Consider the following 144179-nt stretch of genomic DNA (forward strand, 5'->3'; position numbering starts at 1 on the left):
GGCTATTCTCATTGGATACTTACTAATGCAGAGCTGGGTAGAAATGGTGGTTGCCTACTCTGAAGATTCCACAGATCTGAGAGGCTCTAGGGCTAAAATCTCCCTGTTTTTCCAAAGAAAGAGGTGGCATAAAAAAGTCCTTTCAGTTAACTAGTATGTATTCATTGGGAATATATTTGGGCTACAGAATCAATAACAAAAAGAATTTATAGGATACTTATATAATGTTGAAAATATTATGTACCTAGTTTTGAAAATAAATCCATCATAATCAGTAAGCTATTGCCTTTATTTTAGCCTGAGTTTATAAAAGAAAGTGTTTTTTATTATACTGATAATCCAATGAGGGGGAAAAAAGTGTTTCATGCTGAGAGCAATGCAAAATAATAACAGAAACTTCATTTGATACTAATACTCCAAAATGGAAGTTTGACCCACAAAACATCTAATGAATGTTTTAGCTATATTAACTGGTAAACTTTTAAAATGGGTCATTGTATCCATTACTCTATCCATTATAAGCTTTGTGTTAGCTTTGTGTCTAGTCATACCAAAGATCACCAAGTAAGTCTTAGAAAATAGTTTAGAAGCTCCTCTGACTGGAAAACACACATGAATTCCCCATATCCTGAGGCTAGGTTGTAAGGAATGCATTTCCAGAACCCTTAAAAGCTAAGGATTCCAGGTCCAATCTGTATTTAATGCATTGGCTGTAAATGAGTGCAAAGCTATCTGAAAAGGAGATACAAATTTGACTCCTATCTTACCATTTTCACTGAACTTTGCTTTTTACCAAAACAAACTAAAAAAAAAAAAAAAAAAAAAAAAAAAAAAAAAAAAAAAAAAAAGCTTGGGGATGATGTTCCACCAAAGAGTAGTCATAGAGCTGTTATACTGTTAGGTTGGGCAAGGAGAATTTTACAGAGATGAAGTAAAGAACAGAGAAGGAAACTTAATACCATTAGATGTTCTGACCAAAATTTTAATAATGAGTTTGTTTTCTAATGTCAGAATCTCCAGACTTGATGTATTCTAGGAACGTCTGAAAAGTCTAGTAGTAAGGTGCATGTGATAAATTATGTTGACAGTGTTACTACACAATGTAGGATTCAAGAAATTCTTTATAAGTCTTTTAAGTTTCTATACTATGCTTGACAGAATGAAGAAAACTTGGCACTTTCCTCAAGGTGCTTTATTATTTATCAAATAATTTGGAAACTGCATTGGGGGTAACAAGTATTATTTCCATTTTACTCAAAATATACAATGAAGTAGTTGCAACTTAATGACTTTTTATGTCAGTTATGATTTGAATCAAGAAAGTCTTTCAAGACATTAAAGTTATGCCACTGATTTGGCATTATCATGTGGTCTCATTCTTGTCTATAAATAACTGGAGCAAGAAAGCACCTGGTTTTTCTCTTCTAGTTTTTGATGGAAAGCTCTCTTAGCATTTGCAATTAACTTTATATTTAACTCAGTGAAGAGGCAGAGGCAGTCATGTATATAATTTTCTCAAGTTTGACATGCTGTGTGTGTGTGTGTGTATTGCATTCAATAAACAATCCATTTTATTTGGCTTTCCCCCCTAAATCTCAACATAATTTTTTTTTCTCTGAAATTCCATCATTTTTTCTTGAATCATTCTCATTTGTCATTTGTATGGAAAAAGTCTATAAATACCTCCTATGTATAAATGGTACTGTTACATTTATATTTTTGTGAACATAATATTAACAGTTTCATTGAGTGCTTCCAAGTCCAAGTTAGCATGCATACATTAAGACTTTTTTTCTTTTTTTAAAGGCACTAAAATCAGAAATAATTTTGTCTTTAAAGACTAGGGATTTTATGCTGGGTGTGGTGGCACAAACCTGTAATCCCAGCAGTTTGGGCGGCTGAGGCAGGAGGATCATGAGTTCAAAGCCAGCCTCAGCAATTTATCGAGGTGCTAAGCAACTCACCGAGACCCTGTCTCTAAATACAAAACAGGGATGGAGAATGTGGCTCAGTGGTCAAGTGCCCGTAAGTTCAATCCTCAGTACCAGAAAAAAAACAAAACTAGGGATTTTGTTTTTCTTCTACAATGAAAGTAATTTGAAATGCCAATTTGAATATAAGGAACTAAAAATTGTTCAATTTTTTTTCTCCTGAAAGATATGTTAGAGCAGAGGAAACAATGAATGGCCAAAGGAAAATTCCATACTAAGGAATGACCTCAATAGGCATTCCTTTTTCCTTGAGTGTTGAGACTTGAGATACACCTTAATGTTTGTGAATCTAATCTTTAAATACAAAGGAAAACTGCTTGCTTTGGGTTGTTTGTGCTGCTTGATTCAGTTCTTATTCACACTGGACAATTAAATAAGATAAGTGTGTTTATTTCTATAACTTTAAGTGTTTAAAAAGATGTACAAATGTAAATGAATCCTTAGAACATGTTAGAAAGACTGGTTATTATTCTCTATTCTTCAGGCTCTCATGTTCAATAACTGCTAATTGCTCAAATAGGAAAGCGTTTATCTTGTCCTATACAGATAATATTTCTAACTTAATGTGTGATTAATGAATTTTTTTTCAAGCATTTGGCATCTGTTTTGATCAGTGAAGGATCTTAATCAAATTACTATTTTATTCATTTACACCCAATTCCTGTGTGGCCATGGCAGGGTTTCTAAAATGTATATTCTGTTTGAGAATGTGTTTGCATCACGAAGAAAATGGTGCTCATAAATTCTTTGGAATTTTTGTAGAAAGTTAACTTGGGAGGATGAGTTGGCAGGAACCCAAATTAACATGTTGGAGGTAGCTGTGAAGGGATAACTAGACTGCAGGATTTTCCTCTTGGCCTCACCACTAGCCAAACTGCAAGACCGTAACCTCTCGCGCCTGACTTTTCTCACTTGCAATGTGGGGCAATGATAGTAACATGGGACAATGATAGATCCTACTTTACACAGTTGTGTGGAGTCAGTGAGATAAAGCAAAGAATTAAGAGTGATGTGCAGTTTATAGTAGGCATTAAATAAACATTAACTGTCATCAGAGAAATTTGGCGGGCTATTTGAGTATAATCTTTAAATAACTAAAATCAACAAATTATTTTTCAATGTCACTTCCCAATTCCATTGAAGTTAGAAATTATATTTTTTAAATTGTGAAAAAAAATTATAAATTAACACATTCATAAGTCAGAAGAGACTACAGAATATATGACATGTACCTTGGTTCAGGCAGGAAAGTCTGATCCTCTTTATGTAGAAATGATGCATGCAAGTAGTGTGTGTATGGCACCATCCCCCTGACATTCAAAACCATTAAAAGAACATTTATTAACTTCAATACATTTTTGAAAAATACTTGTCCTTACAATTCACTTTTTCAGAAAAATTCCCCAACACAGATGCATAGAATCTGAAGAGGATTTACCTGGATTTAGTCATCCACTTTAGTCTTTAACCTCTTTGTGATTACTTACTTCTAAAATGAGAATAATAATTCTTCCTTCCTCAAAGGGTAGAATTAAATGAGCTATTCAAATTTCTGTGCTTTTCCATTTTATAAGCATTAGCTTTTTTGAGGATATAGAATTGTCTAGCTATACAGAAATACATTGAAGTTTTCACAAATGCTGCACAAATTAATCAGTTACAAGCAAAACTGCACTCAGAATTATTATTTTATGGTATTTTCAATGGTCAAATCACACACTTCTGGTCTGGGAAATCTGAAGTTTTTCTAGAGAACAAATTAATATCATGCTATAATATACTAGTACTTGTGTCCGTTTTCTTCATGTAAAAAATATGATTTCTTTTATGTTTATAACTTACATTTAAACATTTGACTCTTTTTAGATAATAAAGTTACAAATAAGCAGAATAATTACTGAAATAAAATGTTGACATTTTCTGCACACTTTTTTCTAATATCAACTTTTGCTGCAACTCACAGCCATTCTGGGTGAAGGTATTTGCTTCCTGCCTTTTGAGGGCATTATCATCAGAGAATTATTTGGTTTTAAATATTGACCCATTTTGCAGTTCTCACAAATAAGTAAACTGCATTCTAATATTCATTATTTTTTCTATTTTATGGAAGAATACATACTAAATATAGCCAAAAATACAGGCTGGCTTATAATATTGCAACAAGACTTAAGTGAACACTGAAGAACGGTAAATCTTTTCGTTAACAGGAAAGTAATTCAGAGGTACAGCTTCAGAATGAAAACAAGAGTCTTTCAAAAAGCAAAGGAGAGCCAGGCACAGTGGCACACGTCTGGCATCCTAGCTACTAGGGAGGTTAAAGCAGGAAGACAGCAAGTTTGCACCAGGCTGGGCAACTCAGTGAATCCCTGCCTCATAAAACAAAAAGAGCTTGGGGATGTAGCTCAAGGATGAGTCCTGGCGGGGTAGGAGGTGAGGGAGGTAAAGGAGAGCTCTAAGCATACTGTGTTCAAAGGATTTAATGACTTTCTACACATAGTTGTACACATTTAATACTAATGTAAAAAAATCTGGACCTTTTAAATTAAAAGTTGATAACTTAATAAAACATGGCTATTCAGAAGCTTTTTGCTTTTTAAATGCATACTAAGCCCTTCTACCTCCATGGGTTCCATATATCTGAATTCAAACAAGAATTGAAAATATTCAGAAAGAAATTATATCTATATTCAACTGTTTCAGATCTCATTATTCACCAAATGACACTATATAACAACTATTTACATCTCATTTACAGTATATTAGGTATTATAAGTAATCCTGAGATGATTTAGAGCATATGGGAGGATTTGCGTAGGTTATACACAGTACTGCACAAATAAGGCAACATGTACTAGAGTTTGATACAGGACAGACAATGGACATCTAAGGAGGTATTTCTATTCAAAAAGTAAATGTGACATTTTAAACTTTTTAAACATTTTTAACTTTTTGAGGGATGGAATGAGGGGAAAAGTTCAGAGAAAACCAAAGGTAACATGTTGAATGGACAACTAGAATTCTATCAAAACCCTACAACTTGTTTTTATGTTAACAACCTCCCCAACCAGGGTTGGAGATTTACCAAAATCAGAAGTCTCTACCTGTTAAGCATTTAGTTTTACAACAATCTTGATTAATTTTTTTTTCCACCTAAGGTCTTTCGGCTTCCTTTGTTTTTAACCCCTGCACAAGAAGTATATTCTCAGTAGTAAGGACTGTTTAGAAGGAGGTAGTGTCAGGGAAGCAAATTCCAGTGAATTGCTCCCAATAAAAACTAAAGTTGCTCTAAGTACATGTATGAAGACACGAAATCTACCTTTCGTACAACCGAGATATGAAAAATTGTGCTATATATGTGTAATATGAACTGAAATGCATTTTGCTGTCATATATAACAAATTAGAATAAATTTAAAAAAAACTGAAGTTGCTTTTGTAGAACTATGCTCAGAACCATAAAGTATATGTTTAGAATTTCAGGTGACATTTTTACTTTTCTAGCCTTAAAAGGCATTCTTCATTTACTATTTCACCTGTGTTGCCACCATGACCAGGTCACCTTGCCTTTTAGGTCAAAGCTGTAGGGCCACAGCTTGAACAAAAAAGCCATCACTGCTTGAGATAAGCTCCACCTGTTGAGGTCAGTCGGTTTACAGAACTAGCCGGCTCCAGGTACCTCCCTCCAGGTACTTATGGATTGCAACCACTCCCTTTATAGAGAAGAGCCTACCCTGAAGGAGCTAAGGCAGTTAGTTGCAAACATCTGCACCATCTGCTGGCTGCCTCGCCCCTGCCCGTCGAAGGGTGAGGGGACCCCGCAAGGCTGCCATAACTGCATTGCACAAAAGGCAACACCTATCGCTGGGAGCCACCGCCTTTGGTGGGGCCCGGGAGCTCCCGGCGTTGGGGTATTCTCTGAAGGGGCGAAGGCAGCGCCCGCCGGGGGCAAGCCCAGGTGCGGCGACCCGGAGCAGGGCTCCGACACGAGCAAAGGAAGAAAGCCTGACTCATGTCGTGGCAGCGGCGGGGCTCCTGGGAACTAAAACTCGTGATGCTGTTGCTGCGGAGAAAAGCCTCGTTAGCCATTCCGCAGGCGGGGGACACCACCCAGGGCGCGCATACTCCAGACCCGCGCTCTGGCAGCCTCAGGGGGCCCGTCCCGCCGCGCCCCCTCCTCGGCCCGCCCGCGGGTCGCGCGCGCCGGCCGCGAGTAAGAGAAGAGCGGACACACCTAAACTGAGCGGGCTGCCGCGGCCCCGCACCCTGCCCCACCAGGCAGAATCACAAGGTGCGACCCGGATCCGCTCCCCCACCGCCCCCGGCGTCGGCGCCTCCGCTAGCCTTCTGCAATTTCCGTGAAAAGATCCAGCGCTCGGCAGGGTCCGAAGACCCGCCGCCTCCTTCCCTGCCGGACCCGGCTTTATGTCTGCGGCGTCGGAGCGCATGCGCAGACGCCATTTTCCCTTCGTCTCCTCCGCCTGTCCCCTCCCCCCTTTCGCCGCCGAGAAAGGAGCCGCCGCCGCCGCCGCCCGCGGCCCCCTCCCGTTCGGCCGCGGGAGCAGCAGGGTGACAAGCCGGCCGCGGAGAAGAGGACGAGAGAGGCTCGCACCGTCCGCTCCCGCGCACGTCTCGCCGCCCTCCGGGGAGGCTCGGGCGCCAGCCTCTTCCTCCCCGAGGACGAGTGCCGAGCCGAGGCGCCTGCCCTGAGGGAGGAAAATGCTCGGGCTCCATGGCTGCCAGTGATGGAGCGGTCCCTGGGCTCTGGCTGCCACTGCCGTCGCTGCGCCCCGGCCGTGCTCCGCGAGGACCCGGCGTCTCTGCGCGCCCGCCAGCGCCTCGTTGCTGGGCTCTGCGTACCAGGCGTCCCGCCGCCGCCCCACTCACAGCCGCGCCGCTCCGGCCCCAGCCGCGGCCAGCGTTTTCTCCCGGAGCAGCCGCCGCGAGCCCAGGGGGTTTGAAAGGGTCCGCGGGGCGCGGGGGGAGGGCTGAGCGGGGCCGACCGGGCCGGAGAGGTAGGTTTGAGCGACACTGAGCTCGGGGCTCGCCGGCGGCAGCGGCGCCGGGGGTGGCGAGAGCAAGGCGACACTCGCTCCGCTCTGCCTTCGTGCAGTGTGACCGGGAGGGCTTTGCAGCGGCCGCCGCCGCGGCGGGAAGAGGGGGCTGAGGTGGCTTCGGAGTTGGCCAAAGAAGGTGGGCATTTCTCGCTTTTCTCCCTCTCCCTCCCCTCCGGGGCTCCCCCTCCCTCCTGCCCCGCACCCACGTGAAGCGGAATATAAAGGCGGGGTGTGAGACTAGAGGGGAGAGGGAATGGCGGAGGACTGAAGGGGGCCCCCCCTTCGGGTCCCCGGCCGCCCTGTTCACCCTCGTTCATCCTCCCTCCCCGTAGCTCGCCCTGCGAGGCAGGAGCGGCCGGCGCTTTCGGCTGAGGAGGAGGAGGAGACGGAGGAATCGCGCCTGGAGGAGCGTCAGGTCCCGTTTTCTTCTCCGGCGTTTTGAATACAAAGATTACGGTGCAGAAGGAAATTGCACTCGCCTCCTCCGCCCCCCCCCCCCCCCCCCCCCCGGTACCCAACACAATGCACCAGCCGAGGCGGCGGCCGCCGCTGCAGACATTAGTACTAGGAAGATGGCGCACCCGGCAATGTTCCCTCGAAGGGGCAGCGGTAGTGGCAGCGCCTCTGCTCTCAATGCAGCATGTACCAGCGTTGGTAGTGCTGCCACCACTTCTGAGGATTTTCCGCCTCCTGTCGCTGCTCCAGCCGCCGCCTTCTGCAGCATCTTCCACGTCGGGACCACAGCCTCCGCCTCCACAAAGCCTGAACCTCCTTTCTCAGGCTCAGCTGCAGGCACAGCCTCTTGCTCCAGGCGGAACTCAGATGAAAAAGAAAAGTGGCTTCCAGATAACTAGCGTTACTCCAGCTCAGATCTCTGCCAGTATCAGCTCTAACAACAGTTTAGCAGAGGACACTGAGAACTATGACGATGTGGATGAATCGCACACGGAAGATCTCTCTTCTTCCGAAATCCTTGATTTGTCACTTTCCAGGGCTACTGACTTAGGGGAGCCAGAACGCAGCTCCTCAGAAGAGACTCTGAATAACTTCCAGGAAGCTGAGACACCTGGGGCAGTCTCTCCCAACCAGCCCTACCTTCCCCAGCCTCATTTGCCTCACCTTCCACAACAGAATGTTGTGATCAATGGGAATGCTCATCCACACCACCTTCATCACCACCATCATATTCATCATGGGCACCACCTTCACCATGGGTACCATCATCCATCCCATGCTGCTGTGGCCAGTGCATCCATTCCTGGAGGGCCACCCTCAAGCCCAGTGTCCAGAAAACTCTCTACAACTGGAAGCTCTGATGGTGTTATGCCAGTTGCACCAGCTTCTGCTGTATCATCGAGTGGCTCACCTGTATCTGTAATGACTAATATCCGTGCACCAAGTACTACAGGTGGTATAGGTATAAATTCTATTACTGGCGCTAATACAATGAGTAATGTTAACATTGCTGCTGTGAGTAGTTTCAATCCTAATGTGACAAGCAGCATGCTTGGTAATGCTAATATAAGTACAAGCAGTATTCCTAGTGCTGCTAGTGTAAGTGTTGGGCCTGGTGTTTCCAGTGGTGTTAACGTGAGTATCTTGAGTGGCATGGGCAATGGTACTGTTTCTTCCTCCACTGTTGTTAACAGTGTTCCTAATGCAGCTGCAGGGATGACTGTGGGATTGGCTTCAAGTCAGCAGCAGCAATAACCAACAGTTAACACATCAAGGTTCAGAGTTGTGAAGTTAGATTCCACTTCTGAGCCTTTTAAAAAAGGTAGATGGACTTGCACTGAATTCTATGAAAAAGAAAATGCTGTACCTGCTACAGAAGGTAAATAAAGTGGTGGAGACTGTAAAACAAAACCCGACAGAAGTGACTTCTGAGAGGGAGAGCACTAGTGGGAGTTCAGTGAGCAGTAGTGTCAGCACACTGAGTCACTATACAGAGAGTGTGGGCAGTGGAGAGATGGGAGCCCCTGCTGTGGTGGTGCAGCAGTAGCAACCACCACCACCACCATCACCACCACCACAACAACCAGCTCTTCAAGGTGTGGCCCTCCAACAGATGGATTTCAGTAACACTGGTCCACAGAGTATTTCAGCAGTCAGTATACCACAGAGTATTTCTCAGTCACAGATGTCACAAGTACAGTTACAGTCTCAAGAACTGAGCTATCAACAAAAGCAGGGTCTTCAACCAGTACCTCTGCAAGCCACTATCAATGCTGCAACTGGTATCCAGCCATCATCTGTAAATGTGGTTGCTGTAAATTCAGCTTTAGGTCAGCAACCTTCCATTTCCAGTTTGGCTCAACCCCAACTGCCATATTCTCAGACGGCTCCTCCAGTGCAAACTCCCCTTCCAGGGGCACCACCCCAACAGTTACAGTATGGACAACAACAACCAATGGTTTCTACACAAATGGCCCCAGGCCATGTTCAATCAGTGACTCAAAATCCTATTCCAGAATATGTACAGCAGCAGCCAGTTCTTCAAACAGCAATGTCCTCTGGGCAGTCCAGTTCTGCACGAGTGGGAACAGGAGCAGCAGTGATTCCTGTGGCTCAGCCCCAGGGTATCCAACTGCCAGTCCAGTCCACAGCAGTCCAAGCACAACCTGCAGGGGCATCTGGCCAGCCTGTTGGCCAGGCTCAAACAGCAGTGTCTGCTGTACCTACTGGCACTCAAATTGCAAATATTGGTCAACAGGCAAACAGACCTACTGCAGTGCAGCAGCCCTCTACCCAGGTTACACCTTCAGTTATTCAGCAAGGTGCTCATCCATCTTCACAAGTAGTTCCACCTGCTCAAATTGGGATTATTCATCAGGGAGTTCAAACTAGTGCTTCAAGCCTTCCTCAACAATTGGTTATTGCACCCCAGAGTACCTTGTTAACTGTGCCTCCTCAGCCACAAGGAGTAGAACCAATAGCTCAAGGAGTGGTTTCACAGCAGTTGCCCACAGCTGGTCCTTTGCCCTCTGCTAGTAGTATTTCTGTTACAAATCAGGTTAGTTCAACTGGTCTTTCTGGAATGCCTTCTGCCCCAACAAACTTGGTTTCATCACAGAATATAGCACAAGCCCCTGCTACCCAAAATGGTAATTTGGTTCAAAGTATTAGTCAACCTCCCTTGATAGCAACTAATATAAATTTGCCTTTGGCACCACAGATAGCACTAAGTTCTACTCAGTTCTCTACACAATCATTAGCTCAGGCAATTGGAAGCCAAATCGAAGATGCCAGGCGCACAGCGGAACCCTCCTTAGTTGGCTTACTTCAGACTATCAGTGGTGACAGTGGGGGAGTGTCCGCAGTTTCAGATGGGAGTAGCAGCAGCCTAGCAGCCTCTGCTTCTCTTTTCCCGTTGAAGGTGCTACCGCTGACGACACCCCTGATGGATGGCAAGTATGAGAGGTAAGATGCCATATTCCTGCAGATGTTCAACAAACTCGAAATTAATCTATTTGGTAGAAATATGTATGCACAAAATTAATGTAAGGTGTTATAGTGTTTTCAGTTTGGGTGAGAATGCATACTCATGGTAAGTTTTATAGAGCAGGAGTGTTATGGAATGATTACAGAGTGGATAGGAAATAGTAATATATAAATAAAATTCATCAGAATAGTTAGGTTGAGCATGTATTCACATTAAAAATAGATTTTGGGGCACCAAGTGGTTTTTATTATTTATAAAATGCTTTTTAGAAGATTAATTATGAAAAAAAGGCTAAATTTTGTTAACCCACATAAAATTATTATTTTGAGTCACTAAAATCCTTGTGATCATCTCTTTGGTGTTACCACATTTGTTCTCCCTTACTAGGCAGCCCTTTTTCAGTTCCACAGTGTGGATCTTAGACTGTGAAAGATACTGTTACCTGCTTTTCCTAGTCAGACACTGTAGGAAAGATGACCTAATCTGGGTTATATAGATTGCCCACATACTGTAATTGACCAGCTTTTGTAAACTTAATGGTTACTTTATCAGAACAGAAAAGTAATGGGAATCTTAAGTGTTTTTTTGGAGGAGGAAGGCATACACTCTCAAAATAACTCAATTTATCTTTTATGATAGTATGCTGTACATTTTTCCTTTTGCAAGTAGATCAAGGTGGTAGCCATTTTAAAGAATAAGTCTTGCAGGATTGAATTTATACAGACATGAAAATAAGATGTTCTACTAATATCCACCTGTTCCATTACCAAAAATTAAAATGCACAAAACCTAAAATACATTAGTAAACCAGCATTTTTTGATTAGATTAGAAATAATGTGCTAGTAACACGTAATAAAATTTTATCTGAAGCTCACTGGCTGGAAAATTCATGAAGTCTTTCATATTTCTACAGTGTTTTAAGACCTACTTTTTTTTTTTTTTTTTTTAAAGGAATGTTCTTTTCACAAATATGTCAGTCTGTGACTAACCTTGATCCAAATATCATAAGAGTTATGAAAAGACTATTTATTTTCACTGGAATTTTGAGTAAGCATGCAGGATATTTAATTATTTTAGAATTAGTTGGAGGGTTTTGAGATTGCAATTCCATCAAACCAGTCGAAGCATTTATATTTCTATACATTTATTTGTGGGGTTCACTTTGGGACAGTCAAGCAATTTAAGAAAAAGAAAAAAAAGGCCCAATGTTTGAGGTTTTCTTTTTTTAGTTGTTTAAAAAAGTTGTAAAGACATGGTTAATTGAAACAAATTAAAAATCTTTCAAGATTTTTTTCTTCTAATAGTCATATAATTAAAATCTTGTTATTAACCAAATGTATTCTGCATCTTTGTACTTTAAAAGATAGGTATTTCCTTAATAGTTCTCTTATAGTTATTTTTAAATCTTCAGTTTTATCTTTATCATTCTGATTCTCATCATAATTTTAATTTAAAGATGTACCCCAATTATTAATGTTCGATAGATAAAAAGGACATGATCTAGGCGAAACTCCTATAGAAACAGGTATTTTGTATACATGCTAAATTTAGAGAAATGAAAGACAACCACACATTATGATTTCAAACCTGCTATAATTTTGTTAATTCCCCTTTGTGATCTCCTGCCTTGACTTTCTTGTCTTTCCCCTACTGTTCATAGGGCAATGATAGGGATTTCCAAAACCTGATGTTTCACAACAAGTCAAAGGATGCTGCTTTAAACTAGTCGTCCCCCTCCCCCCCAATACAGTCCTGATTTAAAATATGAGCACAAAATTATTTGCTAGATGTTAACTGAGATGTAGATTAATTAGGGACATATTATGCAAAAAAGTTTGTAATAGTAGAAAGAGACAAGAAGAAATGTGATGAAATATTGGCCTAAAGTAACAAGTTGTTTTCAGAATGTACTCATTTTGAATTTACTGTGTATTTGAACTTTTGTTAGTTTATCTAAGTTGAGTCATCAAAACTGGAAAACTTGTTTCAAAGATATCCTTCAAATTCTATAAAATCAGTGTTTCACCTTTAAAAACCTATAAGGTCAGACAGGATTTTATAAAAGTGTGTGTGTGTGTGTGTGTGTGTGTGTGTGTGTGTATGTATGCGTATGCATATGCCTTTTTTATTATGTCATTCCAGATAATTTTTTTATTGCTATAGTTTGGGAAAACATGTGTTATTTTATTTAAATTTGCCCTGGGAAGAGGATTTGTGTCACTTGCGTGTTTTAGCTTTGTCACATTTAGTCAGTCATGGGAAAAAGGGTACATTATCATTTTAGTATTATAATGCTAATTATAAATTTTTGGTAGTAGAACAAATGAGAGTGGTTATTCTCTAATCATCTTTTGTAATAATACCCTAACATTTAGATGTTAAAGTGTTCAGTAGACATGTGGAAAGTGTTTTTAGTTGGCTACTGTAAGATTTTAGAAAAATCAATCAAGGCATTAAGATTATGTATCTTTCTTTCAAAACATCTTTCTTTTTTTTTTCTGGACTGGGGATTGAATGCAGGGTCATTCTACCACTGAACTATATCCCTGTCCCTTTTTATTTTTTATTTTGAGACAGGATCTCACTAAGTTGTTGAGGCTGGCCTCAGACTTGGGATCCTCCTGCCTCAGCTCCCCAAGTCACTGGGATTACACGCTTGTACGAATGCCTGATCTTCAAAAAGTCACTCTCATTGCAAAGATCTTGACCTCTCTTAGCTTTTAATGTGAACCATTCTCTTTACAAGAATGGGAAAATGTAGTTATTTCGCTCTGATATATAGTATTTTGTGTTTTGTGATTTGTTATATAGCCTCTTATGTGAAATTGGTCAAACTACTGTTCACCCTTCAAGATTCAACTCAGATATTTTCTCTGAAGGATTCTTTCCCCAGGAGATGTTGTTTCCTTAGCACTTTTTAATGTTCCTCTATTTAAGCCCTGTATACATTCGATTATAATTGTTTACCAGTCTTTCCCATAAGAGTAGTTCCTTAAGGGCAGGTACTAAATGTTTCTTGAACAAATTAATGAGCAGACCTTTCTCTGCTTTTCCAATCGTGATATAAAGTTTATATTGTCATCTTAAGCACACTGTTAGAGATGTAGGTGCATAATAATTTATGCAGAATGGATTAAAATAAATAAAATGACTCCCTAACTTCTTCATTGTTCCTTGAGGTGAATTGATGTATATTTTCTAAATACAGTACTCAACTTATAGTAGGTCTTCAAATATTTATTAAAAAGGAATGAATCTTTTCTTACCTATAATATGTATTTTGCCTACATAGCATCAGTTAATATTTTTTTTTTTTTAGTTTTTGGCAGACACAACATCTTTGTTTGTATGTGGTGCTGAGGATCGAACCCAGGCCGCACGCACGCCAGGTGAGCACGCTACTGCTTGAGCCACATCCCCAGCCCATAGAGAATTTTTTTTAATATTTATTTTTTTAGTTTATAGCATCAGTTAAAACCCTTTGTTTAAATTTTTAAAGATATGTATGTGCAGTTGAAACAAATAGTTTACGTGGTTATCCAAAATAAATAAATGAAAGAGATTCTGCTCGCTTACTTCCCCAATTTCCTTTCCTAGAAGCACTTTTACCTCTTTTAGATTACTGTGATATTACCTCCTACTCTCTAATATGCTTGTTTAGTAGATACGCAACATAGCTTGATGGTTAGGAGCATGGAGACTCCAGAATTAGACCTTCTAGGTTTGATCCTTCCCCTGTCATTGACTAGTTTTATATAACTTTGGGTCTCTTAAACTCTGTGTGCCTCAGTTTTCTCATTTTGTAAAGTAGTATGTCTCAGAGTTGTTATAAGAATTAAATTAATTTGGAAAACCCTTAGAATTTTTTCTGACTTTCAATTACCTAAATGAGTGTTTGTTAACTTAAATACTCCTTGCTTTGCTTTTGACTTTCTTACTTCTTGGATAGAAAATGAAGATATGCCCAGTTGGTAATTCTTCTTACAAATGCTGCTTCCTTCCAATATTATATCATTCTTGATTATTCAATATTCTTGTAAAAGATGACTACTTTTCTTATCCAGAAAATGTCCTGTGGTTGCTTCCCTCTTCCTACCCTATCCCCACGTATATAGAATGTGGAAATGTTAGGGAGTTCTCCCCTCCTGAGTTTATATTTATCAGTATAATCTGTTTTCTCCAAGTTGCCCCACTCCTCCACTTTTGTATGATTTGGGCTCTACTTTGCTTCCTCAAACATCTGGTAATTCTTGGTGTGTGCAAGTGCTTAAGTGTAAGAGGACTAGAGAGGTGATGAGAAATTTTCCATGCTGCTTGTAAACTGCAGTGAAGTGGCTGGAGGCAACTGCCTCCCCCGCCCCCCCCATTTAGTTTTTCTCTATATTTATCACTAATTCTCCATTTTATTAGTTGTCTTAATGTCAACATCAGGTATTGTTACCAATTTCATCTTCCTGAGGAAGTCTTTCTCATAATCTCCATTCTGGACTGATTGCTTTCTAGGCTTGGTATACAAGTATTGTAGGATTCCCTTCACTTTCTCCTGTGTTTGATTGCTGTTCTCCAGTGACCAGTGTTGTCTTCATTCTTGATTTACTTGATGTTTTAAAATGACTTCTGTATACTCCGACACTTGTTTAGTTCTTTGGTTAGGTAAAGAATACTAGGTGGGAAAATTATCTTATAGTTTTGTACTGTTGCTTTCTAACATCCAAACTGCTTTTGAGAAACCTAAGGCCATTTTTATTTCTCATCTATTGTATGTGACCTGTGTGTTTTCCTTTTTCCATTTTTTCCCCCTCTATCCTCATTTAATAAATTTGTGAAAACTCTTAAAACTTTGTTTCTGTTCAGAAATTTTACCATGTTGGTCTTTCATGGGTCTATGTTCATTTGTGTGGTGCTGCTGAGTATTTGATACGTGTTTTTTCAGTATGGAAACATCTTTTAGTTCTGGGACTTTTTCTTGATGAGATTTGTTGATTACTTTCCATTATTCTTTCTTCCATTTTCTTAAACTAATTCAGTGGGCCTTCTTGACTGGTCTTCAAATTTTCTGTCTTGCTCTATTTCTATTAAGTTCTCATTTTTCTTATTATATATTTAATTTCCAAGAGCTTTTTTGTTGTTGTTGGTATTTGTTTATTTTTGTGTATTGTTCTGATTTGATAAGGATAGTAACTTTTTCTTAGCTCTCTGAGTATATAAATATTAGTGCTCTTTTTGTTTTGTTTTTAGTTTTCTGTGTGGTCTGTTTTCTCCAGAGTTTGTTTTTCTTTTTTACTTTGATCTTTATCTTTGGATAGCTGGTAACTGTGTGTAAGAGTAAAGAATTAAAATGCTGGTTGGAAATTCTTAGGCTTAGCGAGGCTTGTCAATTGTTGGTTTCACTCTATGGTAACCTGGCTGGCCATTTGGTTGAGGGATTCCTGATATCATGCATGTATTTCCTCCTAATTGATTAGATGGCTGTAAGAAGACTTTCCTGATCTTGCCTGGAAATGAAGGTCTGTCTTCAAGCATTTTTGGTGATAGTGGAGGGAGGGGTTTAAGGAGAAATGGAGTAAAAATTCTTAGGGAGTCTTAGCATCGCAAAATACATTTCTTCACTTAACTTTGTTTTCAGTATATTCTCCTACCTTTGCCAGGCTTTCTTGGTCCTGAGATCTTGTGTTTTATTTTCTTTAGACAATATACTTTGGGTTTTTTGTTTGTTTGTTTGTTTGTTTTGAGTTGGGAGAAAAAGTTGCTATCTGTGGGGTTGGTTACAATCTTCCTTATTTTAGGACCCTTTCTCCTACCCACATCCTGTTTCCTATGAATGTGGTACTGCTAATTCCTGAGCCTTTGGTGGATTTTGCAGTATAAATTGGGTTTGTTCTTGATTTTCTCCACTGTTTGCTGAAGATTTCATTTTCTAGTGTTTGCTAAGTCATTTGTCACTCAACCATCTGTTTTCTAGCTTCTAAATTTTTGTTGCTCTTGTTCCCCACCCCTTTAAAAACTCCTTTTCTGTTTTAGTTGAGCTTTTGGGGGGAAATGGTGGGAAAAACAAAAAAAGGAGATGTATGTTTACTATTGTTACACATCTGTTTCAGTGGTAGAATGCTGTGCTATTAAATGTAAATAATGATCTAATCTTAATAAAGCTATTGTACTAATATGTGATCTATAATGAGTAATATACATGAATTTTAACAGTGGAATTGCTTAGCTAAATCCATCATTAATAAGGATAGTGCATAACTCAGTATTCTATTCATAGATGATTAACAATGTTAGATTCAGTAAATGTTACACTGAAACACTCAGCCTTGTAAATTAAGTTTTTTTTTTTTAAATTTTACTAGTGAATAATGAAATTTACTGAGTGTATTAGAGAGGCCAAGTGAGTTGTCTGAGGTTGAATATATACCAATAAAGCTGAGCTAAGGTTCAAAGCCATCTTTCCAATTCAGAATTTAGTGCCATTTCTACGACTAATAAAGCCAGCAAGAAGGCTGTTGATCATAAATAATATTAGAGTGGCTGAACTTGAAAAAAAGAGCAGGCTTGATTGCTTTAATATAAATGATGGAGTTGTCATGGGACATTGTTTTCCTATAAACCCTTGTTCAGAAAAAAAAGTGGGTGGGTAAAGTTATCACAGTGGAGTGCCTGCAGCAGGCAGTCAAATGTCAAGTTAATTTGGACATGTTATTTTGAAATTTGTATGAAAATTGTCCTTTTAGGAAAATCATTTAAATTTTCTAGTAATGTAAATTCATTGTTTTTAAACATTGGCTTCAGACTCTCAAAACAAGTAGATGTTGTTTATTGTTTAGAAAGTTTAAAAATATGAAACTACAAAGCATAACCTGTTCTGATGCTGCAGTATCAGAACCCTGGTGGTTGGTTTTTGCTGTTACTGTTGTTAAGCTTGTATATGTCATGATATAATGCTGAGAGCCACAGCCAGTCTGTATGGCCCCTGGCATTTTGCCAACATTATTGATTGACAGGCAAGGCGTTAATATCTGCCTCTGCCGCTACTTTTGAGTTCTAGCGCTATTTTTGAGATCTTGGGGGGGGGTGGGGTGACGAATAAGTTGTGTTCGTTGGTACAGCAGGAGTAGGAGCCATTTATTGTAGGGCAACAGAGGTATTTATACATTTTGCACAGCTTATCTTAATTAGCATAAACTAAATACATCAGTCAACCAATAAGAATCTCCACACTTAATGGCTGGCTTTTGTTACTTTTCAAACTGCTCCCTCTGGCATTTTGCAAGGCACCATCCAGACTTGTTTACGAACTCTAACATTCGCCTGGCAAAATACCAGGTGTTATTTTGACTTGTTTACAGACCTTAACAGTATAATATGCTTTATGGCTCATTAAAACAGCTATATGAGAGGAAATATTAAAAGCATCTTTACACTATTTGAAAAGGTTAATTTGTACTGAGTTTGAGAGTCTAGATTGAGTAGTTTCCCAGTCTCACAAGTGCTTGAATGCCTTCCTCCCCACCATTTCTTCTTTACCTCTCTTTTTGACCAAGAATTCTTACTTGATTTTTTTTTTTTTTAGTAGAGTCGTTAGGCATAATTGGCTTTAGTTCCTTCTTGAAAATTCTTTCACTTTCTGTAATAACCTTCTGTTTTTTCCCCACCTTTCTGACCACTTCTCTTTAGTCTCTTTCAGCTTCTTCTCTCTCAGAAACTAATAGTTTCTTTGAATGTCTGAGTCCTCTTCCCATATACTATCTTTTCCCTGTTCCCAAAGCTTTAAAGAGGCTCTTAATACTGTGGACTCCTGAATGCATGCCACTAGTCTAGCCTTTTCTTCTTACCTTTGGATTTACATAGTCATCTATCTTTTAAACATCTCCACATTCTCCTCAGCCTCTCACTCTCAACAGGTAGTAAATTTATCCCTTAATTACCTAACCCATCACGTATTCTGCTTTAGTCTTCATTTCTCTCTCTCTTTCCATTTTATTTTGAGGGACTTGTGTTGTTCAGTCTGGCCCCAGCTTGCCTCAGCCTTAGGTGTAGCTGGGATTACAGTCATGTGCTGACACCCTGGACTAGTTGTCTTTATTTTGAAAATCAGATTTCACTTTAGAAATCCTAGAGTCATTCTTCATAACCTCTTTTCATCAACTTCCATAGTCTGACCATTTCTTCAAATTCATCTTGAATTTACCTTTCTTCCATCCCTACTGCCACAACTCTAGTCTGAGGTTACAGTAGCTCTCACTTAAAAGTAATGTGTGCACATATGCGTGTAATAGCTTCTTCATCGAGTCGGCTGCATACATTTTGCCTTTTTCTAATATAATTAGATTAGAATTGTTATAGTAATATAGTATGCTGCTGTCAGAATGATAGAATGAAATATATTTTTAATTGGGAAATTGAGCCTAGGGGTGCTTTACCACTGAGCTATCCCCAGCCTTTTTTTTTTTTTCTCTCCCGCATTTTTGAGAAAGTATCTTGCTAAGTTGCCTAGACTGACCTTGAACTTGTGATTCTTCTGAGTCACTAGTGTAGGTGTGTGCCACCACAGCTGGCTGAAAATGATAGGCGTAGAGTGGAAATCTCTTCCATGTAACTCACTTGCTCAAGTCCCCTTGAAGGCTTGCCATTTGTTTCAAGGTAATTACTTTCTATTTCTGTTTATTCCTGTTCTCATATTGTGCCATTTTTCTCCATTCTACAGTCCAGTTGCTCTTGACCTTTTTTCAGAAAGCTGCTCACCTTGCCTCCTCCTAGATCTTTATACATGCTGTTCATTAGCCAGGACATTCCCCTATGCCATCTCCCTTCCATTCTTGTTTAAAGCTTAACTATCACTTTTTGAGAAGACTCAGGATATAGCAATTCAAACTTAGGTTCACATTAAAGGTTCCTTATTCTTTTCCTTTTTAATGCTATTACTATTTGTAATAGTAATATTTGTAGTTAATATTTGTAGTTGTTTTTTTTTTTTTGCGATATCTGATTATTTTCAGCTTCATGAATTGGGATGTTTGCTTTGCTATTACAGGCCCAAAACCTATGCCAGTGCTTAATGTATAGTAGATACTCAGCAAAACCTGGATTAATAAAGAAAATAATTGTTATTATTGTCATAAGAAAATCAGGGGAAACATCCAACCAAAAGAAAAGCAAGGGAAACATCCCTTTAAAAAGATTACCCCAATCTTTTGAAAGATAAGTTCTTTATAAATGGTCCTATAATACCATCATTTTCCCCTTTTAATAGAGATGACTGAGAATAAGTTGATTTATTTTTTGTTGTTTGTGAGCCAAAAAAAAATGATGCTTAGTTGGATATTTTTAATAAGAATTTTGTTTTATATTTATCTATGCTTATGCCGATAAAAATTCTTTAACTTGAATGAAATTAGAAATTCATTTATTTAAAGATTGGAATTAGTAATCTTTCTGCTTCTGACTGTAGCCATTTCACATAATGACTTTTTTCATTACTGTTTATATTTGTTAATATATTCTAAACATAATGATTCTTAAATATCTTAAGTCCTACCTTGGGAGTCCTTTGCAGTTTCAGCTGTTGATAATAAAACTTATTAAAAACATAAATACTTAATCTTGTAAAATGAAACTTAAATTTTTTTTAACAGTTTAGTTAAACATTGAGTAATTGTTTAAATTTTTTGAAATCTGTTTTACTTATGGTCATTTTAGTAACTTGTTAAACTAGTAAGTTAGGTATTTTACAAAGGTATCATGAAAAAGGTGATCAGAATTACCACTAAACTTTATTGATTATCTTTGGATACTAAACTTCACTTTTAAGGTTGGAATAGTTAAAACAGAAGGGAAAATGACATTGTCATGCGGCTATCATCAGAGGCTAGTTCTGAGAGTCTTGTTTGTGGACATGTTAGGATTAAATCTGGTAGCTTGGTATAAAATAGCTGATTGGGAGGTTTATTATAACTCGATTTTTTTTAAGGATTAATTTTAGATTATGGTGCGTGGTATTGGCCTAATCCATGGAACCATAGAGTGAAGGGTTCCTCTGAACTTCATGTAGTTAAGACAGATGAGATAGCTAGCATCTTGTTTTTCCAGGCTTTCTAGATTGTTTTTGTAATATCAGCTGACTACTTAGGTTGAGGAACTTTTGATGTCCTGTGTATATTCCTGTGTATTCTTTTTTGAGTGAATTATAGTTTGATTTATAAAATTGCTGATTGTTGATAAAACTTAATTCTCACCTCATCTAGTTATATGATTCCTTTAAGTCTTTTTGAGTGTATTCACAGGGTAACATAGCCTACTGACTAGTTAGGTATGCATCAGAGGTATAAACATGGTTGAAATACTATCTAGATATATATACATATGTAATTTGCTCTATTACACATGTATATTTTTAGTTCTGATAATAATAACACTAGTTTTGCATGATTTCTCTGGATTGTTTTTTAATAAAACATTTTGAAGTAGATTATGTCCTCTTGAGTCCCAGCAGTCTTGAAGTTATAGGATATTTTTGTTCAAGTTTGATAGAAGAAGAGACTCAGGTTTGTTTATTCAGTCTATAATTAAATGACAAGTTCCTACTAGGTGCTATGTGCCGTTTAACTTGTTTGTAGACTATTAACAATTTAGCAATAATAAAAGTAGTAGGAATAGTGATAATAAAGAATAAAATGGTCGAAAATCATATTGCTTGCTATTCTCCAAATTGTTCTAAGCATTTACATATATTAACCTATTTAATTTTCAGAGCATCCTATTGTGTCATTATCACCATTTTATAGGTGAGGAAACTGAGGATAAAGTGATTAAGTATCTTATTCAAAGTCACATAGCTATTAAGTAGGAGCTGGGATTTAAATCCAAGCATTCTTATTCCGGAGTCTGTGCTCATAATGACTTTGCTCTTTTGTCTCTGTAGCATATGATCAGAACCAGGATGTTCTGTTTCCTTAAGTCAGTTTAAGTGCTTTGGGAAGCACTGGGAACTGAAGTGAACTTAAACTATTCTCTGTTACCAAAAAAATGGTAGAATACTCGAGACTGGGTGATTTATAAAGAGAAGAGGGGGGTTTTTTGGACTCATGGGCCTGAAGTCTGGGAAGTCTAAGATCAACAACTGCATCTGGTGAGGGCCTGGTGCTGCTTCAACTCATGGTGAAAAGCAGAAGGGCAAACAGGTACAAAGGGGGTAAAACAGGAGGGGCAGTTTTACTTTGTAACAACCCATTCTTGTGATAACTAACCTAGTACAGAGAGAGTTAACCCAGCCCAGGGAGAAAGGCATTAATCTTTCTTCATGATCTGATCCCATTACTCTTAGAGTTTCTGCTTCTCAACACTGTCACACTGGTCATCAGATTTCAACATGAGTTTTGGAGGGGAAAACCAAATTCAAACTGTAGCATACAGATATTTCTGAAGTCATTATATTCTCAAAATACTTGTTCTTGTAGTTCATAAGGTGATGTTAGGCTTATTTCTATACTCAAGTATATAAACTCCACAAGAACAATGACCTTACCTGCTATGCAGTATAGCAACTATTTATATATCATTTACATTTTATTAGGTATTACAAATAAGCTAGACATGATTTGGAGTATCCAAGAGGTGTGTGTGGGCTGAATGTAAATACTCAGGTCTTGGTATCTGCAGTAGGGTCCTACAACTCCCGTGGACACTGAGGGAGTACAGTAAACAGATTGTCATTGCCAGTCTCTCCTAGGAAGGGAAAAGGGGAGGTATTATTTCTAACCATCCACTAGTAATTCCTAGGTCTACCATAAAGGAAGTAATGTAGATCTCAAATTATTTGAAATATGGAAGTATTAAATTATCATTAAAATGTGCGTGAATTGATAATTTTATTGATACTTACAGTGCCACAAAACTTTTATTCCTTTCTTCATAAGTGCCATTTTTTCACTTTGTCATTTTAAAAACATAAGGATCTATATGTGCATATCTTAAGTTATGCAGAAAGGCATATACTTTCTAAATTTTATTTTAAAATATTTCTCTGTTTGTAAGCTGCTTTAAATATTTTAAGGAATGACTTGGGATAGAAATTCAATACATGGGAAAAGTACGACAAAGTAGGAAGTGATAAGTTAGGAGAGATACTAGTAGAGCAATATTGGGAGTCAGAGAAGGTTTGGGATCACATGCTTGAGGAGGAGACATTTGAGAGTAAAGTTTGATAGCACCGAGGATTAGTAAGTTATTGTAGTGAGAAAACAAAAAAAAAAGTATAAGGAGTGTTTACAGGAAAGAATATAAGACATCATCTAAGTTAGTGGGAGATGGAATACGAAGTATAAGGCTAACTTTGAAAAGCCTGTGTAGTTCTGTGGTAGGGTACTTGGTTAACATGCATGAGGCTGTGGGTTCAGTCCCTAGCAGTGGTGAGGAAAAGGAGGGAAAACAAAAGCCTTAGAGGTAAGATTGAGAGGTCTGGACTTTATTGTACATGGAATCATGGAATGGAGATTGATTCCTTTGTTTTGTGCTATGTAATGGCCTGAGCAGTGCTGTATTTTAGGAAAAATCTAGTTCTATGTGGAATGCCTCATTTGCTTCCTTTCTGGAATGGAGAATGGGGTATGAGAAACTCAGTAAATCCTTTTTCCTCAGTCAGTGATGGACATGGAGGCACATTCACTTTGTTGAATTTGAGGTAATGGTTTGAATTGGTGACTTTGGCCTCATTAAGGAAAGTAAAGGGTAAGGAACCAGTTCACAGGCAGTAACATTGTTCTTATCCAGAGGTTAAACACTGTTAACCTAATTCGTTGGAGCACAGCTCTGGAAAATAAGGACCTCAAAAAGTGCTTAAGGGGCTAGGGATGTAGCTTAGTGGTAGATTGCTGGCCTAGGATGTATGAGGCCCTGGGTTCAGTCCCTAGCACTGCAAAAGGAGGAGGAAAATAAAATGGCTTGAAATTGCTGTCTCAAAATAAAGCTGTGTGGAACCTCCTGCTTCTCCCCCCTGCCATTTTTTTTGCATAGCATTTCTGATCCTTTTCTGAACTTTCTTTTTTCTTTTTTAACATTTGTCTTACATTTGTTAGCTTATCATCTTAGGGATAAAGATGATGGGAGGGAAAAGAAATGGAATTCTGAAGTACTTTAGGTGACATCAGGAAACTAGTAGCATATATAGTCTGATATGAAGTTAGGTGTAAGACACTTTAAGGACACTTCAAAGAGCTGTATGCTATTGAATGTTTACTACTTGAAAGCTAGATGATGTTTGGTTTGTTCTTTCCAGGATGTATGCATATCAAGAATAAATTTCAATAATGTTAATTACCGAGCCATGGATAAGTATGAAGAAACTGTTTTAGTTGTATTTTCTTCCACAGTAGCATTTAACCATAGATGAATCACTTCACTTGTCTGTATTGTATTTTTCCCATTCTAAATATGACAAATGCTTCACATTTTCCTAGCTTTTAGGGTAGTAAGGTTATTCCATTGGATATTTGTAAATGTATATTATAAATAAAAGCTAGATTTCTACCTACAGAAATTACAAAGAATATTTGTAGTAATATTCAATAGTAAAATTAGACATCCCTAATAGATGCTATGATTTAAGTATTTATTCATTATTCATTGAGCTGAGGTCTTCCTTTGTTCCCCAGGCTGGCCTCAAACTTAACAATATTCCTGGCACAGCTTCCCATGTAGCTGGGATTACATTTGTGTAACACTGTACCCAGCTCTAATTTTAAGTAATTATTTACCATGATTTTTATTTTTAGTTAAGTTTCTGATGAATAAATGATCTATTGTTTATTACCTGTTCTGCATAGGATTTTGTAGGTAGTTTCTGATGTAGATACTTTGTTATAATTATTTTCTTTGAAATTGCCATTTTTAGCATATTAAATCAAAAACTATATCAAGGGAAACTGATGTCTCTCATGTTTTTAATCCTTTTTAGAGAACTGGACAAACAACCCAATTTCTTCTAAGGAAGTTTTTATTTATGCTTAATATTACATTAATTTTATTTTCTTGATTGTGTTTTCTATATAATTTTGTTATGGTATTTTTTGACAGCTATTCTTTTTGTTGAGGAAGTAGTCCCATGTTTTAAAAGGAAAAACTGTTGCTTTTTGAAACTGGTGTTCAGCTAACTTCTAAGTTATTGTAGTAAGTAAATTTATTTTAAAAAATGTGCTGCTTTGTAAGTTATCTTTTTTGCTTGATTATTATAGTGTTCTGCACTGCTCAGATGCTGATAACCCATCCACTGACTCTTTCCTTTTCCTCTTTTCAGGCTTTTTTTTGAGATGGGGGAGCTATAATTTACCTACATTTTTCTTTTAGAAACAAGCAAGGTGCCATGTTTTTAGTTGTTGCTCTAGTTTTTTGTAAAATCTTGAAATAATGGATTTGGACGATTCCCAAGCTGTTCATCTTCATTGTGTATTATTTTCTTCCGTGGGAATCCACCAAATATCAGTTATTTTCCGAAATAACAGCGGAATGTATATTTGTACAACTGATATATTCTGTTATTAGGAATTTGATGAATTTTGAGGCTCCATGCAGGAAGGGTGGGTCCAGAATGAGAATATGGTAATGAGAATTTATAATATGCCATACTAGTTTTCTACTTTTATCTATTTCCCTGGAACTCACAATAATAAAAACCCATGATATCGAATACTGATTTTTTTAAGGAAAACATTTAATGCTTATTGAAGTTGTATAGTATTTGAATTAGCAACCAGATTGACTCCTTTCTTTTGTAAATTTATACTAAGATTGATAATGAATTCATATGGGACCTGAGAGGCCTAAGAGGGGATGCGTCTAAGATTTCCTTTATAGTTTTAAAGTGAAGTTAAGATGATTTGGTTACATAACTACTAAGTGGTGGAGCTGTATTAGTATTTCATTCGGCAGTTTGATTCTTAAGCTTGCACTTTTAACTACCTTTTGCAGATATCCCATGTCCATTGATAAGTAGTCTTTACCCTAAGAGCATGGAGGCATTTGACCCTATAGACTTCAGTAATTCCTTGGGGTGCTATTTTATCGAGTTCTCTGGTGATTGATGTTTCTGGTGATGATTTTTTAATTTCAATTATAATTTGTTTTCTTAGTACATTTTCTAGGCAGTTTATACCCCAGATGGTTAAATTTCCAAATTTATTGTTTAAGTGTAAACTTTAAATTTGGAGAATTTGCTGAAGTAGAATCAAGTTTAAGAAGAATAGGTAACTGTAGAGACCCCAATTTTATGACATGAACTATCAATAAATCAGGTTAGTAGCCTTCTGTTGGTCTCAGTTTTTATCATAAGCTGTCCATACTTAAGACACTTTCTTTAAGCTTGATGTCGTCAAATTACATTAAAATATTTTAAAAAGCAGAAACCTTGGTTGGGGGAAATAGCTCAGTTGGTCAGAGTGCTTGCCTCACATGCATAAGGCCCTGGATTCAATCTCCAGGAAAAAAAAAAAATCCCCCCCACCCCAAAATCTTTAATTAGTTGAATCATAATAGCACATTTTATGACTCAGATCTTTAATTTTGAGTTGTTACAGCTTATATTCACATCACATGCTTGTTATTGGAACAAGAAAGTGCTAATTTATATGAATGCTTTAATATTCATTTGAAAAATAGGGTTTGCCTTGACTTTTTGCTCATTATCCTGGAAGGGTAAATTTATTATTATTTTTTTCTCTAAGATAATTGCATCAGGTATTCTATTCTAGATTTTTACAGTAGAGCTCCTTTCTTTCATTTTCATTGTTTTTCCTGATTCATTTATAAACATTGAAGTTATTGAAAGAAGCAGTTAGATCTTTTCTGTTAACTATAATGCAAAAAAAAATCTATCTTAAAAGATATAGTAGCTTTGCTTATCATTTAATAGTAATATGGTATGTCTTATTTACATGTTTAATAATTTTTTACTTTCCACTAATATAAAATAGCCAAAAGCCAGTAATTTTTTTTAACTTCTGATACAAGTTGATTGCATTTCTAACATTGTATTTATTGAGTTTGTTTTCGACAACCTAAAATTGCTATTCTCCTCAATACACAGGCAGTTGCAGAAAAGCGAGACTGTTTTAACTGAGTTACCTTTTGCAAAATGGGCAGGCTGAGACTCACTTTGGTTTTTTTTTTTTTTTTTTTAAGAATTTCAGTAATCTTTCTAGTTCTAGTCTGATTCTTAGTCTGTGAGGATCATCTACAAGTGGCTTATTAGAAGTTGTTCCAATATGTAAAAACAAAAGCTTTTAACAGGTGGATACTTTGGCCTAACAAATTCAAATTGTGCTATATTGAGCTTATGAATATGGGACTTAAATACTCTTAGACTCTTTTAAAAGCTGAACATATGAGTAGGGCAGAAAAACTAAGAAAAGTAGAAAGGGAGTAGAAGATCTTAAAAAGCAGCAGAAAGGAAAGAGGTGGATTGATAATTTGTTAAACAATTGGTATAGTCCCTCAGTGACTATAAATTTATCAATGTAAATTATTTTAGCAAAAGCACCTGAACTAATTCAAGAAATTGTTTGTTAGTCTGGAAGACTATTTATAATACTTCTGCTATTTTCTGTTACTGTGATGGAGTATTTATTCTGGAAATATTTATTGAATGATGTTATATACCCAGCACTGAGGATACAAAAAAAAGGACATGGTTTTGGCCTTCAAAGTTTTAATACCTTGAAGAAACATCATAAGATCTTGGTATGCCTTCTGAATAATCTAAATTAAGTTATAATTATTACTCAGTATATGGCATATATAATAGCTTATCTATTCAGATTAATTGATTGAACCAAGCTGTAGATTAATGAGCATAGAGCATAATGAGGTAGAATTTAATAAGCATTAGCTTTGCTGTCAGACCTGGTATAATCTTATTTCTTCTACCTCTTCATTGTGTGGCCTTCATAAACGAGTTAAACTTTCTAGCCTGATTTCCTTATCTGTTATGTGGGAGTACTACCCCCTTGCACTATTTGGGAGGATCAAAAGAGACAAGATGTGTAATTCACTTAGTTCAGTTATTCTTGGTAGTTCCTGTCAATGGTGGCTGCTCTTATTGTGTTAAAGAAGAGTGGTTCTTTTCTTCAGCACCATAAATTGAAATGGAAAGATTGCCTAAATGTTCAAAGACTCCTAAATGAGTGATTCTGTGTCTTTGTGATATTTTTAGTATAGCCTTTCTTAGCTGGAATTCCATAAGATAATTAATCTGCATAGAAAAAGGGTGGCTATTTTCTCACTTAAAAATAGATATATCTAGGACCATCATTCGAGATGCATAAAAGAAAAGTGAATTCATTACATACAGTGGAGGTATTAGGAATTAATTCTTTTGCCAAATTCCATGCTGCTGGGGCTGTACTATATCTATTTGAAAATTACTTTGAAATTTTTAAATTCAAAAAACAAAAGTTTATACCTTTCCTCTTTTTCTTAATGGGGAACAGGGTACTTAGAAGAGTGTCACATAGTGGTTTGTTAATGTTTCAGAATAGAACCATTGCCTGAATCAAGTGATTTTCAAACTTTTTCATTCTAAAGATTGTTTTAGATGGGCATGATGCCTTGAAGACCATCTGTTCCATGCTTAGTCCCATATGGGACTGAAAACTATCTCCTTAGAATGAATGGGATTAATCAGTTTGTTTTTAATAAGATAATGAGTCAGTATCTGGTATTTAAATTTCAAAGATTCATTGAACTGGATTTTGAAATTGAGTATAAAGTTTCAAAACTGGTATTTCTGTAATACTGGTTCTTCAAGGGGGAAAAATGTTCTAGAGCTCAGGAATTATTATGCATTATCTTTGAGGTTGACACATTAGTTTATTGAAGACTAAGAGATTCTGCAAAGACACACAGACAATTTTATTTTGTTCACTCCTACTTTTTTCATCACATAACAGCTATTTCTGACTCAGAGAACTAGTGTTCCTTAAAACACACATTGGGAAATGTTAATTTATTTCATTTTATATATGAAATGTCCTGAGTCATGTAGTCAAATGATGGCAGGCCTCAATTGAGCCCATCTTTACATTTGTTATTTCACTATAACAGTTCCTTTTCTGTTTACCTCCCTGTATTTTGTAAGTATATAGTTCATATTAGAAGTAAAAGTATAATTGTTATCATATGAGAGTGTACCAAGCAGACATCTGGCAGACATTTAGAAACACATTTTGAAAAGTACAGCATTGACATATTCTCGCAGGCACAGCTAATTGGCCCTGTCTTTGTAAATGGTTTGTAGTTGTTAGGGATAGACTTTATATGTGATAGTATATTCCTGAGGGAAATCTGTAAATAGGTTAGAAAGAACTAGTTTAATATGATAAAACATTCTAAGATAGGGAATCCAAGTTTGTTTTATGCTCCAATTGTCACCAATATAGAATGTTCTACTAACTTCACTTTCTGTGTTTCTTATGTTAGACGGTTAAATCTTGTTATCATTAGCTTATAAAGGAGCTAGTTGAATCTTCTTTGTCTACTATTTGTTATGTATGCTTATTTAAGAAATGGATTATGAGAGGAGTACACAAGGGTATGTCAAAATCTGAGGAGAAAAATTGAAAAATTAGTTCTATGGGGACTAAAATATTTATTACAGGTGAAAATGATGATTATTTGAGGTGTTTCTGAATATTTACTGGTAATTATGGAAGGAATTCTTGGCTTATTTGGGAATGTCTTCTAAGATGAGCTATCATAAAACTACAGAAGTTGTAAAAGTACTAGCTCAATTCAAATTTTGAAGAGGAATGAAAAGAGTTTTTTTTTTCCCCTCATTAGAAATACCATAAATATGGTATTATATCTGACTAATATGTAATCAGTGACTTACTAAAACCTGTGAAGGAAAATATGTTAGGCTCATTTTTCAGAGGAAGCATATCCACATGTGAAGATCTTTGATTGTTAAGAATGTGAGCTGAGCTCCGAGATTCACACCCTAATCACAGCAGCTCAGAAGGCTGAGGCAGGAGGATCATGAGTTCAAAGCCAGTCTCAGCAACTTAGCAGGGCCATAAGTAACTCAGTGAGATCCTGTCTTTAAGTAAAATACAAAAAAAAAAAAAAAGCAAAGAATCTGAGTTCTCGTTGTATTGGCGCTTGAAAGGGCTTACACCATAATCACTTGTGACTTGTACAGTTTTACTGATAGCCGCAGTGCAATGTTAACTGAACTCCATGTCTTTCTTACATTAAATCATATTTCTTAAGTTGTTAGTTTGGTGGTGGTAATGATCTGTTTTCTTTATATGTTTTCACCATTTCTTTTTTGGCAGTATTTTCCCTTTCAGACATGGATTGTAACTATCAAAAATTTTTTCCTGAAATGTTTGGAAAGTAGAAACAGCTATGAGAACTGTGAATAGTCAGTGCAGACACCGGGATTAAGTTTCTGCAGGATTTAAATTTGGAATATAAAGTTGGAAATTTGTAATAATTCTGATTTGTAGTCTCATTGTCATGTAGAAATTAATTACCTGTTACATAGGTGAGAGACACAGGATTTCATAATTTCTGATAGTTTGCTGACATGGTTTCTAAGGTTCAGGATGCACTCTCTCAGCCTGACATTTTTACCACCTTCTTTGTCACCTGAGGCTCAATTGCTACAAAATTACAATAGAATAAACTAAAAGGTGCATTTGTAAATAACTTTGTTATTTAAAACATGTGTTCTATTTTATTGATTAAAGGAAAGTACCAAGTAGAAAGCATCCTATTCTTATCTAGTTTATTAAGTGCTAATATCATTTATATTGATTTTCCCCCCCTTAGGCTCAAATTAAGATGAGGAAATTGATAACATTCTTTTGATCTTTATACACAGAATAAGAAGTAGATATGTGATAGAATATCAAAATAATAATTAAAATATATTACAATTTAAGTCAACCACAGCCTTCATATATAATGTTATTTATTCTGGAACAAACTGAAGACTTTTCTGGATGGCAGAGTTGTCTTTCAATCCAATTTATTATTTCTAGATTATTATTGTAATTATAACAGAAATGATGACTTACACTATGATTATATTTACATTAAGACAATAAAATTTATTAATCTTTATAACATTCTCCTACATTTAAAAAATTAATCTTTATATTAGTAAACAAACTAGATCCTGGTTTGAAAAAAAAGTTCAGTATCTTTCTTTTTGTAGATATTTTAAAATGAGGTGGTTTTCTTATTACTATTTTCACATACTTTCAGATGTAAGCTTTTCAGGTTCACTTGAAACATCTCTTACTAGATTGTTTATTTTCCTGATACTAAGTTGTTAAATTTTGTTACATTTTATTTCCAAATTTTATTGCCTTGTCAAACTTGGATAGGTTGAAAGAAATAGCAAAGCCATTATTCTGAAAGTGTCAACTGATCTGTTTAATGAAATAGAAGGAAAGAATTTCAGATCCTACTTAAAACAATGTATTTATTCTAGCATTTTCATTTTATATTAAGAATTTAAAAAGAAGTGCTTAATTGTTAATTAAAATAATATGATTTGGAAATGTATATATATTAATTATAATCAGGATTCTGTAGTCAAACTAGTTTTTTTTTTTTTTTAAAGAGAGAGTGAGAGAGGAGAGAAAGAGAGAGATAATTTTTAATATTTATTTTTTAGTTCTTGGCGGACACAACATCTTTGTTGGTATGTGGTGCTGAGGATCGAACCCGGGCCGCACGCATGCCAGGCGAGCGCGCTACCGCTTGAGCCACATCCCCAGCCCGTCAAACTAGTTTTGAATTACTTCAACTTTCTAGATGTGTGATCTTCATTACTTTGTGCCTTAGTTTCCTTTTAGTGAAGTTGAGATGATGCTAATAATACTGCATATATTATAGGGTTATTGTGAGGATTGAGTGAGTCAGCATATATAAAATGTTTAATCCATCACTTGGGATATATTGAGCTCTCAAATATTTTAAAATAAAAAGTCATGAATATTTAAACCAACTTTATGAGAAAATGCAAATCATTTGGGAGTTTCATTTTTTGAGTTTTAGTTTAAAACAAAATAATGAATACTATAGCATAAAACTATTTCCTGTGGAAATTTTAAAGAAAAATGATCAGAAAGTTTTCATTTTTAATAATGTAGAAATAAAAATTCATACATAATTTAAGTTGGAAAAACTTTGTAAGTTTTATTCACCTGTTCTGTCATATTCTTGCTATAATCTATAGTTAATTTCTATACTTATTATTATCATAAACATAATTTGGTTTTTCTATTTGTGGAGACATTTTTTTCTTTTGAGCTTCCACATAATTTCTTCTGAATAAGTTTTCTGTGTAGAGAGCTTTTGCCAAAGAAAAAAGAAGCCTATTAGCATATGATAAATTTTCTGAAATTAATATAGAACATAATGTAATGCTATCTTTTCCATTATGATTAGTTTTTTTAATAGCTTTATTTTGTTTATTTTTACATGGTGCTGAGAATCGAATCTATTTCTATTTCCTCACACATGCTAGGCAAGCACTCTACCTCTGAGCCACATCCCCAGCCCAGGATTAGTTTTTTTTTTTTTTTTTTAATTTATTTTTTTAGTTGACGATAGACTTTTTATTTATTTATATGCAGTGCTGAGAATCAAACACAGTGCCTCACACATGCTAGGCAAGCACTCTACCACTGAACCACACCTCAAGCCCAGGATTAGTTTTTAAGGAAAGATTGGACTAAACTTTTCATCCAAATAAAAAATCATGTTTTGAAAAATAAAAAATTATGTTTCTTCTCAGTAGATGTTCTATAGGTGTTAAGACTTATAAAACTTATAAAAAAATAGCACATAGACTTCCTTTAAACTATCACCCAGGTTTGTCTAAATAACTGTAGTACAAATGTAGAAATTAAGAAATTAATACTAATTGATATACTGGTTTGAATTTTGGCATTGTCTACTAAATGATCTTTTTCTAGTCCAGGATTCCAACTAGTATCTCATTGTTTAGTCATGTCCTGTTTCCTTAGCTTTCTTCAAATTTTAGGCTAGTTCTTTATTCTTTTTTTGCCTTTCATGATCTTGACACTTTAGAGTACTGACTTGTTAGGTTGACCCCTCAGTTTTTGTGTGTGTCTGATGTTTTCTCATAATCAGATTGAGAATATGCATTTTTGGCAAGAATTCCATGGTAAGATGCTGTATCTTCAAAGTGTATTGTATCAGGAGATACGTACTGTCCATATGTCCAATTTGTGGTGTTGTTATCTTGATCATTTGGTTAAGAAGGTATCTCTCTGCCAGGTTTCTGAACTGTTAAAATACTACTTTTCTCAGTGGCTCTGGATGAGGTAGAAGGATTGTGAGTTCAAAGCCATCCCTCAGCAAAAAGTGAGCCGCTAAGCAACTCTATGAGACCTTGTCTCTAAATAAAATACAAAATAGTGCTGGGTATGTGGCTCAATGGTTGAGTGCCAAATTCAATCCCTGGTGCCAAAAAAAAAAAAAAAAAAAAAAAAAAGGAAGGAAGGAAAAACATACTAGTTTTCCTTTTGTAATTAACAAATGTGGGTGGGGGTATATTTTGAGACAGTGTAAATATTCTGTTTATCATTATACTTCCACACCTTACTTTGGCATCCATTGATGATTCTTGCTTGATCAGAACCTTTTAAATGTAATTCTTTAGCATCTTTTATGTTTTGTTATTGACTGATAAATAATTTTTCTTATCATAAATGGATAAAGATCCCAAAGGAATTAATGTAAACACTGTAGCCTTAGATTCATTTTTTCTGAGTGTACTCATTATGAATGCAGCACAACCCAAGAATAAAAATACAGTAAAAAAAGGAAAAGTTACCTTTTAAAATAACTTTTATATACGTCATGCTGGCCTTCATAAGAACAGAGCCAAGTATTTCATATTCTGAAAATAAATATGCAAAGAAGATGCTAGAGAAGTAAGAGGTAATGAATAGACCATTTATCAAAAATATTTGTAAGGGTAATTGAGATTTTCTTAAAATTACTTTCAGTAAATCTTTGTCAAATATGCAAACCTCTTTCATTGGAAGGAATCAGACAAACTTAAGGATTTTTGTGCTTTAGTCTTAATTGACTTTGACATTGCCTTTTGCCTTTTATCTTTTATTCCATAGCACATTAACTGCTTTAAAAATAAGTATTGTGGATTTTTAAAAAAATTATTTTACTTTGCCTTATATCTTAGTATGGAGCCTGAAGACACATTTTGGTTAGCAATTTATTGCTTTTATTTCAACAAAACATGACACTCAAGGATCATTGAATCCCAATACCATTTTTAGATGGTAACTTTTCCAAAAGATGGGAAAATGTATTTATAAGGGAATTTGTTAGATATCGGGGTCTGAAAACATTCTACTGGTTAGGTTTTCCATTTTTCATTACAACTTCCTTCTCTTTAGGAAATTGCTTTCCATGATGAAATATGCATCCTCATAATGCTGAGCAGTCCTTTAAGTTCCAGGTTTTTGCCCTTATTATTTTTTAAGGTATATTTCACTTGATATTTTTGAAGATATTTTTCTCCATGTAATAACTTGGCTAACTAATTCTAAGGAAGCTCTGTTTGTTGTGTTTTATGGCAAGATCTCTTATTTTTTGAAATTGAAATTTTTAAACTGAGTGTTCTTGCAGTAATCTGGTTTGTTTTTTTTTAAGTCTCTGAAATAGAACATTAGAAACTCTGTAATAGGTATTGTGATTTTGCTGACACATCAATCATCTAAGGATAATACCTTTGAAGTTTCTGCTGACCATACTAAAAAATTAATCCTAGAAATGAATCCAAAAGAGATTGATCCATGAAAGTAATACTTTTGACAAAGTTTTTATTTCCTTTAGGATTAGAAATTTGAACTTTTTGTATCTGCTTTAGATAATAGCCACTTGACAAAATTCTTCTCATTTCTTGACCAGTAGACTATATCTATTTGTAAAACATCTTAATCATCTGCTCAGTTTGTTAAGCACTTTTCTAGGGGCTAGAGATAGAAAAACTCTGCTTTTGTAAGTTGTTTGTTTTTCTCTTCTTTCTGCCAACTGTAGGGCTGCTTTGATACTTAGAGGAATTTGTGAGAAATTTGTTTTTTATAGAAATGCCTTAGAACCAGAAAGAATGAGTGATAGAAGATAAGAAAAAGATATTATTATGTTTCTAATTCTTGTAAAATGTCTTGTTTTATGAATAATTTATACCTTTATAAACCAGCAAGATCAGTTACAGCACAAGTGAATAGAAATCATGGTCTTAATAGAATCATGTTGCCTTCTATCTCATTACTTAAAAAAATTAAGTATAGGCTTTTCTTTTTCTTTGATATTAGGAATGCTTAAAACTAGTTATCCAGGTATGCTCATTTAATAATTTAGTATTGAAAGCAAATGTTTCAAATAATATAATTTGCTATATATCTCAAAAGAAATTCTCAGCGGTATTCATTTAAAAATACTTAGCTTTATTGTTTCTGATTTGAATGTGACTGGATTTTCAGTAAGAATCTTTAAAAAATTTATGGAAAAAGTTAAAATCATTTTATTTGTGTACTGGCAGATTGCTGATTTTGTTAGCTCTGGTTTGAAGTTCACATTAGTAGTTGGATTATTAGTCCTCCAGTGCACAGTTTTTTGTTTTTTCCTCATCTTAAAATATCACACAGAAGAATGCTGCTTATTAAAGTAGAATTAGTTAAGGTGCTACTGTATCATTTTTGTGAACCTCCGTTAATAATATTCTCACAACAGCTGCCCTTTCTTGTTTGAATGATGACCTTGTTTTGAAAGTGCCTCTATATTTTTCTATGTAAATAATAGATTATCAAATTCAAAGTTTTCATAAATTATAAACTGTTGAAACAAGAGAAATCTATCCTCGATAATTTCAGAATAATTTTTACTTAAGAAATCTGTGTGTTTATTTCTGAATATGTTGAAGTTTTGATACTTTGGGCAAATTAAAGAAGTTATATTCTGAAGGTGTGATCTGAATTGGGAGTTTATAAATGGATCCATATCTCTACCTAGCTCTTGTATTTATACAACTTGCTCTATATTCTAACTTAAAAACATTCGCTTTTTAAATCTAAATTGATTATATTTTTAAGATTCATTCTGTGGGATATAATAAATAAATCAAAGGTTTGGAGGTGTTTAACATAAAGCTTCTGCCGAAGAAGAAGTTGTAAACTTTAGCCTAATATTAATCTGAGCAAGATATTTTTGGGGAGTTGTTTTTCAAAGTGAAGTAGGTTTGTAAACTTGAAAAAAATTACCATGTGTATTTCCTGTTCAAAATAGACCTTTCCAAAACATTTTCTCTCTGTTTTCACTTAGCTATATGTATTACTGATTTGTATTTAAGAATTGGAGGAAAACTGGGAAATTTGGAAGATCATATCTTATTTGTAATTCCTGAATAGGTTTTTAACTATCTTGATCACTGTAGTTAAGTTTTAATTTGGTTTCTTTTATTTGGTAATCAAATAATTCTTATGGGTTATGTTGAAATATTACTATATATGAAAAGGAATGGTTTGTCAAGAAAATGATTAGAAAGACTAGAGGAAGATTGTTTAATAATTTAAAAACATTTTGTAGGGCTTATTTGCACCATGTAGGTACAGTGAAAAGGTATATAAGGTAGCTCTGGTTTACTAATTTTAAGCCTTTGCCATCTGTTAAAGAGCTACCCCTTAAGATCTCCAGCTGTGGAATACTTTGTTAATCTGTTGGGGTTATTTATTTATTTTTTGATTTCTTGGAAACTATCTAATTGAAGAACATTCCTTGAGATATTCAGTATTCAAATCTTTTTTTCTAATTTGGGTTTCTTTCCTCTCATCCCTTATCTACTGCCTCTTTGTGATAATAATGTAAAATACCTTTTTAAACCTACTGATCTAAAAATAAAGTTTCTTCAGAATTAGGAGACTCTAGAGCTTAAAATCCATTTGAAACTTTAAATGAAATAATAGCTGCCGATTAGGCTCATGAAATGCTTTCATAGTTATTTATTTGATACCTCTTGCCTAGATGGCAATTTCACCTCCTTGACTCTTTCAGATATCCTTTTTCATTTCTTTTAATTTTTTGAAATTACAGATTTGACAGTTAAATTCATAAGTTTTCTTAGGCCAAATTGTTTTTATTTCTCATTTGTACAGAGTTGGATATGTTCCTAAGCAGAAGGGTTAGCTCATTTTTTTCATCTTCAGGCTTTTAAAAAGTTTAGTCTAAATGTTGTTAGGTAATGGAATAACCATTCCTTTTCAGCTTTGGGTACATTTCCAAACTGGCTGCCAGAGCCAGGAGAAAGTGAAGGCATTAAAACACTAACTTTGGTTGGTTGCTACTTTCTTAGTGCTGAGACTATAACCTTTGTTGGTTGGTTGATAGAGAACAAGAGAGCACAGTCCTCGGTCCACTAACAGGTAAGGAAATAATAACCAGTTGGTGTGAGAGGGAGGTTACTTGGTAGCATTTATTTTCTTATTTATCCCCAAATATAATGTCCCATAAATAGGACACTGTGAGTGACTACATTCCATTGATTTAGGGATATGCAGCACCTTTTTATTTAGAATAAGATCTGAAATTTAATAGGGATATATCACTCTGTACCACAAAATATAATTGATCTATTTTGCAGAGGCAACACTGTTAACATTTATCCTACAGTCCCCATAGCTTTAAATACATATCTGCCTGTCTTATTCTCCTTTCAGCTTTTCCTTGATCAGATGCTATGTGCTTTGACCTTCCTTTTCTCCATTTACTTTATTTCTGTAATAAAGCTAACTGTTTTTCAATATCTTTACCATCATCTATTATTTGGATATGTCTTACTGCTTTAATTTCTACATTCTAGCCATTAATTATTATTCCTGATCCATCTTGACCCAAAACAAAATGGTCTTGCATTTTAAAAAAGATTTTGAATCTGTGTTACATATGTCCACTATTCTGTCCTCCCAGTTTTAAAGATGAATGCTTGATGAATAAACCCTTTTCAAGGGCAGTAGTCATAGCTTTTAAAAATGCAGGTTTAGCCTTGTATTGCTATGATATTGGCCTATACTGTGACTTATTAAATTACTGATGACTTGAAAACTGATAACAAGTTCAGCTTCTGATACTTCCTGAAATTTAGTAGCATTCCTGTTAATATGCTTGATTATTCTATTTCTACTTTCAATCCATCTTCTTCTCTTTGACAGAAGAATTAACTGGGACTCTTTTGATATATCTGAGGTTGAATGCCTTTTCCCTGTCCCTTTAAAGACAACTATGGTCTTGTTTCCTGTCCTAATTTATTTATTATTTTTTTGCTTCGATCTTCCACTCGAAGTTGAGTGGTTTGTCACAGAGTGTGTTATGGCTTAGACCAAAATAGGTCCCTTCTTAATAGTTACTGAGGAATTAATCATTTGTGGTGACAGACTTCTAAAATTCAAATTAAGAAGGCACTAAAGAAATTATGCCCAAAGATAGCTCCTTTTTGTCCTGAGGATAAGTCATTACAAACTCAAATGACCAGAGAATGTAATTTCTTAATAAGAATTTTTTCTTAAATTTATATTCAGCTCTCTATTTCAGTGCTTCTCTCCTACCAGAGGTGCAAGGAGTGATCCTAGAACCACAGATTCAGCCAAGACCACGGAGAGCTTTTGACGTCAGGGGTCCACTTTCTCTACTGAACCCTTGGAGACAGAATATCCAGCTTCTGGAGAGAGTGGGAAAGGATAATAAACAAGTGGGTGCTTTCCATTATTTACTTGGGTTTATTTATAGATTGGAGTGTCCTTCCATTGCCCATTTTATTCTATTGGTAAAAATCCTTGGGTTCATATTAAGAACCAAGTGGGGCTACAATCTGTTTGTTTTTCTGAGTGCAAAGTAGTGCCCTTTGGACTGACTGTCTCTGATGGGTGACATTTGCAAGGTCCCATCTGTTGGTCTGTCTGTAAATTCATGCTGAAACTCCCTCGTGCCAACCACTTGCCTAATAATTAACTGTTGCCTGTCATTGTTTTCTGTTTTTCTACCTACTTAATTTCCCCCTACTGCCTCCTGTGTGTTTGGCATCCTTATCCCTTTGGTTCCCACCACAGGAACTTCAGGGTGAGTGAGGGAGTTTAACTGATTGCCTCTGTTATTTCTAGATTTTGTTAGAGATGTTACCTGCTTGCAGTGAAATAAATTGTGATGATTCAAAGAGAAAGAAAAATTGTTCATAATGATTTATATAGGGGAATGGATATATAGTCAACAGAGAATGAATATAAGGATTGTTGAACAGCTGTGAAATAAGTTAATTAGGCCTGGCTTCTATTACACTTGGAAGCCCAGAAGCAGACTGGCTAATAACTAATCAAGTATATATGTGAGGTTTTTTTAAAGGATTACTTTCCAGAAGAGGCAAAAGACAACTTACCAAAATATATCCAACATGACAAAATTATTTTGTGGCAAAAGAGTTAAAAAGATTGAAAAGCATAATACAGAGCTCAGAATGAGAATAATATATTGTAAATGAGGAAGTCTAGAAATGAGTAAATTAGCTGTGAGCTTTCTAGCAGCCAGTGCAAGATGGAAATAATAATTAACCGATTATAAGCCTTTAAGATATAAAAGCAAATGAATTATGTAGGCAAATCACAAGAGTTTCTGGTATTGAGAACATATTTATCTGAAAGAAAAAGAGGAAAGTGCTTTGGGTCCAGAAGAAATAGCCACAGGAAGAATCATTCTTGATTATAAGAAAGTAGATTAATAGCTGTACTTTAATCTTCCAGTGTGTAATATCTATAGATACTGTAAAGTGGGCAGAATTAGATTGGATTCAAACAGTTAAAGACTAACCCCACAAATAATGAAAATATAATTATAGTTATCTTAGAAACACAGTTGTAGAAAATATTTGTAAATCTTATATTTTTTCAAAATATCAACATATCCCTGGCCATCAAGGAAGTCTAGAGATACATTCTAGCTCATTTCTGGCTCTCTTGGGTACATTGAAATTCAGACTGTCAAAACATTTGCAGATAAAAGGAAAAAATGGAGAATACATTCTTTGAAAAATATCCTGAAAGTATATAGTTTCTAGCATATTGTCCAACCAGATGATTTGAGGAGCTATATAGAACGCGGGGTGGCATGCCCCAGGGGTCGGTAGATAATGTGGTGCAGAAGTGTGTGTGTTACTATACATCTAACTCTAAAAACTGAAACAATTTTATGTCCAGTGAGGAAGAAAATGTTTCGTTTTATATTTATGTTTTTCATCTCAAAACTAAGGATTTTGCCTTTACTGGTTTTATTTAACATTTTAAAAATATTTCTTTAACACTGACTTAGGTCCTTTTTCAGTTTTTTAGTAAGAAGGACTAGGAAATATTTTCATATATTAAATGTGTTAATCAAGTTAAAAGCTCTTAATTAGTTTGAGGATAGACCATTTTGCAAAAACTTTGCTGCTAATTTCTCTTAGATATTGGCCAATCATGAAGACTTAATGGTCATATAACAAAAGATGAACAGATCTCTGAAATATTTTACATTTGATTCACTGAGAGAATGAATGGATGAACATTTGTGGAGCTAGGTATAAATGATATAAATAATGATCAAGTCATGTCCCCTGCTTTTAGAGTTTACTAGGGGATTATAAAACTAAGAAAGTAAGCCAAGTATATTATAGTGTGAAAAGTGCTCTCAGAAATGGTTCGTATGGGTAAAAAATAAAGAAGTGAAAACTTGGGAATAATTCCCTGTGAAGGATGAGACATTTAGTTGAAATTTTAGGACACTTACTTGGGAAAGGATCTCCCAGGAAGAGAAAGTACAGAGACCTTAACATAGATCTTTGAAGAAGAAAGAGTAGGCCTTATATATAGTAGGGGAAATGGGAAAAAATCACAGGAATTCATGCACAGGGGTAGGAAGGGGGCTAGGATAGAACAGGGAAGAATTTGTGTGTATGTATGTGTGCATGTGCACGTGTGTGCTGTGATAGGAGCTCTGCTTTGTCCTGAAAGTTGTAGGGAAACATGGGAAGATTTTGAATTGGGAATTTATATGATTAGATTTGTTGGAAACTTGATATTAGTAGGTTAAAGTGATGGTTTTTTAATGGATAGATTAAGACAGAAACAGCCACAAGGAAAAGGAGTGGGAGAGAATTGCATTCTACAGTGAAGATAGAATCAATTTTGCACATTGTCCAACGAGATGCAAAGGATGATGGAAAAAAATGAAGATAATTTGTGGTTTTCTGATTCAGGTGACATAGCTTGTGTTTGTTTTCTTTTCAGATTGAGGTGAAATTCAACTTAACGTAAGCTACATAAAATTAACCACTTTAAGCTGTATAATTTAGTGGTGTTTAGTGCATTCACAATGTTGTGTAACTACCACCTTTTTCAAATTTTCATGAACTCCAAAGAAAACTCCAAACCCATTAAGCAGCAATTCTTCATTCACCCCATCCCCAGTCCCTGGCAAACAATATTATCTGCTTTCTGTCTCTTTGAATTTACCTTTTCTGAATATTTCATGTGAATGGCACCATTAACATGTGTTCTCTTTTGTCTTCTTTCATTTAGATGAGTTCAGGGGTCATCCACATCATCCTGTACTTCATTAATTCATATAGTTGAATTATATATTCCATATGGGTATATGCTATATTTTATTTATTCATCTGTGATGAACATTTGAGTTTCCACCTTTTGGCTATGGTGAATAATGAGAGCTATTATGAACATTTGTATATAACAGTTTGACTGCCTGTTGCATGGCAATTCTATGTTAACTTTTTCAGGAACATTCTTTTGCATGTTGTCTACAATGGCTTTACCACTTTTACACAGGAGCCATTTATGAAGGTTCTAATTTTTCCACATCCTCACCAGTACTTTTTGTTTGCTATATTTTGAATTTTTGCCATCCCAGTGGATGTAAAGTGGTATAATGTGGTTTGGGTTTTTTTTTTTTTGTATCGTATTTTGATCACTGATGATGAGTGAGCATCTTTCATGTGCTTGTTAGCAATTTGTGTATTAGTTCCAAACCTAGGGATATACCCAGAAGGTCTGTTTAGATCCTTTGCTCCATTTTTCAACTAGACTATATTTTTATATTTTTATTGAGTTCTTTATATATTTACAAGCCCCTTATTGGATACATGATTCAAAAATATTGGTTATCTCTTTTTGATAGTGTCCTTTGATGCACAAAGTTTTAATTTTGATGATGTTAAATTCATCTACTTTTTCTTTGCTTGTACTTTTGGCATTTTATCTAGAAATCTAATGCCAAATTCAAGGTCATGAAAATGTATTCTGTTTTGCTGTAAGAATTTCATAGTTGTAGCTCTGGTATTTAGGTTATTGGTCTATTTCGAGTTTGTATATGATATGCGATTGGAATCCAGCGTTATTCTTTTGCATGTTACGCTGTCATCATTTGTTGAAGAAGCTATTCTTTCTTGGTTGGATGGTATTGGCACTCTTTTCTGAAATCAATTTTCCATTGGTGTATAGATCTATTTCTGGATTCTTAATTTTATTCCACTAGTTTTTTTTATGTTGTTATCACAAAATATATCTTTTACATTGTATGGTCATTAACAGATTTATAATTATTGTTTTATACATGTCTTTTCTCATTCATTTAGAAAAAAGCTACAAGTCAAAAATATAATGTTAACTTTTTAATATTTGTATATTTTAGTTACCTTTACCAGTGTTGTTGTTCTTTATCCTCCTTCTCCTTCTCTTCCTCTTCCTTTTCTCCTTTTTAAAAATGTGGTTCTGGAGATCAAACCCAGAACCTTGTGCATGCTAACCCACATGCTTGACAACTGAGCTATACCCCTAGCCTACACCAATGTTGTTAATTCCTTTGTATGCCTTTGTGCTATTATTTAGAGTCCTTTCACTTCTTCCTAAGGGACTTTTTAAACATTACTTTCAGGGCAGATGTACTAGCAATGAAATTCCTTCAGCTTTTATTTATACAGGTATCACGTAATTTCTTTTTCATTTTTGAAGGAGAGTTTTTGCCATGCTTAGAGTTTTCATTTGACCAGGTTTTGGTTTTGGCAGTACTGGGGAATGAACTCAGGGGCTTGCACATGCTAGGCAACAAGCACTCTACCACTGAGCTTCTTCCTTAGCCTTTATTTTATTTTGATACAGGGTCTTGCTAAATTTATACCAGGCTGGCCTTGAATTTGCCATCCTCCTGTCTCAGCCTCACAATTAACTGGGATTATAGGCCTATGCCACTGTACCTGGCTTCCTGTTAGTACTTTAAATGTGTCACTCTCTGTCTTCTATCCTCCATGGGTTTGTCTGAGAAATTGGCTATTATGTCATTGAGGGTCCCTTGCTTCGTTTGCTGCTTTTGAGAATCTCTTAGTCTTTGATGGTGTAATTATAATGTGTTTTGATATGGGTCTCTTTGATATTGGATTTCACTGAGTGAGCTTCTTCAATGTACAGATGCATGTCTCATAAAATTTGGGAAGTTGTTAGCCATTGTTTTTTCTAAGAGTCTTTCTGTTTCTCTTTTTCTTCTGAGTTTCTTATTATGGGTATGCTGGTCTGCTTGGTTGTGTTTCACAGACAGGTCTGTTAGGCCCTGTTCATTTTTCTTTATTCTTTTCTGTTCCTGAAACATAATAATTTCTATTGACCTAAGTTTCGCCCCAGTTCTGGGGATTGAACCAGGCCTCACACAATGCCAGACAAGTGCTTTACCACTGAGCCACATGCCTATTCCTCAAGATTACTGATTTTTTCTTCTGCCCGGTGTTCCACAAGTCTCTTAGGGTCTGTTCATTTTTCTTCATTCCTTTTGTTACTCAGAACTTGATCATTTCAATTGACCTATTTTCAACCTCACTGATTATTTCTGCTCCATGCTCAAATTTGTTGTTGAACTTCTCTAGTGAAATTTTCATTTCAATAGTTATATTTTCAATTCCAGAACTTCTCTTTGGTTCCTTTTTGTAGTCTGTCTCTCTCTCTCTCTCTCTCTCTCTCTCTCTCTCTCTCTCTCTCTCTCTCTCTCTCCTCTTTACCGACTGACGTTCTGTATTTCTCATTTCTCTAGTTTCCTTTAGTTCCTTGTCCAGGGTTTCCTTTAGCTCTGTCAGCATACCTAAGACAGTTGATTTAAAGTCTTTGACTCCTAAGTCCAGTGTCAGGGAAAGTTTCCAAAAGTTTATTCTGTGAATGGGCCATACTTTTTAGTTTCTTTGCACTACTTGTACATTTTTGTTAAAAAAAAAAACTGGACATTTTGATTATTTCAATGTATGTAACTCTGGAAATCAGGTTCTTCCCCTTTCTTGGGGCTTAAATCCCCACCCCCACTCCCAACATTAACAACAATAATGCTTTCTACTATCTTTTGTGTGCATTTGTTATTCTTTTGCCTCAAGTGACAGTAGATTGTTCCTTTGTTCATTTACCTTTTAGGTGTTTTTGAAGAGTGCCTCCTGCTTATCTACTTTTGTGCCTTGAGAGAATCTAAGTCGGGTGAAATAAAGGTAGACACCATTCTTCAGTCCTTCAGGTTGTCTCCAGATAGGTTCAAACAGATTATTTGAGAAATTCTGCTCTGCTCCCTACAGAAGGAGTTCCATATGGTGGGCTGCCTTGTCAGGGCTGCCACTGAACTAGGGTCAGTAAAAAATGCCACAGTTTTCATGTTTCTTCTTTATAAGTACCTGCTTGCTTGCTGTAAGCCTTTTACTATTTTTCAGAGTTCTTACAAAGTTGATTCTGATAAAATTTTTCCCTGGAGGGAAGGATTCTTGGCACCTCCTACTTTGCCATTTTTATTGATGTCACTACTGTAAGTGAAGTTTTTTTTCCTTTAAAAAAAAATTGATGGGGGCTGGGGCTGTGGTAGAGCGCTTGCCTAGCACGTGTGAGGTGCTGGGTTCAATCCTCAGCACCACATTAAATAAATAAATAAATAAACAAGTAAATAAATTAAATAAAGGTCTTGTGTCCAAGTACAACTAAAAAAGGAAATATTTAATAAAAAAAATTGATGGAGCCAGATCTGTTGATGTATGCCTGTAATTCCAGCAGCTTGGGAAGCTGAGGCAGGAGGATCACAAGCTCAAAGCCAGCCTCAGCAAATTAGAAAGGCCCTAAGCAACTTAAGTGAGACCTTGTCTCAAAATTTTAAAAATAAATTAAAAAGGCTGGGGATGTGACTCAGTGGTTAAGCCTGCCTGGGTTCAATCCCTGGTACCAAAGACAACAAAACAAAACAAAAATTTGTTGGGAACAATGAAAAGTGTCTGAACTAGAGAGGTGATGGGGATTGTGGGGGGACTAAGAATTATCAGATGAAGCTAGCAACCAGGGAAATACATAACTATGAAGAAAATTATATACATAGCTGTGAATCTACTACCAACATAACAAAGCTAAATCATTAGAATATTTTCAAAACCATATTGTATTTCTTCTAATACTATCCTCTTATCCTCCAGAGGTATATTACTAAAGTGATTGAGGTGGTGGGTAGGGAGAACTAATATTTCTGTATTTTAAAACAGAGCCCCCCCCCCCCCAAGCAGCATAACTGGATAGGAACGTATCCCTAAACAAAGTGTTATTTAGTTTGGTTTCTTTTGAAGCTTTATAAAAGTAGAATACTGGATGGAGTCTTGTTATGTTTTGCATTTTTCATTCAATATTGTTTTAAGAGTAGTCATGCTGTGTATGGCTGTATATTGTTTATTTTTATGAGTGCATAAAATTAGATGTGTGACAGTACCACAGTTTTTTCATCCTTTTCTTCTTTAGTGTTGTTTTCAGGTTGTTTTGTTTTTCTATTTTGTTTGGCAGGATGAACAGCTACTATAAACATTTTTATACTTGTGCACAAGATACATAGAGTGTTTCCTGTGGAGTGGAGTAGCTCAATCACGGCAGGTTCACAGTTCAGTTCTGTAAGAGGATGTCATGTTGTTTTCTACAATAATTGTGCTAATTATTCTCCCACTAGGAATATATTTTTTAAAAAGTGTAAACACATTTATAAAAGATTAATAGTTTTGCCAACATTTCTTACCTGACTTCTTCAATTTTGCGAAGATAGGGCATATAAATATTAGCTCTAACTGGTTTTGAGGTTAAGCACTTTATATGCATGTGTATTAACCATTTGTTTCTTCTTTTGTAGAATTCCTTTTCCTATTTTTCTTTTGGAGTTTTTGGGTTGCCTGGTTTGGGATATACCTTTTCACCTTCTTTATGCTGTCTTTTGAACAGATGTTCTTAATTTTAATGTAAGTTAGAGTTAAGAAAATATTCTTTACTTAGGGTTAGTGACTTTTAAGTTTAAGAAATCTATTATTTCCTCAAGTTCAGCAAGACGGTCTCTAAATTTCTTCAAAAATATTAGCATTTTGTCTCATACTTTTATGTCTTTAGCCAATCAGAATTAATTTTTAAATGAAAATATATATAGAAAAATATCAGTAATTTGTTCTTTACAAAGATACACACTCTGCAGACTTCTAACAACATCAATTCTATTTTTAATATTACATAAATGAAATTATATACTATTATATACTATACAGTATATTTCTTCTGATTTTTCTTGCTTAGTATTGTACTTGTATCATTTATATACTATTTCTTTTTTTTTTTTTTTTTTAGTTGTAGATGGACACAATATCTTCATTTTATTTATTTATATGTGGTGCTCAGGATTGAACCCAGTGCCTCACACATGCGTGGCAAGCCCTCTACCACTGACCTACAAACCCAGCCCATATCTATACACACACACACACACACACACACACACTTTTATTATATGAGTGTACTGTATTAATTTTTCTTGTCTATTGATAGACATTTGGGTTGTTTCCACTCTGAGACCCCTGTGAGTAAGTAATGCAGCTGTGCCCATTCTTGTGTATGTCTTCAGGTGCTCTTGTTTGCAGATGTGTGGGACGGGTGCCTGGGCCTGGGTGGCTTGATGTTAGAAGTGAGAAAGCCCCTCCCCTAATAATACTGTTGTTCTGTTAATCTGTGGTGCTGTAAAACCTATAATTAGATTGACTTCTAAGATTTGAGAGAGTGATTTTATGCCACAGATCATCAATGTTTATTATGATTATTTGCACATTTAACAATTTCTGCTATCACCTGCCTTCCCCCAGCCCCAATTGCCATCCTGGTCTAGCATGACAAGTACTAATACATAGCTAAGCATTCTTCCTCTTCTAGACCAATTAAAGTCACTGCCCACATTCAGAGACATCATTTTCTTCTGGGCTGGGAAGCACCTAAGTGTGGAAGAGGGTAAAGACTGTGTTCCCTTGCTTGTAAATAGGAAATTAGCATATTCTGTAAGGCCTTAAAGAGTTTCACAGGAAGAAATAGAAATCCTGCTATTTTGTGGAGACTTTTAAAGGCTTTTTAAAAGCATTCCCATACTTTAGAAAAAATTTGAAAATCTCAGGCAAACCATACCTCAAAACATTCAAATACTGTTTATTTTCAATTTTTGTCTGTTCCTATTATTTTTATTTTTCAGTTTAGTATGTTGTGACAGTATATTGCTTGTATTTATTAACACATTTTATAGCTTTTAATTCTGTATTAAAATGAGGCATTTTTAAAAAAATGCATCATTTAAAAAAAATAGCCATGATCTGTGTGGATACCTGTGTGATCAGCTTAGTAAAACAAGGATAGAAATGAAATTATGAAATATTATTATATAAATAAAATTATATTTAAGGTAGCCTGGGTTGTATATGTAAAAAAAACTTTCTCCTGGAGGGAGGTGGACTATTTTAATAAGATGTGGTGTGTTAGCGCCACCTACTGTTAAGTAGGTGTACATTTTAGATTTTTTCAGATGATACATTCCAACTCCTGCAAAATACTATAGGTCTTCTCACTTATCTACCACTCTAGAATTTGGGTATTTTGCCGCTCAAATGATATAGTGTATGTTTTCAAGGTTGACCAAGTTTTGAATATCTTACTTCATAATCCTTGTTGAAATAGCAAAGGCAAATTTCCTACAACATTCTTGATAGTTTAGGATTTAAAAATAAAGCCAACTGATTGTGCTAGCTTTCCATATGGCATCCTTGTTTTAAAATTAATTGGCCAGCCAGTGGTACAAAGACTAGTGGATTAAAATTGGGATTTAAATTGAACCTCCCATTTGTAGCTCAAAGACTATCCATGGAAAGCTGTCTCAATCACTATTTTGCTTGTTACTAATTAATTGAATGTCTAAATCTGCACAGTATTGAGTGAATTTGGTAATCTGAGGGGAAAACAATGTCAAAATAATATAGTTACTGAGAGTTTAATTTCTTAATGGAAAGGATATGTAAAAATAATTTCATATTGTGTACTCAGCAAGAGCATGAGTTTTATAATCAGCCTCTCTGAATTTAAGTGTTGGCTTTACCATTTGTTCCATTTGTGATCTTGACATCATTGACCTTAACTTCTCTGAGCTTCACTTTCCTCATCTGTAAATGAGAATAGTTATAATAGTCCCTGCCTCTGGGGATTATAAACATAAATAAAACTAGCTTTCTAAAAGCACTTAGCAGAATGCCTGGTGCATTAGCAAGCAACCAATAAATGTTAGTTGCTAAATTTTTGTCAATATTTGTATCAGTGTTCATGTATTAAAAGAATATAATTTTTCCATAAATATAACTTTATTTTGGCTACTACTACCTTTTTGGCTGTGAAACCTATAATGCTTGGCATAAAGTAGGTACCTTAACAATATAATGCTCAAAACATTTACTGTTTGTTTCTGTGAATCATTTAGAGTACAGGATATTATGGCAGAGTGAAAAGAACAAGGTTGAACCTCCACTGTGGGCTCTGTCAGTTACTTGCGGTAAATTATTTAACCTTTCCAAATCATGGTATATGTATGAATCTATCATCCTTGGTCTTTAGTAGACTAGGCATAAATCTTAATGCTCCTTTTAAAACATACTACAAATCTACTAAAATACTTATTTCAGTAATTTTGCTTTCTAGTACTCATAGTAAAATGAAACATTCAGACATAAAGGTGCTTAATATTTGAAGCACCCTTTATATTTGAGACTGCTGGAGTTTGAGAAGGAGACAAAGTAATTCTTAAATCCACAAGAGCAATCTATAACTGAGAGATGGCATATAGTCACATGAAAGTTTTTAAAATTTCAACAGTGGTTCTAGCAATAATATTTTATATGGTCACTAAATAAATTATAAAGAAATGTTTTGAGGGTATTTCAAAGGAAGAATACTTTTTACATTGGACTCAGATTTCATGTCCCCCGCCATCCTTACTGTATAAAGGTTTTGGTAGTATGGTCTATTGGAATAAGAAGACATAAAGCGGATAACATCCTTTCATGGACTGTTAAAAATATTTGTTGTTTTCATGTTATCTCATGAACCCAGGCTGTGATACATCTAGCCTTTGAGGTGGGTGGAGTGTAGGGGTTTGGCAGTAAAAGATGAGCACAGAGTATTGGTATTGAGCAGAGTAGATGCTCAGACACATTTGAATGAATGGTGTTCACATCACGCTTATACTGCTGAAACTAGTGTTTTGCCACAAGTTAAATTTCTGTGTAGAATTATAAATAGGTAATTCCCTCCTGGGGCCTGTGGTACTTTGCTTCATCAGATGAATCATCTCTTGTTATCTTTAGTCTGGCCACACATGTGGACCAGCAACCCTCAACACCTCCTCCATCCTCTGTCCTCCTTATCACCGTTCATCCTTACTCCTAAGTTGTGGAGGTTCCTTCTTCCTCAGCATCCTGCAGCTCAAGTGTCTGAAATTGTTCAGCAGATATCACTTGTGACCTCTTAACTGTCAAACTTCAGGTTTAAGCAGGGTTCCTGTTCTCTCCTCATTTGGTCTTTCTGTCTGGAAGTGCTCACCTCTTACTTAGATCCTGAAGTTCTTTTTTCTTGGCTTCAGTGCTCCAGGGTCTCCTGGGTCTCCTTCCACTTCTTGACTCTCTTCAGTCTATTTACTGTTGGCTTCTTGTTAACTCACTAGCTTTCTTAAATGTTGATGTTTCTTAGGTTCTATAGTTTATCCTCCTCCTTTTTGCTCAAGTTGTCTTTGCATTCTAGAGACCCCACTCATGTGCAGCTGGTGGTTGGATACCTCCATTTCAAGCTTTATCTATGGAATGCAATTTCAACTACTGACAGTACAGGGGAAGAGGCTATGGGCTTTAGCCCTGATAATCCCCATCACCTGTTACACACTAAACCACTTAATAAATATGTGATCTGTGTAAACCAACTGAAAGTCACACACTTAATATAAAAGCAGCGTGTTTGGATTGGAAACTCAGCTTCAAAAAGTATCTTCTAATCCCTGCCCTGAACTTCTCTATAGAAATTCTGGAGCTGCCCCTGATTGTCCCCATTTTTTTCTGTGAACAAACCTACTTGATATCATTCAAACCAGGCCCTCATTTATTCATCGTTTAGTATAATCTGCCCCTCTTGTATTCTTTCACAGTTGATAGTACCAAGATGTATCCTGGATCCAAAGCCCAAACTTCAAGTCATTTTAAATTTTACATTTTTATTCTCAACAACCAGTACTGGGATCACTATTGCTTTAATATCTTTCATCTGTGATTGAATTAATTATATTGTAATTATTTGATTAATATCTGTTTCTCTCATTAGAATCTTTATGCCCCAAGTACTTACCACAATTTTTATTAAGTAGCAGGTGCTCAACTAATTTTTTATATGTAGAAGTGAGTTTATCAACAATCACCAATTCCCAAGAAGTTAATAGCATTGCTATATGTACTTAAAAAATACTAAAGCTCCATAAAATAACAGGTTTTATAACCTTAATTTTTAAACGTTATATTAATAAATCTAATTGATGTTATAGTAAAGTGAAATACTTTAGAACTTTTTATAGTTGTTTAGTTAAAGTTGAGCAGTTTTGTTTTTTGTTTTTTTTAATGTGTTACTGATACATTTTGGAACTTGTCCACTTTTAATCCCATTAATTAAAAGACCATGAAGTCTAAACTTATGTTTTATGTCATTAATCCCATTGAAAATATTTCTTAGTATTATATTTCTCATTGGATGCTTTTAAATGATTTAATAGTTTCATATTAATTATAAAACTATATCTTCTATTTGTTGCCTTTTTTTTTTTTTGGTAATGGGGATTGAACTCAGGGGTGCACTGAGCTACATTCCCAGCCCTTCTCACTGAGTTACTTAAGGTCTTCCTAATATGCTAAGGCTGGTCTCAAACTTGTAATCGTCCTGCCCTAGCCTCATGAGTCATTGGAATTACAGGTATGCAACACCTCACTTGGTTCAATTGTTCTCATTTTTTAAATAAATCGTTCACATTTTACAGCAGCCCTTGACAGAGCTAGTCTACAGTGGCAGACTTTTTTCATTTCAGTCCTAAATAATTAGTAAGATGGTGGGTTCTAGATTCTGAGTGATTTTCTAATGGTTTGAGTACTTGACATAAGAGAAATATTTGGATAACTGTAATGTAAGCATTGAAATATCTAACCCTATTTTAACTTTCTGAGAAGATCATGGGTTGATGAATTAAGTTGTTGTTCATCTAGTTCTGGTGCTTTCTGGAATCATTCATTCTAGTGTAGTTGCTTTCATTGCATCTACTCCTAGAGCCATTTGGAACCGAGTAAAAGACTTTAATTTTTTCTTTCAGTAATATTCAGAGGCCTTTACTCTTTAGTTAAAGAAAGCCTGACTGAAAATCTACACAGACAGGTTCACTGCCAGGGTCCTTGCCTATTACTGTTTATGAATAGTGTTTATCAAACATTCTGGGTGCATACTGGTCTTTCCTGCTGGGTGGTATGCATTGTAGGAGGGCCTGTATACTATGTTAGAATGTGTAAAATGAACTATAAAAATGAATTTTGTATACACAGTTTGATGTTGCATATATTTTTTTTTATTGGTCATTCATAACATTACATAGTTCTTAATACATCATATTACACGGTTGATTCACGTGGATTATGAACTCCCGCTTTTACCCCGTATACAAATTGCTGTATCACATCACTTTCCCTTCCATTGATTGACATATTGCCTTTCTAGTGTCTGATGTATTCTGCTGTCTGTCCTATTCTCTACTATCCCCCCTCCCCTCCCCTCCCCTCCCCTTTTCTCTCTCTACCCCCCCTCCCCTCCCCTCCCCTCCCCTTTTCTCTCTCTACCCCTTCTACTGTAAATCATTTCTTCCATTTGTATTATCTTGTCTTGCCCCTCCTTTCCTCTTATATGACATTTTGTATAACCCTGAGGATCGCCTTCCATTTCCATGCAATTTCCCTTCTCACTCCCTTTCCCTCCCACCTCTCATCCCTGTTTAATGTAAATCTTCTTCTCAAGCTCTTCGTCCCTACCCTGTCCTTGTTTACTCCCCTTATATCAAAGGAGTCATTTGGTATTTGTTTTTTAAAGATTGACTAGCTTCACTTAGCATAATCTGCTCTAATGCCATCCATTTTCCTCCAAATTCTATGATTTTGTCATTTTTTAATGCAGAATAATACTCCATAGTATATAAATGCCACATTTTTTTTATCCATTCATCTATTGAAGGTCATCTAGGCTGGTTCCACAGTCTTGCTATCGTGAATTGAGCTGCTATGAACATCGATGTAGCAGTGTCCCTGTAGCATGCTCTTGTTAGGGCTTTAGGGAATAGACCGAGAAGGGGAATAGCTGGGTCGAATGGTGGTTCCATTCCCAGCTTTCCGAGAAATCTCCATACTGCTTTCCAAATTGGCTGCACCAATTTGCAGTCCCACCAGCAATGAACAAGAGTGCCCTTTTCCCCGCATCCTCTCCAGCACTTATTGTTGTTTGACTTCCTAATGGCTGCCAGTCTTACTGGAGTGAGATGGTATCTTAGGGTAGTTTTGATTTGCATTTCTCTGACTGCTAGCGATGGTGATCATTTTTTCATGTACTTGTTGATTGATTGTATGTCCTCCTCTGAGAAGTGTCTGTTCAGGTCCTTGGCCCATTTATTGATTGGGTTATTTGTTATCTTATTGTCTAATTTTTTGAGTTCTTTGTATATTCTGGTTATTAGGGCTCTATCTGAAGTGTGTGGAGTAAAGATTTGTTCCCAGGATGTAGGCTCCCTGTTTATCTCTCTTATTGTTTCTTTTGCTGAGAAAAAACTTTTTAGTTTGAGTAAGTCCCATTTGTTGATTCTATTTGTTAACTCTAGCGCTATGGGTGTCCTATTGAGGAATTTGGAGCCCGATCCCACAGCGTGTAGATCATAACCAACTTTTTCTTCTATCAGATGCCATGTCTCTGATTTAATATCAAGCTCCTTGATCCATTTTGAGTTAACTTTTGTGCACGGCGAGAGATAGGGATTCAGATTCATTTTGGTGCAAATGGATTTCCAGTTTTCCCAGCACCATTTGTTGAAGATGCTATCTTTCCTCCATTTCATGCTTTTAGCCCCTTTATCAAAAATAAGATAGTTGTAGTTTTGTGGATTGGTTACTGTGTCCTCTATTCTGTACCATTGGTCCAGCCGCCTGTTTTGGTACCAGTACCATGCTGTTTTTGTTACTATTGCTCTGTAGTATAGTTTGAAGTCTGGTATCGCTATACCGCCTGATTCACACTTCCTGCTTAGTATTGTTTTTGCTATTCTGGGTCTTTTATTATTCCATATGAATTTCATGATTCTTTTATCGATTTCTACAAGATATGCTGTTGGGATTTTGATTGGCATTGCATTGAACTTATATAGGACTTTTGGTAATATCGCCATTTTGATGATGTTAGTTCTGCCTATCCATGAGCAGGGTATATTTTTCCATCTTCTAAGGTCTTCTTCTATGTCTTTCTTTAGGGTTCTGTAATTTTCATTGTATAAATCTTTCACCTCTTTTGTTAGGTTGATTCCCAAGTATTTTATTTTTTGGGGGGATATTGTGAATGGAGTAGTTGTCCTCATTTCCGTTTCAGAGGATTTGTCGCTGATATACAGGAATGCCTTTGATTTATGCGTGTTGATCTTATATCCTGCCACTTTGCTGAATTCATTTATTAGCTCTAATAGCTTCTTTGTAGACCCTTTTGGGTCTGCTAGGTATAGAATCATATCATCTGCAAATAGTGATAATTTAAGTTCTTCTTTTCCTATTTTTATGCCTTTAATTTCTTTTGACTGTCTAATTGCTCTGGCCAGTGTTTCTAGGACTATGTTGAACAGAAGTGGTGAGAGAGGGCATCCCTGTCTTGTACCAGATCTTAGAGGGAATGCCTTCAATTTTTCTCCATTCAGAATGATGCTGGCCTGTGGCTTATCATAGATTGCTTTTACAATGTTGAGGTATGATCCTGTTATCCCTAATTTTTCTAGCGTTTTGAACATAAAGGGATGCTGTACTTTGTCGAATGCTTTTTCTGCATCTATTGAGATGATCATATGGTTCTTATTTTTAAGTCTATTGATGTGGTGAATAACATTTATTGATTTCCGTATATTAAACCAGCCTTGCATCCCAGGGATGAATCCTACTTGATCATGATGTATAATTTTTTTGATATGTATTTGAATCCGATTCGCCAGAATTTTATTGAGGATTTTTGCGTCAAGGTTCATTAGAGATATTGGTCTGTAGTTTTCCTTCTTTGAAGTGTCTTTGTCTGGTTTCGGAATCGGGGTGATGTTGGCCTCGTAGAATGAATTTGGAAGTTCTCCCTCTTTTTCTATTTCCTGAAATAGCTTGAAAAGCATTGGTGTTAGTTCCTCTTTAAAGGTTTTGTAAAACTCTGCTGTAAACCCATCCGGTCCTGGGCTTTTCTTAGTTGGTAGTCTTTTGATGGTTTCTTCTATTTCCTCTATTGTTATTGGTCTGTTTAGGTTGTCTATATCCTCCTGGCTCAATCTGGGCAGATCATAGGACTCAAGGAATTTATCTATGCCTTCACTATCTTCTATTTTATTGGAGTATAAGGATTCAAAGTAATTTCTGATTATCTTCTGTATTTCTGAAGTGTCTGTTGTGATATTGCCTTTTTCATCCCGTATGCTAGTAATTTGGGTTCTCTCTCTTCTTCTCTTCGTTAGCATGGCTAAGGGTCTGTCAATTTTATTTATTTTTTCAAAGAACCAGCTTTTAGTTTTGTGGATTTTTTCAATTGTTTCTTTTGTTTCAATTTCATTAATTTCAGCTCTGATTTTAATTATTTCTTGCCTTCTACTTCTTTTGCTGTTGTTTTGCTCTTCTTTTTCTAGGATTTTGAGATGAAGTATGAGATCATTTATTTGTTGGTTTTTTCTTTTTTTGAGGAATGAACTCCAAGCAATGAATTTTCCTCTTAGAACTGCTTTCAATGTGTCCCATAGATTCCGATATGTTGTGTCTGTGTTTTCATTTAACTCTAGGAATTTTTTAATTTCCTCCTTGATGTCTTCTAAAACCCATTGATCACTCAGCAACCTATTGTTCATTCTCCAGGTGATGCTTGCTTTTTCCTTTCTTCTTTTATCATTGATTTTCAGTTTCATTCCATTATGATCAGATAAGATGCATGGTATTATCTCTACCCCTTTGTATTGTCTAAGAGTTGCCCTGTGACATAGTATATGGTCTATTTTTGAGAAGGTTCCATGTGCTGCTGAGAAAAAAGTGTAGCTACTTGATGTTGGGTGGTATAGTCTATATATGTCAATTAAGTCTAGGTTGTTAATTGTGTTATTGAGTTCTATAGTTTCCTTATTTAACTTTTGTTTGGAAGATCTGTCCAGTGGTGAGAGAGGTGTGTTGAAGTCTCCCATGATTATTGTATGGTGGTCTATTAGACTCTTGAACTTGAGAAGAGTTTGCTTGATGAACACAGCTGCACCATTATTTGGGGCATATATATTTATGATTGTTATGTCTTGTTGGTGTATGGTTCCCTTGAGCAGTATGAAGTGTCCTTCTTTGTCCCTTTTGATTAGCTTTGGCTTGAAATCTATTTTATTAGATATGAGTATGGACACTCCTGCTTGTTTCCACGGTCCATATGAGTGATATGATTTTTCCCAACCTTTCACCTTCAGTCTATGTATATCTTTTCCTATCAAATGCGTCTCCTGTAGACAGCATATTGTTGGGTCTTGTTTTTTGATCCATTCTACTAGCCTGTGTCTCTTAATTGGTGAGTTTAAGCCATTAACATTTAGGGTTATTATTGAGATATGGTTTGTTCTTCTATCCATGTTTGTTTATTGATGTTACTAAACCTGATTTGTTGTCCTCTTTGACTACTTTCCCCCCTTTACTGTCCTACCTCCCATTGTTGGTTTTCAATGTTATTTTCCATTTCCTCTTCCTGTAATGTTTTGCCAAGGATTTTTTGAAGAGATGGTTTTCTAGCTGCGAATTCTTTTAACTTTTGTTTATCGTGGAAGGTTTTAATTTCATCTTCTAACCTGAAGCTTAATTTCGCCGGATACAAGATTCTTGGTTGGAATCCATTTTCTTTAAGCGTTTGAAATATGTTATTCCAGGATCTTCTAGCTTTTAGAGTCTGTGTTGAGAGATCAGCTGTTATTCTGATTGGTTTACCCCTAAATGTAATCTGCTTCCTTTCCCTTGTAGCTTTTAAAATTCTCTCCTTATTCTGTATGTTGGACATCTTCATTATAATGTGTCTAGGTGTGGATCTCTTATGATTTTGCACATTCGGCGTCCTGTAGGCTTCTAGGATTTGGGATTCTGTCTCATTCTTCAAGTCTGGGAAGTTTTCTTGTATTATTTCACTGAATAGATTGCTTAATCCTTTGGATTGGAGCTCTGTGCCTTCCTGTATCCCAATGACTCTTAAGTTTGGTCTTTTGATATTATCCCATAGCTCTTGAATGTTCTGCTCATGGTTTCTTAGTTGACTTGCTGAGCTATCTATGTTCTTTTCAAGTTGAAATACTCTGTCTTCATTGTCTGATGTTCTATCTTCTAAGTGATCAACTCTGCTGGTAGTATTCTCAATTGAGTTTTTAAGTTGGTTTATTGTTTCCTGCATCTCTAGTATTTCTATTTGTTTGTTTTTTATTACCTCTATCTCCCTGTGAAATTGATCTTTTACTTCCTGGATTTGTTTGTCAATATGATCTTTCATTGTCTGATTTTGCTGTCTCATGTCTTCCTTGAGACTCCAGATCATCTGAAGCATGTATGTCCTGAGCTCTCTATCTGACATTCCATCTGTTGCAGCTATTACCTCTTCTAAAGTTGAGTTGACCTGCATTGCCTGTGGTCCTTTCTTTCCTTGTCTTTTCATACTGCTGGCGTTTCTTTCTGCTTGGTGAAATTGTTGTGTCTTTGATATTTTCCCCCTCTATTTAATTATATTGCTCTTGTATAGTTGAAAAATCACCCTTTCAGGGCAGGTAGTGGCTGTGATCCTCCTCCAATTAGTGTGATACTGGGGAGGAGAGATATTAGAAGGGGAGGGAAGAAGTCACTAAAGAGAATGAGTGTAGGCAGGTAGAATTCAAGGAAGGTGGAATAGGAAAATTGAAAGAAGTGAGAAGACAAAAGAAGAAAAAAAAAGTGAAAAGAAAGAAAGAAGAAACGAAAAAAAAAATAAAAATTTAAAACCAAAAAAAAAAAGAAAAAAGAAAAAAGAAAAAAAAGAAAAAATTTTTTTAATGATAGTAAAAAAATGGAAATTAAAGTTTAAAAAATAATAGTAATACTAATAAAATAAAAAGAATTTAAAAAAATTGAAACCATTAATAGGAACGTTAAAGAACAACAACTACATCAACAACAAAAAGTGAAAATAAAATTAAAAAAAAATACTAATAATAATCATTAAAAAAAAATAATAATAATAATAAATGCAGTCATATAGCTCGATTAACTTCTCATCCAGTTGGTGGAGCTATGCCCACTGGGCCAGGCTTCTCTTCTTGATAGGTGGGAACCAATCACTGTGCCTCAGCTCTTCTTCCCAGACTGTGTGGGTCTCTAATCCTGAGTGCCTAGGGCCTTCTCTTGTGGTTCCTCAAGCCAGGCCCCGCTCACCTGTGACACTCACCACAATACTGACTACACGCCAGGTCTGCTGCTCCTGGGAGCCCTGTTTTCATGGGTGCCTGGGCACACCCTTTCTGTTTGCCTCCCTCAGACCCTAAGTTTGTAGGGCTTGGGGCTGAGGGCCCCCAGCGAATTTGTTTGCCCTCAGGTAGCAGCAACTCCCCTGATAGCTGGTGCAAGGGACCTGTTGTCAGCACTGGTGATAGCAATAGCTGGGATTTCTGCGCAGCTAGTCCTGCGTCACTCCTGATTCCCTGGGTCTGGCTGTGGTGCTCAGTTGGCTTTTACCTCTTTGAGTTCAGGCGGGCCGACTAGTTATTTCAGCAGGATCATTACTGTTGAGTCACATGAAGCAGGCGAACCTGAGCTAGAATGCAGCCAATTCGGGCTCGGTGTGTTCTGAGAAGGCTAGACCGTTCGCCCGGGGTCCACTTCAGCTCAACCGTGCCTAGTGGTCCTGAGCAAACAGTATTTTGACAGTTTACTTCTCCCGATGCCCGTGCAGTTGAAGGGGTTAGAGACTTGATCTCTCCGCGTCCGCCGCCATGTTGGATCATTTAGATTTTAAATTGTCACTCATCTTATCAGCTGTTCCATTTTACTCGGCGGTTAAGAGTCTGTTCTAAGGTGCTCCGCGGAAAGCGGTGGCGGCAGCGGCGGTGGCTGCAGCGGCGGCGGCGGCGGCGGCGGCAAAGCTGTGGCCTTCAGGACCCCCGTGGAGGGGGTGCGGGCTGGGGGAGGGGAGGCAGCGCCTCGGGGCCCGTGCGGGCAGAGTACTGGGCACGCGAGAGAGCGGGTGGGGTGGGGGAAAGAGATTGAGATCTAGATTTAGGGAGTGAGAGTGGGAGGAGAGATGGCGGGGGAGAGGCGAAGCGGAGAGGAGGAGAGGGGAGTGAGAAGGGGCCCAGGGAGCCCGGCAGCTCGGGGGCTGCAGCCTTACTGCTCGCGCTGAAGTCGTGGCGGATTCACTCCATCTATGCCCTTTTCTTGACATGGTGCTGAATCCTTGTCGACAGATCTCCTTTAATGATCTTTACTTCTTCTTTTAAGAAGCAGCAACATACGCTGCGGTGGCGGTGGCGCGGAGTACAGAGCGGCTCACTCATTCCCCGCCGCCATCTTGTCATGTCACCGCTTGGTTACTTTTCATGTATGCTGTTTGGCCATTCTGACTCCCAAGTCAGAGCCTGGGGTAGCCAGTTATAATAGCTCCACTGACCTGTTGTTTTTATAATCTTGGATAGATTGAAGAGTAACACAAGTTGTGAAAAATTTGCAAATATATCAAGTCAAATGCAATATATAAATGTTAGGTCATTACCACACTTAAAAGAAGTTTCTGTGGACTTTTTACTGAAAATCCATAATTTCAGGAAATCTTGTGTGACTTTTATATTTTTTTATTCCTTTTTTTCCTTCATGCTTATACACAGATAGTAGTATTTTTTTATTTGTTAAGTAAAATTGCCTCCTTTGGCCAAATATGCAAAAAAACTCATGGAATATTTTCTTATATGATCAGTCTGATTTTTTATTTCAGAATTAGGATACAGATTAATTGAGATGAGAGAGGACTAAAAAATTTAAGTGATCTCTTTCATTGAAAAGAGTAGCAGGAGGGCTGGGATTGTGGCTCAGTGGTAGAATACTTTCCCTGTATCTTATTCTCTCCTACTCTAGTTTTATACTTTCTTAAGCTATTGTTTGCCCTTTTGGGGTTTTCTCTAAATTATTATGTTCTTTTTGATGTGGAAATAGAGCCCTTATATTGTTGTTTTAGTAGCTGGTTAAATACCATAAGTAACCACTAACATAAATTATAATAATGGACTTTTAATGTGTCTTAATATTGTATAAGATTTGGTTTTGTTTAGATTTTTGTGCTATTCTTGTATTCATTACTATTTGTAGGCTTGTAGATGATTGATTGGAATAGATGTTCCCTCTAACTGAAAGTCATGTGAGCCAGAATATATCTTGGACATTTACTATAAAATTATCACAAAGGACTCAGAAGACTTATTAGAAATGTATGCTTGCTGCTTTATTTTCTTGGACAAACTGCTTTTTCCATAGAGATTAAATGAGACATTTGTGACATAGAGTTTGCAGAGATGTATTTTCTATTGTTCAGTATCTTTCTAAAAATGTATATATGTAAAATAGTTGTTTGTTAAAATGTAAGTTGAACAAAAACAGGTGCTTCACTAAGTGATAGTAATTGATCATTATTGTGTAATGATTTCTGTATATTTTATATTCTTATTTGTTAAAGTGATTGACCCATTTAAAATGATGATTATATTTTGATTATCTGGTTATGTTTCAACCACTTTCTCCTTTCCCCTAGCAGAAGACCTTTAGCAGAATTTATTCCTGGTCTCTGCTTTTGTCCTCCCTCCATTCAGACTATACTGTGTCCAGAATTACCTTTCTAAAATTACCTTGGTGGGCAGGCCACTCCCTATATTAAACCCCTCACTAACTGCTCCCATTTCCTAGAGGCAGGTTTGATATTTAACTGGTTTGTAAATACCAGTTAAGGTGAACCGACTGTTTTTAACGGAATCTATTCTAATTGCCTGGGCTCATATTGCTGTTAAGTAAATTTCCAATTCTTTACCAAAAAGTGTTTTCAAGAGGGGATTGGCAGATCTCTGAATGAATATGTCTCTGCCTTCATTTATTACCATTCTGTAATCTTCTTTTTTTTTTTAATATTTCTTAGTTGTAGTTGGACAGAATACCTTTATTTTATTTATTTATTTTTATGTGGTGCTGAGGATTGAACCCAGGGCCTCGTACATTCAAGGCGAGTGCTCTACTGCTGAGCCACAACCCCAGCCCCACCATTTTGTAATCTTCTCAGATGTCCTTACTTTTCAGGCATCTTCCAAAAGATTCTTTGACCTCTTGCCTCTGAACATGTTCTTTATTTTCCTTGGTAGGTTTATTCTGGTCTAACTAATGATTTTAAGATTATTCTTAAAGATTTAATTTAGGAGAAAATTCCTTTGTGAAATCTTTCCTGCTGCCCCTCTTCATTTTACCTCCTCCTGTGTCTTGTGGTGCCTGCCAGACCTTAGCCAGCACACTTCTCACTTTGCTGTATGTTGTTGCCTGCAGATCTACCTTCTGAATTATGGGCTGTCACAGTGCTTAGCTCAGGTAGGCACTAAAGAAATATTTAAGTGTATCAAAAGAAGTTAGGTTTTTGAGTCAAATCTTCCACTTACCAGCAGGGTGGGAGTGAAGAAATTAATTTTGCATCATCTTAGTGATAATATATACTATTCATGTATGTACTATTCATATATATACTATTCATATATGCAATGATAATAGAGATGAGCTGAGTAGTTAGTGAGATAATGTGTATCATACTCATTAATTACATTGATGAGTATATAGCTGTTCAATACGTGTTCCATCCTGCTAGTTAAATTTGGTTTAAAACATTTGTTTTTCTTTCTCTTTGAACTTTAATTTATAACAAGAATCTTTTTGTATCTGAAAACATGTCTCTTTTGGTGCTCTTTGATAAAATTAGATGAGTTCTATCATTCTTGCTGCGAAGAAAAACTATTCCTCACAAATTTCTACTAATATAGAATTTCTGATACGAAAGTGTTTTTTAGAGGAAGGGTTGCTTTACTCTTCAGAGCTCCCCAGTGACTAGCACCATCCAGGCTCAAAGTATTTGTGAAATAAATATTTGTGGAAAGGAGCTCTGGTGGCAGAGAAAGACTATCTCCCTTTCCTTGTTTTGGAAGGTCACTTGTGCTCCTGCCAGAGCAGTAGACACCAAAATCACAGTAGGGGCAGGAGTCTCCCTCCTTAGTCTTTCCTAGGAGAAGCCAAGTGCCAGAGCCAGCCCTGGAGAGAGGACAAGAACTGCAACACAGTTTGGAACATCCAATAAATGGAAAAAGAAGAGTTTCTCTTTAAAGACATAAACAAAATATATTAGGAATTACTTTCTGATCTAATTAATCATGGCCCAGAGATCAAAGCAAACCTTGAGTTGTTCTTTTACCAAACAGTGGAATCACTTATGAGTTGCATACTTATTCTGTGTTAGTGAAAAGGGCAACAAATTGTTACAAATGTGATTTTCATAGTTAAAAATTTCTTTTGGAAGTAATCTGTAACAATAGTTTTTATGTTAGGTCATTCTCAAGAAACTAACTTTCTACTTTAAAACGTATATGTAGAAATGTGTGGATCTTTTTTGTTTAGGTAGTTTAAAACACAACATAACCTTAGTTACTATAGAAACTGCCAAGTTCATAACAATATTATAAAATAGGTATTATCCCCATTGTATATAAGAAGAAATGGTTTTTGGAAATTTGAGTTATGGTTCATCTCCAAAGCTCAACTTTACTCTTCAGAGCAGCATGAAACAGCACTGATCAGGAAGTTCCAATTGGATTTCTGAATTTAAATGACTAAGAAAATCAGAAATGCTTTTAAGGTTTGTTTAGAAGTGATACTTTAATTAAAGAAGTGATACTGAAATTAAAAAGAAGTCAGCATGATTTTAGCTTTCTTCACTTGCCTAGCATGCATGAGACCCTGAATCCAATTCCCAGCACTGCAAAAAGAGAATATGAATACATTTTGCTTGCATCAGAATCATAGTGAGAAATTTAGAGGATCAAATTCAATAGATGCAGTGACTTAGAGCTAATCAGGATTCATTGATCTGTTAGAAAAGTGAAAGAAAATCCTAAAACTTTTTCTAATTTGATATAAGTGGATCTCAAAATCCTTGGAAAGTTGGTTTTCTAAGTTTATGCAATAATATAAAACCTTTAGATCTTGGACTTACATAAGATGCACTTATAGTCAGTACCACTTTTATCATAATTAAAATTTTAATTCAATATGTAGCCAACTTCTTCAATTAACTTCTGAATCACTGCTGGAAATTCTTTTGTAGGTTCCTTTACCTATGTTCTCGTTTCCTCCTATTTCTGAAGGCATTGGAAATGATAGAGATATGTGAAACTACTAAACTAGCCATTACAGGCACTAAAAAAAGCAACTTCTGTAGGATTTGACAATTTTCATTTAGTCTCTAGATAGATAGAGCTTTCTTGTTATGACAGTTTATTCCTGATTTATTTTTCTTTTCTGTCCACTTTTCAATACGTATTTTCAACATTCTTTTTGTTTCTTCTGTTTCTCTAGGTGTGGTTCTTATTGACTTTGAAATTGCTCCTACAATAGATATTCCTTTTATTTGAATTCACTGTTTTTGATGGCAGGCAACCTGAATTCCTTTATGCCTATTCCACTGGAGATGGCACATTTTCTCTCAGTTCTTTCAAAATGACACATTTCTGCCTTCTCAATAATTAAAATATTTTCTTTGCATCCACTATTTGATGTTTTGAAACAAGGAAATTAGCCATGTCTGAGATGTTAAATGAGTGATGTAGAAAAGTTAACTTTCGTAGAGTAGCAAAACTAATCTTGTGGGATAAGCGTAGTAAACTGAGATAGCTTGTGTATGGTGTGTGTGTGTGTATGTGTGTGTGTGTGTTTCTGCAGATCTGAGTATGGTTTCTTTCGTCTAGTTCTTATGGCTGAAATCACACATAAGCAAATGGGAAATGTACATGATGGTCATAGTGTTTTCTACCATACAAATTGTGTTGAAACAAATTGTATTTTTCAAATAGGCTTTATAGTGAGCAAATTGCACTAGATAGGCTCTGTTACTTTAAAAAAGTGCAATGATCTGTAGTTCTAGAAAATTTCTTGAATTATTTTATTATATTCCCTCTCCTCCATATTTTCTTCTGTTTCCTTACACTTCTATCATTAAGATATTAGCATTCTAAACAACTATTCTTTATTTTCTTTCCCTTTTTGACATTTTGTTACAGTTGCTGAAATGCTTTACTTTCTATGAAATTTCACTGGTGCTCCCAGAATATCAAATTTTTCCATATCCAGGAGCTCTTTTTGTTGTTCTGAATGTTGTCCTCCTCCTCTATCTCCTATTTTATTCATATAGTTTTAGTACTTACAAAAGTTTTTTCAATTTACTGCACTGTACCTGTTGGCGCAGTTAATTGCAAAACATTGGGGCCCTGTCTTATATAGACTCTCATCTCATCTGCACCTTTCACTTTGAGAAGCACAGGCATTGAAAATATTGGATTCTGGGCTGCGGATGTGGCTCAAGCGGTAGCGTGCTCACCTGGCATGCGCAGGGCACTGGGTTCAATCCTCAGCACCACATAAAAAATAGGATAAAAAGATGTTGTGTTTCCACTGAAAACTAAATAAATATTAAAAAACTCTCTCTAAAAAAAAAAAAAAAAGAAGAAAGAAAATATTGGATTCTTCAATATATTTCAGCCATCTTCTGGACCTTCTTTATTGCTTGCTTAGGTTCCAGCTTTTAAAACTGCTGAAATTGACATCTCTCCTATTTTTACTCTATCCTCATGTGTTTAAAACTGGATTGTCTTATCTCTTTAGTGTGTATACATAAAAACAGATAAATGTGTGTGTGCCATCTACCACATATAGTCAGAAGTAGCTTTAAGCAGCCGTGTAATAAAGCAAATTCTCTTTGAGAATCTCATGGCCACATGAAACTATCCAAACCATGACTAAGAAAAGCACTATAGTTGCATATCTGGTTCTTAAAACTTTGTAGGCAGACGATTCTACAGAGGGTCATTATTCATTTGTACTTCCAGACAGGAAAAGATTTTGAATTATTATTGGAAGGTAAAAAGCTCCCCAGAATAATTTTTGAAGAAGTTACTGTATAATATAAGATATATTTTTTCTATCTATAATGCCTACTACTATTAAGTACACATAGTACTGCTTCAATGTACTGTGTAACATAATGATAGTCTCAGTAAATATGCCTTTTAGAATATTGAGACAGCAAATCCAGAGAGATCTCTTGCCTCATAATTGGTTTCAGCACATTCCCATGATGCTTCATGCTGGCTTGAACTTCTTGGGGTCCCTGAGTATCAGAGGAGCATTTCCTCTTGCTCATTTGAAAAGCATTTCCATGATTAATCTATCATTCTTTCAGGTCTTTGCTCTCATACCTTGCTTTCTCACAGAGGACTTCCTTGAAAACAATCTAAAATTGTCATCCTCTCTGATCTTCATATCTCTGATTCCATTCTTCATCTCCCTAGTATTCCTCACTATCTCATGTACTATATGCGTACTTATTGGCCTTGTTTACTTTTTCAACACCACTCAAATGTAAGTTCCCCCACTTCAGAGACTTCCATCCATTTTGTTCACTACTGAATCCTCAGTGCCTTGAATAGTGCTTGGCAAAAAAGGGGTGCTCAATACATATTTCTTGGGCTTTCATCTCTTTGAAAACTATTTTAATTATTCAGTGATAAGTCTTTCAAAAACTATTAACAAAATGTGTGGCATCTGATATGTTATACTTAGAAATGTATTTATTTTTCTCTAAATTTAGGTCTTAACTGTGTTACCCAGGCTAGCTTTGAACTCATGTGCTCAAGTGATCCTCCCACCTCAGACACCCAGTAGCTGGAACTAAAGGCATTGCAAAAGTATTTTTTACTTTTCATAGTGGTGATGAATATGTGCATGCTGAAGTCACACAACTTCTTTGTACATTGGTTTATTCGCCTGTATAAATGGGATAATATGGGTACCTAGAGGGTTGTCAAGAGGATTAAATGAGTTGATATATGTAATAGGTTTAGAATAGCAGTTGGCAAATAATAAGGATAACTAGGTGTTTTTTGTTATTATTACCATTTTGATCATAATTACTGTCAAACACCACTTGGGACACATTGGTAAATAAAAAGAGTAGGAAAGCTCTTGCCCTTGTCTGTACTTTCTAGTGGAAGAAGGCAGACAATAACACAAGGATTAAGCAGATGGCAATGACTTTTAACAATTTCAGTTTAAAGAGGTTACCCCTTATCCAGTGGTGGGGTCAGAAGGACCATACAGGGTTTCAATGGTATTGATCATGTTCTTAGTTTGGTGGTGTGTTTGTGGGTGTTTGTTCTACCATTATGCTTCCTGACTTATATGTATGTTACATATATATTGTGTGCTTTAAGTACTTCTTTTAAAATAACATTTACTGTCCAAAGCATAATTCAGTATTAAAAGAGATTTATCCTTCTTAGGTAAGAAACATGGTTTTTCCCCTTTTTTTTTTTTTTTTTTTTTTTTGCAGGGGGAGGCTACCAGAGATTGAACTCAGGGGCATTCAACTGCTGAATTGCATCCCCAGCCCTTTTTTGTATTTTATTAGAGACAGGGTATCACTGAGTTGCTTAGCACCTTGCTGAGGCTGGCTTTGAACTCTTTGATCCTCCTGCCTCAGCCTCCCAAGCCTCTGGGTTTACAAGCGCGTGCCACTGCACCTACTTGAAACTTGGTTTTTAAAAAATATTGTACCTAACATCTCTTTCTCCGTCAAATTTTAAAAGAAGTTAAAGTTTTTCTTATAATTAATTCTGTTTTTACTAACTATGTATTTGAGGTATTCAGTTTTATGTAAATTGTGCAGAATTATCCTAACTCAGTGTAAGTAGTAGGTGATGGGACTTATACCTTATCACTGACACCAACTTACTGGCCTTTGCAAACATCTTGTTTTATCCAAGTAAATGTGCTTGAACTTTAAAATATTTAATTTGTATAATGGAACAAAGGATTTAATTCTCTTTACATCAGACTAAACTAGATTAATCATTTTATACTTTACCTTCAAGCCAATTACAAAAACATTAAGTCAAAGCATATTCAATTAAATACATTTTATTAGAAACAGCTGTAACAGTCTGATAAATCACTGTTTAAGATATTAATTGTCAAAGTGTCTAACCATAACAACTGTATATAATATGCATTATATTAAGGATATGCATAATTGTTTTTACTAAATTGAGTCATGCATGTCTGGGATATCTATAGATAGCTCGCCTTGGGTTCTGGTTGATATTTGAACCATGTTGTAAACCACTGCTGCCTGTCTTGAGTTTGGTTCTTGACTATGACATTTATTAGGTGTTTTGTTTCCTTGGGTAGGTTGTCTAACCACTCAAATCCTCGGATTTCTTTTAATTTTAAGATGAAGAAAATAACAGTACTTACTACCTCAGAGTTGTTGTGAGAGTTAAATGAGATAATGTATGTATTACAATTTATTGAGAAGTCTCAACTTTTAGGGATATGAATATCTAGCACTTTTATGTTTCCAATAATCACCACCAACTTTGTCCTTTGGAATCTTCTCCTTTCTGCTAAATAGTAGGGCTGTTTCACTGTATCTCCTCAATTTAGTTCTGTGACTTTTCAGATACTTCTGGTTACTTAAAAAGGCTCATCTTGATATAATAACTTTTTAATATGTTATTTGCTTCAAAGTTCTCCTGCCAACACAGGCAAAACTTAGTTCTAGCACTTTGGAATAGACACAGTGGGACCTGGGTCCATTCCCTATGTATCTGCCTCCTGCCCCACATTCTGGACAAGCACCTTTGGTGTGGCCTGGTATGTCAGAAGAGGGGAAAAGCAGAGGTGTCCCAGTCCTCTTCATGGACAACCACAGTGCTATTTTACTCTTCATGTGTAGGCTGAAGATGGATGTGTGGCCTTAGCAGGCCACACAAATAATGAACTATGTCCTTGTAGCTCACTGGGGTTTTGCCAGTACCTTCAATGACCTGGCTTCATCTTCCAGGTGACTGATGCTACATTCTCCTGTGCCTCCCTCCAGGACTGTTTCCTTCGTGTCTTAATTGGGAAGATTAAACATTTCATAGTTTGGTTAGTAAGTATTACTAATCACACCCTGTTGAATCTCCCCTTCACCCTGGTGTCCAGCTTCCTTACTGGCATGTTATGCCATTTCTATAACTTCCCAATAAACTCTGGTCTTTTTAATAATCATTTGCAGCTAGAAATAAACAAAACCTTCTTTTCATTTTGAAACTTGATTCTCAGAATCAAAGTTCTCTGTCCACTCTTGCCCTATAAAGGAAAACAACCCAGTCTGGACAATGGCTCTGGGTTTGGGGCCTTGCTCGTTCTCACCCGCCTCTTCCTCCTTCTCAGTAGTGGTGCTAGTAAGCGTTAGGGTGGTAGGAAGAACAGGGGCGGTGCCTCTGGGTGCCCTGCCGCAGTGTTCTACTTCTCTGAGTTGGTCACAGCTGCTTTTCTGTGTACCTCTGTCTGACTATTGGCTCCTTCTTTGAAGCAGCTATTCCAAGTGTCCTCTAACAGGACATATTTGGTGGTTCTTTCAGAACCTTTTCGGTCACGTGGCATTGGACATCTGACGTTACTGACCTCTCTATTCACTCCAGCCACTGCCAAATTACCTCCATCATCTTGGTCTCCTCATCCAAAAGTGTACTTTCCAAAGTTCTTGAAAAATGGCTCAAGCCCAGCCACCTTCTGTGATGTCCTCTAGACCCACAGAAAACTCAGTGTCTGCCATGCTACATGGCTTCCCCCAAAACATGCAACCACTTGACTTCATTATCTTTTTCTCATACACATTCCTGAAATAATCTCATCCACTCCCATGAATGTGTGTTGCTAGTACTTAACAATTTGCAGATATTTTTCCGAGGCCCAGTCTCTCCTCCGTTCTGTCATATTTCCCACGGCCTCGTGTATACAGTCAGTGTCATTTTCCAAAACCAGTTCTTACCCCTAGCTGTAGTCTCTGTTTGGTTAATTGTATCACCCCTACTTATTTGTGTAATTACCTTCCACAAGCCAGTCTTCTCAGTTCTACCTCCTAAACGTCTCCTTTCCCTCATTATTCATTTCACTTGACCTCCAATCCCATCCCCTCTAGTCTTGTACATTGTGATCAGAGTACCTTGTTAACACACTAGTCCCAAACCATCACCTGCCAGATTAAACCCTTTTGTGTGGACTCCATTGCTCTCAAACTCAAGTTCTAGTTGTCATCATGGGGCCTATGAGGCCCTAACCTCTTCGCTGTTTTTCCTTTTACTGCTTCTGCAGCACTAACCCCCAGCTCCTTTTTCCCCAGCCATACTCACCTAGAAGTGTCCAGACTGCATGCTCATGCCCCAGGCTTTTGCCTGGCCCTTTCCTTGTCATGGAGCTGTTCTCATTCTCCTTGTTCATATAGACAACTAGACAACTCCTACTAGTTTTGTAAGGCCCAGAGGAAAGTCTTCTGCTCTAAGAACCATCCCTTGGTTTCTTTCTTTTCTTTTTAATTTTTTTTTACCTTTTGCTTGCTTTTTTTTTTTTTTCTTTCTATATTTTCTTTTTCTTTTGGTACCAGGCATTGAACTCAGGGGCACTCAACCACTGAGCCACATTCCCAGCCCTATTTTGTTATTTTATTTAGAGAGAGGGTCTCACTGAGTTGCTTAGCACCTCACTTTTGCTGAGGTTGGCTTTGAACTTGTGGTCCTCCTGCCTCAGCCTCCTGAGCTGCTGGAATTTCAGGCATGCACCACTACACCCAGCTCTTTCCACATTTTTTATAATTGTACATAATGATGGGATTTGTCTTTACATATTTGTACATGCTCACAGTATAATTTGGCATATAATATAATTTGGCCAACCACTGCTGCTGTTTTCTTTATCTGTACAATGGGTGGTTTTAGATATTACTCTGGTCCCATGGCAGAGATTGGCAGGAGGAAGCTCCACCTTATAATTTCTTTACCCTTCCAGCTCTGATAATATTCTTTGGTCTAGATTTCAGTATGTGGATCTGGAATTTCTTGCCTATGTTCTTAAAACATGATATATTAAATAAGAAGTTGTCACTGTGCCACATCCCACAATTAGTTAGGGAAAACCTGGACAAAATGCATAATGTCCTTGAGTTTCCATTTCTAAACGTACAAAATAAGGATATTAGAACTAAATGATCTCTAAGGTCTATTTTATCTCTAAATTTCTGAATAGATCAGAGAGTTAAAACCCCCAGGCACCATTTCAGTCACAGAGCTAGTGTCCAGAGAGGCCATAATATAGAAATGTGTCACTTAATAAAGCAGAGGTATTTTACTAAACACCCTGAGATAACACCAAGTTTTCTTTTCCAGTATGTTAATGCTTACCTAAGCCTGCCATACATGGGGCATTCAGTAGCTATGTAATACCCTCAAATTTTTCTTGACCTTTGTAAGTAAAATTGTTCAGTTGAGCTTCATCTGATTATTTTAGGATCACTGAGGGACAGACTATAAATGGCCCCAATTGGTTCTATATGCATAGAGAAACAGTCTAGTTCCTACTGGCTTCCCCTGCTTTATGGCTTATCATAGTTATTGTCTTCTGGAATTTTCATGAGAAATTTGTTCAAGTAACAATTTTTAAAGTTTAAAAAGAGCCCAAAGCATCTATTTTCTGTAGCTATGCAAAAGTAAGATGAAAATAATATCCATTTCGATAGACTTACATGAGGTTCTTGGAATAGAAAACCATAATCAGGACAACTTTTCACTTCTTCAGATGTTTTATATAGAATATCTAAATCTGCAGTTCCTTTTTTGTCAGTGGCTCCTGATTTTCATAATCTACCACTATTTAACAGAAATGGCATTTGGCTTCAAAATGATTATTTTCAAGAAGTTGAAAAGAAAGGATTAACCATTTGAGTCCTACTGTTTAAAGGCACTGAGGAGAGTTGAGTCTCATCTCTTGCCCTTACTGCAGAACTCCCGTGACTCCTCTTGAATAAGTCTTCTGCCATCTATAAAACAGAGGGGAAGTGTTGAGGCTTTTAGCATATGAGTGTTCTTTTAGAATTAGAGTTCCATTAAATAAGGCAAAGAAAATAGAGGCATGTGCAGACAGCAATTGGATATCTGTGAATTATTTCTGGAATTGTAATAATTTAAACATAATCAAACGTTTAGAGAGAAAAAAATATGTTAAAAGGCATATTTACAGAGAAACTTAGTACATAAGTACATAGGTATGTATAAAAAAATACAAAATTATACTTAAATTTGTTAGCATTTTATTAGGGTTTTTAAAGTTTTCACACTTAAAGCGAATATTTATTTTTTATAAGTCTTTTAAAACTAATATGGGATTTAGGGAAATATATATAATATATATTTGAGTTAAATCTTTTGCAGATTAGTCACTAAATTCAACAGTTTTAGGAAAGAAACAATTGCAGTTTAAATTTCAATCCAAATAATACATATCATACAATCATAAAATAATTGGTTATAAAATAGGTATTATTAGGTCTCTTCAATGAATATATTCAAGTCTTAGGTTTGTATATTTTTAGTAGGTTTTTTTTTTACCTTTACTTTAGAATATTTTTAATCAAAATAATACAGATATCTAAAGTAGTCAAAAATCATGGAAACAAAGTTTAAAATGGTGGTTACCATGGGTGGGGAGAAAGGAGAAATAGGGAATTTTTTAATGGGTAGTTCTGCAAGTTGAGAAAGTTCTGGAGATCTGTTTCATAACAATGTGGGTATACTTAGTCCTACTTAACTGTATACTTAAAGATGGTAAGTTTTTTGGTATGTTTTTACTACAATAAAAATAATACATGTGTATACATAAAGATCAAATAAAATTAATAGAAAAAATTTTAGCAGTTTCTTTTTTCTATTCTTTCCAGTCTGCTACTTAGAGGCAGCTATTTAACAACAACAACAATAACAAAAAGATATAATTTAAATATAATAAAATTTCCCTTTTTAGTATATAGTTATATATACACTAGATTTTGGAAAACACTGTCTACCATCAACACAGTCAAAATGGGAATAGCACCCACAAAAACCTACCTTTCCCTCCCCCCAAGGGTCTGGCAACTTCTATCTTGTGTCACTGCCATTTTGCCTTTCCTTCATATAAATGGAATCATATATACTGTATATGTTACATCTTAGGATATTTTATTCTTTTTGTAAATGGTTGTATTTAATTTGCTAAATTTTTTAAAGAAATTTCATATTCATTAGGGCTGTAGATTTCATTTTTCTTTTATACTATATCTAGTGTTAGTATTAAGGGAATGCTGGTTTAATGGAATGAGTTGTGAAGTATTCTCAAAGCCTTTTGAGTCTTGCTTCTTTTACTTACTGTGATGTATTTGAGATTCACTTATTCATACTGTTATTTGTATTGGTAGTCATTTGTTTTTATTGCTGAGTAGTAGTACTCTTGTATAAATGTACAATTGGTTTATCTATTTTTAAATTGAGTTGCTATCTGGGTTTTTTCTAGTTTTGAGTGATTATAAAAAAAGTCACTGTAAGCATTTATGTACTCTGATTTTGATGAATTAGGATTGCTAGGTTTTATAGAAAGAATGGGTCTATCTTTGTGAGCAACTGCAAAAACTTCTGCAAAGTCATTGTTACATTTTGTATTCCCGCTGTCAATGAGTGTTCCAGTTGTTCTGCCTTCTTGTCAACACTTGGTATCTAAAGGTTTAAAATTATTTTTATATCTTTATGTTAGCCATACTAATAGGTGTGTTGTGTCATAATATCTCATTGTGGTTTAGTTTGCATTTTTGTATTGATTAATGGTGTTTAAAATTTTTTCCATTTGCTTATTTACAGTCATATATATATATATATATCATTGATAAGACTATCTGTTCAAGAATTTTGACCATTTCTTTTATTGGACTGTTCATTTTCCTGCAGTTGAGTTTTGTGTGTTTTATCAGATACAAGACTTGCAATATACATGTAGTATTATTGTCTTTCAAAGAATAGATGTTCTTTTTTTTCCCCTCTCATGAATTGTGCTTTTTGTGTCCTAAGAAATCTTTATTAATTTGGGGAATAAAATATTTCTTGTATGTTTTCTTATTAAACTTTTATAGTTTTGGATTTTACATTCAGATCTGTGATCTATGTGAAGTCATGTGTGAAAAATGAATCAAGTTGGGGGGATTGTTATGTATTCGTTTTTGCTGTGGTTATCCAGTTGTTCCTGCACTGTTTGTTGAGAAAACTATCTCTTCTCCCTGAGCTGCCTTTACATATTTGTTGAAAATCAATTTGCCATGTATGTGTAGATCTATTTTTGATCTCTCTAATCTGTTCCATTGCTCTATATGTCTGTCCTTTGGCCAATACCATACTAAGTTGATGAAAGCCTTGAGATCAAGTGGCAGAAGTCCTTCATCCTTGTTATTTTTCCAAAATTGTTTTGGTTATTCTTTTCTTTGCCTATGACACCTAGAATCACTAAAACTTTTCAACATGATTTTGATTAAGATTACACTGAATCTATACAATAGTTTTTGGTTAAGGAAATGATAGTTTAATAATAGTGAGTCTTTCAACCTCCAAGCACAGAATATAGTTCAGCATTTATTTGGTTCTCTTGGATTCCCTTCATCAGTACTTTATAGTTTTTAGCATACAGATCTTGTACATACTTTGTTAGATATTTACCATTTCAAGTATTTTCATGCTACTATGAAATTTTAAATTATTCATTACTAATAAATATAAATGCAACTTTATTTTTGTGTATTGAACTTAATATCTTGTGACCTTGAGAAACTTGCTTCTTGGTAGTTATTTGTGGACCTTTTGGATTTTCTGTAGATAATCGTTTTATCTGTGAATCAAGATGATTTAATTTAATTTTATTCATTGTAGTGTAGATGTTTTTTCTTTTCTTTTTTTGTCTTGCCTTATTACCTGGCTATTAGCTTTAGTATGATGCTGAAGTACTGAGAGTGGATGTGATTCCCTTCTAATAATAAGGGGGAAAACATTAATTCTTTATCATTAAGTAAGATGTCTGTTGAATGTTGAGGAAGTTCTCTTTAATTCCTATTTTACTGAAAGATTTTATCTTAGATGGATGATGAATTTTGTCAGATGTTTTTTCTGTGTCTATTGAAATGATCCAACAATTCTTCTTGAGTCTATTTGTAAAGTGAAGTATTTTGATTGATTTTCATGTTTATCTTGCATTCCTAGGATAAATGGCATTTGGACGTGATATAGCATTCTTTTTATATGTAGTTTCATTTAATTTGCCAAAATTTTGTTAAAAAATTTGCATCTATATTCATTAGGGCTACAAATCTGTAGACTTTTTTTATAATGTCTTTATCTAATTTTAGCATCAAATAAAATTTAGCATCAGAAAAAATCAGGAATGCTGGCCTCATAGAATGAATCGTGAAATGTTTTCTCCTCTTCAATTTTCTGGAAAGTTTTTATGAAATTGGTATTATTTATTTTTTAAATCTATAGTGGAATTTACCAGTGAACCCATATAGATCTGAGGTTTTCTTTATGGGAAAATTTTAAACTGCAAATTCAATTTTGTAAATAATATATGGCTCCTCAAGTTACCAGTTTCTTCTTGTATGACTTTTGTGGTTGTCTAAAAATTTGCCCATTTCATCTAAGTATTTGGAGATTTTTCAGGTAATCTTATATTAGTGATTTCTAATTAATGCCATTACGGTCAGAAAACATTCTTTGTATAATTTGAATCCTTTTAAATTTATTGACTTGTTTCATAGTTCAGAATATTATTTATCTTGGTAAAAGTTTCACATGTGCTTGTAAAGAATGTGTATTCGGTTAATGTTAGATGAAATGTTCTACAGAAATCAAGTCAAGTGGTTGATAACATTGTCTACTGGTTATTTCTGTTACTTGTTCTTTCAATTACTGAGAGAGGAATTGATGAAACATCCAATGCCTTTACAATTCTATCAATATTTGCTTCATGTTTTTTTTATGTGTGTGGTTGTAGATGGACAATACCTTTCTTTTATTTGTTTATTTTTATGTGGTGCTAAGGATTGAACCCAGTGTCTCACACAGCTAGGCAAGCACTCTGCTGCTGAGCTCCAGCTCCAGCCCTGCTTCGTGTGTTTTGAAGCTCTGTTATTAGTACATAAACATTTGGGATTTTTATGACCTCTTGATGAACTGACACTTTATTCCTGGTAATGCTCTTTGCTTTACAGCTACTTTGTTTAAATAATATTGTCAATCCTACTTTTTTGATTACTGTTAATGTGGCATATCTTCTTCCATCCTCTTCCTGTACATATTTGTGCCTTTATATTTAAAGTACATTTCCTGTAGGTAGCAAATTGTGTCCTTTTCATCCAATTTAGCAGCCTCTGCCTTTTAATTGGGAAGCTTAATTTATAACATTTAATATAATTGTTGATATAAATTGTTTAAATCTAGATATTTTTATTGTTTTTTTTTTCTCCTTTCATTCTGTCTTCCTTGAGTTTGTATTGTTTCTTGATTCCATTTTTTCCTTCTATATTGGCTTATTGCCTTTAGAGTTCATAGTATACATCTTTAACTCACCATAATCTAATAACTTTATAGCAATATACTTTCTCCCTTCCTAGACTTTGTTCTGGTTATTTTTTTAAATATATTTTATTTTATTTATTTATGTTGACGTGGCACTGAGGATTGAACCCAGTGCTTCACATGGGCTTGGGGAAAAGGTTCGATCCTCAGCACCACATACAAACAACGATGTTGTATCCGCTGAAAACTAAAAAATAAATATTAAAAAAATTCTCTCTCTCCCCCACTATTTAAAAAACTGGCAAATCAAATACAAAAACATATCAAAAGATCGTTTACCACAATCAAGTGGGATTCGTCCCAGGGATGCAAAGTTGGTTCACCATACAAAAATCAATAGGTGTAATTCATCACATCAATAGACTTAAAGATAAGAATCATATATGATCATCTGAATAGATGCAGAAAAATCATTCTACAAAATACAGCATCACTTCATGTTAAAAAACACTAGAAAAACTAGGAATAACAGGAACTTATCTCAACATTGTAAAAGCTATGTGTGCTAAGCCCCGGGGCCAACATCATTAAATGAAAATGAAAAATGAAAGCATTCCCTCTAAAAACTGGAACAAGACAAGGATGATCTCTTTTACCACTTCTATTTAACATAGTTCTTGAAACACTGCTCAGAGCAATTAGAGAGATGAAAGAAATTAAAGGGATACAAATTGGAAAAGAAGAACTCAAATTAGCACTATTTGCCAAAAATATGATTCTATACCTAGAAGACCCAAATAATTCCACCAGAAAACTTCTAGATCTAATTAATGGATTCAACAAAGTAGCAGGATATAAAATCAACACCCATAAATCAAAGGAATTTCTATATATCTGAAAGGAAAACTACACCATTTACTTTAGCCTCAAAAAATAAAATAAAATATATGGGAAACTTAACAAGAGGTGGAAGACCTCCACAATGAAAACTACAGAATGCTAAAGAAATTCAAGAAGACGTTAGAAAATGGAAAAATCTCCCTAGCTCCTGGATAGGCAGAATTAATATTGTCAAAATGACCATACTACCAAAAGCACTATACAGTTTTAACACAATTATGATCAAAATCCCAATGGCATTCCTCATAGAAATAGAAAAAGCAATCATGAAGTTCATCTGGAGAGAGACCCAGAATAGCTAAAGCAATCCTTAGCAAAAGAGTGAAACTGGGGGAATCATTATATCAGACCTGAAACTATTCTACAAAGCAATAGTTACAAAAACAGCATGGTATTGGCACCAAAACCCACTGGTAGACCAATGGTACAGAATAGAGGACACAGAGACTAACCCACATAAATACAGTTATCTTATATTAGACAAAGGTACCAAAAATGCACATTGGAGAAAAGATAGCCTCTTTAACAAGAGGTGTTGGGGAAACTGGAAATCCACATGCAACAAAATGATGTTAAACCCCTCTCTCTCACCATGCACAAAACTCAACTCAAAGTGGATCAAGGACCTAGGAATTAAACCAGAGACCCTATGTCTAACATAAGAAAAAGTAGGCCCAAATCTACATCATGTAGGATTAGTTCCCAACTTTCTTAACAAGACTCCTTTTGTGCAAGAATTAAAGTCAAGAATCAAGAGATGGGATGGATTCAAACTAAAAGCTTCATCTCAGCCAAAGAAGCAGTGAGGTGAATGGAGAGCCTACAGAATTCAGCAAATTTTTATCACACACACATCAGATAGAGCACTAATCTCTAGGATAATAACTCAATCAATAAATGTGCTAAGGAACCCAACAGACACTTCTCAGAAGATGTACAATCAATTAACAAATATATGAAAAATGTTCAAAATCTATAGCAATTAGAGAAATGCAAATTAAAACTACTCTAAGATTTTATCTCACTCCAATCAGAATGGAGGCTATTAAGAATACAAATAACATGTGTTGGTGAGCATGTGGAGGAAAAGGCACATTCATACATTACTGGTGGGACTGTAAATTGGTGTAGCCAATATAGAAAGCAGTATGGAGAATCCTTGGAAAACTGGGAATGGAACCACCATTTGACCCAGCTATCCCACTCCTTGGTTTATATCCAAGGGACTTAAAAACAGCATTAGGTAAGGACACAGCCACATTGATGTTTATTACAGCACAATTTACAGTAGTTAAACTATGGAACCAACCTAGATGCTATTCATTACCCTAAATATATGTATGCAGACACAAATGGTGTGATTCTAATTTATGTACAACCAGAGACATGTAAAACTGTGCCCTATAAGTGTGATATGAATTTTAGTGCATTCTGCTGTCATATATAACAAATTAAAATTAAAAAATTAAAATAAAACATAACAAAAACATTTGAATAAAGAAAAGCATACAACCAGGTGAATATCTATTAATCATTAAGAAGGATGGAATTGTTATTTTCAAGAAAAATAGATGAAATTTGCAAACATTATGTTAAGGAAAAATCAGCCAAACTCTTAAAGTCAAGTGTCATATGTTTTCTCTTATTGTGAAAACTACAAAGGAAAAAGGAAAAGGTAAAAAATAATAAGACTTCTAATAGTCTATCATTTCAATTTTCTACACACCCCAAGGTTTTATTAATTTGGCAGTAATCTAAAAACAAATATTTATAAAACAGTTTGCTTCTAACAAGAAAATATATACCTGAAATTTATTCTTTATTCAATTTTCCTGCAGTAAAGTTATATAATATAATAAACTAAGTAGAGCAGAGATACATATACTCATGGAAAAAAAATATTTCTGACAGTTAAATTCTGCTAGTTTTGGACACTAGTGTTGGTGAATAATGTAGAAGGATTATTCTGAAATTAGTAATAGAATGTTTTTAAGGGCACTTATAAACAGAAATAAGTATAATTTGTTTTTTATAAGTATTTTGTAAATAAAAAATTTCGAAGGTTAATGATTAATGTCCAAAATAATTTTCAGTATGATACATATAAATTAGCAATTGTTTAAAAAATCATTTTAATTGTACAAACAGAAAATTAAGTCAGCCCTAATTAATTTATATAGCTAAAAACAGAAATATATTCACATAATTTTTGACATACATTATTAGAGTGAATTTGATAATATTTTTGGGGGGGATGATTAACATATACAATTTTTCCCATTCAAATGTGGAGAAAATAAAATTAAATAAAATTAAAAAGGTTTAGTAATTTACCTAAACCATAAAACAAAGAGAACATAGAATTTAATATATATCCTCTGAAATAGTATCACTATATTAACAATAGTCACAAGCCCTATGTAACGAATTTATATTTAGTGAAGGGTATTGTCATTTATCAGGTAGATTTCTTGAAAAAATTTTCCCGAGATTTATTTCTGTAAATTTTGTCAGCAAAGGCATTGGCAATTTTTGTTTGAGACTTTCTTTTAAAGATGCTTGCACAGCCGATAGCCCTGAAAGATAAAGTTAATGTCTTAATCTGGAGCAGAGGGTGGATTCAATTCTTGGAAAGCAAAAGAAGATAATATCTCCCTCTCAGGCAGCATGATTACTTAATGTCCTTTATAAAAGATGAGGGTTCATTCCATTCAGAATTTTTAAGCTATGAAACACAAGCACTACGTGTGTAACATGCATCTGTTCTTGCATCTACATCATCCATATAAGACTCCAGAGACATGAATAACTGATGGAAGAATAAGAAGTTCAGACCTTTGCCTGACTTTCCTTCTTCCTTCCCTCCTTCCCTCCTTCTCTCTCTCTCTCTCTCTCTCTCTCTCTCTCTCTCTCTCTCTCTCTCTCTCTCTCTCTCTCTCTCTCTCTCTCTCTCCCTCCCCCTACTAGCTTTCCCTGTTAAATAAACCAAAGTATTGTTAATTGAAATTTGCTACCCTAGCCAATGGAAAAAAGGACAAGAAACATCAAATGACTGTGTCACCACACCAAAAAAAAAAAAAAAAAGAATTAATGAATGAAAAAAAGAAAAAGATGCAATTCTGAAATTGTGTGATAAAGGGATGCATACACAGTCAGATAACTCCATTTTCAAGTTTTCATTGGCAAAGCCACCAGCAAAAAAACAAAGTTTACCTTTTGGATTGCAACATTGTTTCTCAATCGAGTATTTTCTGAATATAGTTACTGAAAGAAAACATCTGATAATATTTTTTTCAAATATTTTCAAATTATCCAAACATTTTCAAAACGTTATTTGAGATAAATAACAGCTTTGTGTTAAACATACTGAGATACTAATGATTTTAATGAACTAATTAGTTTGTACCCATTTAAAATTATTTTATATAATTATGGTAATTATTTGAACCAGAGCTTACCTTTAATGTTCTCATTACAAAATTAAATAGAGCACAAATATGCATTAGGAACTTCCATAGCTATATTAATAAAGTTTAATTTGTAAACAGTTGCTTTGTTTAATTTTATGAATACTGAAGCTGACAACGATTAGCCTTTTTTCTAAAAAAACAAAAATATTGGCAAAAATCCTTCAGCATAGTTCTACTCAAATCAACACATATTTAGATAATAATTGAGAAAAAATTTGGGGGAATGTAAAAAGAAAACAAGTCACAGAAATATTAGATATATCCTGTCTAGAAATGCTTGATTATACACTGAAATAACTTCATATATATTTTAAATTTTGAAAAATGTTTCCTTTGTATTGAACATCCAAGTTTACAGATTTATAATGCTTTTCAAAATAACCAAATAATCAGTTTAAAACATAAAAGAAAATTTTAGGAAACAGTGACAAGAATCAAAAATTTTATGTTAAACCTATGTATAGTATATATTTTCACATTAATGCAACTCGTACGTTTTGACTTTATAATAAAAAAGAAATTCTGTTTATAAACATAGCCAATGACAAAATAAATTTTATAAAATTAAGTTAAAGCAAATGAAGCAGAATACACATTCTTCTGATTTTTAATTCAAGACAAAATATTATTACAATAAACCAAACACTCCATATATTTTCTTAAAGAAAAAGATTAGATTGTCAGCAGAGACATATTATTTCTTGCCCATTCCCCTCAGTCCCTCATCTAATTCATCAGCAAAGACTGTCAACTTTTTCACATGTGCACAAATTTATTTTCATTTATTTTTCCTCTCTACTGCATTCCTATATCAACTTTCATCTTCTCTTAATTAAAGTGCTACAACAGACTCCTACATTTCATCCATGATACGCTATATTTCATACATGACAACACATAGCAGGTATAATAATTTATAAAGTAAAAATTCAACTATCTCCCTCCCCCTTTATAATACTTTTTATAATTTTACAAACTCTTTAACATATTTTCAAATATGTTTCTCTATGGCTTTTTAGTCTTGATAATTTCTGGATTTTTATATGGACCATGCTTTCCTTTTTTCATTACTCCTTATTAATCCTGTGTTTCTTTTACTCTTTTAACTTAGAAAACTCATCCCTACTCTTTTCCAATTTAACTGACATTCTTCAAAGACATATTTGTTCCTGACCACCATACCTAAGATTATTTCTCTTATTCTCTGTCAGTAGTTCTCCATTTTTCTTAATAGTAGTCATTATTTATGATATACAATTTTATCTTTTTATTATAAAATATGCAATGTAAATAATAATAAAAAAAAACACCACATTGATACCTGGAAGACTTGTCAAAGTGAAAATGTTTGCCATAATTGTTTTAGCTCCTTTCCTTTAAAAACTCTTTTGTGCTCCAATATATACAGGAAAAAAAATCCCATAAATTTTCATTGTCATTTTTGTTTCCTGTCTATAGGAATATTAAAACATACAAATCTTTATTAGTTTTACATTGTTGTTGAATTAATTACTATAAACTTAGTAGCTTGATAAAAAGAAAAATAAAGAGGAATTATACATATAAAATTAATTCTAGAGGTGAGACATCTAAAATCCAGGAGGTGATAAAATTGAACTGCTCTACAGGCTTTAGGGAAGATTACATTCCTTCCCATTGCAAGCTTCTGGTGGCAGTATACATTCCTTGACTTATGGTCCCATTCTTGTTTTTCTCTTACTTCTTGCTTCCTCCATCCCAAGGAATATAACTATTCATTGAAAGTTCCTGCCTCCCTCTTAGGAAGCCCCTTGGGATTTTACTAGAAGCATTTGGAAAATCCAGGACAAACTTTACTTCTCATGATCTTTAAATTAATTTTACCTACTAAGTCTCCTTTGTCTTATAAGGAAACATCAACAAATTTCAGCAGTTAGAACTTGGTTACCTTTCATAGGACATTTAGCCTACCACACTTTCCAAATATTTAAACAATCTCTAATTATTTCACTTTATAAATTTTAGTAGTGCCAAAGTTTTCAAGTACTCACAGTAGTTTAATAATAATTTTGAATATCAAAAATCTCCAGTATCATTATATTTTCAGAATTTCCTTGTAGCCTACAGTTACACATTTGCTTTTACAGTACAGTGAGCTTTATTATTTTCTTATCAAGTTATAAAATAAATGCTGTTGGATGAGTGGAGTAGACATTGGGAGGTGTGTGTGCCACACACCAGTAAAGTATACATTTAACTCAAATATTTTAATTTTCTTAAGAACAATTTAAAAAATATCATCTAATTGTGGAATATTTTTTTTCATTTGTTACTATAAATAAGGTCTTTGAATTCAAATTTATTTTCTACTTCAATATTTTTAAAGATCACTTATTTAATATAAACTATTTAGTTCTTTATTGGATTTTTTAAAAAAAATTTAGTTGTTGATGGACCTTTATTTTATTCATTTATTTATATGTGGTTCTGAGAATCAAACCCCGTGCCTCATACATATGAGGCAAGGGCTCTACCACTGAGCCACAACCCAGCTCTCTTCATTGGATTTTAAATTGTTTTCTTTCTAAAAAAGACCTAGGTATCTTAAACAATAAAAGGAGTGGATCTTATGGAGTAAAATACCAATGAGTTTTCTTAAATGCATCCTGCTGTCCTATTACCATATGGATGATGTCACAGAACATTTCCTCAATCCTAAAGTAGTCCTTGCTTTTCTTCTATCAGTATCTCTCTTAGAGCCATTTCCTTTTCTTCCTTAATGCCTAGAAACAAATGATTTTCCTATATTTAGCTTCTAACTCTTGGGTTTGCTAAATTTAGTTTTTGCTGTATGCTTCTAAATCCACTGGCTCGTCTATGAACTTAACTCCATAGTATGGGAATAAAACAGTTCAATTTGTTTCTATATAGTCCTTATAATTATTTTTAAGACTCATCCACTGTGTAGGATCTAAACCGAATGAAAGTGGCAGGAGCAGACATCTTTCTTTAATTCTGTATCTTAGGGAATAGCAATCATTGTTAAATTTGAGGTTAACTCTTGAGTTTTCAAATATATATTTTGAAAGGTTTATTAATTTCTTCCTTGATTCCTAATTTGCTGATTGTTTTATTTTAAATGAACAATTGAAAGGACAGCCCTTATGATGTCATTCACTCAAAAAGAGGGAAAGACGTAACTGCAGAAGTCAATTGCTTTTAGTCACATTCCATATTTCCAAGCATGTCATGTGGTTCTATCCCATGTATGTATTAAGAATTCCCTTTACACTAGAAAATTCCTCTAACAAATATCAGGTGTATAGTTTTGTTAGCACTTTGGATTAAGTGATTAAATTAGTACAATATACTACAATCTTCTTCAAGATTCATAATATAAAAACTGGGTCACTTTCTCTTATTATACAAAATTTAATGTCTACATCACTGCCATCCTCCCTAGTGCTTCTTCATAATTCTTGGCAATTTTTAATATCTGACTAATCTTTCAAAATTCCTGGCTTTTCTTCTCATGCTTTGATCTTCCCTTCGAATTTTTCTCTATCATCCTCCTACCCAAATCACCTGTTATCTTTAATGATGTTGCCATCTGTTTCTGCCTTAGCTGCTTTCTCCCGGGTCATGTCCAAGATCTTGTTATTGACTAATGGTGATAGAATCCTTCAATAACTTCAGTTTTGATCACATTACTCCTCAACCACCTTCTAACCATTTTGTTCAAATATCCTAGTGTTCCTATCCAATGAATTATTATCTCATCAGGACAGATGTGGAACACCTATAAAAACTTAGATATAGCATATAACTATATAATAGTATATTGATATAATAATAATTTTAGCATGATAATATAATAATATATAATCATATGAATGTATATATCTCTGGGTTAGATTTCCAAATTACTTTAATGCATCTGTGTTAATTTCATTGAAACATTTGCAGAATTAAAACTTGTAATTAAATAGGTTAAACCTCACAGAGTGACATGTTCCTTTTAATACTATCAATCATCTCATTTCCTTTTCTATTGCCTTATTTTACCCCTCCCTAGGACCTAGTCTGTGGTGCTAAAAATGTGTCCTAAATAATTCAGTGCACAATAAACCAAATGATATGTAGGGATTTATATCATAATCATGTCTTCTTTAGAATGCTCATGATTTCCCTCATCATGAGCCACTCTGCATAGAAAATTTCCACTCATTTCCCCCATTCATGATGCTGTTTCCATTCATCCATTCTAGACAACTCCTGAAAACTGAATTACTCCACAGACTCGGTGTCATTCTGAATATACTGTTTGAGTGATGAGGAGTGGGATGGCTGGTTTACATCATCTTCCATTGAGAAGCTGGCATGCTTTTTCTCATTCACAGAATTGTAAATGCTAGCAGAGAACCAAGGATGGACATTCTATTCCTAGTTTTAGGCCAGTGCCTCAGACTGTATATACTAAAAATCACTTTTTATGGATGATTACAATTTGATATTCACTAGTTAATTTTAGTAGATTTTTCTCTACTATTTTTTACTAAATTATAAATAGTTTATTGGTTTAATAGAGAGGCTAGCTAGTTAGATATACGACCATATTTATATACTCATATATAACCATCCTGAGTTATTTGAATTGTATATATTATACTTATCTAAATGATAACAAAACACCATATTTATTTATTTAATGGGAAAGATATTAGTCAGCTCAGGCTGTTATATCATACAGAAAACTAGTTGGCTCAAACAATTGAAATTTATTTTCTTGTACTTCTTCAGGCTAGAATTCCAATATCTAGATGGCACAGTTCTCTTTTGTGACAGCTCCCTTCTTGTCTTACCAATAGCTCTTTCTCTCTGCTTTCTTACATGGTGATGAGAGAGGTCTCTTTCTTTTTTTAATAAAGCTACTCATGATGTAACAAAGTTCCCATTCTAATGACATAAACTAACTATAGTTACCGATCAAAGGTCTCACCTTCTATTACCATTAATTACATTGTGGGTTAGAGTTTCAACACATGAATTTAGGGTAATAGAAACTTTCGATCCATTGTAAGGAGTATTTAAACAGGTTAGAAAATAGAGAAACTTTTTTAAAGAATTGGATATCTTAATTTTCTTTTAAGTAAGTCACAGAAAAATCTAATTCACCTAGTTTTTCAAGCTTTTCACTTACAGAAATCATTAATTGAGGTTAGAATACCCTCGGTTTTCCTACCTATATGAAACATTTAATTTAATCACGGTATTTCAAGTTTATATTTAATTAGCTCTCAAGGAGGGTGCCAAATTTGTATATCATACTCTCAAATGATCAAAAATATTTTGAGAACATAAATATGTTTTGAATATTGTATTTAATTCCACTGTCTTTACATTGTGTTTTTACATTTTCTGTCATTTTGACAACATTCATTTTTATTTTGTGTTTTAAGAGTTTACCTTTGGGGCTGGGGTTGTGGCTCAGTGGCAGAGCATTTGCCTAGCATGTGTGAGGCACTGGGTTTATCTCAGCACCACATATAAATAAATAAAATAAGGATCCATTGACAACTAAAAAAATATTAAAAAAAAAAAGAGTGTCACCTTTGGTTTGTTTGTTTACTCCAGTATAAATATTCTAAGTCTCTCAGGCCCTAATTTGTTCACTCTCTAGATACAAATATTTTTCTAAGAAAATATGTCCATTGATTCAGAGACACTTAAGAAAACATATTCATTAATTTTAGGATATTTAAAAACAAAATTGAAGTAAATATTTATAGAATTTTTATATTTGTTATATATGGAATATACCTATAGCCAAATAATTCTGTTAGAAAATAATTATTTTGTTTGGATCAATTGCTATGCATGTTATAAAGTGTGTTTTAAGAACATTTCCTTTACTGTGGTTTTTAAATATGCTGTGCTGACGACTGTTTTAATTAACAAAAGTTACTTGTGCACAGTAGTGTAGTAGTTTTAGGTAAAGACTCTGGTATATTCTACATATTTAAAAAATTTAGTTCCACCACATTTCTTAGGTGTGTTCCTTTTAATGTGCAATCATTGCTGAATTTTGAACAGTACAACTTTTCTTCCTTATTTTTTAAAATATAGATAAAAAAGATTCACTGAGTTTTATCAAAAATTCAATGCGAATAGTATATAATACTGAAAATAGTGTATTTACCAGATACTCAGTATGTATTATTTGTTTTTATTGAAATATTAACGATTAAGCAGAAGCAAGGAAATAGTTTATCACAGTTGATTAAGAACCAAAGCGGTTGATGTGAATAAAATATCATGGCCAGGTGAAGTGGTGCATGCCTAAACTTTCAGGGACTTGAGACACTAAGGCAAGAGGATAGTAAGTTCAAGGTCAGCTTCAGAAACACAGTAAGAGCCTGTCTCAAAAATAACAAATAAAAAAGACTGTGTGTATCGCTGAATCATAGAGTGTTCCCGGTTTGATCTTTAGTCCCAGAAAAAAAAAATATCTTTAGTGGCTTGTAATCACAATATTGGAAAAACTTTGCTTTACAGTAGGAAAACTTTGTATATCAGGGGAATAAGGGTTGCATAAGTTGAAATCGACAGATGAATGATACCAAATGACATGAGTTCTCATCTACATTAGTTGGGTCATAGCATTAAACAATATGACATTGCTGATTCTTCACCCGACTTATATCCTTCACTTAAGTTTCTTGTATATTTTTTAAGGGAATACTAAGATGCCGTCTAATCATAGCGAGGTCTGTGCCTATCTGAAAACAATTTTCTCTTTTCTACATGTTATAATGCTGGGTGTAGATATTTTATTTCAAAGTTGGATTTGCGCAATGAAGTGACTAAATTAGTGTTTGTTTTTAAAGGAACGGGAAACGTGGTAACTGTTCTTAAATAATACACAAAATAGTAGCATTCATTTCCTCAAAAATGATCAAAATCTTTGTACCCTGGGGCTGGGGTTATGGCTCAGTGGTAGAGCACTTGCCTAGTACATATGAGGCATGGGTTCGATCCTCAGCACCACATAAAAATAAATAAATAAAAGAAACCTTTTGTGTCCATCTACAATTAAAAGAAGAAAAACAAAACAACAAAAAAAACTTTGTACCCAAAGATCAAATCTGAACAGAACATTTGACTTTACTAAGTTTTAAGCCATAATATAATCCATCAATTAGGATGTAGATTCTGTAATAGGATAAGTAGATATTAAAAATTAAATATTTAATTTGCATCAATAAATACATTTTTGCCATTATATGCAGAGCACACTTATAATTGTTACCTATTCCAAATTTCTGAATGTCTGGCAAATTTTAAAAATTCATGAATAACGCTTGATAATTTCACTTTTGAGCTTCTATGATATGAGGCATACATACATCTCATTTACATATATTTTGAATTTTGCTTTTTACAAATTTTACTATGTTGAACAGACTCTTTCTGTGTTCACCATAACTTTGGGGTTCTCACCTATTCCTTAAGGAAAAAAATTACCTATCATCATATTGCTAATTCCAAATTAGTACTTAATAATTTTAGTTTTATTTTAAAGCATAGTTATTAATGACTTTTTGCAAACCAGAATGTCATATTAAAATTGCTAGAATAATTAGTGGCATTGAGAATAGATCCAGAAAGTTTAAAATAGAGAGAATTTGTTGACTGATTCAGGAAGGAATTGAAGACAATGGAGGATTAAAATAACTGCACGAGCTTTCAAGACCCCATAATACTCTTAGATTTTGAGCTGCAGTTAAGAGAATATTAAAAGAGAATAAGGTGAGCACCTGAGGGTAAAATTTTTTAAAATCTATTTCTGACATTTTTGACCTTAGTATTTAAGTAAAAATGTTTTATAGGATACTGGGCAAGGAAAATTCAACTCATAATAATCAGATATGGATATATGATTTAGGGGTTCAGTTCTATAGACATAATAGTTGGAACTTTGAAAATGTGTGGTATTTTTCAAAACAGTACTATATAATACAGAAAGGGTAACAATTCTACAGTGAGGATTGGTGAATGCTGTTATCAAGGGATTAGAATATGAATCATCAAAGGAATAATCCTCACATTTTTCTGATCTTTTGCTGCTGGAGATGAGAATTTCTCCATCTGTTTCCATGAGATCATTTTTTATTCATGGTTTGCCTTGTATTGGTGATTTATTACCCTCAGACTTTCTGCCTTTCAAAAATTCATAATCTTTTGAAAGATGGCACAATCCTTTGAACTACAAATTTTTCAGACCTCTCAAAATCACCTTTGAGTACCTTTCATGAATACTCCATTCCAGTTCATCTCCAGTTAAATTTTGACAATTTCAGCATGATTGCCTACAAAGTGGTATAAGTTTTCTTCCTACATTAACGATGCTGTTCTCAACACCAGCTTCCCAGTGTGTGATCCAGTCTCTGTTTGAATGTCTTCATTTTTAGATTGATGCTGGAAAGTGGATGGTGAAATTCTGACTTCCTCTCCTGTTAAGCATGCCCTTGTGTAACATCTTCTCACACTGAAGATGTGTGGTATGTCTGCCTAAAAGGAATTCAGGAAAAGATGGCATGTGACTTCTAAGGCTAGGTCATGGAAATCATCACAACATGGATCATTTGTTTTCCAGAAGCTCACTGCCATGCCAGGAAGACACTCAATGAACAATACGAAGGAGTCCACATGGTAAGGAGCGGCCACCTGCCGACTGTGCCAACTTGGAAGAAGATTCTTTATCCTTAGTCAAGTCTCCAGATGACTTCAACAAGCCTCATTAGAGACACTGAGCCACAGCCACCCAGGTAGGCTGCTCTCAAGTACTTGATCCACACAAACTGTCTAAGATAATAAATGCTAATTGTTGTTCTGAGCCATAATTTTTAGTAATTTGTTACAACACAATAACTAAGGTGACTAACATAATTAAATCACCAATATCCTGTCCTTTTTGTTAAAGTGTACCAGTATCTATTATATATAAGATGGTGGAACATAGCAGATACACAAGTTCAGGGTCACTAATTTCCAGGTTTCCTAACTCTTTGGGGGTATTTTGTGACACTACCACTAGTACCCTAACTTTTCTCACTTGCCTAGTAAATGAGTGCTACGTGGAATAGAATTTAAACCTTGTCCTAACTTTCCTGACAAGAGCAGTGGAGAATGGAAGGCAGAGATACACAAAGAGGAAAAAAAATAACATGAATGATTAACAAATTTTATCCCAAAAGCTATTATTGAAAAAATAACTAAATTCCAGGAAGGAGAAGGAATACTGAGTCCAGCTCTCAATAAGGGTTTCCTTTGATACCACCAAGCCCAAGTTTAACTTAAATCCAAATTAATTTAATGCCAATGAGTTCAAGAAAGAAGATAGGATTAGGATAATTAATACAAGGTTATAGCTACACACATCTTTCCCTATTGTGATGAGGTCTCCTTCTGATAGTGATCAATTGAAGGGGCAGGAAAAAAAAAGAGCAACTCCTTTTTAATAAATTGTTCAGCCATGGAAATAGAAAGATATTAATTAGAGACACATTGAGAATAAAGAATCACAAAGATTTGGGTTAAAACTAGCCATTTCTTAGATGTATTTTATAGTTATATGAAGGTCATCTAGGAATAAGGCCCATTAGCACTAAAATCACAGAATGAGTTTCCAGTTATATAAGCTTATATGTCATTAAAACAATTGACAACACTATTTAGAAACAGTCATTTAATCTATTAATAGTTTTTTAATCAATTAATTGATTGACTTTTGAATGGCTTGGAAATATAAGGATAAGCTACTCTTAGTTGTAATATATTATCCTTTTTTATTGCTGATGATATGCTCTTGGTAATTATTTTGAGAGTCTGGGAACATTTTGTTGAGAACTTTTATACCCATGTCCATGAGTGATATTGGTGTATACTTTTTTCTTATGGAATATCTAATTTTAGTGTCAGGATAGTGCTGGCCATAAAATGGGTTGAAAAGTGTCTCCCCACTTTCACGTTCATGTAGAATTAGTATTATTTGTTCCTTTAAATGATCATCCCAAGAAAAGCATAAAAATTATTTGGAAAAAATGAACATTCATTGATTCATAATAAAAATCTCAACAATATAGGAAAAATTGGGAACATCACTATCTAATAAAAAGCACCTATTAAATACTAGGGGGTGCGCTGATGAGTCTTATTCTGCCAGGGCCCGACCAGGTCACAAGGAATCTGAAGGTAGCTAGGCTAGAGGAGGATGCCCTTGAGCCCTGGAGTCATGGCCTTGTTGCTGTTGCTGTTGTTTGTGAGGGTGCAGAAGTAATGCATTGGCCTTTCTGCTACGCAGAGTGGTGTGTGTGTGTGTATCCTCTTAGGCTTGACAAAAAATGTTGGAATACCATACTCAATCAGACATTATACTAAGTGTTGGGACACAGAACTGAGTATGCTGCAGTGTAGAGTAGGTGGACAAGAAAATTGTCGCAATAAAGCGTGATAATACAAGGCAATGATAGCACAAGGTTCACTAGCCCTACAGGTAGAAGTGCAGTTAAAGGGGAAAAGGAGTGTCCAGAAAACTATCCTGGACACAGTGAATTCCTGGACTGAATCCTTAAAAAAATAATAGACAGTAGCCCAGCAGAGAAGAGAGTACTCTGAAGAAGGGAATTGGCATTGTGGCTGCAAAGCCTGCTAAAATAAATGATATTGGTGATGCTAGAGAAATAAGCAAGGGCAACTGAAACAAGACATCTGAACTTCATCCTTATAACAGCAGGGAAACGCCAAAGGATTTTTAAAAATTTTTTTTTATTATAGGTGGACACAATAACTTTATTTTATGTAATGCTGATAATCAAACCCAGTGCCCCATGTATGCCAGGAGAACGCTCTGCCTCTGAGCTACAGCCCCAGCCAGGAAACACCAAAGGATTTTAAGAAGCATTTTTAATGTCTCTTCTCCATGGAACTGTAAATTCTGAAGGCGAACTATAATGTCTTTTTTGTTCTTCATGTTATTTCCTCAGGACTTAACCCAGTGCTTATATATATACATATATACGTATATATACACACATATTACATATATATGAATTTATGTAATATATTCATATATATGTAGGGATGAATAGCATAATTAGATATGCAGAAATAGCATTTGTCAATAATGTGAAATTTTGCAAAAGATTAATGCTGAGAGAATAAAGGCAGTAGTCATGGAGCTATAAAGTAGCAGATGCATATTACAAAGCTCTTGTTCTACTCCTTGGTTGAGAAGGAGTCCTCCCTCAGTGATGATACCAGAAATTTGGCCTGGGATTGAATGAATATTACCACTCTGTACCCAGAAGAGGGAATTCAGGGAGAAAGGAGCAAGGGAAAAGGATAAAGATAATTTTATTATACTGAGCTTGCCTTCCTTGAGGAACTTCCAACTCTCCCATTCATGTTCCTATAACTACTGTTCTTCCATTCACTGGCATTTCCAGTCCTTGGCTCCTCTTTCTCCTTTTCTATCTGATAGATTGCTGCTGTATCCATTTAACACTGTGACTTGGTAAACCTGGCAATGTCCAGCTCATGATCATTTGAGTTGCATGGTCAGGCTCTCGGTCTCTACTGGGGTCCAGTAACATATCAGGGGCTAAATTTTCAAATGACTTGGTATCGTAAGAAAAGCTTTGCTCCAGAATGCTGAGGTTCTACTATATGACTCTTTTATCAGGATTTGCCTAAGATTCCACATAATATCCCTTATCTACTATAGACATCTCTCACACTATTGAGTCAAAGGAGTGAGACAAAGGGTCAAATAGCGAGGCAACTTTCATCTCAGTATGGATTGTCCTGCTCAGGAACCTTCTGAAACTGGCAATCTTCTAAGTCACACAATGAATGTGTTGGAGCTATCTTCCCAAAAGTGGTATACATGGTCTCTAAAAGCCAAAGAGACCCACCAAGTACTCTGCCATTTTCCTATTAATAAAGAGATAGGTTAGAGAGGTTGTCCCAGCATGCCCCAGAACTTTGGACACCTAAAACTTTACAAATGTAGCAGGCCTCTAATCTTAATATGCTTTAACTTCCACCTTCTGGCATTGAAGTACCTACCATAACATGAAGGGCAGTGTTTCTTCAACTAGAATGTACATGCAAACACCTGGGGAGCCTGAAATGCAAGTTTCTGATTCAATAAGTCTGAGATGGGGCCCAAGATTTGCCATTATTGGTGCCAATTTTTTAACCCTCCCTTTGTTCATAGTCCTTGCCATATAACTTTAGAATTTTTTCTACTAGGGGACAAATTCATTATTGGTGGGGTCTGCTTTTTGAATTTGCCTTGTTAAAATATATCTAAAACTCAGGAAACAGCATTCCCAGAACTTCTGCAGTCAACCACACATGCACAGAGTGGCAAATGAAAATTGAGGTTAAGCAAGGCCATACTCTGCCTTCTTGTTGCACTTTTCATACCGGAAACTAGTGCCCATTTTTTGATCTACTTAGTGTTACATTTTCCTCATTTTTCTGCTTTTTGTAAGTGATTTCAATGTTTATAAAGTCCCTGCTTGTAGTTCCCAAGCATAACGATGAAGTATTGCCTACTGTTTCAAAGTATAAGAAAACTATAATGTTCCTTGCAGAGAAAATAAGTTTGTTTAGATAAGCTTATTATAGGCTTTGAGTTATGGTGCTGCCAGCCATAGTTTGGTGTTAATGAATCAACAATATATATTGTAACTTTAAAGGGAAATGCCCATAAAATAAGGTTATGTATTGATCAGCTAATGAAATGTGGACAGAGGCTCCCAGAATCTAAACTATTTCCTTTGGAACAATGGTTCTGTTGGTATGCATAATATCATCATAATGGAATTTTTTAATTAAATATTTTACAATTTTATAATAAATATTGTGGCATGCCTATACATACTGTCATTGAGACTTGCCATTTATTTATATAAATCCATGCACTTTCACTTTCAGTTGCCTTAGAGGTATAATTTTAAGGAGGGAAACTGGGAATTTAAGCCAGGGGTGCTTTACCACTAAGTAACATCCCCAAACTTTTTCTTCCTTATTTTGAGACAGGATCTCAGTAAGTTGTTGAGGGCCTTGTTAAGTTGCTGAGGATGGCAAGTTTGATTGCAAGATCAAACTTGCACTCCTCCTGTTTCAGCCTCCTGAGTTGCTGGAATTATAGGTGTATGCTACCACACCTGACAATAGCAATATAATTCTAATGGTTGCCAAAGAACATCAGGATTTATCATCATTTTATCACACAGTTTCATTTTTTTTCAGTAACTGATAAAACATACAACCTCAGAATTCAGTAGTTTCCATTCAAAGACAGAAAGAAGTTTTGACATATTAATGTTTGATGCCTTGGGGCTGGGGATGTGGCTCAAGAGGTAGCGCGCTCGCCTGGCATGCGTGCGGTCCGGGTTCAATCCTCAGCACCCCATACAAACAAAGAGGTTGTGTCCGCCGAGAACTAAAAAATAAATATTAAAATTCTCTCTCTCTCTCTTAAAAAAAAGAACATCAAGATTTATCATCATTTTATCACATAATTTCATTTTTTTTCAGTAACTGATAAAACATACAACCTCAGAATTCAGTAGTTTCCATTCAAAGACAGAAAGAAGTTTTGACGTATTAATGTTTGATGCCTTAACAAGAGTACTTGAAACTTAGAAACTGCTATCTCATCCTTATAAATTCACTTTTTATTTTCTGAAGGATTTGGTAATTTCTTCACTCTTAAACTGAAATGAGCAACTATTTTGCTTTATCTATTATTAAAGCAAAAATCTGAGATTAGTTAAATTTAACAAAGTTCATTTAAAGAAGAAAAGATTCTACAACCAGGAGGCATTCTGGACCAGTTGGTTCAGAATGCCCCATATCACCATATGTGCACATTACATTTTTTTGTAAGAAAAATCAAAGTGACATACCAAAACAACCTGATTAGCTGCAATTGGCATTTGACTTATAGGATGATGAGACGTTTGCTTCATTTGGACATAGTTTTATAATTTTGCCACCTGTGGTTGGCTAATACTTGATTGCTTGGTTACAAGGGTACACTCTTAGGTTACAATTTGTCTACAGGTCAAGCTAGGGTATAGTTCACTATTTACAGAGGCCACTTTAGGTCAAACTTTATCACCCAACCAAGGAGACAAATTGAGACCCAACTTAAACTGAGTTTAACACTACTCAAAGCTATCCACTTCTTTTTTAAAAATATTTTTTAGGTGTCAATGGACCTTTATTGTATTTATTTATATGTGATGCTGAGAATCAAACCCAGTGCCTCACACATGCTAGACAAGCACTCTACCAGCAAAACCCCAGCCATTACCCACTTCTTTTGAAAGTTGTAAATTATTTGGTTGCTTTGCAAGAAAACATAGAATTGTGATCATTCCTCCAATAATCCATATCTGTTTCATCAATACAATTTAAAGCACACTGTTCTGTTTTCATGCCTATTTCTACAATGGATATTTTTGTTATACCAAATCACAGCACAATCTTTTTAAAGACAATTTGAATGGCAATTATACATAATAAGTATAGAGGCAGTAATAATCATGACTTAGTAGAAGTGTTGAAGAGCTATGACCACATTCAGGCACACCTGCAAAAACAACTGAGTCACAAGTGCTGCTTGGGTGAAGAAGCCATCTGATGCAACATGCAGTAAAATTTCTTGACATGTTAATGTGAAAACAAGAACATTTAAGAATTGGTGAAACGCAGTATGAATTTCATGTGAAAGTTTTCTAAATGCATTTTCATTAGAGGTTCCGATATAACTATTTTGCTTTCTTTATTGAGTAGGCCAGACTTTGCCCAAAAGCTAAGAATTTTAAGCCTTGCTTTAAGCTCTTTAAACCCTTAGGATGCAATATAAGTGATCATGTTTATTCCCAGTTGTATATCTTTGCTTATACTGTCCATTGATTGCCGTTACCATCCCACCACCATCACTATTATCGCCATCACAAAACACACACAAGCACTCAAAATTTTTTGTGTGTGTGATACTGGGGATCAAACCTAGGAGTGTTTTAGTACTGAGCTGCACCTCAGTCTTTTTTTTTTTTTTTTTGAGACAGGGTCTTGCTAAATTTGCCCAGGCTGGCTTCGCACTTGTGATCCTCCTGCCTCAGCCTCTGAGTAGTTGAGATTACAGGCATGTATCACTGCTCTTATCAAGCACTCATGTTCTTGAATAGCCTGGTGTACAACACATTCGGTCAGCAGAAAGCAACTGAAAGGGCTGGGGTTGTAGCTCAGCGGTAGAGCGCTTACTTAGCATGTGTGAGGCCCTGGGTTCAATCCTTAGCACCACACAAAAATAAATAAGTCAAATAAAGATATTTAAAAAAAAAAAAAAAAGCAGCTGAAAAGGGTTTCAGTAGGTACACTGGGAATCTGGGATCTCTCTGAAATAAGATTGCAAACAAAATTAAACCAGACCATTGCAGTGCTAGTTAGCTTTTAGCTAACCGATGTCATGTAGCACTCCTGAACTCCAATTTTCTTATCTTTAAAATAACTAGAATATAAGATCTAGATAACTTATGGGCTTCTTTGGAGGATTGAATATCACCATGATGATAAAGCAGCCAGTATTTGTTCAGGAACTTGGCTATTTGCTTTACATACATAATCATATTTATGCTATATAAAAACCTCTTGAGACAAATAATAATAGCTCTATTTTTACAGATGAAAAGCTGACACTCCAAAAGACTAACTACTGTAGTCACACAGAGAAGTGATGAAAGAGGGACTTAGATTTGGGCCTGTAAAGCTCCTAGCACTTCACTGATACTCTCTCCACTCTCTTAGTTTTATGGTGCTGCTGTGAAAAATTACCACAACTCTACTTACTTAAAACAAGATAAATGTGCACAGTGGCACACACCTATAATTCCAGCAGCTCGGGAGGCTGAGGTAGAAGGATTGTGAGTTCAAAGCCAGCCTCAGCAAATAATCGAGGCGCTAAACAACTCAGGGAGACCCTGTCTCTAAATAAAATACAAAGAAGGGGTGGGCTGGAATTGTGGCTCAGTGGTAGAGCACTTGCCTAGCACATGTGAGGCCCTGGGTTCAAACCTCAGCACTACATTAAAAAAATAAATAAAGGTATTGTATCCAACTACAACTAAAAAATAAATATTACAAAAAAAAAAAAGAGTGGGAATGTCGCTCAGTGGTTAAGTGCCTCTGAGTTCAGTCCCTGATACCAAAAAAAAAAAAAAAAGTATCATTCTACAATCTGAAGTTCAGACTTCTTAAATGGCTATCACTGGGCTGTACTTAAAGTGTTGGCAGGACTGTGCTTCTTTTGGCATCTATGTGGAAGACTCTGTTTTCTTTCCTATTCCAACTTCCACAGGCTGTCTACATTCTTTGGCTCTTGGTATCCTTTTATATTCAAATCCATCAAAAGCCAGTTAAATCTTTCGCACATGGTATTACTCTGATGCTATCTCTAACCAGTCTGCCTCCATCTACCACATTTAAGGATTCTGGTCATTACATCTACTCACCTGACTAATCCTGGAACATCTCCTTTTTTTTTTTAAAGAGAGAGTGAGAGAGGAGAGAGAGAGAGAGAGAGAGAATTTTTTTTTAATATTTATTTTTAGTTCTCGACGGACACAACATCTTTGTTGGTATGTGGTGCTGAGGATCGAACCTGGGCCGCACGCTTGCCAGGCGAGCGCGCTACCGCTTGAGCCACATCCCCAGCCCCTGGAACATCTCCTTTTAAGACCAACTGATTAGCAACCTTAATTTCCCAATACTATGCAACATAATATATTCATAGATTCTGGGGATTGAGAAGCAGACATCTTTGGAAGGCTATTATTCTGCTTACTGTGTTCATTGATAGTATAGTATCATATAGTATAGTAATATGTAAATATGTTTAGCGAATATTTATTTTTGTTTCCTTAGCATTTTTAATCTAAGTTTAGTTATATTATCCTTACCTATATTTCCTATAGGTATATCTTTCACCCCTACTGGTGCTAGTGACTTTACCAATGACACAGTTCAACCCCTTACAGACAATAGGAGCCATGGAGCAAAAATAGTAATACATCACCCTAGAACAAATAGTTGTCCTAGGCTTGTGCATATGACCCAAGCTGGTTAATCAGTCTTTCTCTGAAAATTGAGATTGAAGGGTAGGTGGCTGCTTCTTTTCCCTTGGATCATGAACTGTAATTTGATCCCAAAGATGCTGGTGGTCATATGTTCCCATATAAATGCGCTGTTCCCCTTCCCCAGCAGCTCATGGAAAAATGCAGCCACAAGATAAGCAGATGGTAGCTGAGAAACAGAGACTGGGCCCTTTGCTATTCAAATCTCACAATTCTGTTGTCTCTGCAGCACGTTCCACCCTTATATTTCAGAGATGGAAGATATGAGACAATAATTCCTGCTATTTTGCTTATACTAGCTTGAATTGGATTTCTATCACTTGACATAAAAAAGCCCTAAGAGGGCTGGGGTTATGGCTCAGTAGTAGAGCGCTTGCCTCATATGTGTGAAGCACTGGGTTCAATCCTCAGCACCACATAAAATAATAAATAAAATAAAGGTATTGTCAACTAAAAATTTTTTTTTAAATCCCTAAGATAAAAGCTTAAATTGAAGTATTTCTTGCTTCACATGTGTCAATTTTGTTTTCCCTATTACACTGTAACCTCTGGATCAAAAAAGTTCATGACATAGTTCTGTAGACTTCCTCCTATGCATATAATAGTACTAGGTTTACTGCAAGACCACCATATTTTCTGATTTATATGTCCTACTTACATGTCATGAGATGACATTAAATATAAGGCAAAATATGTATTAAATATAAGACAAAAGTTATACTCATGCACCTTAAATTTTAGCATTTTCCTTAACACTTCATAAAATTCATATTTTCCAAGTGTGAAACTTGTATAAGTTCTGATCTCTGGTAAGACCAAGGTCTTAAAAGTAAATAGTTTATCAGATATGTTGCTGGAATGTCCAGAACACAAGATGGAGAGTAAGAATTGGCAGAGATTTCCTTAAATACTACTGATATTTTATTCTCCCTAAATTAGATCCATGGTTTTAGGAAAGGGACACTCACACTGAATAATAAAATAATCAACAATTTTAAATGAATGAATGAAAAATAGAGAAATACTAAATATTAATTTTTAAAATATATCTTTTTATCTTTTTTAGAACATTTTACAGTCAAAATTTGTATTGTGTAGTTATATGCATACGCCCTGTGGAGCAAAAATATGATGGCAGCCAAGAGCGAAGGGGAAAGATTTCTTTTTTTTTTTTTTTTTTTTTTTGAGAGAGAGAATTTTTTTGATATTTATTTTTTAGTTCTCGGCGGACACAACATCTTTGTTGGTATGTGGTGCTGAGGATTGAACCCGGGCTGCACGCACGCCAGGCGAGCGCGCTACCGCTTGAGCCACATCCCCAGCCCCTAGGGGAAAGATTTCTTGACAAATAGAACAAATTCACTGACCAACTGGATGTGCAATAGCGTTCTATCTTTTCATCTGAATTCCATAGGAAGGAAATCTTTTGATTATTTCAGGGACTATGTTCTCAAGCTAATTAGTACGTTTAATGAGAGCTTCATTCCAGATATAGTTTTAGTTGTTTTACGTGAATTAACCAACATAATTCTACAACAACACTATGAGTGGTTTGTAGTAGGCAGGATTCCAGAAATGCTCAACTCTCAATAATTCTCATCCTCTGATTCTTTTTTTTTTCAGTTGTTGATGGACCTTTATTTTATTTTATTTATATGTGGTACTGAGAATCAAACCCAGTGCCTCACACATGCTAGGCAAGCACCCCACCACTGAGCCATGAGCCCTCCCCTGATTATTTCAATGAACACTAATCTAGGTACTTCTCTGAAGGAATTTTTCAGATGTAATTAAAGTCATGTATCTTAGTGTTACTGCTGTTGACCATGACGAGTCCTTCCTTCCCCAGTGTTGAAGAATAACACCAGAGAAGCACGCCGAGGCAAGGTCAGAGTGGAAATTAGAAGTTTATTAAAGGACAGCAGAAAAGACTTCTCCCGGAGGAAGAAGGGGACCCAAGAGATGGAATCCGTAGAAGTGAGGTTGTTTCCCCTTTTTATAGTTCTTTCAGTGATGGAATGTAGGTGGGAAGGCCCCAGGGATGGGACACAGGTGGGCCAAAGAAGTAATCTGGTCAGGAAGGACTTCTGAGTCAGTATCTTCAAGTTTGCTGGGGGCTGTTCATTAACACTTCTTTGGGATGGGCCTTGGACTTTTCCCAGACTTGGTTAACATTCCAAGAGTTGTTCAACTTTTCCCAGAATTCATTCTAAACATGGTCTCCATTTTGGATCTTACTCAATATTAGACCCAATTTACCTAACTTAACTGACTACCTAACTTTAAATCTGGCTTCATTAGGAAGGTTATTCTAGATTATTTGTGTATGTCTGAACTAAACATTTCAACCCTTAAACATAGAGAACTTTCTCTGGCTGGAATCAGATGTGGTAAAAAAGGCAGAGGAGAAATGCTGCAGAGGGAGAGATCAGAAAACACGGAGAGGTTTTTATTTGACTTTGAAGATAGAGGCAGGGAGTACATGTCAAGAAAGCTGAGACTCCTCATCTAAAACCAGCAAGAAAACAAATGTACAAAACTGAATTTTTCTAACAATTTAATTTTTTATTTTTTGGTACTAGAGATTGAGCCCAGGGGAACTCTACTACTAAGCTACATCCCTAGCTTTTTTTTTTTGAGACAGGGTCTTGCTAAATTGCCTTAAGTAGCCTGAAACTTGAGATTCTCCTGCCTCAGCTTCCCGAGTCACTGAGATTAACAGGGGTGTGTCACCAGACCTGGTTCTTTTCTTTCTTTCTTTTTAAATAACAATTTGAATCTGAAAGCATATTCGCCCCTCTAGCCTCCAGAGAGGAATTTCCCTCCATCATCTCACCAGTACATTTCTAGATTAGAAACTAGAGAGTCCTGATTACTAACTTCAACTACAGCACTTGATTAGATTCTGGTTGGGGGAAGGAATAACTTTCAAGAATAGTGTTGAAATGATTGGGAATTTTAACTTAGCCCATTTATTAGATAATCCTGTTTTATCAATGCTAAATTTCCTGAATTGTTATTATTTAGGAGAATGCCTTTGTTTTAGGAGATATGCACTCAAGTATTGGGGAATGAAGCAGTCTCATTACTGTGTTGTTGAATATGATTTGCTACTATTTTTACATCTAATATCATCAAGGCTATTGATCTGTAGTTTTCTTTCCTTGGTATGTCATTAGCTGGATTTAGTATGATGGTGATACTGGCTTCCACCCATTGCTATTTTATGGAATAATTTGAGGACCATTGGTATTAGTTCTTCTTTAAAGATCAAGTAGAATTCAGCTGAGAATCCATCTGGTCCTGGACTTTTTCTTTTTCTTTCTTTTTTTAAAAAATATTTTGTTTTAGTTTAGTTTGTTTTAGTTGTTAGACACAATACTTTATTTTATTTTTATGTGGTACTGAGGATCAAAGCCAGTACCATGCACATGCTAGGCGAGCACTCTACTACTGAGCCATAACCCCAGCCCCTGGACTTTTCTTTGTTGTTTTTTTTTTTTTTAAATGCTTTTACCTCATTGCTTGTTATTGATCTGTTTAGGTTTTATATATCCTTTCCGTTCAATTTTGGCAGGTCATATCCATTTCTTATATACTTTCCAATTTGTTGAAGTAAAAATTTACAAAATTGTTTTTAATGATCATTTGGATTTCTGTGATGTCTATGGTGATATCTCCTTTTGCATTTCTAATTTTATTAATATGGGTCTTCTGTCTTTTTCTTGTATTTCTTTTCCTTTGTGTATGTGTGTGTGCATGCATGCTGGGGACTGAATGAGAACATACAATGCAAGCACATTACCACTGAGCTACATCCCAGCCCTTCTTTTTCTTTTGGTTAGTTTGGTTAAGGTCTTATCAATCTTTATCTTTTTGAAGAACCAATTCATTGTTTCATTGATCCTTACATATTTTTTTTTAAAAAATCTCTATTTCATTGACTTCAACTTTGATCTTAATTAGTTCATTCTTTCTACAGATTTAGGGATTTGTTTTTGTTGTTTTAATATTATTTAATTGTAGATGGACATGATAGCTTTATTTAATTAATTTATTTTTATGTGGTCCTAAGGATCAAACCTAGTGCTTCACACATGCAAGGCGAGCGCTCTACCACTGAGCCCCACGTCCAGCTCCATTGTTGTCGTTTTATGAGGGATTTGATATGCATCATTAAGTTGTTTATTTGGGATCTTTCTGATATTCTTGTGTAGGCATTCATAGCTATAAAGTTGCCTGTTAGAACTGCCTTTGTAATGTCCCAGAGGTTCTATTATGTTGTATCACTATTCTTATTTAAGAATTTTAAAATTTCTTTCCTGATTTATTCTATCATTTATTCATCATTCTAAAATATATTGTTTAGTTTTCATATGTTTATATAGTTTCTATAGTTTTTAATTTTCATATTTCTAATCTCATTCCATTATTGTCAGAAGGAGACAAGGAAATATTTTGATTTTTCTATATTTGATAAGAGTTGTTTTGTGTCCTAAAATATGATCTGTTTCAGAGAAGGTACCATGAGCAGCTGGAAAGAAAGTGAATTTGGCTGTTTTGGAGCAATATTATATAGATGTTCACTAAATCCATTTGATGTGTGTGTGTTGCATGCGAATGTGTGTGTGTGTGTGTGTGTGGGTTGACTCAGGATTGGACTAAGGGCACTCTACCACTGAGCTACATTTCCCCCTGTTGTTTTTAAATTTTTATTTTGAGACAGGGTCTTGCTAAGTTGCCAAAGCTGATCTTAAACTTGTAATCCTCTTGCTTTAGCCTTTCAGTTTTCTAGGATTACAGGCATGCATCACTGTACCCAGATTGATTTCAATTTTTTTTTTTTTTTTAGGTCTGTTGGATCTTGGTTGAGTTTATGCCTGGATGACCTGTCTTTTGGTAATAGAAGTGTGTTGAAATATCCCAATGTTTTTGTCATGGGGTCTATCTGATTTGTTGTTGTTGTTATTACTGGGGATTGAATCAAGCTACTTCACCACTGAGCCACATCCCTAGCCCTTTTCATTTTTTATTTTTAGATAGGGTCTTGCTAAGTTGCTTAGGACCTGGATAAGATACTGGTGCTAGTCTTGAACTTGTGATACTCCTGTCTCAGCCTTCTAAGTTGCTGGGATTACAGGCATGGGTCACCATACCTGGTATCTATCTGATTCTTTAAGTCAACTAGTGTCTGTTTCTTGTAATTAGGTGTACCAACATTTGGAATATAAATATTTACTATCATGACTTCTGGATGGATTGTTCCCTTTATTCCTATGGAGAAATTTTCTTTGTCTCTTCTGATTAATTTTGGCAGAAGTCTGCTTTTTCAGACATGATAATAGCTACTCCTGCTTGTTTTAGGGCTCCATTTGCATGGCATATCAATGTCTATGCTTTTACTTTCAGTCTATGACTGTCTTTGCCTGTAATGTGAGTCTCTTGCAAAAACATATAGTTAGGTCTAAGATGTTTATTAATTACTGCAATTTTGATTTATTTCTAATGTTTAATTTGGTCCCGTTTCTCATTTGCTTAGCTACTCTTCAAATGAAATTTGTCCATTTATGAGCTCTTGCATTTGTTTTTCTTTTATTTTTTTTTCTGGTGTAATATCTAAGTATATTCTGAAGTGGCAGCTTAGTAGTTATTAATTCTTTTATTTTTATTTATCTTAGAAGGTTCTTATTTCTTGTTTGATTATGAATGATAGCTTTGTTGGGTATTCAAATCTGGGTTGACAGTTATTTTCTTTCAAGGCTCAGAAAACATCATTCCTGGATTTTAGAGTTTGTATTGAGAAATCAGAAGTAATTCTGATTGGTCTACCTCTAAATATGACCTGACATTTTTCTCTTGAGACTTTTAAAAATTCTGTCCTTGTTCCATATGGTCAGTATTTTAATTGTAATTGTGGAAAGATTCTTTTTAAGTATTGTGTATTTGAGGTTATAAAGGAATCATGTATCTAGATGCTCTTATAATTTCCAAGGTTTGGAAATTGTCTTATTACTTCCTTGAAGAGGTTATCTCTACCTTTATCCTGCATCTCACAATCCTCTTCAATTCCAATGATTGTTTAATGTTCAAAGCTAGCCATTTTGTCTTCAAGCTCTGGGATTCTGTCTTCTGCCTGGTCTATTATTAGACTTTCAACTGAGCATATTATTTGACTTATTGTGCCTTTCATTTCCTAGATTTCTGTTTGATTTTTTTTCAATATCTTATCTCCTTGAATTTCTCATTCATGTCCTGTACTGAATTCTTTAATTGCTTCATTTTTCTGTGTTCTCTTGGAATTTGTTGATCATTTTAGTAATCATTCTTTGAATAGTTTAACTGACATTTCACTCATTTCAATATCTTTGGAGTCAGTTGCTGGTGAATTATGAGCTTTAGGAAGTGTAATGTTAATATATATATATATATATTTTTTTTTTTCCCTTGTATTCCTGTGTTGAATTTTGTGCATCTGTCTTCAACTCTTTCATGTGGGCCATTTTAGGTCACGGTCTTCTCTAGCCAAAGTGTTCTGGGATATCATGTTGTTGTGATATTTTCAATATATTTCCAAGTGGTTTATAACATAATTTCTGTTATGGTTTAGGTTTGAGGTGTCCCCCAAAAGCTCATTTGTGACACATGCAAGAAAATTGAGAGGTCAAATAATTTAGTTATGAGAATTTTAACATAATCAGTGCATTAATCCCCTAAGAGGGATTAACTGGGTGCTAACTATAAGCAGGTAGGGTGTGGTTGGAGGAGGTGGGTTATTGGGGGTATGCCTTTGGGGTATATATTTTGTTCTTGATGAGCATATCTTTCTCAATGCTTCTTGGTGGCCATGTCCTGAGCTTCTTTCCTCTGCCTCACTCTTCTGCCATAATGTTTTGCCTTACCTCAGGCCCTGAGGAATGGAGTTGGTCATCTATAGACTTAGATCTCTGAAACCATGAGCACAAAATATAAACTTCCCTCCTTTAAAATTGTTCTTGTCAGGTCTTTTGGTCAGAGCAGCAAAAAGACTGACTACAACAATTTCCATCCTAGTTTATTGGTGATGATTAGTGTATTATTATTATTATTATTATTTTTGGTACTGAGGATTGAATTCAGGGGCCCTCAACCACTGAGCCACATCCCAGCCCTATTTTGTATTTTATTTAGAGACAGGGTCTCACTGAATTTCTCAGTGTCTTGCCATTGCTGTGGCTGGCTTTGAACTCAGGATCCTTCTGTCTCAGCCTCCTGAGCCACTTGGATTATAGGCAGGCACAACGGCTCCCAGCCTGATTACTGTATTTTGATACAGTGTGTTTTGTGTCAGAGCTTGATAATCATTCTTACCCTGTAGGTTTCACTAGTGTGGATCTTTTGTAGATTAGGTAGTTGTATCCAATAGAGTATGTAGGGTACAACCTCTTTGATTGCTCTTCTACATTTAACAACTCTGCATATTCTAAAGGGTTAGGGAGCATTCTGGATTGAGACCCCCAACACCATTGTAAGTCCATAGTGTTTTTTACTTCTCTGTTATGCTATAGGAGTGGATGTCTATGAGTGTGACCTGAGGGCCAACCTAGCCATTCATACTTGGGTCCTGATCATTGGTTTGAGGTTTTTGCCTCCCCTATTCTTTGTATTAAAATGTTACTGAAGTTTGATCATGGGTAGTTTGTATGTGGAACAAGGCACACTCTCTCTTGGCTGGGTTTTGGGTACAGCTCAGCAGTAGTCTCTACCCTGTGAACTCATAGTGCCCCAGTAGATCCCAGAATCTCTCAGAAAAAGAAGCAAACCACAGCAGCAGCAACAACAGTGAACAATATAAAACATTAAAGTAAATATCCAGTGCCTACAACAACAACTACAACATTACCCTGGAAACAGGAATGGCAGGAGCAGCAATTGATAATAGCAACAATAATACATGGTCATTATTTTTTGGTACTGAGTATTAAGGTAATACCTGGCATTAAGGTAAATAGCAGCTGTCAACTACACCATCTACAGTATTGATAACTGCAACATGAATGGTGGGGCAGTAATTATATGTACCAAATATTTCTAAAAGATGGTAAAAGTACAGTTCATTAGGAGAAAAGAGAATGTGGTAGAAAGGTAAAAGGAAGTTTAGAGGGGCTGGAGTTGTGTCTCAGTGGTAAAGTGCTCACCTCCCACGTGTGAGACCCTGGGTTTTATCCTCAGCACCACATAAAAATAAATAAGTGAAATAAAGGTGTTATGTCCAACTACAACTAAAAAATAATATATATATATATAAAGGAAGTTTAGAATGTTTAAAATGTTAACAGAGAGAAAACATAAGAGATGTAGCCAGTGATGTCTATAAAGTAAGCAGAGAACGACATAAAAAGATGAAGCAAAATAAACAGAGAACAAGAGAATTAATTATGTGTGTGTATATGTATATGTGTTTGTGTGTATGCCACAATCTGCACAGCCTAACTAGCAGATTATGAAGAGGAGTGATGGGAGATTGGAAGAATAAAGACTCACATACACAGATCTTGAAGATGAACAGCTGGGATCTGGTGGAGCGCCGCTCTCTGATGGAGAAGCAGGTCTAAAGAATTACGCCAGCAATCTTTATTTTATATGTCTCATTAATCAGATTAAAGATTATGCAAGCATTTATTCTTTATATTCATGAAAGTTACAGAATTAGCAACATTATGTAGCTTATTCCTCAGTTACATACAACAGACCCAATGTGCAATGTTAGGAGATTTGTGTAGCTCTCAAAAAAGTTCGTTGTTTAAAGTTACTGCTATGCAGGTAGGTTCAGGAGCAGCAGAGCTGGTGAAACATTGTGGTTGTCTAACAAAAGAGTTCCTTTATTCCCAGGAGCTGTGTGCCTGAGATCAAGGTCTAGACTGATAAGACTCTAGCATGGAGTGTCCTTATGGAGGACATTACCATAGCAACTAGGCATCCTGCACCTTTACACAGAAACTTTCCCAGGCATCAAGCATTCCACAGCCATGAAGTCATCAGGCACCCCAATTTCTGACATTGCTCTCCCATTCACTGTCTCTGCTCTCCACATGTGCATATGTACATATGTACACATTATACACACATATATATCCCATGAATCAATCAACACAGTACAGTAAGAACTTATAGGGGGAAAAGAAAATAATTCTTTTTTTTTTTTTTTTTTGTACCATGAATTGAACTCAGGGGCACTCAACCACTGAGCCCCATTCCCACCTGTATTTTGTATTTTATTTAGAGACAGGTCTTACTGAGTTGCTTAGCGCCTTGCCATTGCTGAGACTGGCTTTAACTTTATGATTCTCCTATCTCAGCCCCCCAAGCCACTGGAATTCCAGGCATGCACCACTGCACCCGGCTAATTTTAATGAAAAATGAAAGGATTTTCTCCACTGAGGTTATCAAACCTGTTGGTAAGGATGGATGGTCACTGCTTGTGGCAGACCACCCTTCTTTTTGTTTATTCTTGGCCAAGTATCCCTTAGAGAGAGCAAGGGTTGGGCTTGGTAACCCTTCCTTTTTTTGTGCTGCTCTCTGAGCTGACAGCTAGAGAGGGATAGAGCTGAAGCTGGTCAAAATAGCTCTTAGCATCCTTTCTCACCTGTATTAGGTAGGATGGAATAGGAAGCATTGTCAACTGGAGTTCTGTCTGGACAGACCATATTGCACTCTCAGGTTGAGGCTGCTGCAGAGCTATAAATGGGAAGTTCTGGCAGCTGGAGTTTAGCTTTAATGAGGTCTTTTGGACTTTTTCAGGTGGTATCTGCTCTGGAGAGATTAAATCAACACACCTCCAGGGTCAAGCAAATGCTGATCTCTGCTGGGTGTCTGCACCTCAAGGGCCTCCCAAGATTTCTCATAGGGTGGAGGAGCCAACCCACCAGAGGTCTTGCAACCCTACCATCCATAAGTGTAGTCTTACTAGACTTAGTCCCCAAATGTAATCATGCCTGCTTGTTCAATTCCCTGACCTTCTACAATTGATCACATAAGTGCCAGGCTCAAAGGGAAAGTGAGTTGCACTCCCCTCCACGTCTCTGACTTGGAATCTCTTGGGTACATTCTTCTTTGTGCCTGTTTTAATCACCTGATGCTACCAAGATATACCCTAGGCTACACTGTAGGCCTTGTCAGGATAGCATGGCAGTATGTATTGTGATCTCTCAGGCTTCCACAGCAGCAATCTATCTACAACATCGCCTCCTCAAGATGGCTTCTCTCCTCAGTTCACCACTTGCCAGTTGAGAAACATGAAGCATTTTTTAAACAGCAGCTTGCTGTGCACCCTCTGATTCAGCTATGCTCAGACTACTTTTCTGTTCCACAGGTTTTTCCATGCTATTATGTTTCTCTGTTAGTTATCCTTTCCCTCTGTGGTTAACAGGCATTGATGCCACTTCTCCCACCAGCTTAGCTCCAAGGTACTCTCTCTTGTCCTTTGTTTAATGCACCTGTGTAATCTGGATCTAAGAGTCTCTGACTGTCCAGTATTAAATTTCAATGAATTCCCTTTTTTACCCACCTTGCTGTAAGGAAGTACTCCTGCTGCTTGAATCCTAAGCCACATTGCAGCTGAAAATGCAGCCTTTCTCTAATCCATATCTTGAATCTACCAAAAAATATTTTACACATTCAAGTATAAATTTAAAATTCATTATTGTAAATCCAAACTTAATTGTTTGGTATTGCCTTCTTTCATTTTTTAATTGATTGCTTTAAAGTTATGTGATACATATACTGGAATACAGCAATTTTGACATTTCCATAGAGTATTGGCATTTTCAGGCAAATCAAAACACAGTTTCAAGAAAAACAAAAAGTTACTTAATACCAATGGAAACTTACATATTGCTGAGGGGAGTAGAAATTGGTTCAACCACTTTCAAAAATGATTTAGATTATCTTATAAAGTTTAATTATGTAGGTCCTATGATGCAGTAGTTCCTCTGGTAGAACTCTTACTATTTATCTTTCAGAATGTTCATAGTATCCTACTTATAGTAGCAAAAATCCATGAAAGCCCAAATGAACATTGACCGGAAAAATCATAGAGAAATAGTATTATATTTTTATAATAGAATATTATATCATAGAGAGTCAGTGAACTGAAAACATAATATTTATGAGTGAATCTTAATAATGTAATATCTAATAGATAAGTGTGTATGTAAAAACCTGTGTAAAAAATGGAGAACAAAAACAAATATTGAAGATGGTGGTCACTACCAGTTTATAAGCTGGGGAAAAAACACAAGATGGGAGAAGAGCCAGAAGTAGATTGGAATTGCTAGTACTTGCTGGTAATGTTCAAATCTTCTGTGTGGGTGATTTATCATTAAATAAATATGAATACACAAAATAAAATAAATAGGAGTGTGTTTAGATCAATGCTCAAAATATGCCACAAACTAATCATCTCAAAAATATTACCACATCCAATTTTGTGCTTCTGAAGTTAAAACAAGCAACAAAACCTATACTATATATAGTTATTACTGGATATAGGAAGACTCAAGTGAGTCTACTAGTCCAATATCTGAAGCATATTTTTTTAAGTTTAGAAACTCAATCTAAGCCGGGTGTGATGGTGCATGCCTGTAATCCCAGTGGTTTGGGACACTGAGGCAGGAGGATTGCAAGTTCAAGACTAACCTCAGCAACTTAGTGAGGCCTGAAGCAACTCAGTTTTCTATTAAAAAATAGAAAGGGCTGGGATGTGGCTTAGTGGTTAAGCACCTCAGTGCCCCTGGGTTCAATACCCTGGTACAAAAAAAAAAAAAAAAAAAAAGAGAGAGAGAGAAAGAAAGAAACTCAGTTCAGCTAGTGATCTTGCCTCGGGATGAATAATTGATAATTAATTGATCCTGATCAAACTTAGTGAATTTGGTATATGACTAAAATTCCCTATTTGTCTTAATTTATACTGAAAAATACAATGGCCAAGTAGACTATAATGGTTATGTTATTTGTTCACTTACCAAATACTTACTGAACATCTCCTCTATATCAGATAGTTTGCTAATCACTTGGGATATGGTGGTGACAATTTGCACTGAGCTTATCATCTATTGATAAAGACAAATATATAATAACTCATAATTATGAAAACTAGCATATTAGCTTGTTAACTTCTTTTATACAATGGGGTTTAGTAGAAAAGTTTTGAAGACTGAACATATTGAGTTAACTATGGATGTGTCCTGGGCAGTGGGTCTTAACCATATCTGTTTACGGCTTTCTGTCATTTCTATGGACCAATGACTGCTGAGTTTCTCAGTTATCTCTTTCTAAATGGGAGTCTTAATTATGTTATCCTTACTTGGGTTGCCATTCCTCCAGTGTACACAAGGGCAGAAGTGTGGGAAGATACATTGACTTTTAGTTCCTTAGTTGCTGTACTACTTGGATCTACATTTGAATATGATAAAGACAATTGTGCATCAAATGGAGATCCTGCACTTTGGTCATGTTTATTTTCACATGTGGTAGGAGTACTGCCATATTTGGATACCAGAGGAGCAATCCTTGGCAGAAATGGCCAGCTATGTTCTTCAGTTGGAAAGTAGGGATAACAACTCCTAGGGTTGCTGTGCAAATTAACTATTCCATGTAAAACATAGTAAACAGTGAAAACATGTTAACTCTCCTTGAGGAGCACACATCTGAAGGATCTCAAAAAACATGAAATCAGAGAGTTGGAAATTGTGCAAGCTTGATGCAGACATTAGCACCAAAAACAATGTCTTTACCCAGCAGGCCCAAAGTACGTCTATCAGGTGGTCAATCTAACCTTTCCTATGGTGCTTAGTAATACATTGACTAATTCTCAGGGATTTTTTTGGGTCCCATTTTCTAATATTATCTGTTTGCTCTCTTTTTTAGATGTGTTATGGATTCAATACTCAGTTTTTCTTCCTCCTTGTCTTCCAATATGGATCATCTGAAAAATTTTGAAGTGTTTGGAAATAATACATACATTAAGAAGAGTTAGAAAAACAGTGAAGACCTCAGGACACATTAAAAATATTAGTAGGAAAATAGTAAATTCAAGGTGAGTTCAATGCAGAGATGTATGTATAGGGTACGTCCTATAGAATGGATTCTATTAGGTGGCAAACTTGGGTTTTCTAAAGTTAAAAAGTAACATACAGATATATATCTCCCAACCACTCAATGGAGTCACTATAATTAAAAACAAAGATATAGTTCAAGATAAGTCCATTTTATTAAAAGAAAGAGTAATGAATTTTGGCTATGGCCTTAGCTAATACAGAGAGTACTCTGATTAAGGACAATATCCTGACACAAGGTAAAAGAGAGTTTCTTATCAGTGGATCCAAACATTAGTGACAATATTGTAACCAAGCTGGGTTTAGTGGCACATTTCTGTAATTCCAGCAACTTGGGGGGCTGAGGCAAGAGGATGCAAATTTGAGGACCACCTTCACAATTTAGATAGGCGTTTAACAATTTAGCAAGAACTTAAAAAAAGTTTTAATCAGAATCCTAAATTGTAGTTATAATCAATTGTTATAGATTCTCAAATTTTAGTGCTTAGAAATACTTAAATTTTATTAGTAATGTCTTTATATACCATTTCTTATGTTGGAATGCAAACTAATCAAGTGATTGTGTTGGTGGTCTTCATTACCATCCTGTTTTTCTAACTCATTAGGAGAACTCACAGAACTCAGTGTTTACTCTGTTCATGGCCTTGAGTGTGATTTATTACAGTGAGAAGATACAAATTTTAGTCATCAAAGGGGAAAGGCTCTGGGGGAAATTCAGAAGAGATCTAATTAGTTGTCTCCTAGTGGAGTCACAAAGGACACATAGTGCTTAATTCTTCAAATAATAAGTGGTGCCAAAATGTGTGGAAAATGCTGACCATGTTAGAAACTCAACACCTAGGGTTTTTAATGGGGACCTGTCACATAAGCACATTCTACCTGGCATGTACCCAAATTTCAGGCTCTGTGAAGGAAAGCAGATGTGTACTTAAATTATATCATTTCTACAAACAGTTTAGGCACAGTGAGCCACTCATATCTGTCAATGTTTGGAACCCTTTAGAAATAAAAATTTCCAGAAATGAGCCAAGGGCCAACCTTGTAAGCAGGCATTTTTAAGGATAAGCAGTCAGGACCGCTGTGTCAACTCTCTTCTGCATGGGGACAATGAAACTTACCTAAAAAATTTGGAAGTCCCTCTCTACCTCTGCTGTTATTATTGTACCTTGCTACATAGCTTCTTATAATTGCCTAATTATCCTGATTATTTCATTAATTATAATAAATTAATGATGCTAACATAAACTTACCCTATGTATTTTTCTTACAAAAAGTTGCAGAATTTAAGGATTAGAAGTTTTCAAATTTAAAAAAGGATGCCAGTTTATCTGTGCCATTATATAATGAAAATTTAGCATTTCATGTGAACTTCTCAAATGAGCATGGTGATTTTACTGGGGCCCATATTTTTGTTGTTTTTTGTGGTACTGGGGATTGAATCCATGGCCTCACGTGTGCTAGGTAAGTATTCTACCACTGAACAATACCCCCAGCTCCTAGGTCCTGTTTTTGTAAAGGGAGATATTGTAGCTTCTGATTTAACCACCATTTCACAGCATGCAGAAATACTGAGTATAATAGATAGCATATCTGGATTAACTCGAACTAGATTTATTTTCTTTTGAATTACAAGAGCCCTAGGAGAAAGAAGCTATTAAATCTTTCACTGGTTATTATTTCAGCATATGAAGAACATTTGTTAAAAAGAAAAGCATTTCAGGTCTTAGTTTTTCACACTTCTGTAAACAAGGGCTATTATTTATTGTACCATTAAAGAACTGTTACTACCCAGACAATAATAACCACAGAGGTAAGGAGCTTTCAGATTCTAAGCCATCATGATGCAGACAGCAGGTGTGAGCAATTCAGACAGAAATTAACATGCTGGCTTGTAGGGATTTCCAAAGGAATGCTAGGGTAAATGGGGAAGCCAAAAAAAGCAGACCCTGTTTACTTTCTTCTTCCAGTATATGGACTCTCTTCACACACTATAGAATTTGCTTAGTTTGGAGAATCGAGAAAGGGATGTTTTTCATCTCTAGCTGAAAACATCACCACTATGGGGGGAAAACTTGACTTCTAGTATAAATATTTAATCTTTAATCAACTATTTGCTTGATGATTCCTCTGTACTACCATATACCCCAAAAGAAACGAATACTGAACAAAACTGACCATACACTCTAGTATCTAAGATGCTGCTGTGTCATGACTTTTGAACAGTGAGTATAAATCACCAGAGGCTCTTCTGCCTACCTGCGGTATTTATTTAGTATTCATTGTGTAACAAACTTTCCTTCTCTAAATTGTTCAGCTGACTAACACACACAGGCGCTGTCCTAAGTGCTTTACAAATATTCACTGATTTTATCCATATAATAGTCCTATAAGGTAGGTACTGCTATCATCTTTATTTTTTACACATGTGAAAACCTAGATGAAAAAATACTATACAATATGCCCGTGGTCATAGTTGGATGCCTATCCAGACAGTCTGATTTTAGGAACAGAGCTGTTATCTATTAAGCTATGTTTATAAAAGATATTTATATTTCTCAAGATCCAAAGAAACATAAAATATATTCACATGATAAACCTCAGAAGGAGCTAGAGACTTCTTTGAGCATATGGAGAAATTACTGTGTCTTGTACTTGAGTGCATAAATTTGAGATCTATGACTTACTAGAACAGCTCACTTTTAAGTCTTAAACTTCATGACTCAACAGCTTTAAAATAGCACCTAATAAAATAGGGTTCATTTAATCCAGTATGGCTGCTGACAACTCAAACAGTGTCCAGGCCAAAAATCTCTAATTAATTGGAACAGTAATTGTTTTCCACATTAAGTTGGCAACCACAGTAAGCTGAGATAGTAACCATCTTTTCCAAATGGAAACACATTTTTTCCATTCCAGAAGATTTTGAAGTGAGCATACAAATATTTAAGAGAATTAGAACCATCGTACTGACAATTTTGTGTCAAAAGGAATATGTATATATTTAATATTCAATGTAATTTTATAAGGTAATTTGTTCAGACTTCTAACTCCAATCCAGGATACATAATTCAGTAACTGCTTCAGACTTGAGAGTTTAAAGTGATAGCTTGCTCAATTTATGTGTGGTACTAGAATAATTAATCTGTTAAATGCATAGGAGTTATTTAGGTCTAGGAAAGACTTTGTTTATTCATTCAGATTAAACAAATGAAGTATTGATAAATGAAACTAGAAAAATTAATTTTATAAAATTTTTAAGTCTTTGAAGATATTAAAGTTTGAAAAAGAACCAAAAATTATGAAGTCTCCTTACAAGGGACTGACATAAATGTAATTTAATTTTTAAACTGATTTTGAAAGTTGAAGATAGAAGATTTTGAATTTATAATTTGCATATAGTAAATATAAATTTTAAAAAACAAACTTTAAAAATGATATAATCTAAGTAAAAGTCCATATACATATATATTTTCCTTTTTCTTATTTTGGTACTAGGGAATTGAACTTAAGTGCTCTACCACTGAAGTACTTCCCCAGCCCTTTCTATATTTTATTCTGAGACAGGATCTTGCTATGTTGTCCAGACTGTCTTTGAACTTACCATCCTACTGCCTCAGTCTCCCTAGTTGCTAGACAAAAATAATCTTCAAAAAAATTTTTTTTTCAAGTTATAGATGGACACAACCCTTCTATTTTATTTATTTTTATGTGGTGCTGAGGATTGAACCCAGTGCCTTGCATGTGCTAGGCAAGCGCTCTGCCATTGAGCCATAACTCTAGCCCCCCAAAATAATCTTTAAGAGTACATAAAAGTTCATGCCAAAATCCAACTGAACTGCAGAGGAAGACAATTAGAAAACAAAATGATAACATTGGGAGGGAAAAATAAATTTGCAAACTAAACCTCTGATGAGGGGTTAATATCCAAAATATATAAGGAACTCCCTCAACTCAATGGCAAAAGAACAAATAACTTTTTAAAAATGGGCAGAGAACTTGAATAGACATTTCTGTGATGAGATAGAAGTCTTGACTATAATGACTCCATTTTGTTTAGTGACTCCATTTTGTGAAACAGCCATGCCATCTAGAAAAGTCATGACTGGGGCAAGTGGTTTTTCCTTTTGTTGTGGAAACCCTCAAGAATACGGAACTATCTAACTGGGCTCTATTTCTGTAACTGAGGTAACTGGGCTCCTGTTTCTGTAACTGAGGTAACTGGGCTCCTGTTTCTGTAACTGGGGTAACTAGGCTCCTGTTTCTGTAACTGGGGTAACTGGGCTTATTCTGATTGGTTGAGCCTACCGCTGCCTGACAGCAATCTCCCACTTCTGTGACTTGGCTTGCTTGCATTGGCTAAACCCCCTAATGTCCCTTTTGTGTGTTTTTTGGCTTAAGTATGAGGCCAAACTGAAGGTAGTGTGCCACTCTTACCATGCCGCTGACCAGCAATAAAGGCTTAATTGGAATGGCAATGTGTGGTCTGAGAGTTATTTGAGGGTCTCGGTATCAGTATAACATTTCTCCAAAGAAGACATACTAGTAGTCAACAAGTATATGAAAGATACTTAATGTAATTAATCATCAAGAAATTCCAATAAGAACCACAATGAGATAACACTTCTCCCATGTTAGTATGGTGTGTTAGATTTTGTCACTGGGATGAAATACCTGGAAAAATCAACTTACAGGAGGAAAGATTTGTTTATTTACAAATTAACTAATTTATTATTTTTTTTGGGGGGGGCAGGTACCAGGGACTGAACTCAGGAGCATTCAGCCTGAGCACATCCCCAGCTGAATTTTGTATTTTATTTAGAGACAGGGTCTCACTGAGTTACTTAGTGCCTCACAGTTGCTGAGATTGGCTTTGAACTCGTGATCCTCCTGTCTCAGCCTCCCGAGCTGCTGGAATTACAGGTGTATGCCGCTGGGCTGGGCAGACAAGATTGATTTCAGAGGCTTCAGACAATGATTGGCCAGATCCATTATTTCTGGGTCTGCAGTGAGACAATCTATCATGGTGGAGGGGTTTGGAAAAGGAAAACTCCTCAGCTCATGGCAACCAGAAAGTAGAAAGAGAGAGAACATACAAGGAAAGAGGCAGAGGACACACTTCCAGGACATACTTTCAGGGCATACCTCCAGAGACCTACTTCCCCAAACTAGGTCCCACTGCCTATAGTGTAAATCACCTTCCAATAATGCCATTAAATTATTACTACTACATCAGTGGACTAATCACTGACAAGGTTAGAGCCTTCACAATTCATTTACTCAAACCCTTCCTTTGAACCTGGATGTATTGGAGATCAGACTGTCAACACATGAATCCTTGGAGGACATTCCAGATCCAAATCATGGAAATATTTTTTTAAAATAGATAACAAGGGCTGGGGTTGTGGCTCAGCGGTAGAGTGCTTGCCTAGCACATTTGAGGCCCTGGTTTTGATCCTCAGCACCACATAAAAATAAATAAATAAAATAAAAGTATTGTGTCCAACTACAACTAAAAAATAAATATTAAAAAATACTGGTGAAGATGTGGGAAAATTGGAATCCTTATCTAATGTTGGTGGGGATGTAAAATCATGTACTTATTATGGATAACAGTAGGAAGGTTCTTTTAAATATTCAAAGTAGAAATAAAATATGATTCAACAATCCCACTTATGAGTATTTATCTAAAATAGTCAAAATGTTAAAAATATAATTGCATTTCCCTGTTCACTGCAGCATTATTCACAGCAGCCAAGATGCAAAGACAACAAAAATGTCCATCGATGAAAAATGAATAAAGAAAATTTAGTGCAGATATACAATGAAATATTAGCCTTAAAAAGGAAGGAAATCCACCATATGCAACAACATGAATGGACCTTGAAGACATTATGACATGTGAAATAAGCCAATCAAAGACAAAAACTACGTGATTCCACATATCAGGTATCTAAAATAGTCAAAACACATACAAACAATGGAATGGTGGTTGTCAGGGCCTATCAGCAGGGGAAATGGGAAGCTGCTATTGAATGGGAATAATATTTCAATAATGAAAAATAAGTTCTAGAGATCTGCAATATAATATTGACCTATAGTTAATAATAATACTGTATTATAGATATATTATAGTTAATAATACTGTATTATTATATAAGTAGTCTATTGCACACTTAAAAATTTAAGAGGGTTAATCTCATGTAAGGTTTTCTTACCACAGTTTTTTAAAAGATGGTACCAGAACTACCTCAGATACTTTGTTACCCAACCTCTGTTGCATCTAGGTCAACAGCATATGTCTGACCTTGGCCCAACAGATATATCAGCCCAGACTTAAAGTCATAAACTAGTGACATGAATGTTGATTACTGTACCAGAGAAAAATGGTAGTTTTACAATTTTTATATTATTTTGCTAAATGCCAAAATCATACTAAAACTTTCTAAATTAAAACTGTTAAAAAATGTGAGCAATAAAAATTACAGTGTGGAGGGTTAGAATGTAGATCAGCAGTAGAGCACTTGCCTAGCACACATGAGGCTCTGGGTTCAATCCCCAAAACTAAAACAAATGAAAACCAGTTGGAACTAAATATCTTACATTTCAAATACGAAAATGTACAGTCATATTCAAACATCAAATGTGACATTTATAAATATATAAATATTAAAAATATACTATAAGAGGGCTGGGGTTGTGGCTCATTGGTAGAGCGCTTGCTTAGCGTTTGTGAGGCACTGGGTTCAATTCTCAGCACCACATAAAAAAATAAAGATATTATGTTCATCTACACCTAAAATATTTTTAAAAAATACTATGACAAATCATTTGTAGATTTAATGAATATAAAAATATTATGTAAAGTAAACCATACACTATGTGAAATGTAGAAAAATTAATTATTTAATGATAAATTTGAAATGAAATGTTATCTACCTTTCTTAAAAAGGGACTTAAAAAAATAAAATATGTCAAGAACAGGGGCATGAGATTGACCAAATAATGCTATGTAAATATATGAATATACCACAGTGCAGTTCACTTTTATCTTATTCTTTTACTTGTAGTTGGACACAATACCTGTATTTTATTTATTTTTATGTGGTGCTGAGGATCAAATACAGTGTCTCGCATGTGCTAGGCAAGAACTCTACTGCTGAGCCACAACTCCAGGCCCTCATCTTTATTTATATCAATAAAGCACTAATTTTAAAAAAAAACTGAACAACTAGAAGGAAGACCAATAGAGTAGAGGAAGGGGAACAGGGGGAGGGAGGTGGGGAAAGAAAGAGGAAGTACTGGGGACTGAAATGGAGCAAATTATATTCCAATATTATGTATGGCTCTAAAATATTAATAAAGAGGAGAAAATCACTAAAAAAAACATACCTAAATTAGGAAAAAAGAAATAAAGTATGTCAGTGGTTCCATTATTGTATTACCATTATATTTTATGCAAAAATTTTTAGCTCATATTTCAGTCTTACATACTTCCTACTAGTTGACCAAATGATAAGATACATGTGATTCTGTTAGCTTCAAATTATTTTCTTTTGATCAATATCTTTAATAAACTCTTTTATTCTTTTTTTAAAATTTTTTTTTAGTTGTAGTTGGACACAATATCTTTATTTTATTTATTTATTTTTATGTGGTGATGAGGATTGAATCCAGTGCCTCTCACGTGCTAGGCTAGTGCTCTACTGCTGAGCCCCAGCTTCAGTGCCTAATAAACTCTTTTATTCTTATTCCAACACTTTCATTGTATTTTTTTTAACTTAATAGTTTATTTTGACATAATTTTGGCCCCATAGAAAACTGCAAGAATGGTACACAAGATTCTCATACATTCTTTTTTTTCTTTTTTTTAAGAGAGAGAATTTTTTTTTTTTTTTTTTTTTTTTTTTTTTTTTTTTAGTATTTATTTTTCAGTTCTCGGCGGACACAACATCTTTGTTTGTATGTGGTGCTGAGGATCGAACGAGGGCCGCACGCATGCCAGGCAAGCATGCTACTGCTTGAGCCACATCCCCAGCCCCATCTCATACATTCTTTACCACTTCACTACTGCCTGTAATTACTGCAACTTGTTTTTTCCAAAAACAAGGTAAGCCTATTAAAATCAAAATTAACACCGAGTGGCTGGGATTGTGGCTCAGTGGTAGACTGCTTGCCTAGCATGTGTGAAGCACTGGGTTCAATCTTCAGCACCGCATAAAAAATTAAATAAGTAAAATAAAATTATAAAAAAATTGATGAAAAACATTTAAAAAATTAACACCGATACAATACCATCATCTAATTTTTCTTATTCAATTTTTGCCAATGTCTCAACATCCACTAAAGAAAATCCAACATGAATTCAATTACCATGTGTCTTTAACCTAGTTTAATCTGAAATAGTTCCTTAGACTTTGTTTTATGTTTCAGATATGTTTTAAGAGTTTAGGCCATTGCTAGGCACAGGGGTATACATCTGTAATCCCAGCAACTTGAGAGGCTGAGGCAGGAGGATCCCAAATTCAAAGCCAGCCTCAGCAACTTAGCAAAATCCTAAGAAACTTAGCAAGGCTCTAAGCAACTTAATGAGACCCTGTCGAAAGAAAGAAAGAAAGAGAGAGAGAGAGAAAGGAAGGAAGGAAGAAAGGTAAAAAGGACAGGGATATGGCTCAGTGGTTAAGGACCCCTGGGTTCAATTTTTGGTATTGAAAAAAAAAATTTTAGGTCAGTTATATATAGAATGTTTCTGGATTTAGGTTTTCGGATATTTCCTCATGGTTCTATTCAATTTTACCTCTGTGTCAGGAATATACAAAGTTGAAATTGTGTCTTTCTTAGGCCCTCATATCAGAGAGCTCATAAAGAGACTTTTTTTTTTTTTTTGGTACTATGAATTGAACCCAATGGCACTTAACCATTGAGCCATATCCCCAGCCCTTTTAAAATATTTTATTCAGAAATAGGATCTTACTAAATTGCTTAGAGCCTTACTAAATTTCTGAAGCTGGCTTTGAACTTGTAATCCTCCTGCTTCAGCCTGCCAAGCCTCTGGGATTACAGGCATAGACCACTGTGCTGGGCAAAGAGACATTATTTTGAAATGCCTTCTTGTACATATGTATGTATGTATGTATGTATTTATTTACAGGGAGGACCAGGGACATGAATCTTTTTGTTGCTGCAGGTAAGTATGTATTGATAAAATATTTGTTTTTTATTTAAAGAAAATACTTTTAGATACCTTTGGTCTTTCTCTATTTTATTATATGTAATTGAATATTTTGATATTTGAACCACTTTTAGAGTGGCCATGCTAGCACCCCATTTGCTTCAAAAATCTCTCACACTTGAGTGAGGTTTGTTTTTGTAAACATTATTGTTGTTTCCTCTTCCTCTTGACAATTATTGTGGTTTGGAAAAGTATTTTTACATTGTTCAAAAATTGCTTTCTTATGAATGAATAATACATTGGTATAGATATCAAGACACTGATCATTCATATTTTTGATTTTTTAAAAGATCTAAAAATATCACCCATTTAAAAGGTATCCTTTGGGCTGGTATCTCTGTCTACTGATAGCTTTGTCACCTCAGTCCTAGTGGTCCTCTATTAGCCACTTCCTACAAGTTATGTTATGGTTTTTATCAAGCCTCACCTTTCAGTGGCTTCCAATAGAGTTCTTAGTTCATGCTGTACCTCTCTTAAACCAGTTCTGCCTTTACTCAGTGTTAGCATCATTCCAGGAGCAGCTGCTATTGTAGAAGTGGTAAGGTTCATGGTATATGAGAAACAGGAGTGATAGATTCATTCACTGGGTCTTAAAACTTCTGTTGGGATGTGATACACATCATTTTCACATCTCCTCAAAGTGAAAGTCATATTGATTGGCACACTAAATGCCAACGGGGCAGTAAGGTATCCTACTTCTGCAGAAGGAGAAAATATTTTTTAACAATATTATAATTTACTCCAAATCCACTGAATGCATAATTTCAGAGCTACCATCTGGTTCTGCTGGTCTTCAGATTTTTGTGTTCTTTACACATCCTATTTGAGACTTCAGGATTGTGAATTTGGGGCAGGTGCTCTGCTTTTCTTGGTCTAGCTCCTGCCTTTCTCCATCCATCCATCCATCCACCTATCCATCCATAGTTAGCCTTTTTTTTTAAAATTGGGTAGAATTGTTGAATGTAACTCATGAAGAGGAGCTAGGAAACTTATGAAAGGGATGCCAGGAATGGGAGGAAAAGAGTGGAAGATAAAAGAAGAGGAATTGTAAGGACAGCCAACATGTATGCATAAAACAGATAAGCAAATATCTAAAATAATAGTATCACTACACATAGAATATCTGCACATTAGAAGTTTAAAATATCACAGAAAACAGGAATCCTTCCACTCCAAGAGCATTTCAATTTTTAGATCAAGGACCCAGGGCCCTGTAGAGCCCATCCTACAGGGGTACTGCAGAAACAGTTAGCACCCAGTTTTCTCAGGAAGTAGTGACAACAGCTCAGAAGCTACATCCTGTGACCACTATTATAGTTAATGGTGTTTCTGCAACAAGCTGTAGTGTCTGAAACTAGCAGCAGCAGCGGCAGCAGTGGTGTCTTCCTGGGACTATCTGGCAGCACTATTTTGGGCATTGGTGCTGGTGCTATAATCTTAATTCTTTATAGTTAATGGTTTCAGTGGACTTGGGAATATACTTATCAGAAAACTAGAGAAATAGAGTTTTTATCTCTTTCCCTCTTTCTGCCTTTCAACTGGTAGATCTGTTTCTTTTGTTGTTTACTATTATCATTTTTTGGTCTTTTTTCTCCCTGGTCTGAGGTCTTAATCTGCCTTGACTCCATGGTAGAATCTTGACTGCAGTCTGGAGTGGGGCAGAGGTTAAAAACTTGTGTGGAGGGCCTCTCAGCTGCAAGGGAGCAGGCACCTTATGATGGGAGCCACATTCTGAAGATCAAGGCTGTTCAGTATCAGCTTGATGACCATAAACCAGAAGTTCTCAATCTTGAATGGGTATGTAGATCAGCTGGAGGGGCTGTTAAAACAGACAGTGAAACCTTCAATTTCTGAATATGTTTCTGGTGATGCTCAGATTACTGACCTGGGGACCAGGCCAGAACTATTGCCCTAAATTATTGTGTTCCTTTGGTTGGTCATATGACCATTTCTGTTCTCTTGGTAATTTTTACAGTCATTCTGAGACTAGAAAATTTAAGGTAAATGTAGGTAGGAATAAATATCTTACTACAGAAGATTTGGAAGAAATGTTGAATCTTTTGGTATAGTGGCATCTTCCTTAGACAGACATTATTTGCCATCAGACCATGCATATATTGAATGAAAAAGTTGTTTTCCAGTGAAATGTTTTAAGTTCTGTAGATGGAATAAACCATTCATTTTTTGGGGGAGGGATATATCCTAGTGTCAAATAATGATAGTCTTTGTAAAAATGAAAGCTTTATTGGCACCCTGATAAACAGTACTAAGACATATTCTATTCAAATGCCTTTTTCTCAGTGTGGAATGAGTGAATTCATCATTTGGTAAGGAAACTAATGATTTTGGTGAATTTTCTAAATTATCTGGTGTGTTATTTGTGTCAGACAAAAGATACAAGTCAGGAAAATATCTGCATGCTTGATGATTAGTAAGAAAGTTGGCAAAAATAAATAGATTTGACAGTTTCGTGAGTAAGATGATGGTCAGACCGAATAATTGTTGCAAGCAAACAATTCTGTTTACTCCTGTTTTTAATTTCAAGGTCTTTGTTTTGTTAAAAATATCTAGATGATTGTTTTTAAAGTTTTATTTCATTTGGGCTACATTGGCATATCTGAACCAAGCCAACATGCAGTTATTTGCTTGTACCCCATTATAAAATTAGGGACAGATTAATTATGATTTTACTTAATGTTATATTCAGAATTATTTGACTAGAAAAATATTTTACTTGAAATGTAGTTTGCATCAAATATTAATGCAAGCTTAACAATTCATTGGATTTGTTACCAATCAACCCAAGGTTTTCTTGCTCAATTCCAGATAGAAATTACCAGAATAAAGATCAGCAGAACCAACCCATGGAAGTTTTATTGGGGCATATGCTTGAGAACAAGGAAGAAAGCGCCTGGTGCAGGGTTCCTGAGCTGGCTCACTGAAGGGCCACCACCGGGAGCCTGGCAGGGCGGGGAGCTCTTATAACCCTGTCACTGACTTGGGCAGGCACACTTGGTTGTTGCACTGGACTCGGGATTCTTGCACATGTTCCATTGCCTTTTGCTCCCAGCACCAAGTTTTACACTTGACACAATGATCTCCCATTTGCGTAGAGTCCATCTGCCTTTAACTCACAAAAGATGGTGGAGATGCTCACTATCACCACCCTGAGTAGATCCTTTAGAGGTCAGGGTCGGGCACTATGCGCATGCGGACTGGAGGTGTGGGAAAGTCTGTAGCAAGCTTTGGTGGAAGCTCCTGAATCTGGACATCTTTTGAACCTAGAAAGGTCTTTTGAAAACAGCTTACATCACGGATGAGAGCCTGGTGGAAGGAGGTGCTGGGAAACAGGGTCTCCCTGTTCTGTTTCAGGCGCGTTAACTAAGGATGTTACTTTAAGTCTACTTTATACTGTTGTTTATCTGATTAGCTCTTGCATCCATTTACTTAAAAGTGATCTTTTGTGAGCCCTTGCGAGGTGACAGTACTACTCTCGCTGCTTTTCCTAATTATGGAATTTTAGCTTCCAAGTAACTGTGTAAAGTATGTACCAATATTTCATTTTACAAATGAGAAAACTGAGGTATAGAAAGGTTACTTTCCTCAGGTCTCAATACTTGTTATCATAGAAGCAAAGTCCAATCAGGGCAGATTCTGGAGCTTGTCGTCTTACTTGTTCTCTTACATTGCATTCTCTCGAATGCAGTTGTTGAAAATTAGTTTTTAGTTGACAGTATTAGAAACTTCTATCAATTTTTCTTACTCATTAAAAATCTGCACAGTAAGTAACAACAAATTCCATCATTTCATACAACTATAATGAACTGCAAAAATGTGGAAAATATCTGTACAAATAGCTTATTAAATTTGTAAAATAGTGGTCAATTGGTGCTCAGATATGGTTAAGCCAGTATATACTGTTTCAAAAAAAGAAATTAAAAAAATTTAAGCGATTAGGGTTTGCTGTGTTGCTCAGACTGGTTTGAAGCTCTTGGGCTCAAGCAATCTTCCCACTTCAGCCTCCCAAGTGTCTGTGACTATGGGTGTTTGCCACCAAGCATGGCTGTACTTCTGTTCTAAGGGGAAGTAAAGATTCTGTGTGATTTGTTAGGTGCATAATGCAGAATTCTAGTGTCCTTTTTATTTAGTGTCCTTGGGAATTGCAGGTTAATAAACCCTGAGTCTATATGTAACCTTGATAAACTTTAGAATAGGAAATCATTATGATATTCATTTAGGAACAGGTACAACCCAGCATTTGAATATATTTGGTTGATTTATAAAGAATGATATATATAAATTATTGCAAATTACAAATAATAAATTATTAATCTACATTATAATATGCAAAATATATGAATACTATGAAATAAAAGTTATAAAGTACAAAAATAATGCATTTCACACTGATATCAAACACATAATAAAGCAGGGAACATTGGCACTGACTCTACTATCTCAGTTGTCTGGGGTTGAAGAGAAAAGAACAGTGACGCAGTAAAATGTAAAGTTAGGTTAAGCCCAGTGACCTGGTGAATTGCTGTATGTGTCTGTGAGTTCAAGTCGAATAACATTATTGAATAAATACATAAATATAAAAAAATCAGATCATAGAATTCATTCTGTGCTATAATTCTCTTCTTTTGAAAAATAACATCTTTATAACACTGAATTTAGGTAGTTTGTATAAATGTACTGGTTTTACATTTGTGTTATTATTCTGTAAATTGGTTTTGAGGTTAAGAGTTGTTTAAAACCTAGAGCTATAAGCATAAAGAGTTTATATTTTTGCAAAATACTTAAATTAAAAAACAGGAAAATAATTATTAACATTTTAATTTATCCTTAAAAAGGTTCTAAACAACCCATAAATTCTGTGTTTACATTTTCAGAGGTTATTTAATATGGTTTTGATATCTGTGATTGTGTGACAGAGGGACAAAATATGAGTTAAAATTTTTTGTTTTTTTTTTCCAGTAAATCTTGAAATAAGTTTGTGTAGCCCCACTAAAAGGATATGAGAGTTATTGTTTTTGAAGTTACTGATCTCTTCCAAGTTTCATTTCTTGCAAGATGTTGGGGTTTGAAAGAGGATCTCCAAGTAATGGAATATTCCTGGCTAAAAATAGAAACCTAAATTTGCTGCTCTGATTCTTTTATTTTAACCAGTTGAATAGTCATCACTTCTTGAATTACCTCATGAATTTCTAAAATTCTCAATGTTAAAAACATGGAACTTGTTGCTCTCCATCTTATATGACTTGCGAGTCATAATAAATTACTCATTATCAATGTCAGACTCTAGGTCAAACTTTCTGATTGAGCACATCTAGTAATTTTATTTATTTTTATTTTTGGTACTGGGAATTGAACCCAGGGGCACTTAACCACTGTGCGGCGTCTCCACCCCCTTTTTATATTTTATTTAGCGATAGGTTTTCACTAAGTTGCCTAGGGCCTCACTAAGTTGCTGTGGCTGGCTTTGAACTCAAAATCCTCCTGCCTCAGCCTCCTGAGCCACTGGGATTACAGGCGTTCACCACTGTGCCCGGCATCTAATAATCTTTTATGTTTCAAATTGGATCTTCATATACATTTTCAAGAATAGAATGTGTTATCTGGACAAATACATTATGGTTTAGACCTTTTACAAATCAATAAGTGAATTGTTTCCAGGCCCTAGATGGCTCCCAGCTTCTTCAGTTCACTCCTTGCCTTGGTTTCACTCATTGAATTCCCATTGGCTGGGCAGAGAGAGTTTCTGAGTTTACCTAAATTAAACTGATAGCTTTCCTGCTTGGTTTTCCACATAGTTTTTGTTCCTAGGTTGTCAGTTGCTTGTTCTTTAGGATACCAGTTGGGATACTTCATTACCCTGTGTTCAACATTCCTGATGCTGCAGCTCCATTTGAAGACTACCCAGTGCCTTCAGCTTAACTCTTTAACTATTGTCCACTGCCTGCCTGATTGGATGTTGTTCTAGTCATGGAGTATCTGGTGTCTGGTCCTTACCCGTTCCTGTTACCTCCCTCCAAGACTGTTCCATCTGTGTACAGATTTTATTTTAATTCCCATGGAATTTTGCAGAGTCTTGCTGACATGAACAGAGTAGTGGTGGTGGGCATGACTCCTCTGTATCCATTAATAATTCTTTTTCCTAATTTGAAGCGGGTCCAGTAGGCAGATATCTGTATACTTTCTAACCACAGTGTTAAAACATTCTGAAAAGGGTGGTGGTGTTTGTGGTCCGCCTTTTATTTTTTAACCTTCAGCATAGATCCTAACCTTTCTAATGGGCAAATCATTCTGTTGAAATGATGTTAAATTTGTTTGTAATAAAGTATATTATTAGTTATAGCAGTAAATTATCAACGAATAGCTTTATGCCATCAGAGGTCTGAAAGTTAATTGGCAAGCTTCCTATTGGAAGTTGGGTTGGAGAAATATATTTGAAATTGTATTGTCCATTTTAATAAGTGGAGTCTGAACATGACAAAATTAAATCTAATTATATGAGAAAGTGAAGTAGTTCTTTGTAATAAAGGATATATAAAAACAATCTTTGTTTTCTCAAGTATTCTCACCTAAGCCCAATTTATAGTTCAGTAAAAATTGTTTTCTCTCTTTTGCTTGATACATCACAGTTATTCAGCATTCGATTTTATCTTTCATACCCTAAACTTCTGGGAACCAGGTGAATTATAACAATCATAGATGCATAAAATAATAACCAATTTCTTTATGTGTGTCTATTTTCCAGACTGGAAATTCGTAACATTAGCTTGGAAGGATTCATTAAAACACTGAGTACTGGGTGCTCACCCCCATAGTCTCTGATTCAGTGGGTCCAGGATGTGCATGTCTAACAAACAAGTGATATTGATGCTGCTTGTTTTGGTGAGTACTGCCCTAGACCACAGATTGGCAAACTGTGGCCTTAATATTTCTAAGTACAATTTGTTTGAGCACAGCTTATTTGCTTGTATACTGTCTATGTTTTCAAGCTATAAAGGCAGTGTTGAGCATTTGTACAAAGATTCCCCAAGTCTAAAATCTTTATGTAGCCCTTTACAGAAAAAGTTTACTAAGCCCTGCTCTTAGTCTTGTGGAAAAAATAAGGATTTTATTCCCATTTTATAGATGAGAATAATAAGGCTCAAATAACCTTTCTAAAGACCTGAGCCAGTAAGTGACAGCTGTTGTTTTAGTCAGCTTTTTAGTTTCTGTGACCAAAGGACCTAATCAGAACAATTGTAGAGGAGGAAGAGTTTATTTGAAGGCTCACAGTTTCAGAGGTCTGAGTTCATAGAAGGCCGGCTCTATTCCTGCAGGGAGGCAGAACATCATGGTGGAAGAGTGCGGCAGAGGGAAGTAGCTCTCACATGGTGATCAGGAAGCAGAGAGAGATTTTACTCTCCAAATACAAAATATGTACACCAAAGCCCATATGCCCCAGTGAACCACTTCCTCCAGCCACACCCACCTGCCTCTAGTTAGCAATCAGTTAATCCCAGCAGGGATCAGTTCACTATAAGCCAAACATTTCTCCTCTGAACCTTTTTGCTTTGTCTCACATGTGAATTTTTGGGGAATACCTAACATCCAAACCATAACAGATGTGATAGTTCACCCTCCATGTGTATTCTAAAACCTACTTTGTAAATTTTTATTTATGATTCCTAAATTTATCACTATAACTTAGCCCCCTCCTCTGAGCTCCAGCTTTTTTCTAAATTTTCACCTGCATCTGTAGTTGCTGATGCTGGTCATCTAGGAATTAGAGTTGAGTCCTACTTTTCACTTCTTAATTTCAGTCCCTGAGGAAAGTCATACTGCTTCTGCCTCAAACACTTGTTTTAACATGTCCACAGTAGCATGGCTGCTGCCATCCCTGGATCTAAACACTGTTATCTCTTGCTAGCACCGATACACCACCTTTTAACTGTTGTCCTTGCTGTATTCCTACCATCCCATCAATTCCTTCTTCCACAGAGCAGCAGGAGTGGTCCTTATAAAACACAAATCAAATCAGGCTCCTTTTGCACTTAGAATAATATGAAATTATGTATTGTGTGATCCCAGAGGAAGGAGTGCCTATTTTCCTCTCCAGTCTCATCACTGACTAATACTCTCCAACATGCTGCACCTTTCAGCCATATAAGTCTTCTCTCCTGTCCTAACAAGCTCTACTCTTAGATCACTTGAAAGCTTTTGCATGTGTATTTCCTATTTTTTTCTTAGCCCCACCACCATTTCAGCTTTCATTTTAAGTTTCAATTGTCACTTCCTCAGAGTGGCTTCCAGTAACTATCTGAATGAAGTAGGTAGCTCATTTCTTCCCTAAAATTTTTCGTAACTAATTTTTTGGGGTACTCTTACCACCTCTGGAATGTAAGTGTCATATGAGGAGAGCTCTTGTCTGTTCCTGGTTGTATTCCCAGGACCTAATTCTAAGGCAGGGATTTATTCTAACCAGTTGACATTAAGGTAAGAAAGAATTGGACCTTATCTTTAAGGAATTTAAGTCCACAGGCAGAAGTTAAAGTCTACTGGCAAGCAGTACATACATGTTCCCATATTTTCTGCCTTTAGTTATCATTATCTTTTACAAGTATTGGTTGTACTGTGTTTGTTCAATATTATTTTTTTCTAGGGAATGCTTTTAGAGACATAATGCTTATAATAATAAATGGGATGTAAAGCAGACATTTTTAATAAGTAATTTATGTAATTTCTGAAAATATTTTGTAGACCACTATGAAAAGGGCTTTTTTTTTTTTTGTCTTTTCTACCTAATCAAAACACAGGAAGTTTACTAATATTGCATGAATATGGGTGTCTCCGTGGCCTATGTGAATGGAGCATTTGGAGAATTGGAAGATGTTCAGCCAAGGTGGTTTTGCAAATTCATTTTACTTCAGTTTGGGCTTTTCACTGGAAACACGATCTCATTTGGAAGGCAACAGTTACGTAGTTCTTGAGAGTGACTACTGTAAATTTTACTGACAAATCTAAAACTGACCTTTTTCTTTGGCCCTGATTTTTAAGTCCTATCCTAACAAATAGGCAAGGCAGGTCTTTTTAATTGTAAAGGGAGGGAGGAGGGAGGAGATGCATCTGAGTGAGGACAGATATGGTTTATGTCCACAGTGAACTTTTGACCAATGATAAAAGGTAGAGTTTGTATTTGGGACTTCTTTATTTGCTAAACCAGCAAATAAATTCTGTTGCCCTTGCAACAGAATTATCTCTGCCCTTGCATTTGTTTTATCTAACTCTTGTAATAAGAGCATTTGATAGGTCAAGTAAGCTACAAGTAAGGTGGTGTTATTCTTTGTGCTGTTGCCTTAGGTTGGGCTTCTACTCTAAAGAAAAAAAAACTAAGAAAGATGGTTTTATTCAAGTGAAACTAAAAAGTGGCATAGTCACATGCCTTTATAAATACAGGCCTCCTTTGTATAAAGACAACTCCACCCCCTTTTAAAAGGGCATTTTCACCTCCTTGGTAATCTTTTTATTTCTGAGTAATACCCACCTCCTTGTTTCCTCAGCATGGGAAACTTGCAAAGGGCCTGGGAACTCTTATGGTAATGGGTTCTGTACAGCTTTGCCCTTTACTCCATTGATGAAGCTGTGCATGTCTCATAAATGTGCATCTCTGTTTTGTTGTTGTCCTTTATAATGATTGAAATGATCTCTAAAACCCTGTTTCTTATAAGTAAACTTGGTCTGAAGACATAAGTGTCACTGCTGGTGTGTTAAGGTCTGTAAATAAGTAAAAAATAACACCTGGTATTTTGCCAGAAAAATGTTAGAGTTCGTAAACAAGTCTGGATGGTGCCTGGCAAAATGTCAGAGGGAGTGGTTTGAGAAGTAACAAAAGCGAGCCATTAAGTGTGGAGATTCCTTATTGGTTGATTGATGTATCTAGTTTATGCTAATTAAGATAAGCTGTGCAAAATGTATAAATAGCTCTGTTGCCCTACAATAAACGGCTCCCATTCCTGCTGTATCAACGTACACAAGTTATTCGTCACCCCCCGGTTATTTTGCTGCAGCCGGACCCCGGCACTGGTGCATTGTGCAAAACAGCAAATATAGTTGCTTATTAAGGTAGAGGGCAAATATGTAAATGGACAGTTTCATAACATTTGCTTATTCACTAAGGTTGTTTTCTTTTGCTCCTGGAGTGGAGGTTAAACTCACAATTATTTCTGTAGCAGGATAAACTGCAATGTACATACTGAATATGAGAGTTGATATTTGTTGTTGGTATTGGATTTGAATCATGAAAACATTACCTTGTTTACTTAAGAACCAGTTTTTGTGCATGTGATTGTAACAATTAATAGCTTATTTGAAAATCTTGTTTGCTCTGAGTTTTCTTCTAAGAGTAGAATTAATCGATTCTGGATGTTGATAGTGGGAACTGATATATGTGTGCCCTGTAATTTTTTCTAAGCTGCCTACATTTTTCAGAAATCAATTTTTAAAAGCCACACTGCTGCCATGAAAGAAAGTTACAATAAAAGCTTTTCAGATACTTAGAGCTGTATAATTCAAGTGAAGATTTGGAACTGATTAGTTTATTAAAAAAATATTGTTTTAAAAATTCTTGTACCTGATACTGGTCATACTCTTAAAGTATGCACACACACACACCCACCCACACACACACACACTTTTTTTTGGTGGGTTTTTATCTTCAGAGAATAAAATATTCACTTATTTTGTGCAGATTGGGTATAGGAAACTCCCATCCTTAGGTCATATCATTCTGTATTTTGATCATGTTCACAAAGATCTGTCTTAAACAGAGTGAATGACTGTAGCTTGAGTTTTAATTTGCTGTTTGGGGTGTTGCAAAGGAGAAAAGAACACTTGTTATTGACTGTACAGGTGTGACCATGTGAAACAGAAATAACAGACCTCCAACCATAGAAATCAGACTGGACCCAAGATGTGGAAGCTCTGGGCCCCTCTCTCTCATAGTCAGTATGTAACATGAACATGAACAATCAATCCATTGATGTAGGTTGTGATTTTCTTGTTTTTCCTTTGTTCATGACCTCATTCATTCATTCTCTCATTCCCTCATTCCCTCAACAGCCTTTTCATTTTTTGGGGGGGATTGTTTCCTATATGCCTGATACTTTGTTGAACACTGAAATGGAAGTAAAACAAATGTGTTTGCTGCTTTGTGGATCTTATATTTTTATGATTGAGTGAGATAAAGCTAAGTAAAAAGCTGAGTAATGTGAGATAAAACTAAGTAAAAAGCTGAGTGCTTGACCTACTTAAGTCTGACTTGAAGCCCCACCACTTGTGGTTTTGGGCAAGTCCTTGTAGCCTTAATTATTCTCATCTGTGATATGGGAATGGGGAAATGTGCCTACCTCAGGAGGTTGTAGTGAGGATTAAGGAAATTCGTTCATGTAAACAGTGCCATATAGTAACATCTGTGAATGTTAGCTGTATATCCACAAATATTCATTTTCTACTTGTGATAAGGGCTATGAAGGAAAAGAATGTGGTGGTATGAGAAAATAAAGAAACTTATTCTAGGTTGTTTAGTGTGTAGATTCTTCATTTTTCTATGCATGCATACAAAATTCAATGCCTTTTCCATCTTAACTAAGTTCTTATGTACTGTGGCTACAACTTTTATAGTTTGAGATGTGACAGGAAATCTAGCACAGATTTCTTTTTCTTTCCTGACAATTTCATGAATAGAAGGTTCATTTTTACCATAGATCTTAGGAACTTCAATATATGAGGTTTTTTTTTTCCTTATTAAGTCAATAATGTTCACCTTTTCACTTAAAGGAAATACTTTATTTACTTATTTCTTCACAAAACCCAATCACTAGCATCACTCCTCTTACACTGTGGGACCATTATTAAGTAAAATGAGGTTTACTTGAGCGTAAGCACTGCAGTACTGCCATGGTTGACCTGGTAACTAAGATTGCTACTAAAGAACTAATGTGCAGGCAGCATATAGAGTGTGGATATACTGGACAAAGGGATAATTCAAGTCCCAGGTAGTTAGACTGGGAAAGTTGGAGATTTCATCATATTACTTAAAATGGTGTACAACATAAAACTGATGAATTTTGTTTATTTCTGAAATTTTCCATATCATAAGACCACAGTTGACTGTAAGTAACTGAAACCAGTAACTGAAAGGAAAACTGGATACAGGGGGACTGCTGTACGGTTGGTTTAACCAGGAAGCCAGGTCCAAGCCAGTTGGTAAGTTATGTACCAGAGATCCAGTGGTTCCAGGAAATGCATCTCACTTTGTGCCAGTGGAGATGAGGAAATTTGCCTGGGGCTTCTGAGAAAGTTTCCTTCCTGATTGTTGTGTATGAATTTAAAAACTGGAACTGTTAAAATTATCTCATTACTAGAGTAATGATGAAGTTACCATGCTGAGAGTTACCATGCTAGAACTGGAAAAAAACTACCTGAATTCTGATAAAACTAACCTGATTACCATTGACTTGTATATTTTTTCAGTTTATATGAGCTGAGTTAGTTTTCTGTATTTATAGCCAAAAACAAAAAAAGGTTCAGAGGGAGTTTCTTATGGAGATTACAATTAAGGATGAGTCCTAGATTTGCTGATGCTATTTGGGTGGATTGGGTACTATTTACAGTTATGAGAAAGGCTGGTTGGGAGAGTGGGGAATAATGGGATTTAGGGGTGAAAATCAAGGATTCTCCTTTCTAAAAGGAGAGGAGTGGAAATTATTTATTTATTTATTTATTTATTTATTTATTTATTTATTTTTTAATTGGTCGTTCATAACATTACATAGTTCTTAACACATCATATTACACGGTTTGATTCAAGTGGATTATGAACTCCCGATTTTACCCCGTATACAGATTGCTGTATCACATCAGTTACCCTTCCATTGATTGACATATTGCCTTTCTAGTGTCTGATGTATTCTGCTGTCTGTCCTATTCGGGGAGGAGAGGGGAGGGGAGGGGAGGGGGGATAGTAGAGGACTGGAAATTATTAGAGTTGTATAAACCTTTTCTGACTGTTGTGGTTTCGATCTGAGGTATCCCCCAAAAGCTCATTTGTGAACAGTTTGAATGAATTAATGGGTGGTAACTGCAGGCGGAGAGGATGTAGCTGTAGGAAGTAGGTCACTTGGGGTGTGCCCTTGGGTATTATACTATCCCTGGCTCCTTGTTCTCAAGCTTTCTCTGCTTCCTGGCTGTCATGAATTGAACATTTTTCCTCTGCTCATAGCAATAGAGCAAGGTAACCATGAACTGAACCTATGAAACCCTGAGCCAGGTTTTTTACCTTTTAAATTATTATTACTTTTTTACCTTTTAAGTTACTTGGTAGGGAGTGTGAAGGATAACATTCTGGTATTTTTCAATTGGATTACATTTAAGCATTTCATGGAGATTAAAACAACAACAACAAAACTATCCATCCATCCATTCATCCATCCAGTCTTGGGCCCCTCTGCAGGTATGCACAATCAGAATCTCCAGAATTGGCTCTGGGAATGTCTAAAATAAATAGGTAATTTTAATGGATTCAACTTTATACTCAAATGTTTCCTGGATCTGAGGAGTTGTTAATATTAGGGCATCCAGTGCCCCTTCCTGTACAAGGTATTTGATGGCAACTCTAGAAACCAATTCCAGTTAATCTAAGCTTAGGAAATAGCAAGAGCCATAGGATTGATCATAGTACAATATTGTTAAAATGCTATGAATGACATCATTACACCTGTGGCTAAACTGTTCTATATTTTTTTCTATAGTAATAGTCAAACACAATCTCTGACTGCAGGCCTTTAGGCAATACTGTGAGTATATTAACAGTTACTGAATGATTGGGTGTTTGCTTGATGGTTGGAACCATCTGGCACTTAATCAATAGTTAAGATGTCACTTTACATATCAATAGCTGGATAATTCCATGAGAAGTCAGGTGATAGGAAGCTTCTTTTTTTGTATTTACATGGATATTTATTAATTTTTTTACTTATATATGATAGCAGAATGCATTACAATTCATATTACACATATAGAGCACCATTTTTCATGACTCTGGTTGTATACATAGTATACTCACACCAATTTGTGACTTTATACATGTACTTTGGATAATGATGTCCATCGCATTCCAGATAGGTAGCTTCTATATAAGGTTACCTTCTATGGTTGTTGGTTGAATGGACTTTACTACCCATGTTTTACCAAATCTAGATAATATCAATAAATTACATTGATCATCAGATGGTAAGAAGGGGTCTAGGAGGAAGAAAGGAGTGCAGGACACAATAAAGCATGTCTAGGAGCAGTATTCTGAGCAGTAGGATCAGTGTTCTGGGCAGTGGGGAGCTGAGATGATCAGTGCTGTGGAGGAGTCAAAGAGGGTGCTGTCTCCAAGGCTGAGACAGGGCCCCAAATAATGAGATGATATGCAGGAAGAAATTACTCTAATTAATGTAATTAAGATTTTATTCATGGTCATTTGGGGCTGTATTGGCAGTCAGCCAGTTTGCCCAAGGTGGCAAATGACTGTCTCAGCTTTGGAAAATGATGCTCTAGGCATTGGGCATGTGTGTGTGTGTGTGTGTGTGTGTGTTAGAGAGACAGTTAGTATTTAGCTCTGCTTCGCCACATTTTGTTTTTTAATACCCCCTCCATCCTCCTAGGTTGGATATGGTGAGTGATGGAAGGAGATTTGTGAGTCTTCCAAGTAGACAGTGAATTAACTCTTTTATCTAGTAAATGATAGCTTTATGATTTGACTTCCCTGGAAAGAAAGCAAGATGTAAACATAACATTCTCATTGCTTACCTTTTCTTGAAGTAATATATTTTTTAGGAGTTATCTTAGGTATCCTATTAAGCTTTAGAGCATTGAATATGTTTACATCTTTTCCTTTGTGATACAAAATCAAACTGAAGGCTGGGGGTTTGGTTCAGTGGTAGTATGCTTGCCTACCATGGGCAAGGCCCTGAGTTGGACCTCCCCCCACAAACAAACAAAAAACCAAAATCAAATGGACCTTTGTATGTGATGGACATCATTATCCAAAGTACATGTCTGAAGACACGAATTGGTGTGAACATACTTTATATACAACCAGAGATATGAAAAATTGTGCTATATATGTGTAATAAGAATTGTAATGCATTCTGTTGTCATTTATTTTTAGAAATACAGTTTAAAAAATTAAACAAAAATTATTTGATCTGAGCCAGGCTCCCTGGTGAATGCCTGTAATCCCAGCTGCTTGGGAGGGTGAAGCAGGAGGATTGCCAGTTCAAGGTCAGTGTTGGCAACTAAGTGAGACCCTTGTCAGAAAAAAAAAAAAAAAAGAGGACTGGGGGTATGGCTTAATGTTATAGCATCCCCGATTTCGATCCAAAATATGGTGTCAGCCTAGGAGTTTTAGAGGGTGATTTCTGCTTATGTATAAGACAGTCAAAAAGCCATGAGAACCTTGTAGCTTCACAGTGTTTTAATTATCCACATCACCGCCATTGTCATCAGCTCTACCATGGCCATTAGCAAATATTGATTGAAGCTAATCAGGTGTAAGACTAGCAGGTTAGGGAATAAGAGGTGTAAGTGATTTCTGTAGTAACAGCTAAACACTGGTAATGGCATAAGTTCATGTTGTTATCAGGGGACATTGGAGAGAATACACATTTGTGGGGGTGCTTCATATTCCCTCATGGGAGATCTACTGCTGGTCTCCAGGAATATGGCAGCTTCAGGGCCCATTTTAAGAGTTTAGAGATAAGTGATAAATAACATTTAAACTTTTTTTTTAGGTTTTCATTATTTAATGAAATGTCTTTCTTAATCTGAAACTTTTAAAAGTCACTCTAGCTATGTCTATGTAGGAAATGAAATTAGGATGTCTTAATGGCAGTGCTTTTTCTGTCATTCTTTAATTTCTGTAAAGAATATAGCCTTTATGGGTTTAATTAAGGTAAAATTTCTTTAAATGGCTTCATGGTGATTTCTAGGTTGCTTAGAAATATAATCATGCCACTTGGAAAGAACTTCTTTGGTAAAGCAGAAAAGTTTTAGCACCTAGTGATTTTTTACAGCTGTATTATTAAAGAAATTTATAGTTCCATTTTTTATGGAAATGGGAGCTACAGAAAATGTGAAATTGAAATCCACAGGTTTCCCTCATTTGCAGTCCTTTATAGATTGAGGTGAGCAACAAAACACATGTCTTTAAGTATTTTTTTAACTGTTACTTGCATTTCTTTCATGTCATTGTGGGTTGTAGATTCTAAGAGCTTTAAAGAAAAGAATAGTTAAATAACTGATTTTGAGCTGATTGCTTTGCTGACAGACACTCAATGGCAATGGCCTCCAAATATACAGTAGAATAATTTGATTCACTCTTTTGTGAGCTAGTGGCTTCAGAGATCATGATAGTATTGAAGAAGATGATGAAAATCATGGTGGTTATTCATGGAAACTCATGAATGGGTACAGCTTAATGGTGTAGAATGCTAGTGTGCAGTCTGAAGACTCTAAGGTCATCCTTGGACTGAATTTGGCTTAACCATGTGCTTCAGTCCTGGTCCTCTTTTTTCTTATGCCCAGTGTAATTATTCAGGTAATGAATGCTTGAGCTCTTTATCATGGCTTGAGAGTTTTTCTACTTCTCTCTCCCTCACCTTGAACTTCAGCTCCTCTTTCCAGCCTCTCTGAACTTCTCACTGTCCTTCATGCCCACCTGGCCACTTGTATCTCTATCTGTATAGATAGTCTTTCACTTGCAGTCCTTTCTAGAATGAGGTGAGGAACAAATAAATGCAGTCTTTAAATCTTTTTTTTTCTTTAAGCCATTCCGTCTTTTTGTTGGGAATGCCCTCTTATTCACCATCCTGGTATTCTGATCTTTACAAATCCCAGTCAAAAGTCAGTTTTCCCCCCTATAAAGTCTTCTTTGATATCAACTCCTGCTGTGGTTTAATGTGTCCCCAAAGTTCATGTGTTGGAACCTTGATTCCCAAAGTGCAGGTGTTTGGAGGTGGGCCTTTGAGCTATTTAGGTCTTGAGGGTGCCACCTTCTTTAATGGATTAATGCTATTTTCTCAGGAGTAGGCTCCTCATAAAAGAACCACTGTTAACCTCCTCTTACTCTCTCCGTGGTGCAGTCTGCTATGTTATAATGTAGAAAGAAGGCCCTCACCAGATGCTGGCTCCTCAGTCTTGGCCTTCACAGTCTTTGGAACTGAGAACCAAATACATTTCTGTTCATTATAAATTACCTAGTATGTGCTATTCTGCTATAGCAGTGTTTTAATTATCCTCATCACCACCATTGTCATCATCTCTACCATGGCCATTAGCAAATATTGATTGAAGCTAATCAGGTGTAAGACTAGCAGGTTAGGGAATAAGAAGTGTAAGTGATTTCTGTAGTAACAGCTAAACACTGGTAATGGCATAAGTTCATGTTGTTATGAGGGGACATTGGAGAGAATACATATATGAGGGGGTGCTTCATATTTCCTCGTGGGAGATCTGCTGCTGGTCTTCAGGAATATGGCAGCTTCAGGGCCCATTTTAAGAGTTTAGAGACAAGTGATAAATAATAAATAACATTTAAACTTTTTTTTTTAGGTTTTCATTATTTAATGAAATGTCTTTCTTAATCTGAAACTTTTAAAAGTCAAAAGTCACTCTAGCTATGTCTCTAGCTATGTCTAGGAAGTGAAATTAGGACCACTCCATCCTCCTGTTGAGAGGTGCTTCTTTTACTGTGTGCCCTTATTTATAGCTTTATAACAGCAGCTGTCTTTTTTTTTTTTTTTTTTGAACCTGGGCTTTAAGAGGTTTATTTTGTGTTAGAAGAGATACACAAGGAAAATGTGAGATAATCAAAGACAGTGAATGGTACCACTAACTATAAGAAAAAGCACAGAGGAAGCAGATAGGTCCTCAATAGAGAAACGGGTGAAAGATGTTATGTTATATAGAAAAGGAGAGAGATAAGAAGTGGGATAGAGAGTAGCATGTCCTTTGAGGAGGAAGAGCAAGACCATAGCAGGGCTAGAGAACCGACTAGTCAGAACTGGGAGAAGTAACCAGTTATTTAATCTTAAAGTCTCTTTCCCTCATCTGTAAAGACATTAGTACCGATCTCACAGAATTATGAAAAAGAAATGAGGTAGCTCATGCAAAGCATTTAGCACAATGCCTGAAGGAAGTGCTCATACTAGCAATTTATTGTTATTAGGGTTGTTATCATTAAATTGTAGGGCTAGGAGTTAAAGGTGCAACTTTGTAAGGGAACTACAGAAAGCAAAGCCAGACAAGCAGTCAGAAGCAGAGAGAAGATAAAGGTTAGGCAATAGATGAGGAATCAAATTAGCTAACAGGAAATTGGGAATGAACTGATGTCAGGTCAGTGCTGGGGGAAGGGAAAGGCAGAGGGTTTCTAGAGCAGTTGAGAATAAAAACACAAAGAACTAGTGAAAAGAACACGACCTTGAAGCTAAGGCATTGCCTGCCCTAGGCTGCTGAAAAAATGATCAGCTTCCTGCTGGGATTGGAGCCATCACAGAGCATGACCAGCCCAGGGCCTGCTGGTGGAAGCAGGTGTGCCAAATGAGTGAGCTGGTAATTAGGTTAACTTGGGGAAAATGGGGAATTACAGCAGGGGCAGATTGTGACAGGAGCAGTGGTGGGGGTCAGTAGATTGTTGAGGCAAAAAAAAAAAAAAAAAGACATCAGAAACAAGATCCCAGTGTAAATTTACAAGGTACTTTCTCTTTCGAAGGTCTTTGGTGTGGAAGGGAAGGCTGTGAGATCCAGTGACTCCATAGTTTCCCAGGTCCCTAGGAGGGCACACAGCCACTCCTGTGACTTTTCCTTCAGTATCAGGCAACTCCTATGTTCATCATTCCAGCACTTTTATTTTTTAAGGTCTACACACACTGGAGAGCTTTTTTCAAAATTATGCTTGTGGAATTGAGAGTTTTGTCATGCAATGTAGTCAGAAAGTTTTCTGCCTAAGGTGTACACATTAAATAGAGCAGTCTTAGAGTACTGTTCTCAGATTTGCTTGTTTATGAAAATAACTGAAGTGCATTTTGAACAATTAAGATTTCTAGGCCCTGCCTAAGACCTACTAAAATTAACTGTCGAGGGTAAGCACCCAGGAATTCATGTTTATAAGCATCTCAGTTACTTCTGATAAGGCAACTTGAAGTTAAATGTTGCCTGTGTCAAATGAAAGACTTTTAAGTCCTTCCTGTAGGTCAAGGATTGAAGTACTTAATTTCTAAGTTGTGGCCTGATTGTACTGTGGTTCCTACTTTGAGAGGCCATAAGGAATGTTTACCATATCCTCCTATTTAGATCTGTGGTGTAACACAGGCATTTTCAAATAGGGGTGATTTTATTTCCCAAGGGACATTTGTCAAAAGTATGACACTTTTGGCTGTCATACTGGCACTGTGGGTGCCACAGGATTCTAATGAGTAGAGTGCCCAGGACAGCGTCCCACAAAGAATTATGTGTCCCCAAATAGGATAGGACAAAGGTCGAGAAACCCTAAAATCTGGCTGTATTAACATAAATTAGTTATTAGTTCGTGAGAAAATGATCTTCTATTAACATGTAGAATACTGTCAACACTCCAATTGCTTTCTGTACCTTCCCAGTATATTCCCATTCCTCCCTTGGAAATCATAATCCTAGTTTCTGTCACCATAGTTTAAGTTTTGCCTGTGCCCAAACTTCCTCTTCCCCTTCCCTCTGTTGAATTTAACTTTTTTATTTATTTATTTTTTGTTGTTTGTTTGTATGTGATGATGAGGATTTGAACCCAGGGCATCACCTGTCCTAGGCAGGTGCTCTACCACTGAGCCATAACCCCAGCCCTATACCCCAACTTTCTACAAATGGAATCATACAATATACTTTCTTGTGTGTGACTGCTTTTCCTTGACACTTTTTTTTTCTGGGAGATAGAGTTTTATTGTTGCATGTAGCAGAATTTTGTGCTTTTTTATTTTTGTGATATGTATATTACAATGCTGTTATTCAATTTTATGTAGATGGACTGCATTATGTAGATGGGTTTTATATTATTTTAAAATTTTAGCTATCATTAACACAGCCATTTTGGGACATTTGTGTATATATCTTCTGGTGGATATAGGTAATCATTTCTCTTGCATATGTTCCTAGGAGGGGGATTGTATGGTCATCCGTTGAATAAATTTGGCTTTTAGAAACAGTGTTTGCTTGGCCTTAGTAGATACTGCCAAACAAACTTCTAGAGTATTGAAACAGTTTTTGCTCCTACCAGCAATGTGTGACAGTTCTAGTAGCTCGCTCTCTTTCCTCATGTGTCATGTCAGTTTTTACATGTAAGCCATTCTTGTGGAAGTATAACTCATGGGGGTTTGTATTTTCCAAAAACTAATGACATGCAAAGCCCCTTTTCATCTAACATATTGGCCATTTTAATATTCTCTCTTGCAAAGTGCCTGTTCCAATCTTGTGCCCATTAATAAAATTGGTTGTCTTTTTCTTATTGATGTGAAGCAGTTCTTTATATTTTATGCATGAGTCCTTTTAAAAATATATGTATTATGGATGTATTCTTCTAGTTTGTTGCTTGCCTTTTCATTCTCTCTTGTCTTTTGAGAAACAGAAGTTCTTGATTTTAATACAGTCCAATTTTATCAGTCTTCTGTTATGGTTAGTGCTCTTGTATCTTTAGGAAATCTAAAGTCTTTTGATGTTCAAGCCTTTATGTGAGCTTGGCCCTTTGTAGTGAACTAGATTTAAAGACTTTATTTTTTTAAATAATACAGCTGGTTTAAATTGGATACTCTATAAAAAGCCTAATAATATATACATGTGTGTATGTACACATGTATGAGAAGAGGAATTCTTTTAGTTGATAAGTTGAGATAGGCAGATGATTGGTTACTACTTTGGTTGAAGTAGGGTACCAGAAAGGATACGTTTCTTAAATATTTAAAGGCGGCCATTTGCTAGTCTTTTCAGGTAGGTTCAGGTCAAAACCCTTTCTTTGCACATGGGTGCATTAGAGAAAGTGGAGTCTGTTCCTTCTTGTGACTTCATCACACCTTGAAGGTATCTTTAGTGGAGGTAGAATGGAAAGACACTTTGATTTGTTCTGAGTATAAAATCATCTTATGTTTTTATAAATTTTCTCATTTTTATTTTATGGGCTACTTTGCTTATACTTTTTTTTGGGGGGGGGGTACTGGGAATTGAATTCAGGGACACTCGATCACTGAGCCACATCCCCAGCCCTATTTTGTATTTTATTTAGAGACAGAGTCTTTCAGAGTTGCTTAGGACCTTGCCTTTGCTGAGGCTGGCTTTGAACTTATGATCCTCCCGCCTCAGCCTCCCCAGCCTCTGAGATTACAGGTTGCTTATACTTGATTAGTTCTAGTGACTTGCCTTAGTCCTGTTAGACCCATTTTCCCCTCATTTTGAACTCATACTTAATTAGTTTATATTGTACTTAATAAATAATAAGCTGTATAGTGAATATAAGCAGGAATGGGGACAGATGTAGACTTTAAAACATAGGATTCAATTCTGGAACGGAGATGTTTTGGTGTATGGAGGATGCCCCCAGTTGCCAGTGGACTGGGGGCACGTGGGACATATGTGTTTGACAGCGGTAGTAGGAAATAAGGTTAATTCAACTTTTTTATAGGAAGATTCATTAAGAGAGCTTCTCCATTCCAGTGAGACTTGTAGTTGGAAAGATATGATAGGAAGGAAGGCAAATCAGATATTTTGACTAGTTAATATAGAAACAGTCTCTATATTCTTCTAATTAAAGAATAAGATGAAGGGGTAGCTTTATGTTTAACCAGGTAGAACATTTATATATTCATGTTTGCATTTTTCCTAGAGAATACTTAATATATTTGAAATAATAGCTTGGCTCAGATAGAGGAATCTGACACCTATAAACCTACGTGAGTGTGTTTCTAATGTAGTTATGTAAAGTATTTTAGAGGTCATTTTTCTAAAGGAAAAAGTACATATCTTTAGATTAAATCATTATAAACCCTGGGAAAAAGGACCTGGCACCTGCAGGTTCTTGTTAGGTCTTGCTTGTTTGTAGCTAGATAATTGTTCTTGCACTAACATGCCAAAATCCTCCCCATAAATTCTCTTGGAAAGCAGTCTACAATTTGAAGCTACTTATTGCTTCATAAAGTCTAGCAGCTCCTGTATGTTTTCTATGCTAACTAAATAAATCTAGCAAGGTGGATCTTGTGTTTAGAGTTGGATACAGTTGCATCTTTTACTTAAAATGTTTTACTTAAAAGTTGGAAGCAATGTTTGTATGCAGCTTTAATACCGTGTGAACAGTATTTTCTCATGTACTGTATATTTGTAAGAATTTAAAATGGAATTCAAAATGGAATGCCAATGTTAACATTTGTATCAATCTTTTTATTAAAGCCCCAAAAGGACCCTATTAAGTAATATAAGTAGTGACAATGAAGAATGGTAGACTCTTTTTTGAAATCACAATGGAGATTGATTATAGAATGATTTGTTGGAAATGATTATTTCATAGATTATTCCTCTTATTTTCATTTTGTTTTACTTATTATTGACATTGCCAACTAGCAGATTCCAAACATTATTTGTTCAATATTATTAAACAAAAATCTTTTAAAGTAGGACATATTTTCTTCTTTGGTGGAAGCATATATATTACTGTACTTATAATTAATATTGCTTTTAGGAAATGGGATAACTTGGCTTATATATGTCTGAGTGGAACCTAAGTTTTTTGCAGTATTGAAGAGGCAAATATGAATTAGTGAGAGGCTGGGGTTGTAGCTCAGTTGGTAGAGTGTTTGCCTCGCATGCACAAGGCCCTAGGTTCAATCCCCAGCAACACACACACACACATAAATTAGTAAAAAATCTAAATTTAAGTTTTAATTATAAAATTATTTTATTGATAATAAAGGCTACAACATGAAATATATTGCTGGTTAGAAATTCTTAGGGGATTTGAATTAGAATAGTTAGAAACATCTTGTACTCTGCTTCACTCTGATGTGCTGCTCAATGCTTAAGGATACTTGAAACAAACAAAATTTTACTGAAAAATGTTATTTCTACTGTTGGTATCATAAAGCAATATGATACCAAATTTCATTAATTCAGGAATCACTTGTTGTGACTAATTTGTTCTAGATACATTGAAGAGACCAACAGTAAAATTCATACAAGCCAGAGTTTTAATGCATTTGAAGGTAATTTTTCTGAAATTTTGGTTCCTTTTTTTTTAAGGAAAAGAATCTACCAATGCCAATATTTTCATAAAATGGTCATTTATGGGTTTATTAAATGTGCATTTATTGAGCCCTTTTCTTACATCACAGTGGCCATAGTTTTATTCATTTCTTTTGCATTGCTTCCCTTGTTTCTGTTCATTATTATTCAGGGTCCCAGAATGTCATTTTCCTCTAGAGGTGTATTGCATGCAGGTAGTAGCAGCATTACTGAAAAGATGTATGTCTCAAATTTTAATGTGATCTACTCATTTACTTTATAATTTCAGAAAGAGGTGTCAAACCCTTTAGTGTATGCCTTTCTATAGAATCTTTGACATTTACTTAAGTTTTATGCACACACACAAACACACACAGATATGTTATCTGGCTTTTTTCCAGGAAATTACAAATGGAAAGGATGAAATTGGTAACTATGACCTCTTCTTACAAGTATATAACATTGTATTCAATATTCTGATTTACCTCTGGAACATCAATTTTTGATGATACGCAGAGTATTTACTAAACAGGTAAGCTCACAAGTTCCTAAGTGTCTAGTGTTTTTTATTGAGCTTTCATTACACTGGCGTGATCGATTGAGTTATTGTGTAGATAGTCCAATTTGGATTGCAGCCCCTTCCCCTTTCTCCATAGGTAGGTCTGATCTGTAATTAATAATCCCATTCTCTAATCCCATGATCAGTCTTTCTGGCATGGCCAGTCTATAAATTGTCTAGGACCCACTATGAGCCACCTCATTAGCAAAAAATATGAAATGTGCTTCCAAGGGGCCCTGTGAATACAAAGGTACCTATAAATAGGGAAATTAGCAGCTACCTGACTGCTAAATAGGGATTTAGCAGTTACCTCTCAGGAACTTGGGCAAATCCTTATCTCACATGCTCTGTTCCCCTGAAAGTATATGTGTTATTAGGGGCTTACAATTTATATATATATATACACACACACACACACACACACACACACACACACACACACTATTATATAATTATATAAGTTATATATATTCTCATATATATATATATATATATATATATATATATATATATATATATATCACTTCAATGCTGTGAACATTGAGCTTTTGATTCAGAACTTTCCTGTGCTATTATGTGGCTTGGATAAATCACTTGTTTAAGCCTCAGTATTCTTGTTTGTATAATGGAGCTAATAGCATCTACTTATTAGAGAAAAAATAAAGTTGTTTTACAGTGTGTCTGCTCATACAAAGTGTTCTGTTAAATGATAACTATTATGTTGTACATATTTATACTTAAAAAAATGCTAATTTTTTCCCTGTTACTTAGGAGCATACAACTAGGACTGTCTTCATCCAACTTAAAACACACACACACACACACACACACACGCACACACACATTCTATGTATATGAAAATATTTTAAATCTTTTTTGGAATATGTATATATATAATTATGCTTAAAATATTATAATATTAAATATATACCACATATAATATTTATGTATGTTTTACATGTACCTTATAATTTGTGCATTTATAGCATATGTTATATAAATATATTTGTATTAAATATATTTTAAGTTACATAGCTATACTTTATATTAAATAAATTTGTTATACATTAAGTATATTAAATGTAGAATATTTAGGTTGAAAAATATATTTAAGGTTTTATACACACACACACACACACACACACACAGAAAGAGAGAGAGAGAGAGGAGGGGAGGGGAGAATTTTGTCAGGACATTGATAATATGATTGTTTTGACATTTGGCCTTTTTTTTTGTTAAGCCAAGTAATGACCAGTGTTTAAGCTGTTGTGCTTGAATTAGTCTTATGTTGCCTTTTTTTCCCTTAGTTTTGCTCCCTCCCCATAATTTTATTGGTGCATTATGGTTTTACATCATGTTGGGATTTGTTGTTACGTATTTGTACATGCACACACTATAACAATATAATTTTGCCAATATAATTTACTATTATTTCCCTTCCTCTCTCCCC

General features: G+C 35.6%; 1 protein-coding gene and 1 non-coding gene across 2 annotated transcripts; both read left to right on the forward strand.

Moving 5' to 3' along the window:
- Positions 1–7550: 7550 nt before the first annotated feature.
- On the forward strand, positions 7551–105071 carry LOC113178419 (TSC22 domain family protein 1-like; the record flags this gene model as incomplete). The annotated part of the gene is given in 9 exon segments (XM_077795481.1): positions 7551–7735; positions 7737–8879; positions 8881–10464; positions 13807–13876; positions 38124–38280; positions 87966–88137; positions 98375–98507; positions 101378–101424; positions 104990–105071. Coding segments are annotated over 5 exon segments (3057 nt in total), but the record flags the coding sequence as incomplete, so codon positions are not given.
- Positions 105072–141719: 36648 nt separating this feature from the next.
- Trnaa-cgc (transfer RNA alanine (anticodon CGC)) lies at positions 141720–141793 on the forward strand. The gene has a single exon. It is a non-coding gene; the product is annotated as a tRNA-Ala (tRNA).
- The last annotated feature ends 2386 nt before the right edge of the window (positions 141794–144179 follow it).

The sequence above is a fragment of the Urocitellus parryii genome, chromosome 2 (assembly GCF_045843805.1).
Source record: "Urocitellus parryii isolate mUroPar1 chromosome 2, mUroPar1.hap1, whole genome shotgun sequence".
In the NCBI taxonomy this organism is placed as follows: domain Eukaryota; kingdom Metazoa; phylum Chordata; class Mammalia; order Rodentia; family Sciuridae; genus Urocitellus; species Urocitellus parryii.